The 144,179-nt window shown below is 45.7% G+C and overlaps 2 protein-coding genes across 6 annotated transcripts; one reads left to right on the top strand and one right to left on the bottom strand.

The window, feature by feature from the left end:
- Window positions 1-55,429: 55,429 nt before the first annotated feature.
- Window positions 55,430-85,442, top strand: LOC102568417 (C-type lectin domain family 2 member B). 5 transcript variants are annotated; one of them, XM_059726741.1, is made up of 9 exons: window positions 55,430-55,510; window positions 57,829-57,942; window positions 63,004-63,544; window positions 75,601-75,767; window positions 78,305-78,496; window positions 79,234-79,329; window positions 82,752-82,951; window positions 83,565-83,668; window positions 84,561-85,442. In XM_059726741.1, the coding sequence occupies exons 5-9, from the start codon at window positions 78,379-78,381 to the stop codon at window positions 84,709-84,711; spliced, it is 669 nt and encodes a 222-aa protein (XP_059582724.1). In that variant the 5' UTR covers window positions 55,430-55,510; window positions 57,829-57,942; window positions 63,004-63,544; window positions 75,601-75,767; window positions 78,305-78,378; the 3' UTR covers window positions 84,712-85,442. The 5 variants fall into 5 exon arrangements, with proteins under 5 accessions (XP_059582724.1, XP_014460007.1, XP_059582726.1 ...); XM_014604521.3 differs by lacking the exon at window positions 55,430-55,510 and adding an exon at window positions 55,682-55,874; XM_059726743.1 differs by lacking the exons at window positions 55,430-55,510; window positions 78,305-78,496 and adding an exon at window positions 55,684-55,874.
- Window positions 85,443-85,635: 193 nt separating this feature from the next.
- LOC102567798 (killer cell lectin-like receptor subfamily B member 1B allele B) lies at window positions 85,636-107,417 on the bottom strand. The gene is made up of 6 exons (XM_019490027.2): window positions 107,234-107,417; window positions 93,704-93,802; window positions 92,578-92,679; window positions 89,079-89,230; window positions 88,683-88,795; window positions 85,636-87,172 (listed from the first exon to the last, which is right to left on the bottom strand). Exons 1-6 carry the CDS (start codon window positions 107,391-107,393, stop codon window positions 87,034-87,036), a joined length of 765 nt encoding a protein of 254 aa, XP_019345572.2. The 5' UTR covers window positions 107,394-107,417; the 3' UTR covers window positions 85,636-87,033.
- Window positions 107,418-144,179: the final 36,762 nt, after the last annotated feature.

Here is a 144,179-nt window from a genome sequence, read left to right on the forward strand (position 1 = left end):
AGTACTGTTATGGAAGGACGGGTAGGTGGAAAATGGAGTTGTTGCCCTATATATGAAGGAGATGTACATGTGTTCTGATGTGCAGTATGAAGTAGAAGGGAGACCTATTGAAAGCTTCTGGGTAAAACTCAGCTGAGAGAACAGCAAGGGGACTTCATAGTGGGTGCCTGCTGTAGGCCACAAAACCAGGAGGAAGAAGTGGATGAGGCCTTCTTTCAAGAGCTGACAGAAGCTTCCAAATCTCAGGACCCAGTTCTTATCAGGATGTCTGCTGGGTGGGAAACACAGCAATGCACAAGTAGTCCAGCAAACTCTTGGAAGGTGTTGGGACAGATTTTGATAGAGAAATCAGTTGGAAAGAGAAGCTCTTCTTGACTTGTTTTCGTGAAGAGAGAGGTATGAGTTGAGAATGGGAAGGTGGAAGGTAACTTGAGTGACAATGGGTGCATCTACACAAAATGCTACATCGCCATAGAGATGAGTTACAGTATTGTAGTTCATTGCTGTGGCAACATAGCGTTGGCAGGCATGAAACATGATGCTGACGAACGCTACTGCAAAAGCAACAAGCTACTGGTGCAGTAGTGTCGGAAATGACCCATGCTAAATAACTGCACAGTAATAAGTGTGCAGTCCAGTGCACATGCACACATGCCCACTGACCACAAAATGATAGAGTCCAACTCCTATGGGGAGGAAGGAAGGAGAGCAGTGCAATAAAAGCACCACACTTCAGAAAACCAGACTTTAACAAACTTAGGGAACCAGTGGGCAGGATCTTGCTTCAATGGGAAGCAGGATGCATGCTGTGGTGCTGGGACAAATATTTTTGGGGTACAGACTTAAGAAGATGGTTGGGTGAGATAGTAGGCTGTCAGTGTGTGACAGGGTGCCTGAAGCACCCTGCCACAAACAGGAGAAATAAAAGAGAAAAACTTACCTCAAGGAGCAGGAGGAGCCATGGCAAACCCAGGGACATCACATGCTGCAATCAGGATGCTCAGAGGAAGTAGCTGGGGCCGCAGCAGGTCAAAGGCTTTCCGTGGATTTACAAGTGAACCCAAGTGGCACCTGGTGGTGTAATATTTGCAAACCAGGGAAAATCACATTTTAGGCATAGGTCAGATCCACATTACAAATTTAAACGATAAAAACGATAAACAATAAAAATAACATTTGTTCCACAAAATGCTAAGTTATGCTCAGCTAGGTACTGCACAACTACTATAACACGTCAACCCTGATTGCCAATGTTTCTTTTTGTTTATTTCTTGTGGTGCGTACTTATCTATTGTCTTCATTGCAGACAATCTTCTCTTTATTTCAATCCGTTTTGTTTAGTTTACAATATGCTCATTGGATAATTCATGAGATTGCAATCGGTCATTGAGATGTTTCCAGTCATTGCAGCCTTCCTTTACTAATTTGCGTGCCATTTTTGAGCTGTACAATTTGCATCAGAAGCAAAAAGCTGCATTAGTTTTCTTCGAGTATACCTGCCAATTTCTTTCAACCTTTCTCCATTTGGCAAACTCCGTGTGTATATGTCTTCTGAAAAGCATCAATTGTCATCATTCTTTAGAAAATCAGTCTTATCAGTTATTTTCACAAGCCCTATCTCCACTAAAATATCTATTGTTTTGTTGTCGAGTAAATCTAGCCAATTTGCTAGATTATACATATCTTCAGGGGAAATAAGACAACTCTGCCCACACCTTAGAATAAATCTGACAATTTGAACAGTTGTCAGCGTCTTCCCGCCGCGACCTCCCTGACATACCCTTGCCCCGCATGCCCGATAAGCCGACCGCTGGCCCGTATATATATATCTACAGAACGACTAAATGACGATCTCTAAGCTATAACTAACTAAGTATCTCTGACCTCCATCTTACACCACCTTGACGTAAATAAACAATCTTGCTTTACAACCGATAAGCGTCCGCCTAATTAATTCCACTCCAAGCGTCACAAGTACCCGCCTGACGGCCTTCTAAGGCCCCAGACCCTTATCTGCCCGGGTGGGAGTCAGGGAGAGCTGCTGGCCGGCTGCCCTGGGTCCCGACATGCCGTCATGAACAGGATCAAGGGAAAATGTGATGGAGTGGGAATTAATTAAGAACTGCCCCTGGTGTAGTGGGGGGCGCCGTATAGATAACGCGGATAAATTATGGGCCCACATCGCTTATCACCAAGCGAGCAGAGCGGAGTCAGGGTGTGTCAGCGGCTACTTCTCGCTGAGAGGAGAGGAGGGAGTTGGAAAGGAGTGGGGAAGCTCCGAGTGGAACAAAAAAAAGATGATTAATGTAGTGTCACTCCTACTGCATAAAAATACAAACTTAAAAACCCAGTTAGCTACAGTCAGCAAAGCTGCTGCGGAGATGACAGCGTGCCAAAACCCTCCGTTGCCACCAAAAAATGGCACCAAAAAAAATATGAGCTGCCCGGAGGACCTGGAAAAGAAGGGCGGAGCCACAAAAAAACAGGTGGGACTCCACCCAGCTATCCCGCCCCAGGAGATGACATCGCTCCCAACGGCCCCACCTCCGCCCCACAGGGAGGGGACAATGAGCGAGAATCCGATCCTCCCATCAGACACAGTAACAACTACAGCTGCCGCTCATCCTATAACAATAACCAAACAAATAACCAACCCAGAGGGTACAACCACCACCGCCACCCTTGACGTCATCAAAGCATGCATAAAGATTTATAAAAAAAAAGATACCATCAACCTTCGCCTTCTCCTCAACCTGCTCGTTACTCAGCCAGCAGAAAATCTTTTAAGTCAACTTCCACGACTACAAGCCCTTATAAAGTCAACAACCACAAACTCAGCCGTTGCCCTAAGCTATCTTACTACATATCCAGTCAAACATCAAAAGCCAAGACATTCCCAATTCAACTTACGAAAGGAATCAAGACTGCCACCCCAGAGGACACCAGAGAAAAGAGCCATGTTTGGGTTCCTCCTAAACCACTTCACGCTTACCAAACAACGGCTACACGTCCTAGGAAATGCGGGACAACGACAACTGACACATATACTAGGCTACCAATCTCGACCAATCCCGCCAACCGATCCGGGCCCCGGAGGCACCCACGCCTAACAGCGCACTCTGGATAACACCACAACCTGCCCCAACAAACAACTACTTGAAGGGGGCATCTATAAACTAGCGCTTCAAAAGCCCCAACCACAAAAGCCGAAGCTCACCCCTAAACACCACACCATCGTCAACCACATCCACGAGTGCACAAAAAAGTCATCTGCGAACCCGAGCAGAATCCTGGCTCCTACTCTGTGCTCCTAGAAGGCGATCAAACCTAGTCGCTCATCATAGCTCATCACAACTGGCTAACTCACCGCCATGCTATTCACTGAATATGGCCACCCTTTTCTTTGTTTGTTTGTCTGTTCATCTGTTTTGTCCCCTTACAGGCCCAGCAAAGACAAAGCAGCAATCTATAACTGCCCGATCGCGAGAATCACCAAACACCAACCTACAACACACCCGGGTCGACGCCACAATGGCTGCCTGCTCATATGTCGCAAGCAGGGTCGTCGCTCTATTCCTACAGTTACCAACAGATTTCTCGGCGAACAGAGCTGACTTCAAAACCTCCAACTCGGTCCTAAACCTTCTGTCATTATAGGCCAAAGACACAACTAACGATTCATTTTATGGTTTTCTTTTCCTGTTAATGATCTTATAAATATTTGTTTTGTTTTGTTTTAAAGCCTGTTCGAGACTTTACACAATAAAGCCAAGTCATAATGTTTTGAGTAGAAAGCTCTAAATTATTAAAAAAAAACATTAATAATCTGAAGGTTTGGGGGATATCACAGAAAGGTCGAATATAGACAAAAACATTAAATGAGAGAGAAAAAAAAATTTGCCTTTTTAGTTTAGTTTCTTAACTAAAACACGAAAAAACACAAGAGACAAATGTGAAGGCTTATTATATGTCATAGGTGGATGGAAAACAGGAAGTGTCAAATCGTTAAAAAAACAAACAAATAATAATACATAACAAGGTTGATGCGTTTCGACAGTCTTAAACAAAAAAATAAAAAAAATTACAAAAAACGCCAAACCGACTCTCGGGTATAGGCCAAGGTTGGCTATCAAACCTCTTCCGTTGGTTTGGGTGAGACACGTGATCATGGTTCCTCAACTTGTTAATACCCTTCATTATGCTTTTGTTATCAATTGCTATATTTGTGTGTTTTAGCTGTTAAATTTTACAATATCTCAAAACAAAGTTAACCATGCTTTTTGCTTTTATATACACCCACTTGCCAAATACTAACAATAATGAACATAATGGTCTATACATAAACATGATGTTACTTGCTGTGCCATGGACAAGGGGGCATGTCACAACCAAATTAAGTAGTGCCCATGTCACAAACAAGTAATAACCATTTAAAACAGTTTTTTCTACACTAGGTTAACTAAGGGTTAACAATAATGATAATAACCGCTTTTTTCTGCGCATGTCAAAAAAAAATTTATTGCTGCGCCACTAACAGAGATAAAAACTTTTGCCTTCTTTGCTTTATATAAATCATTATAATTGGTCAAAAAAAACAAAAAATAACCCTATAAAAATAACACCCTAGCAAAGACCGCTAGATAATTGGCGATTCTAATTAGATTTATAACGTGACAAAAAACAATTGGCTATCATACAAACAAAACCCGCTTACATTTTTCGCAAAGTCAAAGACAACTCTGCCCACACCTTAAAATAAATCTGACAGTTTGATCAGTTGTCAGCGTCTTCCCGCCACGACCTCCCTGACATACCCTTGCCCCGCATGCCCGATAAGCCGACCACCAGCCCGTATATATATATCTACAGAATGACTAAACGACGATCTCTAAGCTATAACTAACTAAGTATCTGTCTTACACCACCTTGACGTAAATAAACAATCTTGCTTTACAACCGATAAGCGTCTGCCTAATTAATTCCATTCCAAGCATCACAAATACCAGCCTGACGGCCTTCTAAGGCCCCGGACCCTTATCTGCCCGGGTGGGAGTCAGGGAGAGCTGCTGTCCGGCTGCCCTGAGTCCCGACATAAGGTATAGCCGTCTACCTGTGGCCCAGTCATAGGTGGAGTCCCACCAGGTCTCCGTTATTCCTATAAGATCGCACTCATTCTTGTTTAGTAAGAGGACCGGTTCCTCCTGCTTGTTCCCCAAACTCCTGGCACTGGCGTACAGACACATAAGAATCCCATTGGGAGCCCTGGGCTTCCTTACTTTCCCAGAAGGACACCATTCCAGGGCTTGGGTAGAAGTGGAATCCCTTGGGTGCCCTAACCTGTTAGTTTTGTAGGTATTGCCTAGTGGGCTTGCTTTGGTGGTAGTCCACCCATCCCCCAACGGCCTTAGTTTAAAGTCTGGTTAAACAGGTCAGCCATTCTGGCTGAGAAGAGCTTCCTTCCCAGTGAAGTGAGGTAGAGGCTGTCTCTTCCCAGCAGACCTCTGCCTCTCTCACCAAAAAGTGGACTGTGATTGTGGAAGCCAAAGCCTTCATGATGACACCAGCGCCGTAGTCTTCAGTTGACTACCTCAATCTGTGTCTCTGTCCTCAGCCCATGATCCGTAACCAGGAGGATAGAGGAAATAACCACCTGCGCCCCCAAACCCCTAAGCCCTGCTTCCAGAGCTGTGTAGCCATTCATGACCCAGCTGGGATTGCTCCAAGTCACGTCATTCGTGCCCACACGGATAAGGAGCATAGGGTAGTGGTCAGTGGGCCGGATACCCTCCGGTATCCCTCCAGTATGTCTGAGGAATGGGAGCTTCTTCTCTCCGACTGAGGCAGGGTTGGAGGATTAGGCCTTTGTAACTCTGGATTTGCAGATGGGGCTGGGCGCATGTGTATTTGTGTGTGCACGTGGGCATGCACACGAGTGTCACTAGGGGGGGGTGTGTGTGTGCATGTATGTGTGGATCTATAGGTGTCACTGTTATGTGCAGCACAGGGCACTGTGTATGTGCTGTACTGGGACCAGGCCCCACAGCGCCATGCATGGGAGGCTGTGCTAGAGGCAGGTCCGTGCTGACCTTGGCTCCAGCCTGTTGTTTCCAGGATCCTGTCATCCCTCTCTGAACAGATAGGGGCTCAGGCCGAGCTGAGCTCTGTATTCCTAGCCCCAGTGACTGCCCTGATGTTCCCCAACCCCACAGGGTAGTGATTAGAGAGGGGCTGAGGATCTGGCACCAGGGGCTACAGTTTAACCAGGACCCCCTGGACCAGGGCTGTCCCTGTTGTTAACCTCCAGCCACAGCTGTCACTGTGGTTGGTCCACACAGACAATAAATGTAGTTGTCCTGGGCTGGGAACACCCCAAGACCAGGCCAGGCCAAAGGTGCCCATAGTCCCAGCACTCAGCACCTTGTCCTTGGGCGGGAGACCCTTGGTTGCTGTGGCAACAGTGCTGTTCCCTGCCCAGTGACATCACATTCCCAAGCCTCGGTGTCAGGCACCAGCTGCTCCCAGTGCTCTCCTGACCTTCACCCGAACCAGTTACCCTTCCTAGTCCCTCGTGTTTTTAATCATTTCTGTTCTTTAGAGTTAGTTCCTTAATTTAGTTCATTAGTTTGTTGTTTCGTTAGTTTGTTAGTTAGTTCTTTAATTGATTAGTTTGTTAGATCATTTGTTTGTTCGTTAGTTAATTAGTTCGTTAGATTATTTGTTAGGTAGCTAGTTATTATCCAGTTTATTATCTGGGCATCGGAAGTGATCATCGGTTGGAGACGTCAGTGCCCTTTCTCATTCAGCCGTGGGGGCAGCACTGTGGACACTGCACGGGCCTGTCACGGGGACTTTTAGGAGATGTGGCAAGTTGTCAGCAGGGGCTCAGGTTGTGCAAGCGACCAGCACTCAGCCCCATGCTTTGTCCCTGCTCTTGGCAGTCAGGCTCCTCTTTCCCTCATTCAGCTCAGGGCTGTGTTTGTTTGCAGATGCTCTGGCAGGAGAAGCTGCCCCCAGCGTGTCTGCGCTCCAGCACCCTGGGTGAGACCTGGGCACGTGCCCCCCCCCCCCCCCCATACAAGCAATGAGGGCTGAACACCACAAGGGGGTACAGGGTTGCATGGCCTCCCCTCCCAGCAAGGTTTGCCTGGCAGGCCAAGCCCACGCTGTCCAAGGTCCAATCTGGACATCCCCAGCTCCATGCCCCCCCCCCCCATCTGTAACCCTCTGCTCTTCACCAGCAAGTTCCCTGGGGAAGGGGAACAGGACTGGCCCCGCCGGGCTCCTCACTCTGGACCAGGTCCTGGCCCTGCGGCCCCTGCCCATGTCCCAGCCCTGGGAGTCTCCCCCAGGCAATGGCCCTGCTGTCCTCTGCTCCCTTGCACAGTAGGGCCCGCACAGGCTCTGGGATCCACATCCTCACAGTGGTGCTCGGTCCTACCCAGCCTGATGCCGAGCCCTCATCTCCCCTCAGCACCAGATGGCACCTTTGGCACAGATGGTTGGGCAAGACCAAAACTGACCCCCATTAAAGGGTCCCCATGTGTACCCTCTGGGGATGAAGGCCGAGAGAGGAGGGACCTTGTACCCGGTGAGTTTGAGTCCAGACTGAGCTGTGGAGGGGCTTGTGTGGTTGTATGGGGAGGGAGCAAGGTCTCTGCATGAGGGCACCCTGCTCTCCCTCCTTGGCCTCCATTAGCAGTGGGCCGAGCTGATCCAGCCAGGAGACCCCTCCCCACCCTTACTGCCCCTCATCCCCTTGCCCCCTGGGACCCAGTGCCTGCCAGGGGCATTTGCATCTCAGGCGATCAGCCACGTCCCTGGGACTAGGCCCAGCAGCTCCGGGCAGGGGAGGCTGCATTGGAGGTAGGTGCATGCTGACCCTTGCTCCGGCCTGTTGCTTCCGGGGTCCTGTCATCCTTCCCTGCACAGAAAGGAGCTCAGGCCAAGCCCCTCATGGTAAGGGACGGTCACGGCTTGAAGGGGTCAATCCTGTGTGCCTCAGGAATTCCTGTGCAGGATTGGGTCCCTCAAGCCTTGGAAATGTCTGCCTGGCCTTCCCTGCTTCCAGGGATGGGCCCCTGGCTATTTCCAGGGTGTATCTCTGGAAGTGGGGAAAGCCTTTTCCTGCTTCTGGAGACGTGGCCTAGAGATTTCTGGGGGCATGACTCTGGAAGTGGAGAACAGGTCATCCAAGATCAATGCGGGGGACAACAGGCAATGTGTGTTTTGCCCAATGAATCAGAACAGTTGTTCTGGGACATGGGCAGTCTGTACTTCTAGCCTTGGTCACTGATGAACAACATTCCCTTAAATAAAGAATAAGCTGGCATCCTCCCATGGCCTGTGGTATCAGCTCTCACAAACTAAGCAGGGAGGACAGAAGGTAGGGCAGGGTGACACCATAGAGACTAACTGGTTCAGGGGGGCATAAGCTTTCATGGCATCAGCCTATTTCATCAGATGCTGACATTATTTTGATATTTAAGGCCTAATTCTGAACATAAGCTTAATAGGCAACAGCCTACTTCATCAACTGCTGATCACCAGGTGATGCTGACCTTACTCTGCCTTCTGCCTGACTTCAGTTTAACCCTAAACTGAGTAGCAGAAACAATGCCATGTGATTTAGGTAACTATCTTCATAGTTTGAATAATGAATAGTGCAGATTTTGTCTACAAACAAAAGTTGTGTCACTTTAAATTAACCAGTATACTGGAAGAGTATACCGGTAAGGTGGTCCTGTATAGGAAGGGGCATAAGATATACCAGAATAATACTGTTATACCAGTATAACAGCATCAACACTAGAGGTACTATAGATTTAGACAAAAAATCATACAACCAATCAAAATTGTTATACTGGTACAAAATATGGCATAATAAGCTCAGTACTGATAATTAACTGTCTGAGCTAATTGAAGACAACTTATGAATAATGAACTGAATGTATGAATAATCTGCTCCTTTCTATTTATGCTATGAGCAGCCCAAAGCCTGGAAATCAGCAAATGTACTTGGAAATTCTTTTCAAGTTGGAGAAACCATTTAAAAGTCATATTTCTTCTTTTAAAAAAACTCACTTATAATAATGTTAATGTTTTATAGCTTCCTTTTTAAAATGTTGGAATGCATCTAAGTTCTAATGCTGCATCTTTTTGATGCTAAAAAAATATCATATTGAAAACTTATGCTCAAATGCCATCCAGTGGCATTTAAAAGTTACTACATCCAAACTCCAGCACTCTCCCTAAATCACCACTTTTTCGCTGATAAAATCAGTTGACTATTATTTTTACAATAGTATTTTAATACTGTGGCGGCGGGGGCTGTCCTGAGAGTCCGGAAGCACTGGGGACAGACCCCAATGCTCCCGGTGGAGGGCTCAGGGATCCTGGCCCCACTCAAAACTGACTGGAGAGACGGGTCAGGCACAGGAAGGAGCTGCACAAGCCGGCATTGCACTGGCTTTTCAAGTGGTTGTCAATCAAGCTGGGCGGTGGCTGGCTGATGACATCAGCTGCAACCAGCGCTGCAGGGGATTTAAAAACCCCGGCAGAAGCCGGGTGTGGGGGGAAAGGCAGGACGTGAGATGACAAGCTCACAAAAGAGCTATCTGGTAGAAATGATCCTCCGAACAACGCTGCCCTGTCTAGAACAGGCTGCAGCAGCAGTTGGGAGCCAGGCAAGGCATCCCTATCCCAAGTCCCACAGGAAGGGGCTCGGGGTCGGCCATCAGCCCTGGAGCCCAGGTTAGGCACATTCAGCCTCGATCCAGCAGTGGGTCCTACAGATGGAGACCCAGCCCTGGAGGAGAGCCAGGAGGAAGAAAGGCAGGAGTAAAGGGCTGGCTGCAGTCACAAGCCAGCACTTTGAGCAGAGGCCGGGGAGTCAGAGATCCACCGGCCGGATACAAGGAGCCAGGCCAGGAGCTTGTACAGTAGCTCAACGCAGCTGACGGTTGAACCCCTCCTTTTAGTTACAAAGTCCATCAAGTTGTGGCAGGCGAGTTGGGGGCCTGACCCAGGGAGCGGTGCACTGGCTGGGAATTTTCTGATACAGGATCAGTGATCCCAACCTGGCAGAATCCGCCATGCAGCCAGCAGCCTTGGCACACTCAAAACTCCTCACTCAGGCCATCCAAGCAATAGGACAAATGCTTGAGATGCAGCAGAGACAAGGGGTGCATCAACAGGAATGGATGCAACGGAATGTGTCCCTGTTTAAGATGCCCTGAATGACCAGAGATGATGACCTGGAGGCTTATATAGAGGCGTTCAAGTGAACAACTGTACAGGCTGGCCTTGATCGCTCACAATGGGCCCACCAATTAGGGGCCCTAGTTGTTGACAAAGCCCAGGCAGCATACCAGGCCTTCTCGAGAGAGGAGGCCTGTAATTACAAGACAGTGAAGGCCACCATCCTATACATGCTGGAAATTTCACCTGAGAGCTACAGGCAGGCCTTCAGGGCATGAAAGGCAAAAGATGCCAAAAGGCCCTGTACCCTCATGCAATATTTGAAGGACACTCTGAATAAATGGCTCCCCATGAACCAATTCGATTGGGAGGGAGTAACAGACTAAGTCCTATTGGAGCAGTTCCTGTGGGACTTGGAAGATGAGACACAGACATGGGTGAGGTAGCACCAACCATTGAGTTGTGAGGAGGCACTCCACTGAGGCTTTTTCCATCTCAGAGAGTGAGCGTGGCCATGGTAGGGGGTTACGTCCCTTGGTCATAAACCCCATACGGGAGGAGGAGAAAATGGGTCCCCAGAAAGGGTCACTAAGAGGCATGGTATACTACCGCTGTGGCAAGGTCAGCCACGTCTCCAGGGAGCGTGGACTGGGCCCAAGGGATTTGAGTCATGGAATAGCTCCAGCCCTGCCCCCAAGAGACAAGCCCAGGGAAGTAGAATGCAGCAAACCCATGGACTGTAGTTTTGGGTCTGCATTACAGCAGGGTGGATGGGAACACCCTGTGGTGACTCCGTGTATTGGGGACCAAGCTGTGTGGGCAACCTTAGACACCAGGTGCTTGCAAACACTACTGTGCACTGACGTGGCACCAAAGGCTGGTACGAGGAGGGCCGGACCCCTCACTATGAACTCCAAGCTGAGTTAGGCTGGCCCCCCCACTGGCCTGTGAGATGATCATAGGCCATGAGTGGGACCCGATCTACACAGTCCTGGAGAGAGTGAGGGAGACAGAGGAAGAGAAGAAATGTCTGTGGAGAGGCGAAGGCTGGGCAGAGGAAGTGAGCCACCCACGAGGAGATGAGGAGGTGTGCGTAAACTGAGAGCAGAGGGTTAGCATGGCCCAGTTCTGGCAGGCACAGCAGGAAGATCCAGAACTACAACGATTGATGGATGAGGACCCTGAAGAACGGATGTTGGGGAGACCAGTCCACTACGAGGTAAAAGGAGATCTTCTGTATCGGGTGCAGGGGACAAGAGGCCGGGGTTGAGAAATGCCAAATCGTGGTACCAGGCCCATTTCACCGGCAAATCTGGCAGTTGGTATGTGACACCCCATTGGGAGGCCATCTGAGGTGCAGCAAAACGAAGGCACGGATTATCTGCGACTTCTTCTGGCCATGCTTGCAGGAGGATTTGGAGCAATAGCAATGGCATGTCCTGAGTGCAAAAGAGCCCAGGAACGGAGGTCAGCTAAGGTCCCTTTACAGCCAATGCCGGTAATGGAGACACCCTTCTCATGAGTGGCATTGGATATTGTAGGACCCCTACTGAAGTCCCATGTGGGACATCAATATATACTGGTCCTGGTAGACTATGCCACGTGGTTCCCAGAAGCGGTACCACTCAGACCAATCACAGAAAACTGAGTGGCAGAGGAATTGCTAAAATGGATCACCTGAGTAGGGATACCCCAGGAGATCCTCACCGACCAGGGGACCAATTTTATGTCAGGGGTAATGAAGGCCCTGTGTAACACTCTAGGCATTACCCATTTGAAAATATCTGTGTACCACCCCCAATCCAACAGGTTGGTGGAGTGGCTGAATGGGACGATCAAGAGAATGCTCTGGAGATGTGCACAGGAGGACTTGCACAAGTGGGACATGGTCTTAACACCCCTGTTGTTTGTGCTACAGGATGTGTCCCAAGAATCAACCCAATTCTCACCTTTTCAGCTAGTAGATGGGCACAATTCATGGGAGTGCTGCACACGATCAGAGAAGAATGGGAGAAGCCCAGGATCACAGCCGAAAGCTATCGGCCGGAGCTATAGGAGCTATAGGAACAGCTATGGAGAGCACAAAGGATTGCCAACCAGAACCTAAGAGAATCACAAGAGCGTCAGAAAGCCCAATACAACCAGGGAACAAAGCCACAAGTATTTCAACCAGGGGATACGGTACTGGTTCTGCTCCCTACATCAATAAGCAAGCAGCTCATGAAGTGGCAAGGACCATTCAAAGTTGTTAGACAGGTGGGGCCTGTGGACTACAAAGTCTTTTAAGCCTGGACACCAACTGAAACAAGTTTACCATATCAACCTACTCAAGGAATGGAAAACGCCCCAAGGTTGGTGGGTACAGCATGAGGAAGAAGGTGAGGAGTTAGGGCCCCACTGTTTGGAATTAAGTACCAGAGAGGTACAGCGAGCGCAAGTCCAGTTCAGGAAAGAGCTGGACGTGGCACAACAGTAAGAATTGGCCAAATTGGTGAGGACATTCTAAGATGTGCTCCAGGAAACCCCTGGGTGGGCGAGGGGGGTGGAACATGAAATTAGAACCCCACCTGGGGCACTAGTTAGAGAAAGGTGGAGACCCGTACCCCAACAGCTACAAGAAGAGGTCCACCAAGAAATAGACAAGATGTGGGAGCAGGGCATCATCCGCCCATCACAGAGCCCCTGGCGCAGCCCCGTAGTGCCCACTGCCAAACCTGATGGGTCACTCCGACTGTGCATCGATTACCGAAAATTAAATGAGCTGGCAACGTTCAACACCTTCCCCATGCCCCATGTCGCCCACCTCCTGGAGAAAATTGGGGAAGCCAAGTTCATATCCACCATAGACCTAGCCAAGGGATACTGGCAAATCCCTATGAAACCCTTACACTGCACCAAGACCGCCTTTGGAACACCCTGGGGCTTATTTGAATTCCTGTGAATGCCATTCAGGCTTAATGGGGCTGCAGCCACTTTTCAAAGGCTGATGAGCCCCACATGCAGCTTATGTAGCCACCTAAATTGATGTAATCTTCACAACCAAGTGGCCACAACATCTCCATGCCCTGAAAGCCATACTGGAAGAATAGAGAGCGGCCAGGATGACAGCTAATCCCAAGTGGAAACTCACCCAACATACAACCAAACACCTGGGGTTCAGTGAAGACCCCTGAAAGACAAAGTTGAAACGATACGCCATTTCCAAGAACAAAGGAACCGACGGCAACTCCGATCATTTCTGGGGCTCATCAATTACTACACGAGATTCATACCACGCTTTGCGGAGTCAGCGGAACCCCTAACAGATGCCCTGCCAGGAAGAGCCACAAAGGCCTTGCAATGGACTTCTGAAATGTCCGAAAGTTTTGAGAAACTAAAGGAGGTGATGTGTAAGGACATAGTGGTACATACCCCTGATTTTGCAGCACCTTTTATCTTGCAGACCAACACATCCAACAGTGCCTTGGGAGCAGTTCTGCTACAATGGCGGGAAGGAGGAGAGCATCCCATAGTGTTAGCTAGCCATAAGCTTAAAATGGCCGAAGTCAGGTACGCAGCTATAGAAAAAGAGTGCCTAGTAATACACTGGGTGATAGAGTACTTTAGGTACTATCTACTAGGCTGGAAGTTTTTAGTAGTTACGGACCATGCCCGTTTACAGTGGGTAACAAGATCCCACATAGAAAATGCTCGGATAACCCGATGGGCGTTGGCCTTACAGCCATTCAAATTCACAATAGTGCACTGCCCCAGCAAAGACAACCTTGTGGCTGACTTCCTTTCTAGGTACATTAGCCAAGATGACTCAGCCAAGGAGATGTGACAAGCGCATCAAAGACAACACCAGCTAACAGCAAAAGAGTGGCAAAATGTCAAGAAGCCACAAGGCAGCTTAAGGGGGAAGGTCTGCAGCGGCACAGGCTGCCCTTAATGTCCAGAAGTGCCGGGGACAGACTCCAACGCTCCTGGTGGAGTTCTCAGGGACCCCAGCCCCACTCAAAACTTACCAGAGGGACAGGACAGGCACGGAAGGAGCTGCACAAGCTGGCATTGCACCGGCTTTTCAAGTGACTGTCAATCAAGCTGGGCAGCAGCTGCCTGATTACATCAGCTGTGACTGCCGCCACGGGAGATTTAAAAACCCAAGCAGAAGCCGGGTGCAGGGAAGAAGGCAGGAGGTAAGAAGCTGAGCTCGCCAAAGGGCTACCTGGAGGAGCTGATCCCCCAAACGACACTGCCCCGTTGAGAACAGGCTGCAGCAGCAGTTGGGAGCCAGGCAAGGCATCCCTATCCCAAGTCCCACAGGAAGGGGCTCAGGGTCGGCCATCAGCCCTGGAGTCCAGGTTGGGCACATTCAGCCTCGAGCCGGCAGTGGGCCCTGCAGATGGAGACCCAGCCCTGGAGTAGAGCCAGGAGAAAAAAAGGCAGGAGTAAAGGGCTGGCTGCGGTCACAAGCCAGCACTTTGAGCGGAGGCCAGGGAGTCAGAGATCCACCGTCTAGATACAAGAAGCCAAGCCAGGAGCTAGCACAGCGACTCAACACAGCTGAGTTGGCAAGTAGATGGGGTGTAGGGGAGGCGGATCCCCAGGACCAACCACAGCAAGTCTGTAAGTACCCCTGTCTCTGGGTTGTGGATGAGAACACCACTGAACTCCTCCTTTTAGTTACAAAGTCCACCAAGTTGCAGCAGATGAGTTGGGGGCCTGACCCAGGAAGCAGGGGGATACCCACAGCACCAACTGAGGGTGTCCCAAGTACTGTTTTAAATAATTTAGTCTGACTAAAGTAAAAGTTTTTGCCTTTCAACTGACTTTAGTCACTCACCCCATATACCTCAGTGAGCACTCTCCAGCTAGTCAGCTATTTCATACATTCTGGAGATGTTCATGAAATAATATATCCAGGGTTTTTTTCCCCTGGTATTCAGTACTTCTAATGGATATCATGGCTGGTTTTTGTATGTTTTCTCAGACTGCAAGGGACCAGCCTATGGGAAAATCAGCATAATAAAGATGACAATTATGATGGTTGTTTATCTGTCTCCCAGTATCTGCATGACACTTCATAGATAGAATCTATAAAATATAAAGCGTGAAGTCTTGGTTTTACTGAATCCCAGGGAAAATTATGTCATTGATCCTACCACCACCATGATTCTCCCAACAGTCATGACGATCTCACCTGGGACGGTATAATTCATGCTCCATCAAAAATTCTCCTCCATCGATCAAGTTATTTTGACTAATTACTTACTATTGTGCATACTCTACTTCAGCTAATAGCGACCATCACCCAATCTGAAGACAGAATCTTTCAGTGACATTTTCCAGGTTTACTGAACTGCCTGATTTTATCATGCTGTGTTCTTTATTAATGTTCAGATGTAGTTTCTATGTTGAAACAAGTGTGGAGGGGTTGAGAGATGTGAAAACTCTGGTACAGTGATAAGTGTCAGATCCAATCCAGAGGCTCCTATCTGGTGCCTCGCTGTCCAATAAGACAGGTCATAAAATACCAACTGAATCAGACACAAAATGTTCTATTTCCAAGCCTCTTTTCTAGACTTTGCATCATTTCTCATCCGAGTCCATAAAAGCCAATAGAGAGTGAGCCCTTCATATAACTTTCCAAATCAGCTGTCACCAAGTGTAACTTGCCCTGTGTAAAATCCACCATTAATCTTCTTTCAAGAGAACCTCTTTGCCTGGCACAAAATGGTGTATTGAAAAAGGATTCAAAATATAAAAGCAGAGATGGGTTCAAAATAGTGTCTTGTATTATGCAGAGTTCTGAGGAGAAAGGGGTGACTTATTAAGTAGGTTACATACAAAGATGAAGAAACAAAAGCTTAATGTTGGCTATAAAATGTAAAGGATCTGTCAAGGACTGAAAGGAAGAGAAGAAAACACAAGGCTCTATGGACACTGACTTGGGTTAAGGAAACACTGGACACATCTACATGTGCCCCTATGGTGCCATTGTTACTGTGCCGTAGGGAAGTACTAAATGACAGTGCAGTAACAGCCCATATTGCACTGTGCCAGGAACACATGGTTATTTTAGCCCCTACCTCACTGTAGCAATGTGCTATACCAAGGGTGCATGTTGCTATGGCAATGTAGCAGCAATGTCAGTTTTTGCCCGTGGACACTACGTCATCGTAGCACATTGCTATGGCAACATAGGATCACATGTAGACATGCCCATTGTTGATAAAAGATTAATATGTCTTCATGTTTACCTTAAAGGATTGAATATATCTTTAAATGTTAAATGTATTACTTGATAAATTGGATTTGTTACTAAGTAAAGATTATAAAATAAATCAAAAATAAAGTACCATAGGTAAGGCTGAATGGAGTGTGGCCTCATATGTATACCCTGAGTCCTGGCAAGGTACTCTGAACTAACACAGTGAATCTTTATCAATCTAATGCAAACCCTGCAACAGGGATATATGTGTACCGCCTTTAGATTTTCTCATGGAAATTACCATGGAAGTGCAAAATAGTAAAATAAATAAGAAGGAATAATGATATAGCCCTGATGGTCCAGGAGATATGCAAGATTCACTCTTGCCCTGCAGTCCTCCCTGCTGTTGTAGTCCTGTATCTCAGTCACTTTTTCTGTGCAAATATTTTGCATGTGGTCTCACCTCCATCCCAGTGAGAAGTGACTTGTTTTAGTTTTGCCTCTTGCATGACCAAGAGGGTTCCATTTTTTTCCAGTCCTCTGCCTCCATCATAAATATGGTTTCCACTTCCAAATTCAAGACCCGTATAGGAGCTGCAGTTGGGCTTCTTTCCTCTTCATCGTGCTACTGTTGCACATTTCCCTGTGGAGCCTGCTGTCAGGGCAGTAATGTGGGTGAGCCCATGCCATGGGTTTCTTGTTCTGAGCATGGTCATTTCCTCTTCCTGCTGTTGTGTGTTTCCCTGTCATCACCTCTGTTTTGTGAGTGTGACTTTTGCTGTGTGTGCATTTCTTTCCTCTGCATGTCCCTGCTTTTTTCCACTTCTTACCAGCTTATAGTTGTCTGGCTTCGTGTTATGTCATGTGTGTGTCTTCCTTTTTATTTCCTTGTTTCATCTTCCTGTCTGGTCCTGTAAGGCATAGGGGGAGACTGACTATGCAAATATATGGTGTGGTTTATTGTGCTATTTGCATATTTCCCCTTTGACTTCCTGCCATTACACATTTCCCCTGTATACTAGGCTCTGTATGCATATTTTGTGGCTTCTCTTTTCCTGCTGCTGCTCATTGTTCCCATCTGCTATCTGTGTATAAGCTGCATTGAGTATGTTATGGATGTATTGCCTTCTCCTTCATACCTCTGCTGATGTATAGTTGGTGAATTCTGCCAATAGGATGTGAATTGTATACTTTGCTGTGGTGTAGGTGAGATGCAGGAAGGGTGGGTACATGGTAAGTGCAGTATGTGAATACATATATTTTTGATGTGGGATTAGGTATATGAAATGAGTGTGACCATGGTGAGTATGCAGTGGGAACATGTCTGTGATGTGGTGTTGGGAGCTTGTATGTGTGGTGAGCATGGTGTACAAATGTGTGTTTGTCTGAAATGATGCAAGTTAAAGGTAGTAGATATGCTATGGAAATGCATATGTGATGTGGTGTGTCTTTGGGGAGCGCGGTGTGTGTTTGATATAGCACAAGGTATGTCCAGTGAGTGCTGTGTACAATGCATAGGACACATACAGTGAACATGGTTGTATGCAAGGTGTGGCGTGTATGATGTCTGAACACGTGCATATTCAATGCAATGTGTTTGCCCTTCACTTCTATTCACAGTCCCAACCTTGGGCATGAGGCAGATGCTGCTACTTATTTCTGAATGGCAACATATTGTGTGGCCTGGCCCATTACTCCAAAAGGTTGCCAAATCCTGACTTAGCAAAAAGGAGCTGCATCATGCCTGCTATGGCCAGTCCTCCTGCCCCTTTGAAAATAAAAAAAATTGGAAGCCATCATAGAGTTTGTTTTTAAAATTTCCCAGGTATAGGCAGGCCAAACTGCTCAGAGCAGGAACCTGGACCTGATGGGACCTTAATTTTTTCAAGAAAAATTGATGCTAAATGGTGTGGAGGTTAAAATTAAACTCACAGAAAATAAAGAGTCTTTTGCCTCATATGCTGGAATGCCAGTGAGAATGAAATCTAGGTACTATTACAACATAGATTCATAAATGTTAGGGGCTAGAAGGAACCTCTTGAGATCATCGAGTCTAGCCCCCCTGCATTTCGGCAGTGAAGACCGCTGGGATCAAATGACCCCGGCAAGGTGCACACCCAGTTGTTTTTTAAAGACCTCCAGGGTGGGTGATTGTACCACTTCTGGGGGAGTCTGTTCCAGACCCTACGTACTTGAATTGTAAAGAAGTTTCTCTTTATGCCCAATCTGAAGTGATCTTGAAGCAGTTTTTTGTCCTCCCCTGGGGTGCCTTGGTGAACAGATGCTCCCCCAGGTCCTGATGTACACCTCTTATATACTTATAAGCTGCCACCAAGTCCCATCTAAGACTTCTTTTCTCCAGGCTGAACAGTCCCATGTCTTTCAGCCTCTCTTTGTAAGACCTACTTTCCAGACCTCTAATCATGCGTGTGGCACCCTCCTTTGGACTCTCTCAAACTTCTCCACATCCTTACTGAAGTGCAGCACCCAAAACTGAATACAGAACTCCAGCTGCGGTCTCACCAAGGCTGAGTAGAGTGGGAAGATGACATCCTTAGTTTTGCTTGAGATGTATTGGTAGATGCATGCCAGTGTGTTATTTGCTCTGCCACCTATGGCATCACATTGGTGACTCATGTCCGTCCTGTGGTTCATGGAGAACCAGCTGGCCCTTTGTCTAGTGAAACATGAACTTGTAAAGTTTTTAAATTCATACAGATCTTCTTGTACAGTAGCTTCTTTCCTATATCTATTGTAACTATCCATAACCTTGATAATATTTTGCATCATGAAACACACAACTACAAGCTCAAATATATACACTGTAGTGTCTGTTAAAGTATTTATTTTACAGTATTACCCAGCTAACCAGCTGGATTTTTAAAACAAGCTCTTTTTAAGGAAAGGGCTGGCACATTTTTTAGTTCCTTTCCATTTTTGTATGTGTGCCACGGCAGGCTTTGTCCCTGTTCTGAATCTTTCTATAAACTCTCCACCAGTAACAGAGGCAGCTGTATCCAGCTCAGCCATGATTTCATGGAGAAACCCCACCCTGAAGAGTGTCTGACATCAAGAATGGGATAAGCACCCATGTCACAAGTTTTGTCTGTCAGCAGCTAGGGGTTTAGGGCCCCAGAACCCAGAAGCCCTGCATCGATCTCCTTGACAGCTGGCAGGCTTCGTGGCCGCAGCAAGATCTACCATCCCTGCAGCTTTCACCCTGCTGCTCCTTAACATACAGTGTCACCCATGTCACGAGTTTTGCTTGTCTGCAGCTTGAGGGGCAGTTCCCCCCAAACCCCTGCACCGATTTTCTTGAAACTTGGCAGACTTTGTGGCCTCACCAGGAGCCACCACCCCTGCAGTTTTCACCCCCTCCCCCCCGTGGTGTAACATATACATGTGACATCAGTTTTGCTTTCAAGAATTTGGGGTGCAGTTCCCCCCAAGCCCCTGCACCGATCTTCTTGAAACTTGGCAGACTCCATGCTCTCAGCAGAGGCTACAATCCCTGCACATTTCATCCAAATCAGACAAAAAACAACAAAGTTATAGATATTTCATTTTTTCCCCATTATACCCTATGGCTGGAATGCTATGCTTTTCCGAAGCGCTTTGGAAGCTCTAAACCGCTTCAGAAAGCCTAAAGAAGCCAGCGCTTTGATCCAGACATGCTGCTTCGAACACCGTCCAAAGCTTCTCTTGATCTGAAGCTCTGTCTGAAGTCTCGCACAGCCCTAGTATGTTCCCGTGTGTTATATAATAGTGTAAATAATAGGTGACTTAATTGTATATATATTTAATACAGTATAGTGTTCTTTTAGGATAAAGTATTGGCATTTTATAGTAACTGGTTGTTAGATCTTAAATAGCGTGTCTTGTTAGATCTTGATTTGTTTACTCTTAAATAGTGTGTACAGTTCCTCATTTAGGAAGGGTCCGAGTATCTGGTTGACAGATGCCAGAGCTCAGGTCTGCTCTCTAGTAGGGCTGTGCAAAGCTTCTCCAGCTGTTTCGTCTCAACGCTGTTTCAACTCACTTTGAGCACAAAACAGCGAAATCAAAATGAAACATAGGGCTTCAAAGCAGCCTCAAAACGAAGCGAGGGCAGTCGAAACATTTTGAAAGTTTTGAAACGTTTTGAGTTTTGCAGTTCAAGCTGGGCTTGCCTACAAGGAAACAGAAAGTAAGGAGAGGGAGGTGGAAGAGGGGGGGAAGGAGTGCTCTCATTATTGACTGTGTAGCTGGCCAGTGACTGTCATCCTTCCCTGAGGTCCCTTCCCAATCCCAGTGCTCTGGGGGAGGGATGGAAAAACAGCATAAAAGGCAGCATTGTTTGAACTGCCCTGCTTTCTGCCTTGGTGTCAGTTATACTGAGCTGTATGTTCCAGCAGCTCAGCGTCAGACAACAAAGGCTATAGCTCTGAGTGATCTTCTGAAGGATTTCCTACTTGCTAGCCCAGGCTAGCCTAGCAAGAGGGATTTCAGAATACCTTTTTGACTTTTTCTTTCTTCTAGATGCTTTTATTTTATTATATTCATTGACTTATTCTTTTGAATTTTATATTTATATTGGATAGGATCAGACTATAGAATTTAATTTATATAGGAGGACAAATACATTTATATTTTATTTCTATACATTTAAAGCTTCACAGCATATGTACATACATTACAGAATTTATATAGGAAGAAAGATATATTTATATTTGTCTTTATTCATTTATTCTTTGCACCACATCTACATTATTGAATTTATATAGGGAGAAAGACATATTTATATTTCTTGAGAAATATTTATTTTTGCATGACACACGTTATTCAATTTATATAGGAACGCAAATACATTTATATATTTGTAGAAAAGAAAGACATGAAACACACCATGAAGCATGGTGGAATGTCAGGTGGCAAGTCTTCAGGGAAAGTGGAAGAGTGGGTAGAGGGAGAGGTGTAAGTTTCCCTCCCATCAAACTGAGACGCAGCCTCTTTTCTCCAGCTAGAAGGGATGAGGCTTCCACAAACAGCAAGGAGAGGGGAGCAGTGCCAGTGCCACTACCTGTGCCCAAGACTGCATCCCCTCCTTGAGCACCAGCCATAACGCACCCCCCCATTACTACCCTGACAACAACAAGCAGCAGCACCAGCATGACAGCATACTCCACCCCTCTTTCACTTCCCATGCTAAGCCTTCCAGTGCCAGAGGAAGAGCTGGAGCTGGATCTCAGTGCCCTAGCAAGGGAAATTCTGGGGAAGGAGGGGGTATCAGCTGAGTTTGTGCTCTACACCCCTCAAGTTTCCCCGAGAGTCAGGTCTCCTTCCCCAGAAGGCACTTTGGAAGAGGTTGACATAGAGGTGGAGGCAAGCGACTCAACTGAATCCGCTCCTCCTCTTCCCGTGCCTCTTCCTGCTGAGGAGGGGAAAAATGCAGCAGCATTCATACATGCACCCACACCCCAGGCAAGCCGCTGTCACCAGACGTGCAGGCACTGGTGAGGCGACTGAAGGAGGGCATCAGGAAATGGCTAGATCCCTTGCAGGCCTGTACGATGCACATGCTGGCCGCCATGCGTGACCCAAAGGTGAAGGGCAGTGTATGCAGCAGCCAAACCCTGAATCAGTGGACAAAGGTGCTGGCGAAGAGTCAGGGAGGCAGAACGATGGAGGCGGGGGGACGTGGAAGAGGGAGATTCACTGCCCCATGCTAGCACGCCATTCACCAGCCAGTCTCTTACTCCACCATAGGCGCTGCCAATGTGGGCCAAGGGCATGGCTTCCATGGTGGGGTCCAGAGGCGCCAGACCCCACCATCAGGCAGGTAGCACTCAGGCCTTGGTGGCTGCCTATCTCACCAAGGATGTGGAGTTGCTGCTGTGAAAAGTGATTTGTAAATTGCTCCCTCTCAGGCTCAGGCCTGAGTGACTGGAGACAGAGGGGTTTTTTTGTGAGGAATGTGCCACCACAGGTAGTTGGGTATTGTCTTTGATAGATTCTGGTGTGCAGTTTGTGGGGGTACTAGAGATTGTTGGCAGGTTTTGTGCTTTGAGCTGTAGGTAGTTGGTTTCAGTTCTGGTGATGAGGTTAGGTGCTAGTTTGAATTTACAAACCACTTTTCAGAGCCGGGCCTATGAACTTCACTTCATCGGCTTCCTAGGCAGTAGGTACAGAAACTCACTGACTCAATATACACAGTGGAGTTCTGACACACTACAACCTGCCGGATGTCTGACTCCCCAGGTACCTCTGCACTTTTACCTGTGATGCTACATCCCCCGTCACCCTGTCTCTCACCCCCTGATGCCTCTATTTCCATTTTCACTGACCGGCTTTCATGCCTGCATTGCATGCCAGGCCAGCCTCTGGCTTCTTTACTATTCCTTCCATCCAGGAATAGCACACACACCAACTACAGGTGTTTACTCAGCCTGACAAAGGGTTTTTCAACCCGAAAGCTTGCTAAGATATATTTCTGTAACTGATCTATCATTCAGTTCATCTGCTAAAACAAACCATATTAGATTGAGCCAAAGAAAAGGACCTTGTCTGCCAACACCCCTAGCACCTGAGCAGAAGGACACAGGGCCCTGGGCACATCTAAGCCTCGGGGCTAGGGCTGTCAGGGAGAGTTCTCTGACAACTGCTGGAGAAGAAGCTCCTTCAGGAAAAGAAAGAAAGGCTCTAGTCTGTGACAGTTTGGCTGCCTGAGACACTGCTGGTGCTACTGTGCTGCTCACTAAGTTATACCTGTTGTCATTTAAAGTGGTGTACCAGATGAGACTGTAGGGGAAGAGGAGACTTCATTTTGGTGCCCTACTATGTCGTGTATAGGCCCCAGTGCCAGTGAGGGTGCACCTTAACACACACAGTTTCATCCACCTATGTCACAAGTTTTGTCTCTCAGCAGCCTGAGGTGCAGGATCCCAGAAGCTAGAACCCCCTGCACCTATCTCTTTAACAGCTGGCAGGCTTCGTGCCCTCAGCAGGGGCTAGCAGGCCTGCAGCTTTCACCCTGCTGTGCCTTAACACACACGTGGCATGAGTTTTGCTTGTCAGCAGCTTGAGGTGCAGTTTCCCAGAAACGCCTGCACCTATGTCCTTGAAACTTGGCAGGCTTTGTGGCCTCAGCAGGGGCTAACAACCCTGCAGTTTTCACCCCCCTGTTCCGTCACACGTACAAGTGACACGAGTTTTGCTTTCAAGAACTTCAGGTGCAGTTTCCCTGAAACTCCTCCACCAATCTCCTTAAAACCTGGCAGACTTCATGGCCTCAGAAGGGACTACCACCCCTGCAAGTTTCATCCGAACTAGGCAAGAAATGACAACGGTATAGGCGGTTTCATGCTTCCCCATGACAGCCTATGGTCAAAAGGTAGAAACAGCGAAACTGTTTTGATGAAACGGAACAGAGCAGCGGTTTCTAAATGAAATGAAATTTGAAATGAAACACTGTTCCGATGAAACAGAAGTAGAAACAAAACAGTGCCATTTCTAACAGCCCTATTCTCTAGCTCTTCCATGCTCACCATTCGTGGGGTGGCTAACCTTGGATTAAAAGTTAAACTGACTTTGGCCCCTAACAGCAGTGAGGAGCTCCAGACCCTGTGTAATAGCAGGTCTTGCCATGGAGTGCAGTCAGGCCACCAGTTGTGAGACTCTTCTGAGACAGCCAGGCCCTGCCATGAGAGCCCTAGCTTTAAATGGCAAGTGTAAAGCCTCTTTGCCACTAGGGGGAAAGGAGCCTTTAGAGTCAAGGCTCCCTTCACTAAACTTGGAGCACCCCTCGGAAAATGCCAGCTCTAGAGTTTTCACTTGCTTCTTGTCCACAGACAAATGAGAGAGAAATTATTTTGCAAAGAACTGACAGAGACCACAACAGGTCAGAATGGTTTTGAACTCTGGATTCCTATTTTGAATCTATGTATTTATATTGTCAATGGTGTGTAGGTGTTTACACACTTAAGAGGGCTAATGCTGCACGGCACCCTGTGGCACCCTTAAAAGGATATTATAACACCCTAGAATGCTGCAACACCCTGCTTGTGAATCACTGGTTTAGAAAGTGTTCCCTGAAGGACTTTTGCTTTATCTGTTTATCTGTGGTCATAGGAAATAGGATTGTTTGGAGGCTTGTGACTTAATTGTAAAGATATGAAAGCTTAGTTAGCTATCTTGTAACCCTTTATGGCTTGTGGTTTTTGCTTGTGGGAAGACTGTGATGTTTTGCTTCTGATATCAGTAAACTGAGATGTTCTATGTAGGAAGCTCCCCATTTGTTTGTCAGAATGAATCTCATTGTTATTGATTGTTCTGTGGGCCAGCTCCTTTCTGACATAAATAGCACTTTAACCTTGCATTCATAATCCAGTAGCAGCCCAATGGCAATTACAGGAAATGTTCACATTCAATATAATTTGGTTGTTACCTATGTAATTTCAGTTGTTCTTAATACAATTTATGTGTTCTCCTTTTGGAAAAAGTTAACAGAGAAAGAGTGGGGAGGGGTTGGTAAGCAAGGCTGGTAAACTTGCTGAGAGCTGGAAGAAACAGCAGAACCTTTACAGGGTTAATGGCTGGGCTATGAATTGTGTCTGACTAAGACGCTGGGGGAAAATCCAAGCTAGGAAGGCTCTGGCTGCAGAATCAGAGACCTGCAGAGGGAAACCCCTGTCTGCCGGTGGATGTGCTGGTAGTGGGGAGACAGCCCTGAGATGGAGCGGGCTGAGAGAAAACAAACCAGAATGAGTGTGTGAGGAGACACCTAATCACTACTGTTTGTAGTAAGTGTAGTTCCAGAAGGAAACTGATTAAGAAATCAATTTGCCAATAAAGGAAACATCAGGGAGCCTATTGCCTGCAGCAGCTGTTCAGAGTCTGTTTTTCTGTGTTACCAGGAAGGAATAAAGGAGTCCATTTTCCCCAGAGCAGTAGAAGCCTGGTCTCCTCCATCTAGTGGTGGATCATATTTATAGCTGCGTTGCCATTTATTGTTATGGGAAGTGGATTGTGACCAGAAGGAAACCCATTGGGTTATGGGGGGAAACTGTTTTAAAGGGTTATAATGAGGTGAATTCAGTTATTTCGGTAGTTTAACAGAAGTGGGATCACCCAGTGTGCTATATTTGTAAATTTATTCTAAATTGTTAGTTTTGTTATTAACTATTGTTATTATGTTTCTTTGTTTGTTTTCTTCTTGTGTATAAAATAATTTGTTTATAATAAAGAATAACATGTTCATTGGGTTCAGAGCTAATTCCTGGTCGGTAAGGGATACACCCTTGGGATCCACGGGACCCCTCTCCCAGGGCTACTGGCTATTGGCACCCTGAGGACCCAAAATCCAGCACATCACCTGGTCTTAGTGTGTTGGCACGGGTTACAGTTGTAAATTGTGTCATGTCTAATCAAAGGCCCAGGGACACTAGGCGCTTTCCTGTGAGGGGAACCTCCCTCACTCCAGAAGGGCTGGCAGTTCCAGGCTGTGAGCACCTCCAAGGATCCAGAGTTGGGTTGTGGCTTCACAGGTAGTCCCACAGCCAGGGTTACATTTTGGGGGCTCGCCCAGGATCCTTGGGGGTGCACCCCGCATTTAGGTGTGCCATGTGTCTGCAGCAGGGCACCTAGGAGACCTTCGTGATAGTTGCTGAAGTTTCAACATGGCAGAACCCCTGTTGGAGAGTTGGTGTAAAGAGGCTGTACTGCCTTGGAGAGGGCCCTTTTGGTTTCAGGGATACCCAGAGGGGCAGGGCGAGGTGCAGCATTTACTCAGGATATCTTTGTATAGTTTGAGGGGGTGCCGGGTAAAAGGGCTATGCCTCGAGGAGGAAAAGGATACCCACTCTGCTTTGTGTGGGTTACATGGGGCTGTGGTTTCCTCCAGAATCCCTGAAGTACTAGAGGTAGGAGAACAGGAGGCATGGTGGCTGATGGTGTTTTCTTCTCTGAGCCCATCTGGGGCTGGGGAATGGAGCTGGTGTCCATCTCCCAGACCAGGTAAAGGACTCATTCCAGCTGCCACTGGCCGCAGGTGGTGACCCACAGACCCCTGAGTGGGTTGAGGTATTATGGCATGTACTCAAGGCTGTTATGCAAGCCTCTGCTGACAAGGCTACCCACATGCAGCTCTGCATTTTCTCCGGAAACCTCCCTGTGCCTCCTGGGGAGGAGAGTTTTGAACCCTAGTACCCGCACATGCAAGAGACATTACTAACAAGGCAAGTGACTGAAGAACAGGAGCAACGGTGCCTGATGGACACCCTGAGTGAGCCTGCTTTCGGGGCAGTGAGGACTACAAAACTGCAGAATCTCAGTATCACAGCAGAGCAGTGTTTGACTGCCTTACAGGATGTGCTGGGGCAGTCCACCCAGAGTGGATCCACATACTTTGAGGTTCACAACAGCTTTCAGAGGAAGGGCAAAGCTGTCTCCTCCTATGTGCTGTGTTTAGAGCAAATACTACAAACGGATGCAGGAGGTTTTACCCAGGAAGAAGCAAACCAAGTACGACTTTGACAGATCCAGATTGGGGAACACTACAATCCTGCCTTGGTGAACGAACTGAACCTAGCTATTTGAAAGAGCAACCCTCCAGGGTTTAGTCAGCTAACTTGCGAGATACATGAGGAGAAAAAGGTCCTCACAATGAAAGAATCTGTGTGGGCACCAAGTGGAGCCCCATCCTGGAGGACCACAGTTCTTTGGGCTATGGCCATTGAAGTCCAGGAAGAACCCATACAGGAGGATGGGGAGAAAGCTCTTGCCACTGTGCTAGCTGCCCAGATTGGGAGAGCCCCTGCTGCCCACTTCCAAATCTCAGATGCCCCAACCAGGGCACGTCACCAGAACCCACCTCACACGAGACCCCCAGCTAGGCAACCAGGGTTTTGTTTCCACTGTGGCGAACTAGGACACTTGGCTCGAGACTGTGCAAATGAAGAAAATCCAACTCTGGTATTCCAACGTCTGAAGGACAGATGGGATGAGCCGGGAAATGGGAGAGGGGCACGCTGAGGGAACTGGCCCAACCACAGATCCAGCGAGGCTCCCGGACATCAATAGATGTAGTTTTTCCCAAAGGGATTGGTAGGGCCCAAGGTCGAAGTGCCTGTAACTGTGGATGGGCACCCATGCCGAGCCATTTTGGACAGTGGCTCACAGGTCACTATTTAAAAGAGATTTACCTCTTCACCCCTTAATGGGACTGGAACTTTATGGACTCAGCCAGGATAACAACCCATACTGTAGATATCATTGTGCACCTACAATCCCCACTACACCTTGGTGTGCCCAGACCCAGAGTGGATGAATGGAGCCACTATCATCGTTGGCATGAATTCCAGCCTGGCTCACTATTGCAAACAGTGGCCAGGAAAAGATTATGTGACCTCCCTAAGGACGCACTCGCTATATGCTACTGCAGACTTGTCCAACATGCAGCCCGCCAAGCCATTTTATCTGGCCCGCCATTTTATCAGGCAGCTGCAGGGCTGCGGCGAGGCGGGCAGGGCTGGCCCGTGGGGCCCAGCCAGCAGCGAGGGGAGGGAAGCTGCTTACCTCCCCGGGGCCCAGGGGAGCAGCCCTGCAAAGGAGGCCAAGCAGCGGCCACTGGCACTGCCAGCCCACGCCTGCCTCCTCACCCGCGTGCTTCAAGCCAGCCCTGCTGCCCTGCCCTGCCCTGCCCCACAGCAAGGCAACACCTGCTCCCCCGGCCAGTCTCCCCCACGAGTGCTGTGGCTCTCCGGGCCCAGCCGCCCGCACACAAGGCCCCAAGGTGGCCACTTCTTCATAGTTTCATAGTAGCTAGGGTCAGGAGGGACCTGAACAGATCATCTAGCCTGACTCCCTGCCACAGGCAGGAATGAAAGCTGGGTTCATAAGACCCCAGACAGGTGATCGTCCAACCTCCTCTTGAATTTGCCCAAGGTAGGGGCGAGGACCACTTCCCTGGGAAGTTGGTTCCAGATTTTGGCCACCCTAACGGTAAAATATCGCCTTCTGATCTCTAACCTAAACCTATTCTCCATCAGCTTATGACCATTGTTCCTTGTCACACCAGGTGGTGCTGGGGAGAAAAGGGCTCTGCCTATTTGCTGTTGATCTCCCCTGATGAGCTTGTAGGCAGCCATCAGGTACCCCCTCAGCCTCCTCTTGCTGAGGCTGAACAGGTTCAGGTCCTTCAGTCTCTCCTCGTAGGGCCTGTCCTGCTGCCCTCTCACTAAGCGGGTGGCCCTCCTCTGAACCCTCTCCAGACTGGCCACATCCCTTCTGAAGTGCGGCGCCCAGTACTGGACACATTACTCCAACTGCGGCCTGACCAAAGTTGCATAGAGGGGGAGTATCACCTCGCTGGACCGGCTTGAGATGCACCTTTGGATGCATGACAAGGTATGGCTGGCCTTGCTGGCTGCAGTCTGGCATTGGCGGCTCACGTTCATCTTGGAGTCAATAATGACTCCAAGATCCCTTTCCGCCTCTGTGCTTTCAAGAAGGGAACTCCCCAGCCTGTATGTATGCTCTTTCAAGAAGAGAACTCCACAGCCTGTATGTATGCTACTCCCCAGCCTGTATGTATGCTGGCTGGGGAGTAGCATACATACAGGCAGCAGAGCCGCGTGCCGTTTGGGACAGGACGAGCCTGCACTTGTCAGTCCCAAGCAGCACACAGCTCTGCCGCCACTTCTGCTGGCTGGTGCAGACCTGGCCAGCCTCCTCCCATCCCCAGCAGCACATGGGAAGCCGGCTTCAGCTGCATGCTGCTTTTCCTGGCCGGTGCCAACCCGGTTCTGCCCAGGCGGGTCCTGCAGCACCATGTCAACCTGGGTATGGCACCGGCAGGCTGGGTGGGCCCCAAGTTAACCCCAGCCTGGCCCCGCGGCTTCTCCAGCACCAGGTCAACCTGGCTGTAGCCAAGCAGCTCCTGCATCACCATGTCAACCCGGGCATACATGCCATGTCAACCAGCACCATGTCAACCCCTGCAACTTCACTGGTGTCAAAGGTCACATGACATCACTTCCTGATATGATACCACTTTCTGTGACGTCTTTGAATATGGCTCGCCAGCCCACTGGGTGATAAAAAGTTCGTGATCCGGCCCCACATTCAAAAAGGTTGGACACCCCTGTGCTACTGCCTACCGTCAGCTGGAACAATGGCCACCCAGCAAGAGGGATGTCCCACTGGGGGCTCTGCATTATTCGGGACAAGCAGCAAAAAGGGTGGGGGGAGTAGCTGGGCACTGCCGATGGCATATCACAATGCTGGGGACCTGACGGGTCAGATGTTGGTTGTAGTAGAACCTGTCAAAGACGGAATAGTCCTGAAAAAAGTGCAGGGTCCTCATGCAATTTTGGAGTTGGGGGGCAAAATCCACAACTCCTTCAACCATTGTGGTAGTCAATAGGGCTGTGCGAGGCTTCAGACTGCACTTTGGATTTGGAAAAGATTCAGACGCCGAATCAGCATGTCCAAATCGAAGCACTGGCTGCTTTAGGCTTTCTGAATCAATTTGGAGCTTCCGAATCAATTCGGAAAAGATTCAATGATTCGGGGGGCTGTCTGTGTGGGGAAACATAAACTTAGAAGAGAGAGGGGGAGCAGGGGGGTAAAGACTGACATGTCTAGGTGGCCAAGCGTGAGAAGCTCTTTCTGATGTCCAACCTAAATCTGCTCTCTTGTCAGTTTGTGGCCATTGTTCCTAGTTAGTCCAAGGGGTGTCCTCGTAAACAGAGCATCTCCTATTTCTTGCTGCCCCCTCCCCCCGCCCTGAATGCATTTGTAGGCAGCCACAAGATCACTTCGCAGTCTTCTCTTGCAGAGGTTGAAGAGATTCAGGGCCCACAATCTCTCCTCATAGGGCTTTGCCTGCAGGCCCCTAACCATACTAGTGGCCCTCCTCTGAACCCTCTCAAGGTTGTCCATATCCCTCTTGAAGTGCAGCGCCCAAAAGTGGATGCAGTATTCCAACTGCAGCCTGACCAATGCCGCATAGAGGGGAAGTATCACCTCCTTAGACCTGTTTGTCATGCAACTGCTAATACATGATAAAGTGCGATTAGTTTTACTGATCGATTCATCACATTGACGGCTTATGTTCATCTTGGTGTCAACAATGACTCTGAGATCTTTTTCCACTGCTCTGCTGCTGAGAAGGTCCTTCCCTAGCCTGTAAGCGTGCTGGTGATTCCTTCTCCCTAGGTGCACCACCTTGCACTTGTCCCTGTTGAACTGCATCCTATTGTTCTGCCTACTTTTCCAACCTGTCCAGATCCGTCTGGATTCATTCCCTACCCTCTAGTGTGTTAACTTTACCCCATAATTTGGTATCATCTGTGAATTTGGACAGAGTGCTTTCCACGCCCTCATCCAAGTCACTGATGAAGACATTGAGCAGCACAGGTCCAAAGACTGCACCCCATGGGCCTCCACTGCCCACACCTTTCCAAGTTGATACCGACCCGTCCACCATCACTCTCTGGGTGCAACCCCTAAGCCAATTTCCTACCCACCTGACCTTTTCTTCACTTATGTCACAGCCACTCAGTTTATCTGTGACAATAGGATGAGATACCATATTGAAGGCCTTCTTAAAATCCAAGTAGATGACATCTACCTTGACTCCTGTATCTAAACATTTTGTGACCTGGTCATAAAAAGAAGTAAGGTTACTCAGGCAGAATCTATCTGCTATGAATCCATGTGGGTCGCCCTTCAGCATTGTTTTTCCTGCTGGACTCCCACAGATGTGATCCTTAACAATTTTTTAATTTTTCCAAAGGTTTTCCCAAGGATAGGTGTGAGACTAGTCGATCTATAGTTACCTGTATCCTCCTTCCTCCTCTTCTTGAAAATAGGAACCACATTGGCCCTTGTCTAATCCTCTGGGACCTGACCACAGAAGACGTAATTAAACAAATTTCAGAAAAAATCATCCAGAAAAAACAGTTCGCTTTACAGATTGATGAATCTACAGATGTGTCCAACTATGCACAATTGATGATGTTTGTCAGATACATTGATGATGAAGATGAGCAAGGAATACAAGAACAAATATATGGCTGCAAGAACTGAACACAGAAACAGGAGAGGACATTTTTAAGATCTTAAATGAACACAATGTAAAAAATGGATTGTCCTGAGAGTGGTGTGTGTCTGTGCACAAACAGAGCAGCAGCAATTAAGTGGTCCTGTTGCTCACTTAAAAGCTATAAATCCTTCAATCAAGTGGAGCCATTGTATTATCCGTAGACAGACATTGGCTGCAAAGCAACTGAATGAAGATTTAAACAGTGTGCTAGGAACAGCCATCAAAACAGTAAACTTCCTATAAGCGAGGGCTCTGAATTCACGTCTTTTCCGAATGTGGTGCCATGACACGGGATCTGAACGTACTACTGTACTTCTTCACACTGAAGTCTGGTGGTTGTCACATGGCAGGTTGTTGAATCGCCTGTTTGAGTTGAGATATGAAGTTACTGTCTCTCTCAGAGATATAAAATCTGAATTCTTAGAGCATTCTGAAGATGAAGTATGGATTTGCAAATTAGCCTTTGTGACATTTTTGATCAAATCAATGACTTGAACTTTCAGCTTCAGGAATACAACACAAATCTATTTACCTTGCATGACAAAGTAAGAGCTTTTAGAAAAAAGTTGAGGTTCTGGAAAAATCAAGCTTTATGTGGAAATTTTGTTTCATTTCCACAGCTCTCAGAGTTCTGTGAATAAAATGAAATCCCTCTGAATGAAAGTGTGAAAGAAAGTATTAAAGAACACTTGGTAAATTTGCAGTGAAACTTTGAACATTATTTCCCTAACGTTGAAGAACATGAAGACTCTCAGAAACTATGGATTTTGAATCCATTTAATGACAGCACTGTTGAACAAGCAGGGATTCCAGAGAGCGTGAAGAAAAAACCTTCTGAGTTTTCCACGGAAAGTATGTTGCAGAGGATGCAAAGCATGGTACTGGGTGACATTCCTGAATTTTGGCAAAAAATGAAATGGGAATACCCACAGCTGAGAAAAATGGCTTTCACAGAGCTTCTCCCATTTGCCTCAATGTATTTGTGAGAGACCAGTTTATCACACTTGACTGGGCTAAAAAGTAAAATAAGAAATCGTTTGTGCCCAGAAAATGATCTGATAGTAGCAATAAGTAGTTTAAAACCAAGATTTGGAATGCTTGTGTCATCCAAACAGGCCCAACTTTCTCATTAAATCCAGCTCTTACAAGAACTCATTTTTATGTTACTTTGTTAAAACTAGCAAAAAGTCCAGTCCAGACCCTGATTTGTAGAACAATTCTAGAGGGAGAGTATCAGTTCCAGTCACAAAAATACCTATGTTTAGAGTTTTATTAATATAAATGTTTGAGTTATATTGTTTTTATTGTTCTATACTTTTTATGATGCATGTGTTATTTTGTTTCAAAAACTTGTAAAATTCAATAAAGAATAAATCTTAAATTCTGAATTATTGTACACCTAATTTATATGTATGTGCCTCTAAGTCTGCTTGCATGTATGTGTGTCTCAGAGTGTCATTGCATGTGTCTGACTATGTCCTTGTGTCTTTTTATTTCTAAAATACAGGTCCAAATACTCCCTTCACCCGCTGTCACTACAATACTCCTGCAGACATACCCTTTTTAGAAAAAGAGCAGCCACAATCTTCCCTCCTCCTAAGGGTCATCCCCACAATTAGGGTTGCCACCTGTCCCCTCTCTCCCCCAGCTTCCCTCTCTCTCTCCCCCCTTCCCTGTCTCACTGTGTCTCTCTCACCCTCTATCCTTGTCTCTCTCACCCTCTTTTCCTTTCTCTCGCCCCTTCCTCCTCTCAAAACTATGGCAAGATTTGGCATGCCACGCATTGCACAGCATTTTAAATTCCCTAGCAATAATTTGGTTCAGCCCTCCTAGCTTTGGCCAACATCACCTCTAGCCCACGTACATACTTGAGTCGTGCACCTCTGGTGTAAAAGGTGGCAACCCTACCCACATTAGATCAGACATCTGTCATATCACGGCCTTATATACACAGCCCTTCTTCCAGCATATGGCACACTGTGAAGAAGAAAGAAGGACGATCCCGTTCTTGCCTGGGAGCGGGCAGGAGCCAGCGGAAGAAGAGAGATCTCACCGAGAACAGCACTTCTGGAGTCACTGTTCCATGAAGCTAGAGTGGCCACAGAGAGGGGCGGAGACGGGGAGAGGCCCAGATGGAAAGAAAAAACTAATGTGGCTGAGAGAGAGAGAGAGAGAGAGAGCCACAGGGGGCAAAGGAGCACTGGCCAAAGATAGAAGCAGCTGCTCCAGGCCCAAAGCCCCAAAGAGCCCAGCAGAAATCCTCCTTACCCAGGTGTTTCTGGAGGGGAGGGACCGGGAATTCAAACCTCAGTATAAAGAGGAGCCCGGAGCGGGCAGGAGCAGGGAGCACAGGACCATGAGAGGAGCAGAGTCAAGCAATGCTGCAGGAAAGCCTGAGAGCAACCTGGGAAACAGGCAGGAGGCTCCTGCAGAGAAGGAGCTCCCCAGAGAAAGCCTAGATGAAGGACTGATGAAGGAGCAGCACTAGAAACTGACTACCATCCAGCTGGCAAACTGAAGAGCACGGCAGGGTAAACTACCGTAAACACCCTAATAGGAGGGCACTCCAGAGAGAAGGTACCATAAAGACCCTAAAAGGGGGGCAAGAACAAATTATTAATGGTATACCCGGTGGCGTGAGAGGACCATAATGACCCCAATAGGAGGCTCATAAAAAGGTACCGTAAAGACCAGAACAAGGTGAATGAGAAAGTGACCTCACCAAGTATTTTTTTTTCTCGTTTGTCAAAAAGCCGGGGGAACAATAACCCAGGCCAGGAGCGCGGGTTGTGTTTTTTTCTGTATATAAAGACGGACCAGTGATGAGAAGACGATTCACTACCCAATGGAACGGGCAAGGGTGTAGGGGATGGTGGAGCCCTCACAAACATAGGATGGTGGACGATGACCGACTGGAACTACACGCCCAGGTACAGAATTCTACTCCCATAAACATCAAGTCATGGCAGGCAAGGATGGGGGTGTGTGGACCTCTGGTTGGGACTCATCACTGCCGTCAGCCAGCATGCCGAGGTCCTATGTTGATATAAACAATATATATATACCTCTCTATAGAAAGAGAAAAGGAGGTAACAGCTTCTACCCAGAGACCGAGGGCGGGGCTGGAGGAGCAAAGACTCTTGGGGGCTATGTAACAAGCTCCTTGACAGTGGCACAGAGCGAGGAGGGGAGATAAACGTGACAGCCAAAGAGCAAGAGAGAGCCGGCAAGCAATGCAGTGAGCAATTCAGAAGAACTATGAAGTTCAGAAATTGAATCCGGTCAAGAACTCTTAGAGAGAGAAGAGTGAAAAGTTCGGGATTAAAGCAAAAACTCCATGGAAACAAGTAAAGTTTTCCTTTTAATTTGTTTTTATTAAGAAAACAACAAGGATGAAAGTGAAGTAAAATTTCTTAAACTTTAAAAAAAGAGAGAGAGAGAGATTTGAACTCCAGAGGCAGATAGCTGGAAAACAGTCTTTTGCTGAACTTAATTTTGATAGACACAGGACTGTGTATTTATCTGAGTTGTGAGATTGTCTGAAAGGACCAAGAAGAGAAGAATTCAAAACACGAGAAAAAAAGAAGAAAAAACATAATAAGTTGTGTTGTGTAATAAAAATAATAAAGAATCCTTGATAGAAAATACTGTATTGCTGCGATTTTTTTTTGGAATGCGAATAGTCAAATTTACCTAAATTTAGAAGAGGATTTCCAGAATTCAGCGCTGAAAGATAAATCAACATTATCTGGTGATATATATAATGGTGTTAAAATTACATCCTTCCTGAAGCATAATTTTCCATCAAGATGTGGCAGGTGAGAATCGGGATCACCACAAAAAATCAACCAGTAATAAGAAGCTCATTATTAATTGGAAATTAATCTGGAAATTAATTGGAGAGCTATACCTTTATAAAAATATGATGAGGCTCACCCCTTCACAGTGGTGCATTGGCCGGGAATTCAACAACGGCCTGAGAAAATTTAGACATGGATATATCTGGAGGCACGATGGGAAATCTGGATCCATTTCAACAGACTTTACATTTGGTAGGCCAACTGTTACACCAGCAACAATAGCAGGCTGCGAGCCAAATTTCCTTAGAAGACAAATGGTTGCAGCAACAGGCATGACTTCAAAGGAACCAAATAGAACTCAAGGTACCCAAGATGACCCCCCAAGATGATCCGGAAGCTTTCCTGGAAAGTTTTGAATGAGCAGCATTAGCATCAGGGTTGGACTGGAGTCAATGGGCAAGATAATTGGTTGTGCTACTAATTGGGAGAGCTCAAACAGCATATCGAGTGATTAATTGTGGAGAAGCTAGTGATTATGATAAAGTAAAGAAAGAAATATTGTATCGCCTAGACCTCAACCCGGAAACATACCATAAGCCATTCAGACAGAACAAAAAAAGAAAGGAAGATAAATCCCCAAGAATATTGCTGCAACGTTTATCTGGTTTATTAAAGAAGTGGCTTAGACCACAGGAGCTGTCTAAGGTTGAGATCTGTGATCAGATCCTGTTGGAGCAATTTCTCTTGGACCTAGACTAAAATACTCAGAGACAGGTAAGATGCCACCAACCAAAATCATCAGCAGAAGCTTTGCAGCTGGCTGAAAATTTTGATCGTGCCCAGAAAGATAACAAGGAAAAAACTTCAGTGTCAAAAGTTGGGCCGAACTACACACAAAAGGAAACTGAACGAAAAGAAACCCGGGAAGGTCGACGGACCCAGGGAAGTAACATACTTTGTTTTCATTGTGGCAGACTGGGACACATGGCGAAAGAGTGTAATAGCATGCCTCAGGCAGGATCTTACTCAGGAGACTCTTGTTTTGAGTTGAAGACTCACAGGAGAGACTCAAACGATAATAAGCACAGAGATGAAGGATTGTGGTGTCAGAAAGAGTAATCGAGAAGAGAAGAAAGAAAAACACAGTTTGTGCCTGGGTCGGGGGTAAGAAATTACAAGCCATACTTGATACTGGGTGTGCATAGACTCTAATACGGGCTTATGTGGCCCCAGATTGCTGAGCCACCAAGGCAAGGTTTGTCGTGATGATGTGCATGCATAGACAAATATCCATGTATTCAAGAAAGAAGTATTGGGTAGAGGTATATAACGTAGCACAGGAGATACCAGTGGGATTGTCAGAAGAGAAGACTTACTGTACCAAATGGTGTTAGGATGAGATTGGGATGAAATTTATCATGTTTTGGACGCAGTAAAGGCTCAGGAAAAAGAGCGAATGGGCATGATAGGAGCAGACATCAACGGTACAGTTGGTCTAGAAGGGCTGGACCTCAAGAGCTTCTTGAGCAATCTTCATATTAGAGAGGCGCAAAAGAGTGAGAACATATTTTGAGCCATTGTCCAAACTGAGTTGGCCAAGAACGACAACCAGGTAATCTATCCTGAATGGTGTCAAGCATTACTCCGATTTGAAGTCAGAAAAGGATTATTATATAGGATTAGAGCTGGCCCACAGGAAGGACAGGAAATTAATCAACTCCTGATTCCCCAACCCTACCGAGTCCCCCTGTTGGCTCATGAAAACACATTGTGGGGACATATGGGAATAGCCAAAACCGAAGCTTGGTTATCCAAGTGGTGTTTCTGGCCCCAATTTTATGAACAGGTCAAAGACTTTTGTGAAGCCTGCCCAAATTGTTGAGTCGGCATAAAAAACCCCCCCAAAGGTTCCATTACAATCTATGCCCATAGTGTCTGAGGCCTTTTCACGAATAGCTTTAGATGTAGTAGGACCTTTACCAAAGATCTCTGTGGGACACCAATTCATATTACTGTTGATAGACTACACCACCCAGTTCCCAGAAGCAATACCTTTACAATCTGTCATGGGTCAGAAGGTGGCTGAGGAGTTAATGAAATGGATCACAAGAGCTGGTATTCCTAAAGAAATAATCACCAACCAAGGGACCAGTTTTATGTCCCATGTCATCCACAGCCTTTGTTGTGTACTTAAAATAGTCATCTGCGGACATCTGTATATCACCCACAGACAAATGGGTTGGTGGAAAGGTTTAATGTAGGCTTGTCCAACATACAGCCCGCGGGCCGCCATGTGGCCTGCCAAGCCATTTTCTCTGGCCCGAGGTCCCTCACTCGGGACAGGCGGGTGGGGGAGGGGAGCTGCTCACCCCACGGGGCTGGGCTCATCACGTGAGCCGGGTACCTCTGCCGCTGCCCTGAAGGCTGCGTGGCGCGGGGCTGCCCCAACTGTGCCTGACGGGACGAACTGGGGACAGCGCCTGCTTTTACTTCTCTCTGTCTCTGCCCCTTGCCCCTGGCATCCAGCTTGCCTCCTGGGACCCGCTGGGCTCAGCGCCCGTGGGGCAGGAACAGGGCGCGGCACCTGGCACAGGCAGTCAGCAGGGCAGCCCCAGGGGGGCCTTGGCAGGTGGGATCCTGGCATGATTGGCATGACATGTGTCCTTCCTTGACTCCCCATCGGCATTTGAGGTTGCACTTGGTATATGATGGCAGCACCTGCACGTGTCAGGCTGTACCTTACATATTATGACTATACCTGATGGGTAGGGTCCATATAAATACCACAGTATTATTACATAGGAATAAAATGGTGATTTTGAACTGGTGAGTTGTTTTTAACTTCACCTATCTCTGCCAAACTAGTCTTTCTATGACTAAAATTAATTTTGGCTCTATTTGGCTCTATATTACGCTCAAAAAATGGCGAATCAGAGGAAATGAAAAATTGACGCTGAATGTCGAGTTTTCAAAGATAATCGGAGCTCTGATTTTTTTGTTATTGAACAAAACGGGAATATCCTATGTCTGATTTGCCAAGAGAAAGTAGCTGTCTGCAAGGAGTACAATATGAAGCGACATTATTCTACAAAACATGCAAAGAAATTTGACAGCCTGGTGGGTCAGATTAGAATTGATCAGGTGAACTCTCTAAAACAGAGCATGAATGGGCAACAGTCTTTTTTCAAAGCTGCAAGGCAGAATTCTGAGGCAGCAACCAAGATCAGTTAATTGATATCCGAGGCAATAGCTAAGAGAGGGAAACTATTGTCTGATGGAGAATTTGTGAAAGATTGCTTGGGCATATTTACATCTGAGGTATTCCGTGATAAAGTGAATGGTGGAGAATATCAGCCTTTAACATCAGACATTTGCTAGAAGAGTAGATGACATGGCATCAAACACTGAAGATTCACTAATGAAAAGACTCAGTTCCTGTCAGTTTTACAGCTTGGGGGTTGATGAAAGCACAAATGTGAGTGATACAGCTCAACTGGCAATCTTTGTACAAGGAGTAACCAAACAATTCCATGTTGTTGAGGAACTGCTCGACTTATATCCAATGAAAGGCAAAACAACAGGACAGGACATTTTCAATGAAGTGAAATGTGTCTTTGTCCTGGGAAAGAATGGGGGAAGGACCCCGAACTAAAAAGGAAAGTCCCGGGGAGCAGAATAAACAGGAAGGACAGGGAACAAACATAAAAGTTAAAACTAGTAAAAATTTACCCACAGCAGGAGCCACGGCGCAACCAGAACGGGGAGAAAATCCTGCGTGGCTTGTTAGCCACATCTTTATCCAGCTATGGCCGGCCGATGACATCATCAGAAATGGCCGGCCGGCACGAATAAAAATGACTGCCAGCGGAGCAACAGGAAGAGGGAAAGCAGACCCGAGGAGGGCATGGCCATGGGGACCCATCCCAGGAATCCCTCAGGGAGGAAGGAACACCAGACGAGGAGCCAGAGGAGGCTCCTGATGCTGATCCTGGCAGTGGCGGCAGGGAACAGCTCGACAGTGCAGAATACGAGCCAGAAGCAGCCCCTGCAATCAACAAAGGCAGCAGGAACAGAGGAAGTAGAGAAGGGGATGTGAAGACCCACACCATAGCAGGGGCTGAGAAATGGGAGTGGCCGATACGAACAGAATAATCGGTGCAGCACCCGTAGGGCATCACACTGGGATTCAGTCCATAGGGACGTAGCCCGCTCTAGGGCGAGAATAGGCTTCGTGATCAGGATCTCCAAACTCAAACAACCCGGGATGGGGTAAGCGAATCGGCCCCAAGAGCTGATACCCAGGACAGGAAGGGACTCGAGAGGCCCCACAGCTGTATGAGAAGGGGAGCATGGCCAAGAAGACTGAGTGACCCATCAAGGTGGCATAAGGTTGGGGTGTAGGGGTGGTGGAGCCCCGCAAGTGACCGTCGGGCAGACCGTGTGCCACAGAAGGACCTCAGGTAGCATCCCGCCACTGGGAAACATTCAAAGTCATGGCAGGCGAGATAGGGGAAGACTACTCGAGGAGTGAACATCTACTCGGCAATTTACGGGAGTCTGTAAGGCGTACACCACTCATTGCTCGAACCAAGGCTGCATGTGACTGGGTTTTTGAGATCCGGTGGTCACAAATTGGTGCATTGGCCAGGAACCTGCGAGAAAATCCAGGCACGGAAGAACAAACCATTATGCAGCCAGCAGCCATGGCTCCTTCGAATTTGCTGAGCCAGAACTTACAAGCACTGACGCAGATCGTGGATGCGCAACAGCAAATAATGGAGTGCCAATGCGATTGGTTACGGCATGGCCTCACGGCGTTCAAGATGCCAAAGATGACAAACGACGATGACCCGGAGGCCTACATCGAGGCCTTTGAGCGTCACGCGATTATGATGGGTCTGGATAAAGGCTACTGGGCTAGCCAGCTTGGGGCCCTCGTAGTAGGGAAGGCCCAAGCTGCATATAGGGCTCTTTCTCATGATGAAGCCTGGGACTATGAAGGGGTAAAAGCCGCCATCCTCTACCAACTGGAGATTAACCCTGAGCATTATCGACGCCTTTTTCGGGCCAAAAAAGGGGCAGAGGAGAGGCGGCCCTGGCTTCTATTACTGCTACTGAGGGAACTGTTTGGCAAGGATTAATCTTGCAACCTGCAACCGTGACTCCCCGGTGGAGCAAATTGTGTTAGAACAATTTCTTAACGATTTAGAGGAGAGGACCCAGCGCTGGGTGCATCAGCATTCGCCCACTATCTGTGAGGAAGCATTAAAATTGGCAGAAGCCTTTGCAGCCTCTGAGGTCCACTATCTGCGAGAAAAGCGTGTCCCAACCCCTATACTTATGACTGCCAGAGAGCCAGAGAGACAACAACTCAACCCTAGAGGCCCGGTTTGTGATGTGGTCTGCTTTCATTGTGGGAGGACAGGTCACTTCTCCAGGGAATGCCCGAATCGGGCATCTGAAGAGGTGGCGCCCGGATAATCCACCACGTGGGATGATGGAAGGGCACAAAGAGCCCACGCAGACTGAGCCCATGGACTGCAGTTTTGGATTTGGCGGGGAAAGCGCTATATGGGGAATGACCGACGGTACGAGCCTGGGTTGGAGGGCACCCTGTCTGGGCCATCTTGGATTCTGGGTACACTCAGTCCTTAGTAAGGGTCAACCTGATAGCAACCTGCCCTAACCGTAGGGCCGAGCCGGTGAGGGTTTCGTGCCTTCACAGGGAGACTCAACAGATACAGCAGCAGTGGGTGAGCCTACGTGTCATGGAACACCGAGGGGAGCTACTGGTCGGCCTGGCCCCTCACCTAGCATGCGATATACTGTTGGGGCGAGACTGGGCCCCACTGTATGACACTCTGGAAAGGATACGAGATGTTGAGACAGCACGGAGAACCTTGAAGATGCAAGGATGGCTGGTGGAGTCAGAAGGCAGCAGAGAGCCTGGGGATGACATTGAGGTATTAGACCTCCAGCACATCACCAGCAGTCAACAGTTTAGGGAGGCCCAAGAAAAAGATGTGGGGTTACAAGAACTATGAGCAATGGCAGTAGATGCCTCAACCCATCCGCAGACACCGACCACAGCAACCTCGTCCCAATTCAAGGTAAGGTGACATCTCTTATATCGAATCCAGCCTGGAGGGGCAGGAGAGGCTGATGGGGCACAGCTCGTGGTACCCTCTTGCTTCCGGCAGGCCGTATGGCGGCTTGCACATGCCAACCCTACCGGGAGACATATGGGATGGCATAAGATGATCGCCAGAATATCCCAGTGGTTTTTTTGGCCAGGTTTAGAAGGGGACGTAGCTTGCCAATGCGCTGCATGTCCCGAGTGCCAAAAGGCGAGGGAGGGCCGACCTCCAAAAGCCCCTCTCCAACCTATGCCTGTGATTGACCTCCCCTTCTCGAGGATAGTGATAGATGTTATCGGACCGCTACCTTGCAGTAGTGCGGGCCATCAATACATCCTAGTATTTGTAGATTATGCCATGCAGTATCCCAACGCGGTTCCGTTAAGAACAGTAATGGCCCCTTGGATCGCAGAGGAGCTGGTCAAATGGATAGCCAGAATGGGAGTCCCACATGAAATTTTGACAGATCAGGGCCGCAATTTTATGCCAGGAGTGTTATAAGGGGTGTGTCAAACATTGAGGATAAAGCAACTCTGCACATCAGTATATCACCCCCAAGCGAATGGGCTGGTGGAGAGGCTCAATGGGTCCATAAAGAAAATATTATGTAGATGCATACAAAGGGACCCTCGGAAATGGGACCTACTTCTCCCGTTGGTCTTATTTGTCCTTAGGGACACCCCTTCGGAGTCACTAAAATATTCACCCTTTGAATTAGTATTGGGTCATCGCCCTAGGGGCTTGTTGCAAACCCTCAGGGAGGAGTGGGAGCGCAACCCCACAATGACCCAAAATCCTTCTGCCTATAGACAAGCGTTTCAACACCGAGTCCAACTAGTCAGGGAACTGGCCAGGAGTAATTTGCTGCAGGCACAACAGCTCCAAAAGGAAAGGTACAATGCCCATTCCAAGGAACGGGAGTTCAAACCTGGACAGAAGGTGCTGGTTTTATTGCCTACATCTACCAGCAAATTACTAACACAGCGGCAGGGACCCTTTGAAATACTCCGGAGGGTCGGCCCGGTGGATTACGAAGTCCATCGGCCTGGTCACTTTTGTACTAGGCAGATCTATCGTGTTAACCTCCTGCGAGAGTGGTGCCAACCCGAGGGCTGGGCCACCTTCACGGAAGAAGGGTCAGAAGACCTGGGGTCCCAAGGAAGTGATATGGACACCAGAACGGCAGAAGCATTGGAACAGATCTGCGTCGGAGAGGAATTGATGGCAGCCCAAAAGAAGGAGGCATGGGTCCTCCTCACAGAATTCAAAGACATATTCACAGAAGAGCCAGGATGGGTACAAGGAATGTATCACTCCATCCGCACGCCACCAGGATCGATAGTACGAGATAGGTAGCGACCGATCCTGCATCACCTCACGGGAGAAATACATAAAGAGATTGAGAGGAGGTTGGCGCTAGGGATTATACGACTGTCGCGGAGACCTTGGGGAAGCTCCCTTGTACCTGTCCCTAAACCCGAAGGCTCCCTAAGGCTATGCATGGACTATCAACGACTAAACGATATAGCTATCTTTGATGCCTTTCCCATGCCCCATGTCACCGAACTGGTTGAGCAGATCAGCTCTGCCAAGTTCATATCAACACTGGACTTAGCAAAGGGGTATTGGCAAATCCCAGTAGCATCCCGGGATCAACCCAAAACCGTATTCAGGACACCATGGGGGCTATACAAATTTGTGAGAATGCCGTTTGGACTACACGGAACGGCAGCGACTTTCCAACGCTTGATGGAATGCATCCTAGCCCCACAGACGGAGTACGCTGATGCTTATATCGATGACATTGTCATCTTTACGCAATCCTGGACCCAACACCAACAAGCCCTCGTCGCAGTACTGACGGAACTAAGAAAAACAGGCTTAACTGCAAACCCTCAGAAGTGTTCAATAGCACAAAAACAAACGAAGTATTTGGGATTCCTTGTGGGACAACGAACTATTAGACTGCTGGCCGATAAAGTACAGGCTGTCAACAAATTCCAAGCCCCGCAAACTTACAAACAACTTCAGTCCTTTTTAGGCCTGACCAATTATTACCGCCGATTCGTCCTGCAATTTCCTGAGCTGGCAGCCCCACTGTCAGAGGCCCTAAAGGGACCCTGCAAAAAGGGTACAAAGTGGACAGGAGAAATGATGCGAAGCTTCCCGTTATTAAAAAAGGCCCTATGTGAGGACATAGTTATACACATGCCTGATTTCGAAAAACCTTTTGTATTACAGCCGCCATTGGGGCAGTATTAACACAAGAAAACGCTGGGACGGAGCGGCCTGTGGCGTAAGCTAGCCGGAAATTACTACCAGCAGAGACAAGGTCCTCCACCATTGAGCGCGAGTGCTTAGCGATACGATGGGCAGTAGAACACTTCAGATATTATTTAATGGGAAGGGAGTTTACATTGGTAACAGACCATGCACCCCTCAAGTGGCTTAGTTCCGCAAAGACAGATAATGCCTGCATTACAAGATGGGCCCTCGTCCTTCAACCCTTTGTTTCGAATAATACACCAGCCAGAGGTGAGCAATGTGACAGCAGATTTTTTATCCAGGTGCGACAGTGAACCCGAAAACGATACTGGGAAACAAGAGAAGCTGTCAGCACCAAACAAATCAGGTACAATAACATACCTGAATAAACAGCCCCAAGGCAACTTGGGGGAGTGGGGTTATGTCCCGGGAAAGAATGTGGGGAAGGACCCCGAACTAAAAAGGAAAGTCCCAGGGAGCAGAATAAACAGAAAGGATAGGGAACAAACATAAAAGTTAAAACAAGGAAAAACTTACCTGCAGCAGGAGCCACAGCACAGCCAGAATGGGCAGAGAAGCCTGCACGGTTTGTTAGCCACATCTTTATCCAGCTGCAGCCGGCCAATGACGTCATCAGAAATCGCCAGCCGGCAGGAATAAAAATGACCGCCGGCGGAGCAACAGGGAGAGGGAGAGCGGACCCGAGGAAGGCACAGCCACGGGACCCATCCCAGGAATCCCTCAGGGAGGAAGGAACACCAGACGAGGAGCCAGAGGAGGCTCCTGACGCTGATCCTGGCAGCGGCGGCAGGGAACGGCTCGACGGTGCGGAAGACGAGCCAGAAGCAGCCCCTGCAATCAACAAAGGCAGCAGTAACAGAGGAAGTAAAGAAGGAGACGTGAAGACCCACACCATAGCAGGAGTTGAGAGATGGGAGTGGCTGATATGAATAGAATACTTGGTGCAGCGCCCGTAGGGTATCACATTGGGATTCAGTCCATAGGGACGTAGCCCACTCTAGGGCAAGAATAGGCTTTGCGATCAGGATCTCCAAACTCAAACAACCCGGGAAGGGGAAGCGAATCGGCCCCAAGAGCTGATACCCAGGACAGGAAAGGACTCGAGAGGCCTCACAGCTGTATGAGAAGGGGAGCATGGCCAAGAAGACTGGGTGACCCATCAAGGTGGCATAAGGTCGGGGTGTAGGGGTGGCAGAGCCCCGCAAGTAACCGTCAGGCAGACCGCATGCCGTAGAAGGACCTCAGGTAGTCATCCCTCCACTGGGAAACATTCAAAGTCGTGGCAGGTGAGATAGAGGAAGACTACTCGAGAAGTGAACATCTACTCGGCAATTTATGGGAGTCTGTAAGGCATACACCACCCATTGTTCGAACCAAGGCTGCACGTGACCGGGTGTTCGAGACCCGGCGGTCACAGTATTGTTGAAATTCAATCTTCCAGAGGACAAACTGTGGTCTAACAACTGATAGAGCCCCTGCGATGATAGGTAAGCACAATGGATTTGTCAGTTCACTGGTCAAGTCAGTGCCTCAGGATGTGATCACACATCACTGCATCATTCACCAGGAACAACTGTGTGCAAAGGCCCTGGAGATGAAACGTGATGGAAAAGGTTGTTTCTACAGTCAATTTCATAAGGTCAAAGGGGCTTAATCATAGACAGATCCAAGCATTTCTTGCTGAGGTAGGATCAGACCATGATGACGTTATTTACTTCTGCCAAGTTTGTTGGCTCAGCAGGGCAGCCACACTAGCCAGATTCTGTTCACTGCTTGACAAAATTAAAACCTTCATGACAAACAAAGGAAAAGATATCAGCTTCATGGATGATGATGCATGGCTGAATGACTTGGCATTCCTAGTTGACATCACCAAGTATCTTGCAGATTTTAATATAAAACTACAAGGGAAGGATCAATTTGTCAACAGGCTGTATGAACACATCCAATCCTTCATTCATAAGCTGGAAATGTTTCAGATACAGTTGAATAAAAAGAATGTCACCCATTTCACAATACTATTAACAAGATGTGCTGAGACTGTGAACCATGACAAGTACTCTGCACTGATTGGCTGTCTGCTGGATGAATTCAAACAAAGATTTGCAGAGTTCAGGGAGCACAGCGATGAGTTTAAGCTGTTTGCAGATCCATTTGGAACGGATGCCACCGATGCTCCTGACACGTTCCAAATGGAACTAATTGACATCCAAAATAACGGTGCCTTGAAGAGAGCTTTTGCAGAACCTGACCTACTGACATTTTATAGTCAATATGTTACATGGCACTCTTTCCCATATCTATTGAATCATGCACTTTGGTTCATTGCACTGTTTGGCAGCACGTACTGCTGTGAACAGCTTTTCTCAAGAATGAAGAACATAAAAACAAAATCAAGATCACTTTTGACAGATGGACATTTATCTGGAATACTCCGCATCTCCACATCAAGTGTGCCAGCAGATATTGATAACTTGTGCAAGCAAAAACAATGCCAGGTATCACACTAAAGAAATCAGTGTTCATTGTAGTTTTCAGAAAGTTAATGAGTAGACTTGTACACATCATTGTTTTTACACTGTTTTTGTACACTTACAGTGTGGATTGGAGCATGCTTGTTTTCGTGAGACTTGACAATGGTTGTATTGCCACCTGTCTCTTTTTTTGCCTGGATAGTTCCTGTTGTAACAGAATGTCCCCAATTATGAAACTCACTGGATAACTGTGCTGTATGCTTGTTTAAGACTGAACAATATGCTCAAGAATAGAGCATGAATGATCTGGGCTCCAGCGTATATTTGGAGCACGTAAAAATCTTTGTAAAAATACTGTCCAGTGTTTGAATTGTGTTTCCTTTTGTTTCTCTTTGTGGGGGATTGGGAGTTCAGCTTGTTAAAGATGTGTTACTAACAAGATATTAATGCAATAAAAGTAAATCTTCTTGAAGATTATTCTCAAAAATGCCCATATTTTGTTGCTTTGATTAGTTTCTACTCTGGCTGATATCTTTTTCCACGTTTAATCTTTCAACTTGCATTATGCTTCTTTCATTCATTGAGAAGTGAGTAAAAGTCAAGTGTTTGGTATTATTTCATTCTTGCTTTTATATTGTTTTTATTTTGGATTTTAAACCACATTTCCAGACCCATTTCATTGTCACTTCCTGCAACTTCATTGGTGTCAAAGGTCACGTGACATCACTTCCTGATGTGATACCACTTCCTGTGAGGTCTCTGAATATGGACCCACTGGGTGATAAAAAGTGCGTGATCCGGCCCCCACATTCAAAAAGGTTGGACACCCCTGGTTTAATGGCACTTTAAAAGGCATGCTACATCGTTGTGCCCAAGAAGAACCATGTAAATGGAACCTGTTAGTGCCACCTTTATTGTTTGCTGTGAGAGAAGTGTACTCTGTCCAAGTTTGCAGATGATATAAGCTATGGGGAGAAGTGGACATGCCGGAGGACAGGGAACAGCTGCAAGCAGACCTGGACAGGTTGGACAAGTGGGCAGAAAACAACAGAATGCAGTTCAACAAGGAAAAATGCAAAGTGCTGCACCTAGGGAGGAAAAATGTCCAGCACACCTACTGCCTAGGAAATGACCTGCTGGGTGGCACGGAAGTGGAAACGGATCTTGGAGTCCTAGTGGACTCCAAGATGAACATGAGTCAGCAGTGTGACGAAGCCATCAGAAAAGCCAATGGCACTTTATCATGCATCAGCAGATGCATGACGAATAGATCCAAAGAGGTGATACTTCCCCTCTATCGGGCGCTGGTCAGACCGCAGTTGGAGTACTGCGTGCAATTCTGGGCTCCGCACTTCAAGAGAGATGCGGATAACCTGGAGAGGGTCCAGAGAAGGGCCACTCGTATGGTTAAGGGCTTGCAGACCAAGCCCTACGAGGAGAGACTAGAGAACCTGGACCTTTTCAGCCTCCGCAAGAGAAGGTTGAGAGGCGACCTTGTGGCTGCCTATAAGTTCATCACGGGGGCACAGAAGGGAACTGGTGAGGTTTTATTCACCAAGGCGCCCCCGGGGGTTACAAGAAATAATGGCCACAAGCTAGCAGAGATCAGATTTAGACTGGACAGTAGGAAGAACTTCTTCACAGTTAGAGTGGCCAAGGTCTGGAATGGGCTCCCAAGGGAGGTGGTGCTCTCCCCTACCCTGGGGGTCTTCAAGAGGAGGTTGGATATGCATCTAGCTGGGGTCATCTAGACCCAGCACTCTTTCCTGCCTATGCAGGGGGTAGGACTCGATTATCTATTGAGGTCCCTTCCAACCCTAACATCTACGAATCTATGAATAAGCTCCCCAATCCTCACTAGGTTTCACCCCATTTGAATTAGTCTATGGACACCAACCAAGGTGTCTCCTAGATATGGTAAAAGAAGGCTGGGAGAGAGACGAACTCACTGGTCCTCAACCATCAGTTTACGTAAGGAAAATGAGAGAACAATTACATCTCCTTCAAGGTTAATCAAAACAAAAAGAATCCTATGACTGAGGAACAAAACAGAGAGCTCCAAGCTGGACAGAAAGTTTTAGTACTCCTTCCGATTGCCACTAGTAAATTTCTTCCTAATGGGCAAGGACCCTTCGAGGTCCTAAGGAAAGTTGGCCTGGTAGACTATAAAGTGTCCCAGCCAGAATACAAGAAATAGATTTTCCATATCAACTTCTTGAAGTTATGGAAAGAGATGGCCTATTATCCACTCCTGTACAAGAGAGGATAAAGACCCATTCTAAAGACAGATGAGACATAACAAAGGAGGTCTGTCTAGGAATGCAGTTGAGTGAGGGAAAGAGGATGCAATTATCACAATTAGTTAAAGAATTTAAGGATGTATTTAGTGATATTTCTGGATGTTAAAAGGGGATATCACCGAATTATCATTCCTGAGGGTAAAATAGTACATGAGATATGGCGAAGAGTCCTGGATCATTATAATATTATATGAAAAGAGATCAACAAGATGTTGGCACAGGGGGGTGGGTGATCACCGAGTCACAAAGCCCTTGGAGGAGCCCCTTAGTAGCCATACCTAAACCTGACAGCTCACTATGGCTATGTGTAGATTTTCACAAATTGAATGCCATTTCAAGGTTTGGCGCGTTTCCAATGCCCCAAATCAGTGAATTGTTAGAAAGAGTCAGGCAAGCCAAGTTAATTTCCACTTTAGATTTAACCAAAGGATATTGGCAAGTGCCAGTTCAAAAGGAGGACTAACCAAAGTCAGCCTTTGGCACGCCTTGGGGCCTTTACGAATTTAAACATATGCAGTTCAGTCTACATGGTGCAGCAGCTACATTTCAAAGCCTCACTGATTGGGTCCTAGCACCACATCAAAAATATGTGGCGGTATACATAGATGGCATTATTATATACGCAGATGGGTGGCAGCAACATCTCTGAGCCCTCTAAGCGGTGCTTCAAGAACTTTGGTTAGCTGGCTTAATGGCCAATCCCAGCAAATGCACATTGGGGAAGGCAGAAACCAAGTATCTGGGATTTTCAGTAGGTCAAGGCAAAATCCAACCTCTGTCAGATAAAAATCAAGGCAATAAAGGATTATCCACCCCCTCAAACCAGAAAAGAGTTGAGGGCCTTCCTGGGATTAGCTGGTTACTATCGGCATTTTATTCCCTAATTTGCAGAGGTAATGAGACCTCTAACTGACACTGAAAGGGAAAGCTTCAGGCCCGATAAAGTGGGATGAGACCCGTCTTGAAGCTTTCGACCAAACTAAAACAGCTTTGTGCAGAGATGTGGTACTTCAGACACCTGATTTCAAACAACCTTTTATCCTGCAGACTGACGCCTCGATTCAAGCTTTGGGTCCAGTATTATCACAGGAAATTGAAGGAGAGGGCAGGCCTATACCATATGCCAGCTGCAAACTAAGCCCAAAAGAGAAAAAGTACGCAATGATAGAGAGAGAATGTTAAGATATTGTCTCTAGTGGGTTATGGAATAGAGAAAATCCCACACAATTTACTGATTCGTTTTGATGCACTGGCTGGGGGAGTAGTTAACTGATTGCACGATTTCACAATGATTACACACTTAATTTATACAACACAATTTTATTTTAAAACTCTTTGCTACATATATAACACTGCTTAGCTTTAAGAAACACCACAAACATTAAAAACACAATAATTACATATATCAGAAACAATGCTCCAAATGCACTTCCTTCCCAAACAATACTACAAGAATTAGTGTTACAAAAACAACTACAATTACAACTAAAAGTTAAATTTGAATCAATACTATTATTTTTCATATTATACTTACAATCCTAGAATTCCAAGAAGCCAAATACCAAAATATGGTTTCATTCCTCAGTAGTACGATTTAATGGGTTGGCCTCAGTAGTACAGTTCAATGAAATGGGCTCAGCAATACAATTCAATAGGCTGGCCTCAGCAGTGATAGGACTAAGTCCCCTTCCTTCAGTCCTTTTCAGGTGCTCCACGGCTTCAGCGTGAACTAAGAGATTCGTGTTCACGGAGAGGGTGGTTTCAGGTGATCAGTCTGAACCGGGCTATACTTGCGATTTTTCCTTCGTTGTTCTACAAGTATAGTCACCTCCAAATTGGGACAGCAAGTTACCGTTTTTATTGAGCGAGTTGCCATCAGCGGGCTCCTCCTACTCAATATATCATTGCTCCCAAATTTGGGCTCGGATCTTACTCAACAGATTCTTTTACCTTTGTTGAGCATTTTAAATTACCTTTGGGAAACTTCCATATCACTACAAATGCCCTTTTCTTACCAACCTGGTCAAAAGGCCTCAGGGTTTGATCTCTTGGAATTCAGGATATTTGCTCTCTTTGTAAAAGATTTCTAAAAGATGAAATTTAAATTAAGACTTTAAGCCAAGTCAGGATCTTTTGCACGTAGTCCCCAAAACAATGAACTAGATAAGGAGATAAATCTTATCTTCTTCCTGAAACTGGCTAATGGGCAACCTTTACAAACATTCAAACTATTTCATTCAATATGACAGATATCAAACGGGAATAGAATATTTTTGTTATTATCTCCTAGGTCAGCAGTTTATGTTAATTACCGATCATGACCTTTTAAAATGGTTGCAAACTACAAAGACTGATAATGCTCGTATAATACAGTGGGCCTTGGCATTGCAACTCTTTCATTTTTGTATTGAATATAGGCCCAGACAGACTAATGTGGTCATGGACTTTCTCTCAAGATGCCGCTCAGTAGAGATTAGTCCAGATACTAATGACTGCCAACAGCCATATACTTCCATAATCCGAGGCACAGAAAATAAAGCACCTAGCAGCCTCTTAAGGGGTAGGATGTGTGAAAAAGAAGGAAGTTCCCATTGCTGCTCGGGAGCGGGCAGAAGCCGGCAGAAGAGAGATCTCATGGAGAATGGCACTCCCGGAGTCACTGCTCCGTGAGGCTAGAGTGGCTACAGAGAGGGGCGGAGATGGGGAGAGGACCAGATGGAAAGAAAAAACTGACATGGCACAGAGCGAGAAGGGGAGATGAACGTGACAGCCAGAGAGAGAGCCGGAAAGCAATGCGGTGAGCAATTCAAAAGAACTATGAGGATCAGAGATTGAATCAGGTCGATGACTCTTAGACAAAGAAGAGTGAAAAGTTTGGGAGTAAAGCAGGAACTCCACAGAAACAAGTAAAGTTTTTCTTTTAATTTGTTTTTATTAAGAAAACCTCAAGAACAGAAGTGAAGTAAAAGTTCTTAAACTTAAGGAAAAAAATGAGAGAGAGAGAGATTTGAACTCCAGAGGCAGATAGCCAGAAAATAGTCTTGTTTTGTTGCTGAATTTATTTTGATAGACACAGGACTGTGTATTTAGTTGTGAGTTTGTCTGAAAGGACCAAGAAGAGAAGAATTCAAAATATGAAAAAAAAGAAAAAGAAAAAACATTATCAGTTGTGTTATGTAATAAAAATAAAGGATCCTTAGCAGAAAATACTGTATCACTGCGTGTTTTTTTAGAATGAGAGGTGAAATTTACCTAAATTTAGAAGAGGATTTCCAGAATTCAGCACTGAAAGATAAATCAACATTATCCAGTGATCTATATACTGTTGTTAAAATTACATCCCTCCCAAAGCATAATTTTCCATCAAGATGTGGTAGATGAGAATTGGGCTCACCACAAAAATCAACCGGTAATAAGAAGTTCATTATTAATTGGAAATTAATCTGGACATTGACTGGAGACCTATACCTTTATAAAAATACGATTAGGCTCACTCCACACACATATTAGTCTGTAAATATAACATCCCCTGGAAAACTGAGTGTTGGGGTACTGATGTTCAGAAGTTAGGGGGTACTTGCTACTTAAAAGGTTGAGAAACATTGACCTATGGGGACCACCTGAAAAGCCTGGAAAGCCATCACCAGTGCTACCTCCAGAAGATCCTCAGCATGAACTGGAAGGATTGTTGCACAAATGCTAATGTCCTCACCAATGCTAAAACCAACAGTATGGAAGCGTTAATTATTCAACATCAGTTGTGGGAAACAGGGCATTGTGTGCTCATGTCTGATGTACGTACAACATGCTGAGGAAGAACAGAAAGAACAGTTTTACGCTGACCTTGATGAAATCCTGACTACCATCCTGAAAGAGGACAAGATCATCCTTCTTGGAGACTTCAATGTGAGAGTTGACTGGGACTATAACTTGTGGAGGGGCACCACTGGGAAAGGAGGAGTGGGCAAGGCCAATTTCAGTAGCATCCTTTTACTCAGTAAATGTGCAGAGCATGACCTTGTCATTACTAGCACTATCTTCAGACAGAGGCGTTGAGTTTATGGAGCCTGCTGTGTTCCACTCTGCAAGAACCAATCTTCTAGCATGTTTGTGAAGTATCCGATTCAGAAATATTTGGACCTTCCAGAAGGGGATCTGTTGGCCCTGAAGATTTTTCTCGCTATTTAAATAATTATTCCTATGCCTCTAGTTGAAATTGGTTCAAGGCATCAAGGAGTTTTTTACACATGCACACTATACTGTGTAGTGAGACTATTCCAGAAGATGTGACCTTTATACCTTCTAATTCAGGCCAATGTGCTGAGCATGTGTTTTGATCAGAAAGCATGAGGTAACTTCTAGTTCAGCATGATTGACAGGTCATATTCAATGAAGGGGGATGTGTGAAACATCATAGTGTTATGTGCAAAACTATAGTAGTATATATAAAATGAAGTTTGTCTGTTAGTAGTATATATAAAATGAAGTTAAACTACATATTAATGTAAATATTTAACTTTTTATGGCAAAATGACAACACCTAGTAAAAGACAACATATTTTAACACCAATTTGGAAGAAGAATACTGTTTATGGACTACAAAGTAAAATGTCTTTGCTTGTGCAATTCAAGTATTGCAGTAATGAAAAAATACAATGTTGAGAGACACTTTAAGACAAACCATATTTAGGTTGATACGGAATACCCACTAAATTCTCATTTAAGGAAGGAAAAGGTTAATGAATTGAAATCTAAACTAGCATTACAGCAGTCAATTTTCATCAGACCTGTACAAAAATCGAGGCATGCCGCTGTTGCAACGTTTAAAATGGCTCTTTTGCTAGCAAAGAAGAAAGAAGCCATTTCCAGACAGTGGGTTGTTGAAGGAAGCATTTCTAGTTAGTTGGGTGGCTAAAGGCCTTGCACGATTTATAAGCTTACTGACAGAAATCAAAAAGTTTCTCAAGTCCAGGAATGAAAACGTGAACAAACTTTATGAGAGTTCTTGGTTAGTGGATTTAGCCTTTCTTACTGACTTAACCGAAAAATTAAACAGTTTGGACCTTGAGTTTCAGGGAAGATAAATATGTGGCTGAAATGATCAGTGCTGTAACTTCTTTCAAATCCAAACCTGAATTATGAAGTTGGCTGATGAAATATAGTGTCAGTATTCACATTAGTACAGATCTGAATAAAACCATGAATACCTCAGTTTAATTTTGATTTACTTCACAATGCAAGTTTTTGAACTTTGTATTCTTTTGAAGTCTGAAGAATATTTTCTGTAAAAGTAAAATAAGAAGCTTGGCGTTCATTGTTTTTACCTAAATATTTTTGTAAGAAAAGGGAAGCTGCATTTTGAAGTTGTGGATCTAATGCAATTTTAAGCAATGGATGAGATGATCAGATTGATCTAAATTCTAAACTTTAATATTCATATTGGCACCCTCTGCTTTTTCTTTTAAATTCGAATGTGCCCTTGGGCACATAAACGTTGGGAACCCCTGGTCTCAGACATGCAAGCACAAGAGCAACAGCAAGCAAAAAAGAAACTGGAATGGTGTGAGGAAAAATAACAACCCAGGCAAAAAACAGGTACTTCCACTAGTATCTGTATATGAAGGGGGTTATTGTGGGGCTGGTTATTCTGGTTGAGTAATCATCTTTGATCTCTAGTTCTCCAGTGCATTCAGTATGTGGCAGCTGCTGCTGCTGAAGGTTCCTTTCACTGGTTCTGGGAGCTGTTTGTGCGTTCTTCCAGCCTCGCTCTTCTATGGTAGGATAGATAATGCATAGCCCTGCGTGCGTATCTAATCTCACTCATGTTCTCTGTGTTATTTTGTCTGCGATTATTGCACACAGTTATTTGTATTATAATAAGCCATTTAATTCTTTTAACTTTAATCTTGGTGTCCCTGAGTATTGATTCCCATATACCACGCTGGGCCACCTATCTCAGTGGTAGCTGAGTCGGCCAGTACCACTCATGCTCCCTTCCTATCTACTATAATCTTTTTATCTGGAGCTGCCTTTCGGCCCTTGTAACTTTCTCGTGGCTCCACTGTTCCACACAGCATGTAATTTAAGTGCAAATCTCACTACCACCAGATGTTGCAGAAGCTGACAGTTTAGCCAGACTCAAAAAGGGCTTGGACAAATTCTTGAAGGGGCAGCTACAGGTACAGAACATGGGACCCAGAGGCACCGCCGCTGAATCAGAACACCTGGAACCTAAAGAAGTGGGAGAAACAACAGAAAAAAAACACCGGTATCATACCCGGTTCACTCTCCTTTTCAGCATCCTGTCTGCCACCGAGACACATGCCTGCTTGCTTCGCCACAGAAAAAAGTAAAGCCTCTGAGGAAACACTCTAAGCCAGGGGCTCTCGACCTTTTTTGTCCAAGACCCATTTGTAAACTTCCATGGCCAATCCCGACCCAGTAAATAACTGAAGTAGAAAACAGCCCCCAGCCCTGCCAGTACCTCTCACTTCTGACCCCAACCCCTTGAGGGGAGTGTGTGGGGCAGGGCGCCCCAAGCAGCCCCGCAGGCTGGAAAAGAAAAGCCACAGACGTTTGTTTCTCCTTTGCAGGAGAACCCATTTTTGAAGTTTGTTTGCGACCCTTTCATATCTTTTTGCGACCCGCAGGTTGAGAAACACTGCCTGAAGCCTCCCTCAAAAAACAGGCCGCTGGAGACATAACAACTAATTGCTTGGGACAAGCAGAGAGAAGAGGAGCGTGAGGGTCGGGAGCCAGCAGCACCCACGGCTCCCCTGCAAGAGCGGAGTGAGCCCAGAGGCCGAGCCGTGAGCAGCGCAGCGAGAGGAAAGCAGCCCCACAGGCCATGTGGGCTCCCCCTCAGCGCCCCCTTCCGGCGCAGAGCGGGCAGGAGGTCCGTGGCGCGGCAGAAAAGACGCGGGAAGAAGCACCACTACCCCATACGCAGATGGCACTCAGGGGCCGCTCTCAGCTCCCGGCTGCGCACGCAGCGGGGGGGGCTGGCGCTTGCTCCGCGGCTAGCTCTCGGCAAACAAGCAGGTGAGGGCGTGCCCACCTGCCGGCTCCCTGCGGCGCTTGGGGGCGGGGCCTCAGGGAGGTGCTAGAGACACACCGCAGGCCCCGCCCCTCGCCGTACTCCCTTCTGGGCTCCGCCTCGGTCGCCATGACAATTGCCGAGGCGGAAGCGCGGGGCCCAGCGCCAGGTGTCTCGTGACGTCACTGCCCACGGCTGTAGCGTGCCTGTCCAGTTCAGGGCGGCGGCGCGGCTGTGGTCTCCGGCCGGCGCGAGCCCTGCCCGGGTGTGGTCCCCCGCGGGCGGCACCGGCTCCGGGCCTCTAGCCCCCGCCCCGTGGGGCTGTCAGTGGGGGCAGGTGGGGGCTGCAGGACCCGGCCGGGAAGGGCGGTGAGTGACGGCTTTGCGCTGGGGCGACGGGGTAGAAGGCGGCGCCGGTCTGCACAGCACGGGCTACCCACAGTGTGGGCGTGCGAGCGATGCACAGCTAGAGATAAATGTCAGTGGGTTTCACGGGTCCTTTCAGCCTGACCTCTCTGACTGTGCATATAGCCCAAGTCCTCGGGGCCTGCAGCTCATTCATACGTGTGTAGGGATGTGCAACACCAGCCTTAGGAAAACTGGTGCTCTAGGCAAACTTTTATTTTGGCACTGCAGCCCCCAAGTCAGCAGCGCTGCTGGCAGCAGAGGCTGGGAAATGAGATGGGAGATGGAGCAGGTGTGTGTGTGTGTGTGTGTGTGTGTGTGTGTGTGTGTGTGTGTGTGTGTGTGTGTGTGTGTGTGTGTGTGTGTTCACACACACGTGTATGTGTTTGTATATATGAACGCTTATGAAGCGAGCTTCAGCCCACAAAAGATTGTGTTGTATATTTATATAGATATGTATAGCTATACATAGCTGTATAGAAACCTAGATCTGCATATATCTATAAAGATACATAGCACATGTTTTCATGGGCTCAAGCTCTCTTCATCAGACAGTGTGCTTCAGCCCATGAAAGCTTGTGCTAGCTAGCAGGCTATTTATTTGTCTATTTTTCTACTTTGGTTAGTCTATAACAGGTGGGAAAAATACAGCCTGCAAGCTGGATCTGGCCCATGGAGTAATTTTTACTTGTCCCATGTCTGGTCCCTTGGCCCCACCTGGTTCAGCTCAGGCATAGGGGGCAGCCCAGGCTGTGGCACATGCAGTCAGTCCTCCCACCCCCTGGTGTCCAGGGGAGCAGGGGAATCATCGCATATGGACTCATTTCCCAGTGACAGCAGCTCCTTCTATCTGCTGCTGCCGGACCCAACCCCACTGCCTGGGCACCTGGCCTATCCTCCCCATACCCACGGCCAGGGGCAGAACCCACATGGGTAGGTTGCTTGGCCAGGCAACTAGGATGGGGCCAGGGACTGGTGGGGAGCGGCATCCAGGAGTGAGACAAGTAGAGCTGGGGACACCCCAGGATTTTGGGGCAGTGACAGCATGGAGCTGGGGTAGAGCTGCAATTTGCTACCCTCACCCCCCTGCAATGGGCACAGGTTCCGCAGGCAGGGGCATGCAGGGAGTGGACAGTGGCTTGGCCCTGGCCCTGCGCTGTTACTGCCCTGTGATCCTGGCTGAGATGCAGCTCCCCTCCCAGCTGCGTGCCTTGCCTGAACAGCTCCTGGCTGGTCTCCAGGGAAACCCTGGGATCACAGTGCCAGGGTAGTGCCCCGGTTCTGTGGGCAGGGATATGCAGGGAGCACATCACAGCTCTGCCTCAGCCTTGTGCTGTCACTGCCCCACAATCCTGGGGTCTCTGTAGAGACTGGCTGGGAGCTGCGTGGGCAGGGTGCTCAGCCAGGTGGGGAGCTGCATCTGGGGCCGGGGCCAGAGTCTTGGGGTGATGACAACGCGTGGCTGGGGCAGAGCTGTGATCCACTTCCTTCACACTCCTGCCCTTGGGAGGTGCTCTCATTGCATGGGCATGAAGGAAGTGAATCGTGACTCTGCCCTAGGCCCTGACTCTGCGCTGTCACCACCCAGTGATCCCACTCCTCTCACTCCTGAATGTCACTCCCTTCCCACCTGTGCCCCAGCCCATATATGGAGTTTTGGTCAATTGGGGCAGGGGACGCTGACCCAGCCTGTAACAGCTCAACAAAATTTCCTGTGCGGCCGACAGGCCCAAATAATTGCCCACCCCTGTTTTATCCTGCCTTCTTCTTGACTTCAGACTAACAAACCTAACTAGATCTCTCCTGTAGGGGGTAGCATTGGAGTCCCACAGTCCCTCCTTTCATAGAGGTTACTGGGTTCCTTTTTTCAAAGCTGTGGATGGGGCCGGTGTAACAGTTCTACTTTATTCTGTTCCAGGCTGGAAGAGTTTTACCTCAGGCTTCCTCCTGACTTTCTCCTTGATCAGAGACCATCTGACACCAGGATCCTGCTGTTCCAGAGAGCACCACACAAGTTGGGCATTTATTGCAAGTAATGATCCAAGCACCACGGCAGTGATTCGCAATGTTTTAGACTGAAGGTGGAGCTTAGGAAATGTCAGCTCCTTGTTTTCACTTTGCCTACAGAAAAATAATAGGGAAGTTTCTGTTGCAAAGAACTCAAGAAGCCCACAGCTGTGGATTTCTGTTTGAAAGCTCTGCATTTATCTTGTGAATAATGTGTACATACCTACCAGCGCTAACATTGCATGGCACCCTGTGGCACCTTTAAAAGGATCCTGAGGCACCTCAGTGTGCTGTGACACCCTGACTGAGCATTACTGTAACGTGGAAAAAAAATGCATGAGGAAGAATGTTTGTCCTGGGTTGCGTATGAAGGGGGAAGACAGCTTTTTATCTTAGTGTTGAAAGTGAGCCTTACAGATGGTTTAAAAACCCCTGGTTAATGTATATTAAATATTCAGGTGTTGCCTATTCTGTTTTTTCTGTACAATTTCACGTGTAGTATTCACGTGGAGTTTTTTATAGGTGCATGATAAAGTTAAAGGACTTTTCATTCCATCCAGGAAGAGCACACACCAACTGCTGAAACTTCCTTAGCCTGACAAAGGGTTTTTGAACCTGAAAGCTTGCTTAATAAATATTCTCCAACTATTTGGGTTGGTCTAATAAAAAATATCAAATTCACCCAAGGAACCTTGTCTGATAAAGTAAAGGGAACTCAAGTACCATCTAGTGCTCCTAAATAAACACTTTAGAGGAAAAGATAGTTGTTAAAAAAATCCTAATGTGCTAGTGGGTACAGTCTTATAGGGCAGTCAGAAGCAAGTAGAACTGCTCCTGGAAGATTCTGACTCTGTATGCTCTTGTGAGCACTGGAGTTGCTGCCCAGACACTAGGGTAGCAGAACATGAGGAAATCATTGCTTATAGACTTGCATGGCTTCAGAACAGAACCAGATAGCTTCTCTTTCAGGGAATCATACAGCAGCAGGATAAAACCCAGCTCTGTCCAGTGACTGGAGCATTTATCCAGTGATAACTTACTTTGAATTCTCTATGCAGTCAGTTGTCTGATGGGGCTGGGGTGGTACGGGTGCTAAGGCGCATGGTTAACAGCCCAGAGTTTACAAATTTGAGGCCATAGTAGAAGCACTCATGACAGCCCTGTCAGATTCCAGTGGATCTGTAAATTCTGCTATGTACCTTGTCACAAGGATATGAGAAGGAAGGAAGTTATCTTATTAATGTTGAGAAGATCCAGCATCTGCTGTTACTGGGGGAGATGTCTTTCAAGGTTAAACTCTTTAAAAGCAAGTTAAAAAGAGTGCTTTTCCATCCATCTGTTTGTCTTAGAAGGGAGCTAGAAATATCTGGTATATAATAAGTTCTGCTCTGTAAAGAATTGCCCATTAAATGTAACATATAGTTGTGTTATCGTGTTCTCTTTAGACCACTGCGTGTTTGAAGCACTGGATGGGCTAGCTGAGACTGCCAAAGAGAAACTGTTCTTGTCCATTCTGATATTAGCCATGTAGATCCTCAGCTAACAGATACTTACTTCCATAGCCAGATATTTTAGTCACCAGGTAAGATTCAATTAAAACTGCCCATCCTTGTTGGGATATGGAGAACTAAGTGCCAGGTGAAGCAAAGCTTCAGTTCTGGGCTTTTAAACATGAAGGGAAAGAGCTTATCATTTCACTTCCCACTTGTTGCATATATCTGACAGTACCTTGTTTAAACAGTTTTTCTCTTCCTTGCCTGCCTTTTATATGTTTTTAAGATTGCATGTGTCAACTTAATTTTGTTTGTTTGCATCTTCCAATGTCTTTATCTCAGTCATATATGTAAATATCCCAACCTGCCATCCAGAACAGTAGGTTAGGACCACCAGAACCCATGGCACAAGCAGCCCATAATCTCACAAATGCTAGATCACATCTGTTTTTGAAAATATTTATTCTCATTTACTTAAGGGACCGAGGCTACTGAACGCCTGGAGGGAAGGCATTGTAGCTCTCAGTGGATTCTGTGATTTCTTATGGCAGTGAATGATCCATGTTTTCAGTCTCAGCTTATGTGGAAAAGGTTCAGAAACAGATGATGACCAAGTGTGATGCTTGGTGTCAGCTAGACATATCTGAAGGTGTAAAACAATATCCTCTGGTATGTGTTTCACCACTTGCGGGCAAAGAAGGGAGGTCAGAGTTTTCCATTCTTTTCCTCTGCAGTTAGGCTGAACTGTTTTCAAGTAAAGTTGCATAGGGTCAAGCATTCCAGTGGCTTCAAAGTGAAGAGTCTTCCCTAACATTTTTGGAAGATCGTAGGCACCGCAAATCCAAACCCCAAACAGACTTGCTGTGTTCTCTCAGGAAAGAAAGGCCTTGCCATTACAAAAGTAGAACTGACTTGACTTACTGCCCTGCAGTGACTTTTTAAGCAACTGGTTAATAAATTTGCTTAAAGGCTTTTGTATATTCTCAGTGGAAACAAAGAACATGTAGCAGACTAAGGTAATGTTTTTTATTGTAATCATGTTCAGTGAAGCTGCTCTTAGGAGAGTGGGGGAAGTTCAGAGATGTGAAAAAATGTTGATTGATATGGCTAGCTTTAGTACTTCAGTTTGTGGAAACAAAGCTTTGTTCCTGTGGTTTCTTTTTTTTCCTGTTTCTTCATGACCAGATAAGACTGTAAACCCAACTGTGCCTGCTGTGGTTGGCTAGGTACATGGTCAGCACTACTCAACCACAAGGCACTCTCCTGCTTCCAAAAATATCAAATGTTTGTCAGTTTTTTGTTTAAACAGGAATTGACAACCATTATAAATCACGTCAGACCGCTTCTCTTCCTTTTGCAGAGGACAGAGATCAAAGATGAACCATCCAGCAAGATGCATTTTTTAAGGTAGATGGCTGCTTTTTTTGCTACAGGAGAGTATTTTATATTCAGTGCCATAAAGGGTAAATGTTTGACAGTTATATTAATAAAACCAGCAGCAAAATACTTACATAAACTTATCCTATTTTAAAATTTGGATGTGCAGTCTTAAAGAGAAAGTGACTGCCATGCCACAAATGTAATTATGCTGGTAATCCCCTGCTTTTAAAAGTTGTAAATCTATTAGATTGACTCAGTCACAGCAAAAAATTAGCTGTCTGCAGGGAAATAAGACTGAAAAAGGAAGTTGCAGACTCTTTTTTTTGATCTTCTGAGAACCAGAAAAACTTCATAATTTTTTTTAATCTGTTTTTTACAGTGGAAATTCAGGCCTTGTCAACACTGTTTTTCTTCTCTGTTTTTCCTGAAAAGTTATGGTTAACTGGAGAATAAATATTTCTGATACTACAGATGCCTAAAAAGTACAAGAATGCTGAGAAGTGAATTTTAATTCAGACTTTTGTTAAAACCTATAACTCGCATACCTGAAACAACTGGCAAAAGAACTTCTGTTCTATATTCAGCACCACTTACCAGACCTCCCACTCCAATCATCTGGATTCATCAAAGTATCAACAAGAATAAATATTAGGGCTATCTCTTCTAAAAGTGAAAGTATCTCTCTCTAGAAGTCTTCACATTGCTGTGTCAAAGTAAAGGAGGTGCATTACCTTCTTCCATTTGGGGCCTAGAACTTATTTTTCCATGGAACTAACTCCTGGTTTTTGATTGTGTATAGAAGTTTCTGGACTCAATAGAAGATACCGAGCTCTTTTTCTCTCAGCTTATCTGTTGGCTGTCTTACAGAATAGACTGCAAACTCATTCTTCCCTGCAGCATGGGCAAGTCCTCTTTGGAGGCAATAGGTGCGTCAGAGTTGTATCAAGTACCATCCATTATCATTCCCATGTTATCATGTGCTACCTGATGTGAAGTACGTGCCCAGTAAAATGTAAGGATCTTACATCATAAACCATAAGATTCTTGCATTGGCATATTTCCCTGAGATTCTGCCTGACGTTCCTGTTATCTGTTGGAATACGAGTGAGAGTAATCATGGAAGAGACACTGCAGTAGTAAAATGCCCCTACCCAGGTACTGTGGTTTTAGCTGGTTTGATTTGATGCCCCAGCCTGTAGCAGTTTCCTTTCACACATGCAATGTACAAATGTGTCAGATGCCTTCCAGAACAGATAGAGAAGCAAAGTACCTATCCTGATCTAGAAATTTAAAAGAGAATTTATAAGCCACATTCATTTCAAGCAGGCTGGGACCCAGACGTTCCTTATAAGGTTTGAAATGTAATAGGCTGCAAATTGAATTAATAAACAATGGATTCATTGATTCTCTAGCTGAAAATTGTATATTTGGCAAAGTATTTTGCTTTCCTGTGAACCATGCTTGTCAGTGGCAGAATACTAGCATATGTGAGGTAGTAGTCTGATCTGTGTGAGGAAATGAGGCTGCAAGTACACTTGTAGAGAACAGTGACCTAGAACTCTTGAAAAGCTCCATCATAAGTAACTTTAACACATTTATGACTGGCCACTAACGCCTCTGTGATTGCAGGCATAGTGGTATACTAAATGGGACACCTCTTGGATGTGCTTCAGTGTCTGCCTTTGACCCCTGCAAACATGGAGCCAGTTTTCCGGCTTCTTTAAAATCTTATCTTGTGTATTTGTCAGTTTATGGGAGTTGAAAGGTTACTTCCCAAAAGGAAGGAAAACAACAAAGGTTTAAAAAAAAGCATTCTCCTTAACTTTGTTGTGCAAAAATTTAACCTTGAAAGACATTCTTTCGCTGGTTAGGCCACAGAGAAGGCTCTGTGGTATGCAGCTGGTAAATATATGTTTTGGGAATTACAGTCTGCTGAAAGCATAGTCCCAGCTGTTTCTTTCAATGTTTTTCTCTGCATTTAACATATAGTGTGGAAGACACAGAGGGGACACCTGGCTTGTAAAACACAACATTAAATGAGTGAAGGATAAACCATAGCAGGACTAAAAGCATGGATGCTAGTAAAGATCACAGGCATAAGAATCCAGGACTTGTAGGAGTCCATGTTAGATTTATTGGAAAAGATAAAAAATAGTAATAATTTAACACATTCATGCTTTCTAATACATTTTGCTTTCTCACGTATCTTTCAGATGCTCAAGATTTCCAAGCTCATGCTGAGAACTCTACAGCTTTCTCAGATAAGTGTGATCTGTTCAATCCATACTTCTTGCACTACTGCTGCTGGCTAGTTGAAGGTTTTCTTTGATAGTAGAGGTGGAAAAATTCACTGTGCCATCTGAAACCATCCCATTATTTCTCATCAGTTGCTAAATCACACAATACATCTTTCAAGTAGCATAATGAGTGGGCACTGTCAGCACATGCATTTCTTAAATAAGTACAACTCTGCCTGAATATGAAAATTAAAAGTGGAATTCACAGAAGTTTAGGGCTTGAAGAGCCCTCGTGAGATCATCTTGGAATACAAGTTACCAAATTAGCTCTTTCAGGCAAAACCAAAACTGCTGCTTTCACTTAAAGATCCCTACCCAGTCAGCTTGCTGATGTGAACTCTGAATAGTAGTTCACTTCAAATGTGACTTTTTATAGTTAGTGGCTTTTAATCTTTCTCTTGCAGATGAGATAGAGAGGTACATCAAGAATCAGAAGGTCCAGAGCTACCTGACAGATGTGAGTAAATATAATCTTTTCTAATTTACTAAAACTGCAAAGATTTTAATCTTTACTTCCTGCACGAAGTTGTTGTGTGGTGGTGTCATGTATGTGCTTGATTTCCTGCTGTGAGGAGACAGCGTCTCACTAATAGAAGGCAAACATTTTGTGTATGCAAAACCCTACTTTTATGGTGCTTTAAAAGTGCCAGCTCCACAGACACTAAAACCATGTGTATACCATCTCCTTGCTGAGCCCAGGATCACCTGTCTGCTAACTCCTGTTTTGCTCCTGCCCAGTCACGTAATTAGGCAACATAGACAGCATAGACAAATCTTCTGCACAGATCCCATCACTGCTCTTATACTCTGAAGTCAGAAAGTGTGACCAATGTGGATAAAGTAGGGGACCCAGTAAATGGGAAGAATAAAGGAGGTCTCTTGGGGTGTTCCTCCATGGAAAGGCTTCATTTCTTTGGCTCTGTGGAAAAAAGTCAATCACTTCAGGAACTAATAGATATTCTTATTAGGACTCCACTTTCTTGTAGCTTCAGTATATTAGGTTGTATTGTAGCATTGAAGGAGAAGGGCTAAAGTCTGTTATAAGAACCCATGCTGTCCCTTTTCTTCTGATTTTATAACCCACAGCAGGGATGGAAGATTTTTTTTTACTGATACAGTAAAACCTGGATACTTCACAGGCTTGGGTTCTTTACCCTCCATCCTCTGTCAAGATGAGATTTTTTGGTATACAGAGCTTCAGAAAACAGCTGCACAGGACTACTGAAGTGTTCCAGCTGTTTGCTGCAGCTCTTATTTGAAAGGGTGCAGCTCCTCCATTCAGCTGCAAAGAACTGTTCATGAGATCCAGTTGATCAGAGGGCTTTGCTTCTCCAACAAAAGAACTGCAGTGAACAGTTGAGTAGCTTATCCTTAATTCCATAAATCACTGTGAATTGAATAGCTTGGCAACCACCTGGATATGAATGACCTAGGTTCTGCTGTAGCATTGTACACATGCACTTGCCCCCCAAGTTCCTCTGATGTAAATGTTTGTTTTTTTCATGCTAATACCTCTTGTTAAATGTAGGGGGAACAGTTGTGAAAAATGTGTAGCCTTTCCACAGTCAATCTAGCAACAAAGGGCTGGTGCAGCAGGTGGATGAGAAATAATTATAAATCATAAATAAGTTTCATTTGCATCAGAGCATGTAGCTGCAACTGCACCCTGCCACTCCTCTACTTCTCAGTAATGTGGGTGAGAGTGATCACACTTTTCTTCCCCTTTGCAAAACCTTTGTTATACCCATAACTAGAGAAGCTGATCTGAAGGCTTCTATTGTACGGGCAAATCATGCTTAAAGGTGGAAAGGTCAACCTGGGCATGCAATCTGTGCAGCCTGCTGAAAGATGCAGAATGTACCTTTCTTACTGAGCCCTCCTGAGTCTATCTAGAAACTTAGGAGAACAGTTGCCTGTGTCATAGTCCCTGCCGTCAGCACGTGTAACTTTGACATGCTCTTTCAATTGCAACCTTTAATTCAGCTCTGGTATAAATAGAGAAGAACAAGTAGGAAGGTGCTCCTTGTTTGTGGTGTGAGCAGGCTTTGAGCATAAAGGTCACTTTCTGTTTCCACATGAACTGATGCAGCTTCTCTGGCAAAAGCAGGCAACAGCAGAGAGCTCTTTGACTGCAGAGCCCACAACTGAAGAACATGAATTGTCTTAGTTGACAGCACAGCTCTAGTTAAGATCAGGGTTTAGAGAAATGTTTTCATTGTGAAGTGGGGAGAGAATATGAAGAAGAGAATCTAAATCCTTAGTCAGCTCAAGACTATGGGACCTGTAACTCATCTCTAAATGTCTTGCATTTCCCAGGGACTAAGAGACTGAAACTTGGATTCAGCCACTGCAAATATGTAACTAATGGAGTAGTTTTATGTCAGAAGACTGCTGAAAAAAGCTTGCATCACCCTAGCAGCACTGCAGAAATAAATCTGTCTTTATAGTAACTTCTGTAGTACAGCCTTTCTTAAATTAATGCTTTTCAACTTGAAAGTTTACATTTGAGACTCACAATAAAGGAGGATGGCCTCTAAGAAGGATGGGACATTCACATTTAAGACTTATCTGCTCTAGCATTTTGTAGTGGCTTGGTTGACCCTTTAAACTGCTGAAGTTCAACACAACTCACAAATTCCATTAGCTTTATTCCATCACATGTCTGAGTTTAAAAACCTGAAGGTGCTGCAGGAAAAAAAAAAGGTCTAACTCACAAGGTAGAGTTTTTCTACTTGAGTATTGCACCCAGTGCCCCAGTTAATTTGGATGGTACCAGACAGCTGGGTTGCATGTAGAGTCCAAAATCCAGTTTCAAGAACAAATCAGTGATTACAGAAGTTTACCTGCCTCCCAAAACTTCAGTTCAGAGAATTTCTTGGTGACATTCCATGAGATGATGATACAGTCACCAAACCCTGTACTTTTGGTCTTGCTTCTAGAGACTGATTATCCACTGCTGTGCAGAAGGCTGGAAATTCAGAGTGGAAACCTTCTGTACAAGTATAGGTGACTATACAAAGTTAAAATAGTGAATAATAGAGCTGTAGGTAAACGTATTACCCTGAATCTAAGGCCAGTGAGAGCTTGACAGTGCAGTTCTAATTTAGTTTGCGTTTGTATTGGTAGAAAAATGAATGAAAATATCAATCTGGTTTCATAAAAAAATGAATAAAATAAAGCTTAGTGTATGCTGCTCATTACTGATACTTAAGACTCTAAGTATGTTTTTAATTTTTCATAGTTCTTTGCCATTCACTCCTTAACTTCTCATTATTCTATGTAAGTTAATGTGCCATACCAAACCAGATCCTAGCTTCCAATCAACTGAACAGAACACCTTGGTGTCTAGCTATTTTGGATAGGCAGAAAAAAATGAATTATGTACCAAGTGTGTTGGCATGGCAAGAGAGAATCTGTAGTGGACACTAACACTCCTGTTGAAGAATATTTGAGATACTTCTAAGTGCTATAACTGTGGGTCATCACTGAGGCAGTTTATGCTTGAAGGGGGCTGGGATTTCTAGAAGCTGCTCTGTTAGCTCTGAAAGTACATATCAGGGGTAGGGAAAATGCTAAGCCACCTGATGCACATCTCATAAAATTGATGGTCATTTCTAAGTATCTTCCCTCTTCTCAGACAAAGAGAAGAGGGAAGATACTTAGAAATGCCAAGGTGCTTGAATGAGCCTTTTTAAGACTAGCTTATCATGAGGGCTTGTCAGGACAATTCCAACAGGTTTTTGTTTAGATCAGTGTATAAAGTTGATTATGTTTCTCCTTCTGAATTGAAAGGGATAGTCTCTCTAGTTCAGTATGCAGTGAAACCACTGTTTTTGATGTGATGTGCAGAATGTAACTTAGGGTTTTTGTTAAAATCTTCTTGATGTGTGCTGCTTCTCTAATAAACTAACCTGGTTTTAAGATCTGTTAAAAGTGTCTTGAAAATACCCACTGTCATATTTCTCTAAAGAAAGCAAGGAAACAAAGCGGGCATGTCCTACACTGTTCACTGCAAGGTGGAAGTGGTCTGTATGTCTAAATGCACTGCCTTCTGGTCTGGTTAGCAGTGGGAGGACTGCAGTAGGAGTAGAATCCAGGAGGATGGAAAAAATCCTCACCAGAGGGAAAAACCCTCTTTTTGGTCTCTGTCAGAAATACCAGCGAGTGATCATATCATAGATCTGTATGTTAGTAGTGCTGCTGGAGCTCTGCCACTGCAGATGAGCCAAATTTTCCTGTTGTGTGTAGGCAGGTGATAGGTAGCTGAATGTCACCCTTTAGCAGTACTAAATTTAAGGTACTGGTGTAGCTGGTGCTGTAAACAGCAGGTTTTTTCATGAATTAACAGTCCAGAGCTGTATTTGCATTGACTTGTAACTGCTTATCAAAAAAGGAGCATTCAGTATTGTACAAAAATAAGGCAATATACAGAGTAAAACAAATCAACTCTTGCAGTAGATAAGAATCCCTTGTACACAAGGGATTTTTCTGATTGAACAGTAACAATTCAATATACTGTTACCAGTAACATGAACAGAACTCCCCTAAAAATTAAATGACATTACGATAAGACTGGAACAATTGTCCATATAACATAGCAGTTAATACAGGATGTATAAAAGGAAGGCAAATCTCCCTTAGCCCCTTGTGATACCTTACTGTGCGTATACTACCAGAAAAGGAGATAAAGTGTAACTGGCTGCTAGTTAGTGGCTAGCTTGCAATTCTGAACATGAGGATCAGTAGCTCAGGCCTCTTTCATACCCATCAATGTGTTAGAATCCTGTGAAGGTCTTGGATGTAAAAAAACAGAATTCAAAATGCCTGACGTGTAGACCCCTGTCCCCAGAGTGAAATCCAGAACCCAGTGATGGGCAGTGAAGCATTTTGTATGGTTCCTGGGGAGAAGGAAGTGCCTCAAAGTGATTGAAATAAACCAGGTCACGGAGTGGGGTGCTCCCTGCAGGTTTCTTGTAGGACATTTTGGGGACAGTGATGTGTTTGAAATACTAACTTCTCCAGAGCTGAGGTGCATCTGTCTACAGCCTGGAGCCCTCCTCCCTACAGATACTCTCTCATAGAACTAAGAAGGATTTGCTTCTTTTCATGTGGGATGGGGGGATTGTGAGTTCTTGGTCTCTGCTTCTATGTCCATTTTATATTTTATTCCAGGGGTCAGCAACTTTCTCCAATACCACCACCAAAGCCTCTCACACTGTACATGGAGAGCTCATTGCCACCAAAGCTATGATTCCATGGCTGGACCTGAAATCTCCATGGGCTGTAGGTTGCTGACCCCTATTTGATTTAACAGCTGAGTATGAAATGTACAAACATAACCGGGAGAAGTATCAGAAACCAGGATTCTTACTAATTGAATGCCAAACTCTTAGGCTAGAGCTGTGTTCCCTCTTGCTCTTTCTCTTTGGCTCAGTGACTCCTGAATTCTTTTTTGCATGCTGACACAGCTTCAGTGGGGGTAGAGAGTGTCCACACCCAGTGTAGTCATTAGTCTGGTGGTAGGAGATGTGGGTCCCTTCAGGGTGAGGATAGCTTTAACTCTGGGGGTCTCACTTCCTAGGTGAGTGCTTCAACCACAGAGCTCTTATTGAACAGGTAGGCAATAACCCTTCCACACTCCTTAAGGGTTTAAATCTTCCTTTTGTGGAAAATAGCCTCAGCCTGTTGAGTTGTGTTAGGCTGGATTGACCCCTTAAGACCTGCATAGAGGAATGCCTAGTTTGTGGATTGCAGCCTATTTTAGGATGCAAGTATGTGCTGGATTACTCCATCCAGGCTAGTTTAATACAGGCACAGGAGCTCAACTCTAGACAGAGGTCAAACAGGAAGGCACTCAGGTTCTTCAGGCTGCTTGGCCTTCATCTATGGTGGCAGCATATGCAGTCAACTGACAGGACATTGGGGCACTCCTTGTTTTAGTTTTAAACCTGATACCTTCACAAAACTTAGTTTATAAGACCTCAGGTGACAGCAAATGAAACAAGTGCTCAAAATGGAACAGAAATGAAATCACAGGACTTATACCTTGATGATCCATTGTGTACATTTTATTTATGCACAAGCAGTTGTTCACAAGTATGCTGCAAACCAAGAATGATTCCCTGAAGAAATGAACATGCTGTGAATGAGGACTAAAATCAAGAGCTGCTCCAGGGAACAGCAAACTGCAGTAAACTATTTCTTCCAAACTCTTTACTCAACAGTAGTGCAATTGCCCAGAAACCCAGATTGACTGTGGTGCGAGGCTGACACTTTTGGAGGTCAAGGCTAAATATACTAGCAAATGAGTCATAAGTGAAGTGGGCCTTCTAAAATATAGAGAGATCTCTCATGACCCAGAGCACCAAGGACTAACCCTAACCTGTTTTGCATTTACCTTGGCCAATGTTTCCCAAAAGGAAATATATTTATATTTGGAGGGGGAGTGCTCAGTTTTGTGAGATACTTGCTTGGACTGTTTCTTGGAGGTCTCACCCCTCTGCCAAACCCAGGCAGCTGAAAGCCTATTTTTTGATCCAAGCTGACTTCCTACCCCTGGGGTAAGGGGCTGGACTCGATGATCTTGTGAGGTCCCTTCCAGCTCTAATGTCTTTGAAATCTATGAAATTTATTTGGAGCAGAAGAAATTAAAATGGGTTTGTTTTTGCAGTTGTGTTTGAGCAAAAGGTTGTGGGGGAGAGAAATTCCTGTCCCCTTCCTATTTTCCCCCTCAGGGGTTTCCTTCTAGTATCTCCAAGCAATCCCCAGTCACCATACTGAGGAAACCCCTGTTGACACAGAAACTACTAGAAGCCTTTCCCCATGCAATTTCTGAAGTTTAAAATGAGAGAGTAGTAGCTGTCAGTCGCTTAAAATAGGATGCAATTGCATCACAGCTATAAGGGGTGTTTTTACAGTGGTTTGCTTGTTCCTGTTAATGAGCAGATGACTTGCTTGCAGGGCAAATCTATTCTTGCTCAGCTGTCTGTCTGAGTGCCACTGCCTGTTTAGTTTAAAACTACCTAGATGTGTTAGATTAGCTTAATTTTCACAAGCATGTTACCAACAGCCATATTTTCTGGGAGATGGACCAAACGTGTTGTAATGAATGAAAATTAGGCCTGTGTTCCCAGAGCCATTTAACTCCTGTCAGCTCAACCAGGGTTCAAATTACACTTCAACTGTTAGGGAGTCTGCAAAAAATTGGCCAGGTTGGGGGTTGTGCGCACAGGTCCCCGCCAGTACCGCAGGGTTGGGGCCAGTGGCGGTGGCAGCCAGAAAGTACAAGGGGGGAGGTAATGACTGGCTTGTGGGGTGGGTTCTCATCTCTTACCGGGGGGGCACTCTCATCTCATGTGGGGCTTAGGCCCCCCGTCAAGCTCTCCCGTAATTCAAACTCTGAGCCCAACAGCAGGTGGCTCCTTTACTTGACCTTTGTTATTGAGGGTATGACAAAGGAAGCTAAGTGGATTAAGTTCTAGCCTGCAGTTCTTGTTAGGAACGCTTCAGGGCAGGCTCAGTGGGCAGGGAACGCTTTGGGGCAGGCTTTACTGTAAATAATGCTTGCAAATAGTTATCTATGTAGGATATCTGTGTCCCTTTTTACCTTAGGGGCAGATGGCAGTTTAGGCCTGAAAGAACAGGTTATGACTGGTTCCCCGTGACTCTGTTTAATTGCATTGGGTGAGGTTGTCCCAGGTTAAGACCATAGTTTTGTAACTCTTGTGTTGTAAATTTGGCTGACTGGGCTTGAGAAGGAGTGAAAAGCTGTGTGGAGAACTGCTCTCTCAAGAGCTGTGTGGAAAGGATGATGACTGCATTGTAGACCTTTCCAGAGATCATGACGAATAAAGGAACACTGAAGCCATTTACCAAAGGAGGCACTTGCATGGTGGATCTCCTCATCAGTGTTCATTCTGAGATGGCTACTGAGATAGATGTGCTGGACTACCTCCAGAGTCTTTCCCTTGATGATAATTTGGGGAGGGGGATCACATTCATGGCCCAGGGCAGGCTGTTGGAGCACTTCAGTCTTCTCAATGTTGAAAGAGAGGCCCAAAATCAAGTAAGCTTCTCCAAAGAGATCCAGCTGAGCTTGGAGGTTTTCCTCAGTGTGCACAAGGATAGTGCAATCATCAGTGTGTTGAAGGTCAAGGATGATTGTTTTGATTACTTTGTCTTTTGAGCAAAAATGTCCCAGGTTAAATACTGAACAGATGGAGTGTCATTTCTGGAAGGAAGGCAGTCTTTCATGAGAACCAGGAGGACTTTCAAAAAGATAGAGAGCAGAGCCGGGGTGATGACTCATCCTTGCTTGATGCCAGTTGGGATGGCAAAGCTATCCAACTCCAATCCACGACAAAGAATGATCACAGTCCCATTTGGTCATAAAGAATCCTCAGGACTTTCATGTACTTTTTTGGACATCCAAATCTAGCCAGTACTTTCCACAAAGTTTCGTGATTGATGGAATCAGAGGCCTTAGTAAGGTCAATGAAGGCCATATACTGGTCCTGATGTTGTTCCTGACACTTTCCTTGACCTGGTGGGCCACAAAGATCATGTTGATTGCCCTACAGGATATCTGAAACCACACTGAGATTCCAGCAGGACTTCCTCAGCAAGAGCAAGAAGATGGCTCAGGAGGATGCGGGCGAGGATTTTCCTTGTTGTGGGTGATACTTCGACAGTTCCCACACACAGGCTTATCTCCTTCCTTCAAAATAGTCACAGTGTTCACATTCCTCAGATTCCCTGGGATCTCTACATTGTTCCAAATTTGGAAAATAAATTCTTACTCTCAGAACCAGTTCCTCACTGTCAGCCTTGTAGGTGCCAGCAGGCATGCTATCTGTTCCAGTAGCCGTGCTGTTCTTGGTTTCCTTAATGGAATGCCAGACTTTCTTGTAGGACAGGAAAGTTGGCATGGGATCCCCTTTCAGGGTGTGGGAGGATGAACTCAATGGTGGTATCTATCACAATCAACTCACGGTTCAGGAGTGCCTCAAAGTGCTTTTTCCATCTAGCTTGGATAGATTCATTGTCTTTGAGGGGCGTCAAGCCATCTTGCAACCACAAGAAAATTGGGTTGTGGGAAGTTTGGCTGTAGATGGCTTTCATTGCTTGGAAAAAGCTATGCATGTCATGTTTGTCAGCACAGAGCTAGATCTCTCTGGCTTTATTTTGCCACCACTGTTTTTCTGTTTCCCAGATCTGCCTTTGAACTTCAGCTTTGAGGAGCTGAGATGAGGTGTTAAGAAGATCAACAATTGGGGTAAACTAGAAACTTTACAAAAAAACATTTATTGTGTGCACGTGTCTAGGTGTGCGTGCATTACCTCAAGCCCTCTTGTTTCTGGATGCTGCTAACAATCTTAAGTCATGTCTGACTGGGGCAATAGCCTGTGGTTGTGGGTCATTGCCAGATCTTTCCCAGCCTCATATTTAAAATTTGTTGGTTCTAAAAGCCAATTCCTCGAATTGCCCAAAGGGAAAGTCAAGCCCTATTCCTAACCAGTATGCTTTGAAAAGTGAAACCGAAAAAAGAACAACCCAAAATGCTGCAACCTAATTTGCTTTTGAGATGAGGTCTTAGCCTTTTCATTCCCTGCGGAGGTGTTTCAGTAATCTGCTTTTTCCAGTGGATTGCTGAGGGATGAGAAGAAATATCTGAGACTGGGGGGTAGTTTGTGTTTAAGAAATACTGGTGTGTCTTGTCACATCTCTTATCATTTAAAATAACCTCTTACTGTGGAGATCATAAAAACTGAAACCAAGTCAGGCCTGTGGTCTATCCAGCACAGTATCCTGTCTCTGACAGAGTCTGGCACCAAATATTTAAGAGGAAAGCTTAAGAAACCATGCGTTGTACAGATGTGGGAATTATCTGGCCATACTTGGCTGACTAGGCTGCACCGTTGAGTTGCATGCTGCCTTTGAGTTAGTGGGGAAAAGAAATTTCCCATCTTGGAAATTTTTTGAGATTCCGAGGAAATCTTCCAATCACTAATGGGATAAAATAAGACTGAGTATGAGTGTCAACCTGCCCACCTTCCACCCCTCACCCTCTGTGACAGTCCAGGGTACAGAGCACTTTACTGGGATATGAGAAGAGACTTGAGCCTTGATTTACCTTATGCTCCTGCTGAATCATAGTATAAAGATTTTATCAATTGGCTATCCAGTCGTAATTTGCACTCTCAGCATATTGATCCAGACCAGACTGCATTCATAAAGGACAAATACAAGCTGCGTATTGTGCAATGCGTTTTACAGTGACAAGTCCATTTCTTTTGGTAATCTCTTGATTTAGAAAGAACATTCACTATAACAAAGGTGCAGCTTTCTTTTTCAAGCGCTGCCCCCTACCTTCATTCTCCCAGATTCTTACAGGGATAAAAAGTCTTAGAGTCTTTTTATGCCAAATGAGATGCAGCTGGGTGAGTCATGGAGGTTAGATCTCTGAGTCTGAAATCACATTGTGATGGGAAACTAAGTAGGGATTTCCAGAGCCTTTCTCACTTTTCACATTGACCAGGGAAATGTTTGCAATAGAGAATGAGAACTGTTATACAAAAAAAAAACAACTTGGAGGAAGACATCAGACAGTACCTTTGTACGCTGCTGTCACTGTAATAGTTTTATCTGTCCCAAACATTTCTTCAAGGAAGTAACCAATGACTTGGGGAAAATATCTGTCTGCAAAGAGAAATTAAACCAAATCTAAAAAGGTTGCTATAAATTTGTTGAATGCCATCCCTCTAATACATTTGAGTAAAAGTGAGCAGTATATTTTTAATGAGTGATTGCATGTTTCTGTTGGGAGCTAAGGCACTTTGTAGCAGAGTTCCCTCACACTTCCTATTACACCGTCCAGCTTTGGTGATTTGCAGCTTTGTACCACATGGTTCCATCACTTTGTTTTCCTAGCAACTCAGTCTCAAATAAGAGCTCTTTGACTGGAGGATGCTCATGAATTGTGAAGTTTCATAGAAAATACTGTCCCAGGCTGTCAGGGACTTAAGTGTGGTGCTGCCCAAAGCCAGAGCCTGGCCAGCCAGAGCCACACTCTGCTGTCGCCCAGGCTCTGTGCGGCAGAAGCGACGTGGCTGAAGCCCTGGGAAGCCCCCAAGACCACAAGCATACGTGGCACAGGCGTTCCCTGGGGACAATTAGTGGCAGCACAAGGTGTGCCGCCGCTAGTTGTCCCCAGGGAACGAAACATCCATGCACTTCTGGATGAGGCCCAGGGTTTTAAAATGGATCTGGAGTTTAGTTTCTAGCTAGTGTGAAGTTCTTGTATAATGTGCTTATACAAACGCTTAGAAGACAGCAGCAGGCTGTTAAAGAAGGGCGGAATCACTCTTCCACCAGTTCCTTTGATTCTGACATCTGGAATGAAGGTTCATTCTCACCAAACCCAAATTGTATCCTGGGACCAAGCATCAGTACTTCTGGTCCAAACCTGAACCAATCTGCCCAGGCTCTGAATGCTGAAGGGGAGAGGGGCAGGGAACAGATCAGTATGGATAGACCTTGCATAAATACTCTTTCTTAGCTTCTACTCTCTGCCATTGTGAGACACAAGAACCTGGACTAGCTGGACATGTGGTCTGACCCAGTGTGTCATTGCTTATGTTCTTAACCTTCATGCCAAACCTTGAACCATGCTATGACTCAAACTAGCCACCTAAACCAAAATCCTGAACTAAACTCTAAAGTTGTCTGCCAAGCTACACATTTACTCAAATCATTCCCCATAACTTTGGCCCCCAAAGCAAAGCCTTATTCACCTCAACCCAAGCAGAATCCTGAGATCTTTCCAAAGAGGAACAGCCACCCACACTGGACTTGTTACTGAGATGATGAGTTCAACACTGACTACTTTTTCCAAATTGAGGTTCCCAGAAGTCTTTCCACTGTTCAGAACAGCTAGGTTTGCCTCAGTGCATTTCAGGGGTGGATTAACTGGAGGTTGTTAATATGAAAGCTTTCTTATCCGCTCATCTGCCTGGGACTCTGTTTTTTATTGTGGTATTGCTTTTGTTTTTAACAGTGAGTTTCCTCATAGTTGTCTGTGGTCAGGGAGTTTTGGGAAATGCCTGTCTGCTTCTTTTTTCTTTGTTTTTGGAGGCCTGCCACAAGAATTTTTGTGGATTAAAAGGTTATGCAGCTCTGCAATGGAATTCATTCCCAACAAAAAAATAACTAAAAATAATTTGGTCACTATGAGAAACTCTTCTCCATTCTGAGCAGGCAGAGAAAGCCATGTTTCTCCAGGAGTCAATTTGAGCTACGTGACACAAAACGCATTTGGGTTCTGGGAGGTTTCACTTCCCTACGTTAAAAACTGACTCAGTCCTAGGTGTTGCCTAGAGCTCTTCCTGCTCCCTGAGTGGGTTTTAGAGCCAGCTTAAAGGAGCTCAGCTGTTAGTTTGGATTGCAAACCAGCTGTGAAATCTGCAGAGAAGAATAAAAAATGCACATTTCAGACGTGGCTTGTTTTTTTGCCAGGATCTTCAGTATAAGGAAGTGAAAAAAACATCTGTGAGTGTACGCACCATTTTGCAGCTCCTCCTGACTGAGTGTTTCAAAGATTGGGCAAGGAGGAAACCCCACCAGAGTAATGCTGCAGCCAGAGGAGGTGGATGTTAAAAGAGACCAGAAGAAAGGAAAAGCAGGTAATGTGAGTTTTAGTCTGATCTTTATGAACAGGCTGCAGAGGCAGCAAGATTGGCACTTATATAGATTAGGAGGGAACCTCTAGCTAAAATCTGGCCCTTGCATCCAGGTATGATAAGGAATGTGTGAAATGTGTTGCCACTACATGTTCAGCTGTAAGGTGAGACAGTTCATGATTTAGGTATTTTGTGATGGCTTGTTTCAGATGCCGGAAATTTTAATTCTGGGGTCTGCATAGCAGCCTATGATTTTTAGCAGTGTACATGGGGAAAGGCAATCATGTTTCAAAAGTACACAGTTTAGCTGGGCTGCAAGACACCATTTTAGCAGAAGTGCAAAACAATCCAGGGTGTGGGTAAGTATTGAGTTTTAGTCAGAACCCTACCTAAATACAAAAACTGCTTCCTATTACTGGTTGGAAAGTGATCATGTATCTTTTAATAATTTATTACTTAAATACTAGGGAGGGGCAGAGATCCTATGAAGAGTAAAAGTCAGTTCTCTCACAATTTATCTGTCCTGTACCCATCTCCTAGAGTCCTAATAGCATGCAAAATTTTGTCATGGGATTGTTGGAAAGACTTTCATTTTTTTTAAAACTCCCTCCCTATTCTGAGTAATGAAGAATTCTCTGATTTGTCACTGTTTTTATTCTTCTGTTCCAATTTATGCATACCGATTATGATGAGCAGCTTTCCCTTTATTAGCTACTACTTTTTTGAAGAAGGTGCAATGGCAACTTTTGGGTGACACATGATGTGAAGACAGAAAAACTGTCATCTTTCAGATTTCCAGAAATGTTTCCCAAAATTCATACATTAAAAATTCCTATGTCTTTTTGGCAGTAGTGATAAGGAGCACATTGTAAATCAGGCAGGAGTATCTCAGACACCAAAGGTTTTTAAATGTTTGTTGCCACATGGGTTCATTTATTTTCTTTTTTTTAATTCAAGATTATGTTAAAGTTATACTCCCCACTTGTGTGGTACCAACTGTTGGAATGCTGTTTGAAAATCAGTCTTTATAGAGACGGTCAGAATCAGTTCTTAAAGTTCCTAGAAAATAATCTGCTTTAAGTCTGAAAGTGGTGCTCCCTCCTTTCCTCTTCCTATCTTCTCCCTACCATCATCTGAGAAATAGGACTCTACAAATACTTTGCACGGTAAGAAGTCTAATAATATTCAGAAGCCTATGATACAAACAGGAAACCTTATGAAACCAATTCAGCAGTTTCCATTCTCACTGCGTTTTTTTTAAACCATAAAGATTGTAAATAACGAACAGAGATTTGAAATCTGTGAGTGAATTTTGAGACTATGGCACATTTATGCCAACAGCTCTGTTTTACTCTGGGTCCAGTCAAGTAGGAGCTAGACAAGATTCTCTTCTGATGAATCTGTCCTAAATTGAAACTCCCATCAATTTTCATATATTTGCATTTTAATAGACTTGGATGTAGATAGTCATGAGTGTGGGGAAACTCAGGTTTAAGAATGACTGGAGGATTCTCATTTACTGCTCCACTTGTCAATGCTCAGGAAGTGATACACTTCAGCAATGTTTTAAATGTCCATTAATTTTGGGTCTTTGACTCCTCTTTGGCATGTTTTTCAGAGGTACTGAGCGTTCACGGCTCACGTTTTAAATTTAGTGAGCTCTGCCAGGTACATTTGACAGCCCTTGGACCTAATGTTCATGTTGAGCACCCAGAATCAGGGGGCATTTTTCACTTTGTTTATTGAGAAAAGTTGCTCTTTGGATGCTACCCCAGGTGCTGAATGATGCTTGGTGACAATCCTAAGACATCACTGATGAATTGTTCACATTCCATTGGGCAGCTTAGATATCAACAAGAAGATGACCTAACTGATTACTGAACATCCCAAATTTTTCATCACCTTTCTCACTAGCCCCTACCTGGCACAGTTACTGATCATGAAGAAGTGACATACTTTTGAAAAAAATCATAGGCCAACTTCCTAAACCTTTTCAAAGTTTGACCAAGATTTCCCTGCTATTCTTTGCTCAGTAAAGAACAAAAGAATTTCCTTGGGAAATGTTTATATTTTAATGTCTTTAGCATCTGGCACTTTTTGTATGCTTTGTCCCCATTCACCCAGACCCTGATCTTGTAACTGACCTCATATGTGGGGACTCTTTACCCAGCTAGAGTTTGTTAAAGCTAGGCAGAACTTTTGTAATGTAGAGTTATCATCTCCATGAATGCATGCTCATGATGGGTACATACAAGAGCAAGAGGATGGACTAGCAAGTAAGGGAGTAACCCTTATGTTTTAAGGTCTAGGGTATAGTTCTAACTGCGAGGAGGTGTTATGGTTATGGTTGTTTATCTCTAGAAGATCTAAGGGTCTTACAGTTCCTACTGGATATATAAATGAAGTCTCTTAATTCTTTATCTCTTCTTGAGTTGCAATAGACTCACCTGCAGTAGTCAATGCTTTTGAGGATCTGTGTCTTTATGCTTTTGTGATATAGTAAAGGGACAGTAAACCACTGTTGATTCCTCACTCCACAGGGATTGGCAAAGATAATGACTACTTAATCACAAGTGATTATCAGTAGTTATCCATCTTCTCAACATTTCATAATATGATTAATCACTCATGGATAAACAGTCATCACTATCTTGATGCAACCACTTGCACAACAGATTCTCTGAAATCTTCACTACATTTACAAGATGCCAAACAGTTCACTAAGCTGACAGGTCAGTACAGTAGCATCCTAATACCACTGGGTTTGGCTTCCAAACTACCTGCTAAATTGAGAGTTTGGAAAGTATTCAGGGGTATACAGAGCTATAGCTAGCACTTTCTACTGGGTTGCTGCTGAAGTCCAGCTAAATGAAGAATCCTTTGAAAAAAAGACCCTAGCAAACACCTGAGTGAATTGTCTTTAATTCAGCAACCAACTGAACTAAATGGGTTGTGATTCACCTAGATGTAAATGACCTAGATTCTTCTGTAAGAGGAAAGGATTTTTATGGATGACATCTTTTACTGGTACCACTGTATAGTTGGGAAGGGATATGAACAAGCTTTCAGGTATGAAGTTACTTTATACCCAGCTATACAGTAGGTCCAGTAAAAGCTGTCACCCACAAAAATCCTTTTCTCATGTTTCACCTGAATCATCCCAGCTGCAACGTCACCCTAACTCTATCTTGTTCTTCTGTACCTTTATTAATAACCAGTAGTGAATTATGCTTTTAATACTGACTAACCAAAGTGTTTCCTAAACAAAGTAGTAAGATTTCTACAGGGAGTTGCAGCTGTAATATCTTAAAATAGCACAGTGTAGCCTCATAGCTCCAGAGCTGTATCCACGATGTTTTTCCTCCACTGACAGGAAATAGTTAATAAATGAGGTTTTGCTATGAAACAGCACTCTGTACCCATCAGCACATCCCTGTGCTGGGATAATTAACAATACTTTATTTTTCAGGGACTCAGACTGTGTACATGTTCCGGAGATGTACTGTGTCTATCTTCATTATCCTCACTTTGATCATCATTTTTGCTTTGGCTGCTGCTCTGGGAGGTGAGTGAGGAACTTTCCTCCCCACCTTTGCTTTTCACTAAGGTTGCAGTTTCCGTGGCTTTAGTGTTGGTTCTGCCTCTTCCTCCTTGTCCATTCTCCGCACCCTGCCCCTTCCCCAATCCTTCTAGCATGGTGCATATATAATTCAGTGGATCATTGTGTCCTTGTAGAGTGTTGCAGTCACTGATGCCACCAGCAATTCTCATCCTGCTAGTGACTCGCACATAAAAGCTGCTTTAGCTCAAGTGGTATTGGTCTGATGTTTGATACTGCCTAACAACCTGTGGTGTCTGTTAATGGGTTGCCACAATGTGCTACATACAAAAATATCCTTTTGGATATTCTCTGTACTGATGGATTATCTCTCTAATTCAGGTGTGCTCAACCTAGGCCCTTGGGCCAGATCTGGCCTACTCTACCATGTCATCTGGCCTGTGGGACACCCCGCAGGTCTGGAAATTTGGTGGCAGGGGAACAGTGCCACTGCTCTCCTGCTGCCAAGTTTCCAGACCCATAGGAAGCCCCTGGGCCCTGTACGCTGGATGGGACACCCCATCCCAGCATGCAGGGCAGTACAAAGGCAGCACTTGGGACCCACAGCCCAATCTTGGTGTTGAGGGCTTGGAAGAGGCAACACCAGGCCTCTGGGACCCAATTCTGGTGTGTGGGGCACAGGAGGCAGTGGTACCAGGACCATAGGACCCAATCTCAATGCACTGGAGTGTAGGAGGGGGTGGCCCTGGGCCCCAGAACCCAATTCCAGTGCTCGGGGTGGAAGGGAAGAGTGCTGGTTCCACAGGGCCCAATCCTGGTGCACAGCAGATGAGAGGGGGTAGCATTGGGCCCCTAGGGCCCAATCCAGGTATGTGGGGCAGGGAGGAGATACTTCTGGGCCAGATCAGGCCCTGAAGCCCGACAACTGGCCCTGTGCCACTCCTCTGGCCCACAGGACTAAAGGGTTTAAACTAACCACTAGTCTAGTTGGTTACAAGTCTGCACACCAGACTGACTCAATTCTGGGAAAGACACTGGGGGGAAAAGCATATGAGCTACTGCAAATAGATTTCACACTGCAGTCAAAGTTGTAACCTCTTATGTTGAGTCCAGACCTGAGATATGACTTCCTTTTATAAAGTGTACCTCTACCTTTATTGAACAGGAAAGGCACTGGAATTCATGGTCATCCTCTTGCCTCTCCTCTACCTACTTCCCTTGCTGTTGCCACTATATTTGTAGACAGAGATGCCTCTTTTAAATCAGTGTACTTGTGATCACTGACATTTTGGGCAAAAACAACCTTTTCCTGATCGTCTCTGAGTATCTCAAGTGGAAATCCAGTTGCCCCAGGGAGAGTGTCTCCTGGGTGCGTCTTGGGTTAGTGCATAGCAGAGGTGCCGGAGGACTGGAAAAGGGCCAATGTGGTCCCCATTTTTGAAAAAGGACGGAAGGAGGACCCAGGACACTACAGGCCCGTTAGTCTTACCTCGGTCCTGGGGAAGCTCTTTGAGAAAATTATCCAGGAGCACATCTGTGAGGGACCAGCATGGGAGATCATGCTTAGGGGCAGCCAACAAGGGTTCATTCAAGGCACGTCCTGTCAAACCAACCTGGTGGCCTTCTACGACCAGGTCACAAAAGCCTTGGACGCAGGTGTCACAGTGGACATAGTCTTTCTGGACTTTAGGAAGGCCTTTGACACTGTCTCTCACCGCATTCTCATTAAAAAACTAGAGCACTGTGGCATCGATGCCTACACAGTCAGATGGGTCACAAATTGGCTGGAGGGCCGCACCCAGAGAGTGGTGGTGGACAGGTCTTTTTCAACCTGGAGGCATGTGGGCAGTGGGGTCCCCCAGGGCTCAGTCCTCGGGCCCGCACTGTTCAACATCTTCATCAGCGACTTGGGCAAGGCAGTGAAAAGCACCTTGTTCAAGTTCACAGATGACACTAAGATGTAGGGAGAAGTGGGCACACTGGAGGAGAGGGACAGGCTGCAACTAGATCTAGACAGGTTATAGGGGTGGACAGATGAGAACAGGATTCAATACTGACGTGCAAGGTACTGCACCTGGGGTGGAAGAACCAGCAGCATACCTACAGACTGGGGAACTCCCTTCTAGTCGGTGCAGAGGCAGAAAAGGATCTTGGTGTCATTATTGATTCCAAAATGAACATGGGCCACCAATGTGGGGACGCGGTCAGGAAGGCTAACCGTACCTTGCCATGCATCCACAGATGCATCATGAGCAGGTCCAAGGAGGTGATCCTCCCCCTCTATGCAACACTGGTCAGGCCACAGTTGGAGTACTGCATCCAGTTCTGAGCGCCACACTTCAGGAGGGGTGTGGACAGCATCGAGAGGGGCCGGAGGAGGGCCACCAACATGATCAGGGGTCAGCAAGGCAGGCCCTACGAACGAAGGCTACAAGATCTGAACCTGTTCAGCCTCCACAAGAGAAGGGTGAGAGGGGATCTGGTGGCCATCTATAAACTGGCCAAGGGGGACCAGCAGGCAATGGGAGAGACCCTGTTCCCCCGAACACTTCCAGGAGTAACGAGGAATAACGACTGAAAGTAGATTCAGGCTAGACATTAGAAGGCACTACTTCACAGTCAGGACGGCTAGGATCTGGAACCAACTTCCAAGGGAAGTGGTGCTGGCTTCTACCCTAGGGGTCTTCAAAAGGAGGCCAGATAATCACCTAGCTGGGGTCGTTTGACCCCAGCATTCTTTCCTGCCCATGGTAGGGGGTCGGACTTGATGATCTGCTCAGGTCCCTTCCGACCCTACCAACTATGGAAGTATGTGAAGATAGGAAAAACCAAGTAGATTCATGTAGCCTACATTATCCTTTGTTGTCAGCCAACATAGACTGTACTCTAGAGGAACTTCTTGGGTGCTGTGTCCCTGAAGGTGTAAGCAACAGAGGCAGTAGGGCTTCCATACCTAGGTAAGAGCTCCCAGAAATATTCTGCCATCAATTCCAAGAGAAGTGAGAGAGACATCTATTAGCAGTTGCATTAAATATCCCTGTCATTATCATGGGGGTGCCATGAATTTCAATGCCTTCCCTATTCAATAAAGGTAGAGTTGTACTTTATGGAAGGAGATGGTATCTCATGTCTGGACTCAATAGAGAGGTTAAGACTTTGACTGAGGTGTGAAATCTTCTATTTGTAGTAGCTCATGTGCTTCTCCCTCTCCCCCCCCCCCGCATCTTCTCTAGCCTCACAAGTGCAGTAGAAATGGAATAAGTCTAAGATTATTATCTCATGCTTTGTAGATATAGAGAAGAGAGAAGGTTTTTTCTTTCCTTATGTTGCCGATGTGCTGCTCTGAGTTTCTGTCGAGATAACACGTAGTGGAGGAGGCAAATACCTACCCTCTTACCCACAATGTGTCTTGACTTTTATTTTTTCAGTTAAAAAAGACAAACTTCCTTCCACTTCCCATCAAGTAACCTACCTGCTCGTCCCTGCAGCTTCCTGTCCAGATGGTTGGATTGGTTACAGAAGGAAATGCTACTACTTTTCAGAGGATGAGGGGAACTGGACATTAAGTCAAAGCATCTGCTCTTCATACAATTCCTCTCTCACTGTGATTAATAGTCAGGAGGACATGGTAAGCAGGAAAGAGCCAGTGTGGGTGAAAGTGCAGTTTGTATTAGTTTCATAGTTGACAGGGTCAGAAGGGACCTGAGCAGATCATCAAGTCTGAACCCCTGCCACGGGCAGGAAAGACCATGGGCTGGGGTCAAATGAACCTGACTAGATGATTATCTAGCCTCCTTTTGAAGACCCCCAAGGTAGAAATAAGCACCACTTCCCTTGGAAGTTGGTTCTAGATCCTAGGCGCCTTGACTGTGAAGTAGTGCTAGTTATTCTAGAGAGGTTAGTTCCATGTCCAGCAGGACAACTTGTCTTGATCTTTTCAGTTAAGTTAAGACTGGAGAAAGTTGTTTGCTCCTGTGCACTACAGAGGGAATCGGGTGGGAGAACAGAAGGGTCAAAGACACCCATGAGTGCACTGTGTAATGCATACACAGGTGTAGGTTGTAGCCATGTTGGTCTAAGGACATAGGCAGACAAGGTTCTTTGGGTGAATCTGATATCTTTTATTAGACCAACTTAAACAGTTGGAAAACAATTATTAAGCAAGCTTTCGGGTTCAAAAACCATGGTATCCTATTTTCTTTTTTTTTTTTTTTTTTTTTAACTTTCTTTTTCCGAAAAAGAACTTTGTAATGCGATATAAGGGCACCCTTGATCATTGGATCGGACTAAGCCGAAAGCCAGGGCAGCCATGGAAATGGACAGATGGCACTGACTTCAACAACTGGTAAATTCTTTTCTTCCTATAAATTTGGATTTTGCATCTCTTGCACAGACAGCACCACTAACACAACAGCACTTCCTAACATCATAGTTGGGAGAAGCCTCTCTGAGTCACCTGATCCACTGGACTTTCTCTGGAGCCTTGTCATCCAAATATGGCACTGCATAGTCTGGGAAGATTATAGACCCTTGTTCTCTAGAGGATGGACACATTAAGCACAGCTAGCCTGGGGGGAGATTAGCTCCAGGACTGCAGTACTGTCCAGTTTAGTTCTAGTCTTTGGTCCTGGAATAAGCAGGATTCTACAACTCTTGTGTTTCAGGAGAGCTGCTGTTATGCAGGAGCTGAAGTTTGCCCTTGAGTCTTTTTTAGCTCCCTGGTCAGACCTTCCTAGTAGTGGCTGCTTCTCATTTTCATGGTATTTCTTGTTTGATTTTTTTGTTTGTTTGTTTGTTTTTTAACATTTTTGATCCAATTCTGCCCAGGAAGACCATTGAATGGGACACTGGGGAAGACTCAGATTGGAGCATATATGGAAAGGCCCTTGAGCCTTCAAATGCTGGGGAACAACAGGCTCTAGAGTAATTATTCTTGAATATCACCTCAGCTTTGACGCAGCACTTCTGATGGCAGTAATTTAGAGATCTGAAATTGAGATCTCTTTAGATCACTGAGGAGTAGGGATGAATATGATTTTATACTGAGGGATTCTTCTTCCAACATGGAGTATTTGAGTGGTTTTTCCTAAATCATGATACAAACCAGGACGAGGGGGAATATGATGGTTTGAGCACGCAGAAGTTTGCTCCACCAATCTCTGCTCTGTAATGCCTGTGGAGGACTATTTGCTTTGTGGCTGTTGAGCTGATTACCATTCTTTTCTGTGTCTTTGCAGGTTTGAAGTAAAGGGAAACTCTCTTTGTGCTTACCTCAATGAATTTGCTGTCAGTAGTTCTGGATGCTACACTGAGAGAAACTGGATCTGCAGCAGGCCAGATGAATACACACAAAGGCAGCAAAAAGACTCAGAAGTTATGGTCACCTAGGGGAGTGTTTCCTACAGACTGTCTACTGCAGTTGCTTTCCCTGGTTCAGAAGTCGCCTTGTTAGCACAGATGAACATTTCAGACTGCATCTCAGACTCTGCAGCTCTTAATGGTGTGCTTCTTTCAGCATAGGGACTGGCTTCTGTGATGCATCAGGGTACAGGCCTGCCCTCCTAGCCAGAGACGTTCTCTCACGGCAGTCATGCCGTGAAAGCATCCTCTTCTCGCTGATCTAAGGACCAAGGTCATGCCTAATGAGAACTGGATTACTGACTTTTTCATGCTGGCAGCATTTGGGCAAGAGTCATTCTGCTCTCCTTTCCAGAGAGGTTTGGTATGGGAATGGGCCAGTCGACTCGGGAAGGCAGAGTGAGGAAAAACTCAAGGATGGAATTCTGCATCAGGACTGAACTCAAGCAAGTGTTGCTTGTGAATACAGGTGCCACAGGTTACCTATACAGGTCAGATCACAAATGACAGTGAAACCTTTTAATATTGTTACCACAGCATCATAATATTTCTGTACCATCCATGGCATGTGAAGAAAAATCTTTTCAAATTATTTAAATTATTTTTGTAATTCTCCTGTATGTACAACAAAGCCTTCATTCACCATTTTCCAAATTATTTCTGCCAATGCTTTCACTCTTTCTGGACTATGTTACTTATTACTACACAAGGTAGGATTCTATTTGTATTGGTAAATGTCAATAAATATTAATTTCACCTCACACAGACCAACAAAAACTATTTCCATCATTAATATTCAAAATTTATGGAAAGGGAACATAAGAAAAGTGATGGCTAATGGAGTGTGTGACAACAGGGGGAGCAGTCCTACATAACCATCCTGACTGTAGTTTGGACTGTAACTCCCAGAAACCCCAAAGGACTTGGAACAAAGGAAGAGGAAGTACTACCAAATGAACAAAATTATTAAAAGCAGATATGATTTATTGATTTATGGATATTTATTTTTTATATTTTGACATGTCATTTGTATAAAGCTTTTGACAGTATGCTGTCATTACTAAATTGCCTGCCCCTACACACCCTTATTTTGCACAATCCTGAAAATTGAAATTGGTAGAAATTGAAATAAATGCTTAATAATAAACATAAATGTTATCCATCAAAATTATGGAAAAAATAAAAATCTAATTCTGCCATGTATACTTATTACCCACTTTTCAAGACGGGGCCTCCCAGGCTGCATCCACACAAGTAGAGGCGTGCATTTGTAGCAGCACAAATTTATACCGCTACTTTGTGCTGCAGTACATGCCCCTACTCATGTGGTTTGCAGCAGGACACGTTGTCCCACTGCTCCATGTGCTGCAAGTGGGGCTGGCTGGGGCACACAGTGCCTCAGCGTAGGGTTAGCCAGCAGGCAGTCCCCATGCTGAGACAACTTGTGCCCCAGCCAGTCAGGGAGTGGCATATGGAGATGGCAGAGTAGGCAACCCAGAGCCCAGGTCAGGGTTTTGCCACATTAAACACACCTCCTGTGCTCTGAATGAGTGAATTCCTCCTGGTTTGAACAGGGGTGGCCTATTGTGGTGGGGGCCTCTTTTGTGAACATGTAATCCAGTGCCTAGGGATCTCGCAAAGCTTGTTTTCCAGAGACTTTGACAAACAGAAGAAAAATCCATTTTGAAAAATCAGACAAACTGGCTATGTGGTTGTGGATAGATACAGACACCTCCATTTTAATGCGATTTATGACCATACTTGATAAAGAAGCCCCTTCCCACACACAGATGCACTATTAATAATGATACACGGTGTTTGTGATTCTAGAACAACCAGTCTTGTCTGAGCATCACTTAAGCATGTAACCCCTTGTCTATCAGCTCCTAATTTGTCAAATTAAAACAAGTTATCAAAAATACCTCCTTGTTTCATTACAGAAGACAGCTGCAATTCAGCTGGGAGGTACAGCCCGTTATGTGTATGCTGAGGGGATGGGACATCCTACCACTCTTTCTAACTGGGCATCTAACTATGCTGACTTCTGTGAATCTCACCAGTAAGTCTTCAATCCCCACTATGCCCTGTGCCCTCTACATGTCAAACTGTACATGTCCAACTCAGGACTGTTGCTTTCCACAAAGCAACATGGTGCCCCTAGGGATTGAAACTGGGCATCTCCTGTGAAGCTAGGCCTTAATTTCTTAATTAAATAGAACAAGAGAATGATATTTAAAAGGAGACCCCTATCCAACCTTTTTCTTTGTCAATTCAGTTGAGAAAGTCCTTTAAGACCAACCTCAAGCGCTGTTTACATTTCAGTGGCACGGCACAGGCCATTCATGCCATTGCTTATATAGGAACAGCTTCTTTTTGGCAAATCCACTTGTATTCCTCACTGCAAGCAACAGTGACCGCCTGATTCTGCCGTGTCAGGATAGCACACAGGTCTCCTTCAGCGTGGTAGGTGTCATGACGGTTCATTCTGAACCTGTGAAATGGGGGAGAACATCATTTTTAAGCTTCTCAAATAACATCTAAAAGGACTAGTCCTCATGTCCCATGCTTAGGCCATGATTTCTTTTTTCATCGCTTTTGACATTGGGCCGAAAATGTCCCAGTACGTGCCTACCTCTCAACCAGCAAAGAGAGTTGGGTGTTGGTCTCATTAACAGCTCTTTGCATTACATAAAACAATGCCACCATCAGTCAGTCTCGGCAAGGAGACCACAGTTGGCATGAGTCATAGAAATTGAACTTCCTCTCTCTTAGATGTTGCTACACCAAGGCAAACCCGAGCCTTGCTACAACCCAGCGCAGAGGGAATTCCATGACCTGTTTAGCTGAAGCCCACACCTTTCTTTAGGCAAAGAATGGCTGGGGCAGTTCAGTCAGGAGTGATCCACCTTGAGCAGGGGGACTGGACTGGATGACCTTGTGAGGTCTCTTCCAGCTCTACATTCATTATCCTAAAGCTGACTAAAAATTGACAAAGATAAGCCCCCATATTGACAACAACATTCCAAAAACAACTGTAACAACCTTTCTCTTCCTTTGCTGTGTTTCTTTTTAGTGGTCCGTGCATTGTTCTCTTCTTGCATTTGACAAAGGCTGTTGTGTATGGAAGCTTCTCCGAACTAGTTAGTTTCAAAAATGCCACCCTGCCCTGTCTTCTGCCTGAGTTTGTTAGTCTAAAGCTAACTACCTCGCTCTAGTCTTTTCTTAAGAAGCAGTGCATGTACTTTGGAGGAGTTAGCACAAGTGTTGGCAGCCAAGAACCCCAGAGTTTCATTCTCACTGCTACCGCCTATTTGGTGTGACCTTGGGCAAACTTCCTCACCTCACTCACTATCCCCATTCACAAAAAAGGAGATAAATGACTTCTCTAACACAGTTGGAGGTTAGCTGGTATAACTAAAAGTGTCACCTTGGGTGCCTAAAATTAGACAATTTAATCCAAGGTTAGATGTGTAACTGTGCATGACCAGACTTTATGAAATGTTGATCCTTCATAAGCTTCCCTAAAGTGAATGTTCACATGTGGGAGCCCAGCACCTCTGAAAAATCGGGCGACTCACAGTTTGGGTTTCCTAATGGAGAGTTAGGTGTTTAATGTCAGTGTCCATGGTTTGCAGATGCTGGTCATTCTCGTACATCACTTAGAAGGTATAGGCTAAGATTTTTCAAAGCTACATTCTGATTTTGACCTTATATATTAATGGGAATGGAACTGGGTATTTGAACAACTCAGGCACTTCTGGGTAGGTTGTCGCGTTAGCCAAAAGTAAGATGAAAGGCAGGGGAGAGATGCACTTTACAGACTAACTTAATCAGAGACACATAAGCTTTCATGAGCCCAAGCTCACTTCATCTGGTGAAAGTGTAAGAACAGGAAATGCAGGGACAACTTCCCTCTCTCTTAATATCTACTCTTCTCCTTTGGGATTTAAGTGTATTGAAAGTTTAGCCCAGCCTTACAGAGAAGACCAGGATGCACTCACAAGCTGTCATCATAGAAGGAGCCATCCACCCAGCTCCATTTTGCCATGGAGGATGCTGCATGAAGTCCAATCCAAACCTGGGTTTTACTTTTTGTAATATTCATGATGAAACCCTGTTAAACATATACAGAGAAACAAGTTATGATTATTGGGCTTCAGTCTCTGGGGAAAAACGTTTTGTTTCACCCAGCTGCCACTAAGGTGTGCTTTAGTTTTCTGTGTTTCATCCCTACATATTTCCTCCAGTTGGTTTGGATACATGCAGAAAAAAGCTAATCTCTTCCCCTGTCCTGATCCACCCAACAACTTATTCAAACATTTTATTTAAAATTAAATGGTCCATTGTCATTAACAAAAACATGCTTTTGAAGTCTCAGTATTATTTTTTACTCTTACCATTTCAGCTGAGTTATGGATCACCAGTAGATGGGATTTCCTTAATGAACAATATTCATGGCTCTTGCTCCAATTCCCAGTTATTTTTGAAACCCAGTAGCACTTTCTGAGATGCAGCAGCCATTGTAGAGGGCAGAGGTTACAACTGGCTCCTTTTAGAGAAAAGACAGGAGTGAGATTTGACAAAAGTTGTAGGGGATATCAGATTCAAACTCTCCCTATGCCACAGTATGGGCACTTCCCACTGAACACATTAACCAATCAGGATATATTTTTTAAAAAATGGAAGGTCTAAAATCTCTCAGAGGCACTTCCAGAGCTCTAGGTGCCTAGTAAAGAAACTGGGAGATTTAGGAGGCTACAGGGCAGGGTTGAGGGGAACGGGCAGAGCTGTGTGGAGAGCCCGGAAATTGTAAAGAGGTGGGATGGAATGCCAGGGTAGGACTGAGAATCCAAATTGGACGCAGGCAAGCCCAGTATTGACATTCCCAAACGTTTAAAAATTATGAGTCAGGCCCCTCCACTCAGAAACAGAGACCTAAGAAGAAATGTGGGGTTCTTTTTCCTTTGCCTTCTAGATTCAGAGCCTTTGGGCTCAATAAGGTAGTGTTTTCAAGCTTTACTTTGCAATCACAGAGACTGAAATTGAGCTGAATTTTTTCCTGTAGCCACACTTTTTAAGGGTAGGAAGGTTAATGTCAATAGCTGTGAGATTAGTGCTAAAATCATTGGTGCTAGTTTAGATAGTCTAGTAAAGAGAAAATCTTCACCCATTGGGTTAGAAGAAGTCTCGGATGCTCTTGCAGCCACAAACTGCCAACCCTCCCCTGCAATTGAAGGCCAAGGTGATGATGAGGCACAGGGTTGACAACAGAGAGAAGATAATTGTGGCCAAACCGTCTGCCTCTGCTCTTTGCCATAGGTGGCACGAAGACTAGCTCACCTTCCACTTGTTCTACCATATAGTTGTGTTATCCCATTTAAGAGGGAACATTGTGCTGTATAGGCCTCGTGGTCTGTATAAGACCCCAACTTGATCTGACAGGCTGTCATATCCTTGTCACAGCCATAGCTGAAAACTCATCTTTTTGGCCCTCTTGTTTACGTTACATCTCATTCTTAACTTCTCAGTTCCAGCCCTATGCCTTCCCTATTGTTCATATAGTGCTTGATTACCAGAAAAAGGGGGGGACAAGAGTAGGGTGAGGAAATGGAAACTTCTTGTCAATAGGGTAGGTGGGTGGGTCCCTCATTCATCTCTGGGACAGTTTCCTGTCCCCAGGGGCAAGATTCTTCCATTTCTCTGCATTGCTGTTCCACTGTTCCTTCTCTGGTTTAACCAAGTCAGTCTCTTGAGGGTCTGCCCTTCTTGCCTCCTTTTTGAACAAAGTTTCATTGGGAGTTTGGGCTACAGAGTTGAGCTGGTCTAAGGAAAGCTTCTGGAACTTCTAAGACCCCGGAGTCTTTGCTTTCTGGGCAATTACCTCTTCAATTGCCTGCCTCACCTTGATGTTTATTTTCTTTATGTCGGAGGCTGCCCCAGGGTTTCCCAATTTTGCTCTCAAACAACCATCGAGTGCCCATGGCCCCTACCTTACAAGCTAATTGCATGGCTCCATTCTTTCCCTACACTGTGCCCCATGCCTCACAGATGGCATCCTCATTGATGTTCTCTTTCACTTAGCCCCTCCTCTAGGGTTCCTGGACCCTCGCTGGTCCCACTTTCAGCCTCTCAGTAGGCTCCCAGACCCTCATGGGTCCCACACTCAGCCTCCCTCTCTCATGGAGAGATCTCCTTCTCTTACATTACCCACTCTTTATCAGGCCATGGTAGGGATGTTAGGTTTCTCTTCCCTCCTCCCTACTGTTTCCAACTCTACCCTCCTCCTCTTTCAACTATTTTTCATCTTCTGAGCAGCATCCAATCCTTTTTCACTTCCCCTTCCATATTACTGTCACCTACTGTCCACCCAATTCCTGCACATTGCTTTCTCTCTTCCTCCAATTCCTGATTTTCTCTCTCCTCCCCAGTGACTCCAGATTCCATGCTGATGACTCACCCAGTTTCTGCCATCCCATACTGACCTAAGGATTTTGCCTGCTCTATTCCAGGTAACAAATGCTGGACTGTTGCAGGGAAGGCTACTTCCATAGCTGCCATTACTGTTGGCCACATTCCTTCCCTATAGGGGTACAACCTCAACAAGAAGCTGGGTAGTCTAGACCAGGGGTCAGCAACGCTTTTGGCCAAGAGTGCCGAGATCATCCAAACTCCACCAATGCCTTGACTTGGCATGCCAGAAATGGGGGAGCCACAAGGGGCCCAATCCTCATTGCTGGCAATGGCTGTACGTGTGCCTCTAGATGGATGGCAGGGAAAGGGCCAGGGTTGCACTGCCCCAGTTCCTTCTCTGCCATGCACTGTGAGCCACATGTGCACCTGCCACCACTATGGAACCAGTGCCAGGGCTCTGGAGCCCTGTGCAGTTGTTTGCAGCCTCCTAGCTGCCTTCCACAGCCAACCTGGACTCTGGGCATGTCTAGTAGGCAACTGGTGCAGCCACAGCAGCAATGCCAGGGCTACAGAGCCCCATGCAGCTGTTTGGAGCCTCCTGGCTGCAGCTGGTCTGGGCTCTGGGCAGCTGCTGGCAGACATTGCACAGAGTCTGGGTCAGCTATGGCTTGCTGAGGAAAATGGCCTTGTGTGCCATACTCTTGCACATGTGCAAGGGGTTGCTGATCCCTGGTCTAGACTCTTTCGGGGCACCACATAGACAGGCAGCTATGTTGTGACCCCAAAGACCCAGTCCTGGAGCTGAGGGTGCCTTGGGACTTGCCCTTATAAGGAAGCAGTGTCTGGGTTAACTTCAAGAGAATTGTGGATACAGATTGTATAAAACAGTGGTTCTCAATCTTTTGGGACTCAAAGCACCTCTCACTGAGTTTGCAGTACCCCTTCATAACTTCTGTGAATTGAGTGGCACCCAATTAAAAAAAAGAATTGATATATTACAGTGCTTACCTTGCAGAGGGGCCAGGCACTGGGGGTATGGGATCATTCAGACAAAGACAAGCCTAAGACTGCATTTATCTACTTAGCTCATGCCTACCTGTGTGCTTACTCCTCACACCTTTAGCACTCTTCAAAGGATCTGGCAGCACCCCAGAGTGCTCAGCACCCTGGTTAAGAATCACTGGTATAAAGGTTGGAAGTAACAATTCTAATACCTTTCTCTTTTCCTCCCTTGTCTTATCTTCCCTGCCTCCTGACCTTTCTATAACTCTTCTTGCTGACAAAACAGCAGAACATGCTTCACCCTCTGCCATCTTAAACCTCCCCCCACCCCCCATCCTTTTCCTACAAAGGAATTATGAGCTCACTGCCTAGCAGGATAATGCATTGCCTAACATTAGTAACACCTGAAGATGTATCACCCCACTAATATAGGGTAGCAAATCCTGCCATATATAGTAGGTGATTAGAATGTGGTGTGGTTACCTGCTGAGTTGCTATATTGTGGTTCACACAGACTTTGTCTTAGATGAGATACCAGCTGAGTGTTGTTACTGCTAGTGGCATTTGAAGAGCAGACCTGGAACACTTCCAAACAACAACCAGATGAATAGAGGCAGCCAAGGGTGTGTGACTGTAATACAGATCATTCAGTTGCGTGTGTGTGTGTGTGTGTGTGTGTGTGTGTGTTTACATCTTGGAGGGGAGGGGAGGGGAGGGGAGGGAAGAAAATACAATCATTTGTTAGAAGTCACACCATGTATTTCACTTTCTTCATCTTTATTAAAGAAGGTGTCACACTTAGTCACAGGCAGACAAGGTTCTTTGGGTAAATCTGATATCTTTTATTAGATCAACTCAAATAGTTGGGAAAATTCTTCTTAGCAAGCTTTCAGGTATAAATACCCTTCATCAGGCTGGGGAAGCATCTGCAGTTGGTTCCAGGAAGAGCACACACCAACTGCAGATGCTTCCTCAGCCTGGTGAAGGATATTTATACCTGAAAGCTTGCTAAAAAGAATTTTTGCAGCTACTTGAGTTGGTCTAATAAAAGGTATCAGATTTACCAAAAAAACTTGTCTGTCTATGTCCTTAGACCAACACAGCTACAACCTACACCCCTGTAACATTTAGTCACAGGCATTTCCTTTATTAAGTTCTTAAACATTTGTGGTAATCTTAATACACAGGTCCTTAAATTTAGTTCCTGGACCACCAATAGTAAGCCATTGAGGCTTCCTCCCATGTAACTGGTTCCTCTCCCTGTTTGTCACTGGCACATCAAATTTAAAGCCAACTAACAATGTATTAAAAAATTTCAGAACATTGCTTTGGCTTTTGTTTGAGCTGTCATGGGGATGTTATGCAGCTGATAAGAGAAAGAAACAAGGCGTATCTCACTGAAAATGAAAAAGGAATTGGCCAAAAGACAGTTGAAAGGTGCATGCTGTGAAAAAGATCAGGGAATCAACCACTAGTAGGTGCTATGCTAATACTGACATCCATGCTAGGTATGGAACACACCAGGAATTTTGATGGACACTGCTGTGTGGGCTATGATTTCATGTGGGTATGGGAATAAATAACAGCATGACTCTGGGCAGCTACTCACCCATGACACTCAGGACTGTTAGAGCAGCTACCAGGACAATGTTCCCAACACAGCCAATGGTCAGAACAACTCGATGCCAACATGGACACTGGCGGTTGTCTGTAAAAATCAGGGATTAAGAGAACATTTTCATCACAGGCCTTAAAGGACAAAACCAAAGAAAGCAAGCTGTATATTGGCCAGGAGTTGAAAAAAAACTGTCAGGAAAGTCTATTGGCTACAGACTGAACTCATCGAAAAATATTCAGCAGTTGCCTTCTTTCAAATCTTTGCATTCATGTAGGGAGTTGGACCTTCTAACCCTATGATGCTGTATTCACCTGCAAGGGCTCAAAAGAACTTTTGAAATACAATTTGTTAGGGAACAGAAAATGAAAAAGTGGAGTTCCCTTCAGTATACAATAAAACTGGAATATATAACCAATACAGTATCCTGAGTAAGGAAGGACACAGATGCAGAACATTAACAGCCATTGTTGATGTTTTCTCCACTAGGGCATTGGCATTCTCCACATTAAAGTTTCTCCAAACTATCAAGTGTAGCGAGAGAGAAGGGACACACAGGCACAGAAATAAATACACTGATTCAGAGTGGGAACCTAGACACTTGCATTAAAAGGGGGAAAGAGAGCAGCCCTTTCATGGACTGATGCTTGGTCACACCAAAATCAACACAAAACTGCTGATTTCACTGGTGCTGGCATTTCAGTAGCATGTAAGAAAGTACTGCTTTTGCTTTCATCTTCCAAAGGGTGCCAGAATTAACTTTATCTAGGGAGGTTCTTAACTCTATCTACAATTTTTTATAGCTTGTTTCTCTAAATGTGGTTGTAAACATTGTTTTGTATCAGATGTTTTTTATCACAGGTTGTGGTAGGAAATATAATATGGCTTATCCTAACACAAAAACCACAAATCAGATAAGGAGGCAGCAGAAGGCACCTGATTTGGAGTACTCAGTAGGCAGGTTTACATGTTCATTAATGTGCCTTAGATACTGTGCATTTAATTTACTACTTCCTTAATAAAACACTAACTAAATGCACAGTACCTAAAGTTACTGTGAGGTAGCATCAGCACATACTTATTTAGTGAAGCTTACTGTGCATTAGCCTTCTGCACAGTGTTATTAGGCTATTAGCACAGTTTTTGCTGTGACACACTACTGCGCACTGTTATTAGGCCAATGCACAGTAAGTGTCTTGTTTAGATGCGCCCAGTGAATGCAAGAGAACTAATGAATGTCTAACCCCAAAAGAGGTTTCCAATCTAAGGGCATCAGTTAGTACAGTGCAGTAGGGAAGCCTGGAGTTTAAATGTGGGAAAAGGAATTGGAGACCAGAAGTAATGACATTTTATTTGCTTTTGGAATCTCTTTTTTTTTTAGCTGCATTGCAAACATTGACTGGGAGGGAAGGAGTGGGGTGGGTTGGGGTGGGGTGGGGTGGGAAAAGAGAGAAAGACTCTAGGAGAAACAAAATAATATTTCACTGCATTTTAATTACTCAGTTCCCAGCCCAGTGAAGATATTATCATCTGCACATTCTCAGAAATTAAGCACAGGATTATTGTTCACAATTGCATACAATACTGCTTAGAACAGTCTGTTTCTGTGTTAGACCTGGTACAGCTTCCAGTTTGTCCTGCTGGAAACAGCAACTCGATTTGCATGTTAAATCATGCTTAGAGCGTGTGCCAAATCAGCAAACCTATAGATCCGAGTCACCTTGAGGGTCACTTTTACCTCCACTGCACTTTGAGCTATGTTTTTGAAGCAGTGATATTTGTGACCCAGGAAATATAGCCCTTGACTACACATAAGTGACCTTATTGAAGTCCATCATGTACCATGAGTGGAACTCTAAACAGCTGGTGACCCAGGGAGACCGATTCTGATTCACTTCCAAGAGCTGGTAGTTCCCTTGGTAGTGTAAGATCATCTACATTTTGCTATAATCAACAATAAATTTAATAAAGTTTAATACAAATAGAAAAACAGTAGTTCATGGTCCTCACAATCTAGGGATGATAACGAGTAAACTCATGTATCTTTGGGTTTTTTTCAGTCTGAAAGCTTTGTTCCACTGTTCCAAGCAGAACCAGTTTCATAACATTACCACTCTGTTTTCTCACTGCCACCTACAGAGACTGTAAAGCCACTGCTCCTGTTGATGGTCATTACCTCCTCTTGTGCCCAACAGAATAAAAGCTTGGCTGCCAGGTGACAGAGGACAGTCTATGTGCTGTCAGGGGACTCTGTATTGTTTCAATTAATTCAATGTTGAACTGAACTCCCAGCCTTCAAAAGTCATGGCTCAGGCCCTTAAAAATCATATTTTTTGTTTTTTTTTCTTAAATGGGGTTCTTTTAATTTGTCTTCAGGTTTCTATGTTCTTCTGTGGCACTCCACCTCTTCCAGCTTTTCTTCACAACCATGAGGACTAGGAAACAGGTTTATTTAAAAACAGAAGTTGAGTTTCTTTTAAACATGGTGCATGGACTTCTGATTCATGCCAGTGTGAAGGTTGAATAAAGTATATTGGATTTTTGATTCCACATCATGTCATGTTGTGCCCGCTGAATTACTGTACCCTTAGCAGGAATTGAGCGCATCTGCACAGAGAAAAAATTTAAGGTGGCACCTCAATAGTGTCAGACCCCAAGATCATTTCCTTATATATATCCATCCTCCATTACAGTCCGCTTCCCCACTCTAAAAACCCCTTTTGCATGCAATACACCTACATATCACCCAAAAAAGAAACATGAGGCACAAAGAGGAGGAGAGACTTGCAAACCACTGCCATTTATAAAGGAAGATGGTAATTTTTAAAGTTTATCTACACCCATACTGCATGGTGGTTCTAATGGCAAGGCTACTGTAGGTGTTTACTGTTCTCTTCTCTGGGTATGAACATGCTAACTTGTGGTTGGTTCAGAAATGGTATGTAGGTCACAACAACATGCCTGGCAGCATTTACTGATTCAGAAATTCATTATGGTGAGAAGGTGTTAAAGTGCTCATCATTTTTGCTTCAGTAAAGGAAAAGATGCTCACTTTTTAAATCAAATTTACTAAAAACGTTTTTTTCTAAAACATCTGAATTCACTCCACAACCCTTCCTCATTCACTCTCTAGTCAAAGCACTGAGTGAGGCAGCATCTTGTGGAAAAAACTAGCATGTGCTCATCTGATTAAAAGGAATTATAATGCATATTCACAAGCAAGCTGAATTAAGATGGCATGGACAGCCTCAATTCTGACATTTTCTAACTTTGAGCATTAGACAGTATGCCCTTATTGTTAGTTTAATCATCTTCTTTTGGATGGCTAAGGCAAGCAATGGCACAGAAAGTACAGTTTAATTAAAGTTGAATGTTGAGGTTTGATGGACCATTGATGGCATCCCAGCTGGCTAAGTGGATTGCTTCAATCCCTCCATGACATGCAAGTTCAGGGCAGAAGTTTGCAATGTGGTTCACTGACTGCACCTCACTGCATATGCAGTTTTAATACAGAAGAGGCTTCTGAGGTCTTTATGGGGGAAGCGTTATATGTAAATAGTAAAAGGTTAAGTGGCAAGAACAATTATCTAATAAACAGAAGATACACTTAGCTTGACACTAGAAAATAAAATTACTGGACAAAGGGGGTGCAATTAGGGCTGCATGGAGTTACTGAAGTTTAGTATTTTAGCAATCAGAATTAAAAGGACAGATTAGATTACTTATTTGTAACATCAAAGCCAGCAAAAATATTTTTAATGTAGAATATTCACAGTGTTTTGTTTGTGAATCAACTACAGATCAAGGACTATTTCCAGAAATTATTCAGCAAATAATTTTGAACGAACAACAAATTTAAGGAAATCACAGGATAGAGAACAGTTCTGAACACAGTTTGTATGTTTGTTATAGGATTTTAGGATTATAAGAAAACAGGACTGGAAGGGATCTCACAAGGTCAGCTAGTCCAGCACCCTGCTGTCAAATTTCCAGAGGTAGAAGTTCCATGACTTCTCTAGATAGTGTGTTCCAATGGTTGAGCACCCTCATAGTCAGAAAATTCCTCCTTATTTCCAACCTAAATTCCTCTATTGTAGCTTCAGGTCATTGCTCCTAGTGTAGTCCCTTAGTCACAGAGAAAAGACCATCTCCAGCCTCTCTATAATCTCCCTTTAAGTATTTGAAGACTGTTCTCAAATCCCAGCTCAGTCTTCTCTTCTCCAGACTAAACAACCCTAGCTCTTTTTGCCTTTCCTCGTATGTAGGCTTGGCAGGATTTGATTTTTATCAGTACACGTTGCTAAATGTCAATTTAACTTCACACTCAGAGGCTGATGAAAAACATTTCCATTGTTAATAATCGAAAGGAGGGGAAGAACAGAAGGGAGTTGCAGGCTAGAGTATAGAAGGCCAGTCTCTTTAAAGTGGAAAACAGGGGGTGGCCTAATGACTTATCAATTAAGCAATTAACTGCTTACTCACAAGTGCACCTCTGGACAGAGATAGCAGGCTACTTAAACCCCTAACTGAAACCCAGAAAAGGGGAATGTGGGGGAAGAGTATTTGAGCTGGACCTGAAACAGCAGCTGTAGAGGAAGGCATACAAAACAGTGGCAGGGAGGTTCCTGATGCTTGAGTGAGACAACTCGGCTACAGAGAACTGGTGGCACACTGTAAAAAGAGGTGAAGCAGGCTACTGGTGAGACTGGTAAGTGGAGAGAAAGACTCCAAATAGAAAGGACAAATTTTGGGGTTTTCTTGACCTTTTCGTTGTATTTTTTTCCATCCCAGGGCAGAAGATCTTTATGTTATTAATTTAATTGAAATCAGTAACAATGGAAATAAGTGTTTAAAATAAACATCAATATTATCCATCTAAATTATTAAAAATTAAAAATTAAATTCTGCTAAGCCTGTTCATATGTCACACTTCCAAGGCTTCTAATAATTTTTGCTGCTCTCTGGTGCACTTTCCAATCTGTCCACATACTTTTTGAAGTGTGGAACCTAAAACTAGATACAGTAATCAAGATGAGGCCTCACCAGTTCTGAATAGAGTGGAAGAATCACTTTCCTTGATTTGCAAGTGACATTACTGTTAATACAACCCAGTATACTGTTGTCCTTTTGGTAAGACAAGCACACTGTTGGCTCATGTTCAGATTCTAGTCCACTGGAGCCACCAGGTTCTTCTCTGCTATACTGCAGCCTAGCCAGTCATTCCTCAGTCTGTATTGGTACATGTGGTTATCCCGTTCCATGTGCAGGATTTGGCACTTGTCCTTTCTGAATATCATTTGATTGACTGCAGACCATTTATCTAGTCTATCCAGGTCATTCTGGATTCTAGCCCTATTCTCCAGAGTATATGCAATTCCACCCAACTTGGTATCATCTTCAGATTTGCTAAGTGTGCACTCAATCCCATCATCCAAATCATTAATGGAGATATTAAACAATACTGGGCCCAGGACAGACCCCTGGAGAACTCCATCTTGATACCTCCTCCTAACTAAACAGTGAGCCATTGATAATTACTCATGGAGCATGATGATCTGGCCAGTGATATATCCACTTCATAGTACTTTCATGTAGTTTTTATTTTCTTGGCTTATTATTGCAAATACTATGAGAGACAGTGTCAAAAGCCTTGCTAAAGTCAAGGTATATCATATCCACTGCTATTCCCCCATCCACAGAGCCTGTTATCTTATGGTCAGACATGACTTGCTCTTGGTGAATCCATTAATTCTTCTTTAGCAATTAGCAGGCCAGGTGCTGCTCCAGCTCAGTCACCCAATCCAACTCTTCCCCAAGACCACCCAGGCTTCCAGTGCCCCATCCACCATCCCTGCCGCCTTCTATGGATGCCAGCACACCTAACCACCCTCCTGCCACCTCCCTGCACTGCCCCTGGGGCAAGCCAGCCCATTCCCCAACAGCCCCAGGTGTCCTCGTGGCCACAGGCACCTGCTGAAGGCAGAAGTGGTGAGGGCCCCAATCCTTTTTTTTTTTGGCAGAGCCTGCCCACCTCTCCAGCAGCTGGGGCGATGGGAGTGGGGACGAGATAACAGATTAATGGCTGCAACATTCCAGTTGCAACATTGCAAGCTAAACTACCTTGGGATGTGATTTAGTTTGTGACGATGCAAATTTATTTAAACCCCCAAAACTTGCCTGCATGTGAAGTGCGATGCCATTAAGACACACAAAGGGAAATTTTCATCACATGTACATGGTAACATCATAATATGTACAAGGATCCATGAGGCTTCAAATTACTGAGATCCCTGCAACAGACTCTTCTTCCATTTGGGGCAGTCCTGGGTGACAGTCTCTCATGAGTTAACATTGATGTTACATTTTTTTAAGTTGGCCTTGAGGATGTTGCCTCTCAAATTATGTTTTACACGCTCTGTTCAAATTTATGAATTACATTTCAGTTTAAAGAGCCTAATCCAAAATCAAGGAAAGGGCCTTTGAGAGATCCACCGGCAGGACTTGGGTATCACAATATCCAGTACTCAAGCAATGAAACTCACAGCCTCCAAGTTAGACAAGGTTCCTTGGGTGAATTTGATATCTTTTATTAGACCAACCCAAATAGTTGGAGAATAGTTAAAAAGCAAGCTTTCAAGTTCAAAAACCCTTCCTCAGGCTAAGGAAGTTTCAGCAGTTGGTGTGTGCTCTTCCTGGATGGAATGAAAAGTCACCAACTGCTGAAACTTCCTTAGCCTGACGAAGGGTTTTTGAACTCGAAAGATTGCTTAATAACTATTCTCCAACTATTTGGGCTGGTCTAATAAAAGATATCAAATTCACCCGAGGAAATCTTGTCTGACTATGTCCTTAGACCAACACGGCTACAACCTACAAACCTCCAAGTTATGCACTTGGGTTCCTTATTTAATGAATTAAGAGAATTTAGTGCTTCCTGATACAAGCAAGCTGAGTGAGGGCTGTGGGGAGGAGCATCATTTACAGTAGCCTATGGAAAATGCTCAGTCCAGGAGCAGAGTACAAATCCTGCCCTTCCTTGGGAACAGTAAGCCTTACTCTGAGCTGAGAGAGATTCTGCTCTCTGTGAAGGATTCACAACTCTGGACCCTTTCGTGGAGTTGGGTGCCTAAGGCCTTTCTTTTAAAGGACTAAGGAGGGCTCAGCAGTTTCTTTCAAAGGAGAGGACAGTGGTGTCAGCACACAACAGTGTAACTTGGGCTGCATAACAGGGCATCAGCTTCTGACTCCAACTTAAAGGGGGTGCCAGAATCTCAGCCCATGGGGAGTTCATATCAAGGCAACAGGGACACCATGATACTGCTTTAGCAACAACTGAAATGGGCAGACCACACAATGGCAAGAACTCCAAGGGCCTTTTTGAGTCCCTGGAGCAAATAAAACTCCCCTCTCCCTCCAACCACACTTGGCACCCTTCCCCTCTTCCTCCTCAGCACTCAGCAGCATTCCACTAATGTGCTCTTTGGCATGGTTTTGCCCATGGCACAAACCTGCTAGGTACATTTTTAGTGTTGCATCCCTCCTTTAAGCCAACAATGTGGTGGTTAGCAGACTTACCCAGAATGCGAGACACCTGGTTTAATTCCATCCTCTGCCTGAGGGATTTGCAGCTTCCAGGATTCCCAGGAAGTGCCCTAACTACTAGAACAGCCCATAGCCTGGGGAAAACTCTCCTGTTAAACCTGTTCTACTTAGCACAGAATAATTAACATCCCTAGGAAGATTCACTGCGTCTGAAAAAGGGAGTGAAAAGGTCAAGGTCAAGGTCACCCACCTGGAAATGGGGATTCCTGGGTTCCTGTCCCTGCTGCACTGAACACTTAATAAAAAATAGTGAAACGGTAGTGCAGGTTTGGGAATCTGGATGCTTCCCACACAGGCAAGCATCCCACTGATTATTTAATTGGACCATGAAGAAAAAAAACAAGTAAAGACACATGGCAGTATCTTGAGTTGAGATGAGGTATCAAGTAGGGAGATGCAGAGATCTGTGCTAGCACTGAGTTTTCTTAACATATTCCGTAAGATTCATTAAGATCCGGGGAAGGGTTAAGCATCACACCAGTGAAATGTATAGGCAATGTACAATTGGGAAATCTTAAAAACAAAGGGAAGAATGGAATTGAAAACGTAATAGAAACTGTCATTATGCCATTGTAAGAGTCCGTACCAGTCCCACACTTTGAATACTGCATGCAGTTCATCCCCCCAACACAGACTGAAGGAGTTGGACTCAAGTTTGGGGGCAGCTGCAGGTTGTTGTTTCAAATTGTTCATGCCAGTCACCCCATTCTTGTTGCTCCCCAATATAGTGTGCTGGACTGAATATAGGCCGTAAGACTCTAGATGGGTTGTGTGTATTTTCCCCTCCCACTTACCCCCTCCTCTGTGGTACTCATCTTCCCGGACCAAACGCCCATGCAACAAACAAAACCTCTACACTCACTGCAGCGGTTTCCCTTTGCCTTATGGTCTGTGACCACCAATTCCCACTTCCCTCATTTGTGGGATAGCCCCCTTCAGAATCCCACCCTGCCACCAGTTTATACCAACCCTGCAGCCCAGCAACTGGCATAAGAAACAAGGGAGAGTTCCCACTTTTATATAGAAAATCATAGGGGTTAGAGTCACAAGCCAGTGGGCCAAAGGGAAGAACAGGTAAAAGGTAAAGAAACATCAATACTGCGGTAACATACACTCAGCACCTTAATTTCCCCACACACTTTCGGAGGTGTCCCCAAACAAGGCTGTAGTTCCTAAAGTGTTCAAACTGCAACCTGCAGCTGCCAAATCTGAGTCCAGCCCCTTCAGTCCAGTCCTGGCTGACTGAGCCAATGAGATTTCCAGCTCCACTTTTCACTCTGTGTAGAGCTGATGAAGTTTCATGTGCACACTTCTGCTCTCTCTCTTCTCCTTACTCCAGCCTCAAGCTTCGTCTTCCTCTCACCCTTGCCCTCCACTCCCTGCAGCTCTGCAGACTGCCCCTAGTTTCTCTTGCCGTGACACATTATATTCACATTACACTAGGTCTCTGAATGCTGGAAGCTCTCAAGTGAACAGGGCAGGGGACAGGTCAGTCTGGATACGGTTCTACATAAAGACTCTTCTTCTTAGTATTAGGCTTATTTGTTATTCAGGGGGACTGTGAGGCTGGGCTCACAAGGAAACTGTTAGCCCCTGCTATTATTAGAATGGCCTATTAAGTGTGTAGCACCTGGATACTTGAGGCAACTGAAGTGAAAATGGGGACAGGAATGAGGGTCAAATGCTAATGAATGCTCCACAGGACACCAAGCAAAGCATGATGGCCAGCACCCACTGGCCCTTGGGACACTATCCAGTGAAACTCTGCTCAGAGATATGAACAGATGAGGGACAGGAAGATGGCCCCACAGCCACCAGGGATCCCCTCTACCCCCCAGCCACAGCCTTCTTCCTGGTTAAATATATTGCCAGCTTAGCTAAGGCCAGGAGGAAGTTGACTAGGAGGTCCCAGGACTTGGTGGAGTCATGAACAGGGAGTGCTCCCTTAGCATGAATCCTATTTGTTGTGTTAAGAGGTATTGTCAACCCAGGCCCACCAAGAAAACTATAAGCCAGTAATAAGGGAGGCCATTGGGAATGCAACAACTAATTGCTTGGGACAAAAAAAAAAAAGAAAGAAAAAATGGGGAAGGGAATAAGGATCACAGGTTAATAACAAGGGATCGAAAAGGAGACACCAAACAGAGCACACTGACCAACGCCCATGGCCCATGGCCCACTGCCCCCTGAATGAGACAATAGAACCTGTGGATGCCTGAAATGTGAGTAGAGTGACAGGAAGATGGCCTCACAGTACCCTGGAATTCATCCAGGCCACAGCCTCTGTCTGGGTCAAGGAAATCGATAGCTTGGCTAGTGCCAGGAGGAGATTGACTAGGAAGTCCTGGGACTTGGTGAGGCCACAAACAGGGCATGCTCCCTTAGCATCAGGATACTGGGCTAGATCATAGAATCATAGAAAATGAGGGTTGGAGGTAGGGTGACCATCATAGAAGACATTCCAGTTTTCTGCTACTCTGTCCTGTCCTCTATTGATATGAAACCCAACACCTTTATGTCTTCTATTTTTCTCTATAAGAGAAAAATAAAGGATATAAAGGTGTCCGGTTTGGAAGGGACCTCTGGAGTCATCTACTCCAGCCCCCTGCTCAAAGCAGTACCATCCCCAACTAGATCATCCCAACCAATGCTTTGTCTAGCAGTGTCTTAAAAACCTCCAAGGATGGAGATTCCACAACTTATCTGGGCAGCCTGTTCCAGTGCTTTACTACCCTCCTAGTAAGAAAGGTTTTCCTAATATCTAACCTAAACTTCCCTTGGAAGATGGGCCTGTGGTCTGACTGTGTGTGGCAGCTCTGATGCTCCTATGTTCTCGTTAGGGAAATGATACAAAGAAAAATGGGGGGGGACATAAGACTGAATCTGTACAAATTAAAACACTTTTTGAAAAATTCTGTAAAACTCAAGTATCCAGTTGGAGGGAAACAATGATGCCAAAAGTGACCTCAAAGGTAAGTGTGAGAAAGAAATTAGACATGAAGTGCTCTGCCAACCAACAAGAAAACACAAGCATCACATCACTGAGCAGACAGTCCCTCCTCTCTGCCTCCTGTGAAGAAATATAGCTTTCCCCATAGTATCCTTCACTATCAGAAAAGTGCAGACAAAAACAAATGCAGAACGTCCAGAGGCAGGAAGGATGGAAATGTCAGAGACTTTGGAAGACCAAAGGACAGAATTCTCAATTGAGCCTAAGAGTGAAAGTCCTGGGAAGCTGAAGTTCCTTCAGCTCATTTGGAAAATCTCATCCTAAATGTTTTTGTTATAGGACTTCTCTTTTTTTATTGCCTGAACAATGAAGAGGGGACACAACAATACAAATGTCGTGAATATAAATGTCAAGGAGGTGGGATTACTTAGGGCAATATATAGGGTAGAACTAGGACTAGGATACAGGAATGAAAAGGAGAAAGGAGAAACAATTTAATATCGCAAAACGTTTACCAATAGTGAGGGGTGTTGAACTATGAGAGAGAGGAGAGACACATCAGTTTAAAAAAATCTACTGGTAAAAATACACACACATACACACACCCCCCTTCCCTCCATCTTCATAGGAAACAATTCTGCATGGGATAGGAGAGTTTAGAAAAGTCCTTGCACCTTTAACTTCTAAGATTTTATGAATGTATGATGCTGAAAAGTCATAATAATAATAAAAAATGTTGCCAGTATAAGGATCTCAATTGCTTGCAGACTGGAACACGACATTGGAAATGATCTCAGACAAAGGAATATTACTGAGTCCCAACCATGAGAGAAATGATGTGAAGGACACAATAGTTCTTGTAGTAATAAATCACCTGAGGAAAGGTTCCCAAAAACAGCTAGAGAAGGAAAAAAATGGCATCATACTTAAAGGACAACCTTAACAAAATACCCTGAAATGTCTGGGCTCAGCAGCCCCAGCATAGGAAATGGCACTCCTGACATATCAACATGCTTTTTTTGTTTTTTTGTTTGTTTGTTTGTTTTTTGGTTTTTTTTTTTTTTAAGTGTTAGCAGATGACCAGGACTTTGCTATACTGTTGCCAATGACAGATACAAACAAAACCTTCCCTTTCTGCAATAACAAGTCTGCAAATAAATTGTGAAGTAAAATTAAGCAATCTTATTCCATAGGAATCTCATGTACTGTAACTGAACCATACTCTGCAGGTGAAATAAGGAAAACAGGCCTGAAAATTAGCTGTTTATTGATATGACACAAATCTTTCCTTTGGGACATGGCTCTGTCTTTTCACACCTCCATAATTTCATTGGACCTCATTCCCCCCTCCCCCTTGCCTTGGACCCCGAGTAATAATTTATATCTGTGTGAAATGGCCCATTAATAAGCTGGTAGAAATGTATTTACATTGTACAAATTTGATTGACTTTGCAAGGTGAGGTGCAAAACCAGAGAGAATCACATTGGTCAGGCCGACTTTGGTCAGGCCGCAGTTGGAGTACTGCATCCAGTACTGGGCGCCGCACTTCAAAAGGGATCAAGCCAGCCTGGAGAGGGTTGAGAGGAGGGCCACCCACTTGGTGAGAGGGCAACAGGACAGGCCCTACGAGGACAGACTGAGGGACCTGAACCTGTTCAGCCTCAGCAAGAGGAGGCTGAGGGGGCACCTGGTGGCTGCCTACAAACTCATCAGGGGAGATCAACAGCAAATAAGCAGAGCCCTTTTCTCCCCAGCACCACCTGGGGTGATGAGGAACAATGGTCATAAGCTGATGGAGAATAGGTTTAGGTTAGAGATCAGAAGGCAATATTTTACAGTTAGGGTGGCCAAACACCCATGCAACAAACAAAACCTCTACACTCACTGCAGCGGTTTCCCTTTGCCTTATGGTCTGTGACCACCAATTCCCATTTCCCTCATTTGTGGGATAGCCCCCTTCAGAATTTTACTAGGGTGGTAGTAAAATCTGGAACCAACTTCCCAGGGAAGTGGTCCTCGCCCCTACCTTGGGTAAATTCAAGAGGAGGTTGGACCATCACCTGTCTGGGGTCTTGTGAACCCAGCATTCATTCCTGCCTGTGGCAGGGGGTCAGGCTAGATGATCTGTTCAGGTCCCTCCTGATCCTAGCTACTATGAAACTATGAAACATCCATAAATGTTAACATCCAATTTACTTCAGTATAAGTAACAGCAGACCCAAGCCAAGAATTAATCTGATAGTTCATCTATACTGGTGTAAGGATGACATTAGGCCAGTTACACTGGTATAGTATTTTTCACTTAATAATCTCAAAGAGTTTAACAGCAGCAGGCAAGTATTATTATCCCCATTTTACAGATCAGTAAACTGAAAAACAGAGATCAAGATTTTGTTCAAGATCCACAATGAGCAAATATCAGAGCTGGCAGGACAGCCCAAGGACAGAAGACTGCATTCACTGAAACTGCATTAAGGAAACACTTGTTAGAATGGTTTAAACAGACACAATCCTGCTTTGAGCAGGCAGCACAGACTAAATGATCTCTTGAGGTTCCTTCCAGCTCTATTTCTTTTTTTTCTGTGATTTACATTAGTAGGAAAGTTAAATATTTGCATAATTCTAATTAGGTTTTGGTTGTCATGTTAAGTTGGCTGTGCAAGTATTAGAACAGTATATCAGTTCTAACATCTTCTCAAGCATACGTATGTTCTGCAACTGCAATATGGAAAATGCTCTTTGCTATGCTGTGTGTTGCAATAAAAACAGAGAAGTCCTATAATCAGACTGTCAGCCACTCTGAGCATTAACTTTAAACCCTACAGGACTGCACAAAAACACAGCCTTGTTCTTTATTTCTTAGCGATTATTTCTTGAAACTACCTGTTGCTGCAGTTTTAAAAAAATTACATTAGAAAAATAAAAGCACATGCCAACTATGGTACAAAAATGAAAAGGAAAGCACACTTACTGAGCTGCTGAGATGGACCTGGTAGGTTTGCACGAAAAGACCCCTCAAGAACATTTAAATCAGCGTAGATGACCTCTCCAGCCATGGCAGGACACGCAACTGAAGGTGAAGCCAGACAGCAAGTGGTTCTATGATTAAGGGTAGGTTCATACTTTTGCATGAAGTGACACAACTAAATTAAGGAAATGACATCTAGCTGAAAGTGTAGGTATTTTTTCCCCTCCCCCAACAGTCTGTGGGCTTCCTCCATAAATTAGGACTTAAGACTCGCTCATCCTTTTTCTGTTGCAATTGTAATTTAAATGCTGAATAAAGCCTAACCAGTACCCAGAAACACTGATGTGTAACCATGAGAGATCTCCTTCATTGTATGTTTTTAAACAAAAGGCTGGATAGGCAGTAGGCCTATGCAAAGTGGCTACTATTCACTTCGAATTCGGATTTGGACAATTCGGGGGACAGTAATTTGATTTGGTGATTTGAATCGCTGTCCTGATTCGATTTGGCCAAATCTGATTCAGCGATTCAGCAGCAGCCGAATCAGGCAGGCCCACCCCCCCAGCCTGGCACTGGCTGCCCCACCTGACCCAGCTCCTGTTAAAAAAAAAAGCCCTGACTCAGCAGGTGCTGCTGGGCAGGGGGCGATCCCTGCTGGCCTCCACTGCCCCACACTGCCCCATGCCACATGGAGGGCACTGCACAAGCCCCCGAACCCCTGAGGCCACGCAGGACTGGTAAGTCCCAGGGCTTTTCTCGGCTTTTTTTTTTATTAAAGGGCTGGAGCCGCATCAGGCGGGACACCCATGCAGGGGCTGGGAGAGCAAGGGGGGAGGGTCAGGGGGCTCATGGCAGAGCCCCCCATGCAGCGTGGGGCAGTGTAGGCAGCAGAGATTGCCCCTTCCCCAGCAGCACCTGGAGAGCACCGGGACTTTTTTTTAAAGTACAGGGAGCAGGGGTGGGTGAGGGCAGCCATGAGGGGCACTGAGGGAGCGGGGGGGCAAGGGTCCCCCCATGGTCTCCTCCCCCAGCTCCCCCTCCCCCTTCCCTAGTACTTACCCGCTGAGTCTGGCTGCAGCTCCCTGCTGCAGCCACCAGGGACCGTCCGAATCATCAAAGCTCTCCAAATCTTTTCTGAAGATTTGGAGAGCTTTGAATTGATTCAGACCTTTAAATTGGTCCCCTGATTCAATTCAGATTCAGAGATTCAGCCACTGAATTGGGCTGAATCTCTCCTGAATTGAATCACCACCCAAAGCTTCGCACAGCCCTAATATGCATCTGTCTGGGAGAGTACGGCAATAGTGCATCCTGCATCTGGGCAGGGTGTTGGCTTAGAGGACCCTCGAGGTCCCTACCAATTCTATCAGTCTATGACAGACTTCTCAAGCACCTTCCCTCTGAGGGCTTCACAGTGTTTTACCAGAGGGAATTTATTAATGCTCCTGGTTTCTCCACATGATTAGGTGTATATCATCCAAACTCAAAAAGACTGGCAGGGAATCAACATTTACAGATAGAAAGAGAACAGACTCCACCCCTAAAGAGCTTGCCTGCTCTGCTAAGGGAAACTCCATCAGCTGGGCTCACACAACAAGATCTAAAAAGAAAGCACCTGTAACAAAATTCTTCTGCCATTTTTGCTTTGATGTAGAACTGAGGGAAGCCCTGCTGGGTGCCTAAATTTAAAGAGGCAAAACTTAGCCCATCTGTGCGGGTAAGTTTTCTTTGCTTGTGATGGCACATCCCCTTTTGCCCCGTAACAGGCACTGTATCTGGTGCCCTGTTACAATCGGGCATAAGGAAAAACTTCTTTACAAGTCGAGTGCTGGGGGTCTGGAACAGACTCGCCCCAGAGGTGGTACAATCAGCTACCCTGACGATCTTCACAAAGTGTGTAGACGAAAAGACAGGCATGTGTGCACAACACCTTAAAGCAAGCTAAATCCTTTTGCACTGCTTTAAAGGTGTCCGTGTTTGTATGGGTCAGCGGCGTATTGCACATTAATTCCAGCCGCTGTATGGAATTTGGCAGTGTAATGCGCCTTAAATGACTTGGCGTGCAGCCAACAAAAACTCCTCCAGGGCGTCTTAGTTTGCTGCCCCTACAGCTGCAGAGCAAATCACCAGGCTCGATGCAGCTCAGGGGCTCTGCAGGAAGACCTGCAGCAGCCTGGGAAGGCAGGCTTTGCCCAAGAAAAGCGGTGAGCCTGAACTTTTTTCCCCCCTGGAGCCTGCCTGCATGCATGAGCTGTGCAGGGGCTTGGTGCTTCCCCTGGGACTGCTTGAGCTGGGTGCCTGCAAGCAGATGCCGCAGGTGGGGGGGCGCCACTGCCACAGAGAGAAGAACCAGCCCTCCGCCCCCCTCGCAGCCCACAGACCGCTCCGCCTGCCAGCAGCTTGCCCTCCCTCCCTGCCGCTGGAGAGGCAGGTAAGTCAGTGTGTGCACAACATGGGGGTTTAAAGGGCTCTAAATTGAAGCAGTGTTTTTAAAAACCCACTGCTTCAATTTAGGGCCCCTGTTTCATCTACACATGCCCCGTCTTGCTAGGGTCATCTAACCCAGCAATCTTTCCTGCCTAAGTGCAGGGGGCTGGACCCAATGATCTTGTAAGGTCCCTTCCAGCCCCTAACATCTATGAATCTATGAGCAGGACCATACCCTACACATTACTTGGCCGCTATGTATTTTTTGACAGCCTGAAAGCTACAATGAATTCCCAAGGGAATTCCCATACCCACTTCTGATAAGCTAACTTTTCCTGCCACTTGGTAGTACTCAAGCACCCTTCTTTATAAACCAGAGTCCCAGGAAAATAAGGACAATGGCCTGAAGGCACAATAGAGTAGATTTCAGTTTTGGATTGCCTATTGGGATAAACTCCTTCCCGGTTAGAAAAGTGAGGCAGTGGAACAGACTGCCTGGGGAAGCTGTGCAATCTCCATCATTCCAGGTTTTCAAGAAGAGCATTGGTCAGATATAGTCTAGGACAGCGGTTCCCAATCTGCGGTATGTGTACCACCAGTGGTACGCAGACAACCTGTCAGCAGTATGCGTTAACAGACTCATTATAATTACTTTATATGACAAAAATTTGCTGGTGGTCCTTAAGGTTGAACTGAAAAATGTGCTGGTGGTACTTACGGATGTATTGTTTTAAATTGATGGTGCACAATTTATCAGAGTTTGGGAGCTGCTGGTCTAGGAATAGGTATGCCTGCAGTGCTTTGTGAAAAGCAACTTAGAAGCTCCAGAGCCCTGTACTACCCCCACCGAGCAGATGGGTGGGAAATAATAAGAAAAACCTCCCTCCTAAACCAGGTGGATATTGGAGAGAACCATATTTAGCAGCAGGAGAATAAAGCAGAGCTTCAAAACTGGCTTGGTTATGAAAGAAGATTAAAGCAGCTGAGATAAGTTTATGGAGGAAGTACGGAAAGTGAACGTCTGGCTGTCTAGTAAGAGGGTGTGATGTGTGGGGTTATGCTTGCTGTCTCCAGGTTGTCCAAACTTTCCTCCCATCATTTGATAAATCATGTGATAAAAGAAGTCAGTTCAGAAGAGTCCTAATCAGTTAATTGGCCAGTGATCAATTGAGATCTAGCAAGCACCAGTAGCCTGGGCAGCCTCAGTTTAGCCCCTTTGTAGAATATGAATTACAATGCTAACTTTAATTATGGGAACGCATTTTCTCCATAGGACCTCTGCCTCCCTCAGCACACAGGATAGGACTCTTCTAGGGACACACCTGCAAAATAATTGTGGTTCTGTAGTAAAGGAGGATGCTAGTTGTGGGAAACCCATCATAGTTATGGTTGAAGTTGAAAAAATGTATATTGATTGAAGTCAGGGATTTCAGGAAGAGAAACAACAGTTTCATGGTATGGTTGAAGGAACTAAGTATATTTCATTTGGAGAAAAGGAGAACCGTAACTGGCAATTTTCCAATGTTTGAAAGGCTGTCAGAAAAGGTAGAAAAATATCATTTTCCACTGCTACAGAGGACTGGACACATGACAATGGGTTTAACTTCAGCACAGCAGATTTAATTTAAATTTCAGGGAAAGGTTCCTAACTGTAAAGAGAGTAACCAGACAGCAGAATAAGCTTCTCAGGGAAGTTGTAGAATCACTTTTATTCAAGAGTTTTAAGGAGAGGCTGGATAGATGTCTGTTTAGGATAATTTAGGAAGAGTGAGGCCTGTATCTATTCAGGAAGTTAGACTAAATGATCAATGATTCCATGACTACACATCAGATGTGCTTAAATTGATCAATGCTACGTAACACTAAGTATGCTGAAAAATTGGGTCCTAGGCCTCTAAGAGTAGGCTGCCAATATCGGGGCATAATTTTTATGCTTAACTTTGTCCCTTAGTTCCCTATATACAAAATGAGGACAATATAATCTTCATCAAGTCTTAGAACTTTTGTGAAGATAAATTCACTAATGTGTGAGACTCTCAGATCGTATTGTAATGACTGCATAGAAAAGCCTATATGGAAATAGAACATTCTTTCTTCTGAGCAGGATTTGCAGTAAAAACCACCTAGGACCTTACAGTGAACAATGAGGATAAAACAAACTATTGGATGCAGTGAGCAATATCTGTCCTGGGCCCCCTCTCTATGTTACAAGTATTGCCCAATTAACTGGGTAATTGCACAATTAGTGTAAGACCAGTTGCATGTGCAAAGTAGCTATCAAATGATAAAAAGCTCCAACCAGGTATAAAGTTAGACCTCAAAGATGTGTGTACTGACTTTATAGCTAGTTGCTACTGAACTTTAATTTGCACATGTAGTGTTAGCAAATACAAACATGGGGTCCTGGACTGGTGTCAGAGGACTGACACGACATCCCATTCGATAAATGACAGAAAGGCTTTATTTACTAAAAGTACTCAAGGTTAAATGAGCCCACACCAAAGCCAAGTCCAGTATTTAGCTATAATGTGATAATTTCTCACTAAGCAGGCAACAAAAGAGACTGTTTCTTTCAGCTTTTTGAGATGGCCACGGTGCAGCAGCGGTCCTTAACAGAGAGATCTTTCATTCTTGAAGCAGGCGCCTTGTTAGCTGTTTTGTTCCTCTTCTTATACCTTTTAGCTCAACATCTTCAAAGCATTCTTGTAGTTGTGTAGATCAAGAGTGAGTCCCAACTCCCAAGCAATAACTGACAGGAACATCCTGTTAATCAAACTGCTCATTATTGGTTATCAGAAAGTTTCAATTAGAATAAATTACTACTAAGTTGGTAACATTTCAAGGAACTAATTAACAATCAGGGGAAATACAAGGTTTTGAAGAGTGGCCTTGGAAAATCAAGGGAACCACAAGACAAAAGAAAAGTATATCAGGAGGAAACAGCAAAAAAGAAATAAATCCGGAGGACACAACTATCACATATGGAGACTGACTCTTCCTGCACATAACATGAGTTAAGAGAAATATTTACCATACTAGTTAATCAAGGATAGACGTTTCCCATTATTACATACCAGGCAATTAGGAACCTGCTTAAAACCATCATAAATATAGTAAAATAAGCTGGAAGTGATACCTTATTATTTCTTTCTTAGATGGCCTAGCTGCAAACTCGCATCCTCTTGCCTTATGCAATAAGCATCAGTATTTGTATTTTAACGTTTGTGCGTAGGCCTCAGCTTAGCAAGACTTTCAGAGTCATCATGTAGCAGGGTCTCCCCTGTGGCTGGGAGCCCTGTCAGCTATACAGAAGTTGGGGTGAAGGCACACTCCATCCCCTTCCCCTCTCCCAGGTGGTAGGAATATAGTATAGCAGTACCAGGGCTTCAGGTCCCTTGAGGAGAGGAGAGTTTAATTTGGGTCTCTTATACGAGTGCTCCAAACACTAGGCTATTAGGCAAAGCTACTTCTGCTGCCACCATATTTTATGAGAAAGGACTAGCTTAGGGGCCCAACTACCAGGGAACAACTCACAGCTAACTCCTCAATGGAGGGAAGTGTCTACCTCCCTGGGGATTAGCCTGAGGGAAGGGTGGAGTCTTTCTTATGACTAGTTCAAGACACTGGGAGTCACCATAGTCTCTTTCTTGTAACACTGAGGTCATTAGGGGCATCGGCTGTCGGATGGTATTCTGACAGCATGAACACAGAGCATCCAAATAAACAAGCCTGACATGATGTGTGACACCCAAACCCCTAAGAGCACTAACAGGGTCAAATAACAACATTGACTCAGTTACCTCCTTGGCCTGGCTCACTGAATGCTACAGCAACATTTGTTGATCTCCAAAAGATCAGAGGGAGAGAGAGATGTTTTTTTAGGACAGTGATTATAAATAGCTTATTTCCTGTGATGGTGTTTGTAGGTCACCACCACAACTCCCCTGGAAATGTTATACCACAAAGACGTCAAAAACAGAGTGACCAAATCCCATGTAATTGTGAATAGTAACCTTTAGCTTCCTGCCTCTGTGATCTCAGAACCGTGCAGAACACATTTCAATCTCTGATGCATTCCCAAGAAAGACAGCATTTTATTCTATTTCATTTCACATTTTTTTTGGCCCCTGAGAGATTGCTGTCAGCAGGGACACCTGCCAATTTGTAAGGCCAAGTTGCTACCATCTTTTATAAAGGGAAGACTTTTCCCCTCCATGTAGACTATTTTCTTACACTTGTTTCTCCTAATAGTCCTTCAGGCAGAAAGGGGGAGTCATTTCATTTCTTCCTGTTCTGTTAAGGGACAGACTGGGGATGTGCAGTTGGCTAGGCACATGCCTATGTGTATGTGTCCGTTGTGGATGCTTAGAAGCTTCCAAAGCCCTGAAAATGTAGTTGGCCAGAACATGGTACTGACTAGAGGGACAGTATGCACCATGACAGAGAAGGAACAAGGCTACCCCATCTTTTGCCTCCAATATATGAGTGGCTAGGGAATCTCTTCAGAAGGCTAGACACCTAGGTGCTATGGCCCCCTCACCCAGAAGAGGCTATAAACCTGGGTTTCTCTGTAGCATAGCACTCTAACCACCATGCCACAGGTCATGAACGACAGGTGCCTCTGGAGGCTGGAGGCAGCACAGCAACCACCAGCAGGCGGCAGCACACTGGTGAGCAGGGACCATCCACAGGTGGCTGTGGTGATGTTGGTGGCGAGGGCAGGCCAAGCAGAGACTGCCCGCAGGCAGCCGTGGTGGTGTCGGCAGCAGGGTGGGGGGCGGGCGCAGTCACCATCTGCACTGTCGGTGGTGGCGGGCGGGGCAGGTGGTGACCACCGCAGAAGCTGGCAACGGCCAATCTCAGGGAGGGCATATGCCCCCCTGTATTCCCGCTACGTGTCACATATGCCACGGGTCAGGCATTAGCCAAGCTTTTCTTTGCCACTACTTTTGAAGTTGTCATGAAAGGGATGTAGGTAGGGTCAGGAGGAAGAAGTGGTAACTGGCTTGATGGTAGGACCCAAAGGGTGTTGATTGATGGAACCGAGTCATCATGGCAGAAGGTGAGCAGTGGCATCCCTCAGGGTTCAGTATTCAAACTAGTGCTCTTCAACATGTTCATCAACAATTTGGATTCAGGTATTATAACCAATCTGGCAAAGTTCCCTGACAACACCAAACTATGGGGGAGCGTGGTCATGCTCGAAGACAGGCTGGCAATACAGGCTGAGCTAGACAGGCTTGCAAGGTGGGCAGATCTTAACCTGATAACATTTAATATGCAGAAATGTAAAGTGCTCCATCTGGGGAGAAATAATCCACAACACAGGCTCGGCAGTGGTATTCTTGCCAGCATCACAATTGAACAAGACTTGGGTGTCATGACTGACAACAAAATGAACATGAACCACCAATGTGATGCCATAGCTGGCAGAGCTAATCAAACACTGATATGCATCCATTGAAGCATCCTCTCACTCTACTCAGCTTTGGTGAGACCGCAGCTGGAGTACTGCATTCAGTTTTGGGTGTCGCACTTCAGGAAGGATGTGGAGAAACTTGAGAGAGTCCAAAGGAGGGAGACACACATGATTAGAGGCCTGGAGACCACGACATATGAGGAGAGGCTGAGGGACTTGGGATTGTTCAGTCTGGAGGAGAGAAGACTCAGGTGGGACATGGTGGCAGCCTATAAGTATATCAGGGGCTTACATCAGGGCCTAGGGGAGCATCTATTCACCAAGGACCCCCAGGGGAGGACAAGAAATAATGGGCACTAACTGACTGAAGATTGCTTAAGGCTAGACTTAAGGAAAAACTTCTTTACAAGCCGAGTGCTGAGGGTTGTAAACAGGTTCCCCCAAGAGGTGGTACAGTCACCCATGCTGGCAATCTTCAAAAAGCATCTTGATAACCATCTTGCTGGGGTCATTTGATCCCAGCAGTCTTTCCTCCCCAAGTGCAGGGGGGGCTGGACCTGATGATCCATAAGGTCCCTTCCAGCCCCCAATGACTATGAAACTATGAAGCCAGCTGGCATACAGCTCAGCGTGGTGGCCATTGGCCTGCTAGGGAAGGGGTCCTGGCTCTTACACTGGGGCCTTGCTCACAAAAGCTTCTCTGGCCCTGTTAAATGGTGCAGGTGGGCATTAAGGTCCTTGTATCAAGGTACATTTTATTTACCAAACATTTAAGACATAACTCAGACATCTGGAGCTTAGAACATCTGGAGAGGAAAGTACAGTGCAGCCCCAGGAAAACAAGAACTGCATGGTACCAGGTGGTCTAGAGGCATAAGTTTTAGATGCAGTTATTGTCACCAAAATAGTCAATGACTTTGCAAAGCTGCTCAGCCACATACATATAGCAAGATGGTGCTTAACACATGGCTCAGAATTAAATGTGACCCTGAAAGCAGTTGCACCCTGCTAATTACACTTATTAAACTCAGAGGGCAAGACGGTCTATATTTTTCCTCCATCTGCAATGGTAACTCTGCCTGCAATCACTTCTTTTGCTTCACATTCTTAGTAGAAAGGAAGCAAGGCAAAGGCTTGTGGTAATACAGTTTTATACACCTGCTGCTGAAACAATTTCTCACCTAGCAGTAAAAAACAGCAGAAAGATTTGAAAGTGTAATGCTGTGCAAGTGGCTCTCTAGCCTGATTGTTAGGACACTCACTTGGGGAAAGACATCTGGGATCCATTCCCTACTCTGAATCAGAAAAAAAGGAATACTGAACTCTGATCTTGTGCATCCTGGTTTATTATTTTATATAACTACAGGATTATATGATAAGGAAGAGCACCTTCTTCTTGACTTAAAGAATGGCCCCTTGGTGCCCTTGTGAAGCCAGTTTTATTTCATAGATTCATAGATGTTAGGGTCGGAAGGGACCTCAGTAGATCATTGAGTCTGACCCCCTGCCCTGGGCAGGAAAGAGTGCTGGGGTCAGACGACCCCAGCTAGGTGCTTCTCCAGTCTCCTCTTGACAACTCCCAAGGTAGAGGAAAGCACCACCTCCCTTGGAAGCCTATTCCAGATTCTGGCAACTCTTACTGTGAAGAAGTTCTTTCTAATGTCTAACCTAAATCTGCTCTCCATCCATTTGTGGCCATTGTTCCTAGTTACTCCAGGGGGTGCCCTAGTAAATACAGCATCTCCTATTTCCTGCTGCCCTCCCCTGATGAATGTATGGGCAGTCACAAGATCACCTCTCAATCTTCTCTTGTGAAGGCTGCAGAAATCTAGGTCCCTCAGTCTCTCCTCATAGGGCCTTGCCTGCAGGCCTCTGACCATACAAGTGGCCTCCTCTAAACCCTCTCAGGATTCTCCTCATCTCTCTTGAGGTGCAGTGCCCAAAACTGGATGCAGTATTCCACCTGCAGCCTGACCAGTGCCACATAGAGGGGAAGCATCACCTCCCTGGACCTGTTCGTCATGCATCTGCTGATACATGATAAAGTGTGGTTAGCCTTTGATCACTTTGTCACATTGACGACTCACATTCATCTTGGAGCCAACTATGACTCTAAGATCCCTTTCCACTGCTGTGCTGCTGAGAAGGTCATTCCCCAGCCTGTAAGTGTGTGGGTGGTTCTTTTTGCCCAGGGGCAGCACTTTGCACTTGTCCTTGATGAACTATATCCTATTTTGTTCTGCCCATTTTTCAACCCGTCCAAATCCACCTGGATCCGTTCCCTACCCTCTGATGTGTTAACTTTGCCCCATAATTTGGTATCATCTGCGAACTTGGACAGGGTGCTCTCTATGCCCTCGTCCAAGTTACTGATGAAGACATTGAACAGCACTGGTCCAAGGACTGAGCCTTTTGGGACTCCACTGCCCACATCTTTCCAGGTCAATATCGACCCGTCCACCACCGCTCTCTGGGTATGACCCCTAAGCCAATTTGCCACCCACCTGACTGTGTTATCATCTACATCTAGTTGATGAGTACTTCCAAAAACCTTGGCTTCAGATTGACCCCAAATAAATTTCAGTTTGTTTTAATAGCCAAACCAAATCAAGCAATTACAGCAATTATTTTCAGGTTCCTTACTAAACAAATGGAGCGCTCTGCCCCCTCTGCAGGAGAGAGAGGGAAATGCAGCTGTGCCTTGTCTAAAGATATGGGAGGCTGCCCTCAGAGATCTAAGTAAGCCTTAGGTGCTTCATTCTGTCTTGCTCATTCCTAAACAGCCATATTCTGACCCCAATCCATGCCTGAGCAAGATGCTTTTCTTTTGGCCTTTCTTAGCTGTGGGCCCCTTGGCTCTGCCTCACTCCTTTTCCGCTCTGGGCCTGCCATCCCTGTCTCTGGATCACATGTCCCAGACCCTCTAGGTCACCCTCTGGTGCTGGCAGTGCGCAGGTGGTGCATGTCAGGCATAATCATGGCCTTATTTGTGTCCCATAGTTTCATAGTTTGTAGGGTCAGAAGGTACCTGAGATGATCATCTAGTCCGACCCCCTGCCATGGGCAGGAAAGAGTGCTGGGGTCAAACAACTCTGGCAAGGTATTTATCTAGCCTCCTTTTGAAGACCCCCCGGGTAGGAGTGAGCACCACTTCCCTCGGAAGTTGGTTGCAGATCCTAGCCCCCCTGACTGTGAAGTAGTGTCTCCTGATATCTAGCCTGAATCTACTCTCCATCAACTTATGGCTGTCCCCCTGACCCTGATCACTTTAGGGGCAGTGATCATAGCTCCTAGCCTCCCCCATGGCCTCACCCATGTCTCACAGATCTGCCTCAACAACTTCCCTGGGGCTCCCAGCCCTATCCAAGCATCAGCCCACCAGATCCACATTTACCCTCCCAGCTTTAGCGTGCTCTACCCACCAAACCTCAGGTCCCTCCATACAGACTGGGCCTCTCACCCTGTCTCATCCTCTACCCACATAGCCCAGCAGGTCCCAGACCCTTGCAGGGCACTCCCTCTTTTCACTTCAGCCCCTAAACCATTTAGCTCAAGCCCTTCAGATAGACAGTTTCCCAGACACTCTGTCTGTAGCATCCTAAGCTCTAGTGAGGCCATAAACAAAACTCAAAGGCAATTATCTGTAACCATCTTCAGGGTCAGGGCCAGTCTAGCTCTGGGCAAGGCTTATTTAGCCTTTCCTTCTACCCATTTTGGTCAGCTGTTCTCCAGTATCCAAGCCAGTTTCAGGGGTTTCCTCTTCCCTAATTATCAGGTTTATTGCTCTAACGTGCCTTGTTACCACCTTCACCTGCTGCCTGTCTCTCCTGGCAACAGACTTACTGGTTTGCAGCTAGTCTCCCTGTAGCACTGCACTCACTTACTCCAGATTCTCATCTGAACTAGAGCTGTATCAATCCAAAGGAAATATTGACATTAATGGAATTACTCTGGCTTGGGTGAATGAGACCAGAAATGTGACCTTCAACGGTGCTCATGTTTGAGACCTAATTCTCCTCTTACCAAGATCAATACTAAAAATCCTCTTCATTTTAACAGGAGCAGAGTGCAGCCAAAGTCAAATACTTAAGTAAACTCCACCCCAAATTTCTACTTTCTTACCCACCAACCATAATTTAATGATGGTGTATTAGGGTAACAATATAAAGGTCTCTCATAGACATCTTTGCAGCTACCTGTCTTTGGAACCCCAGGAACCTTGATGCCTATTTCAGCAGTAGATCGAGAATTTCCACGAGTACTGAAGTGTATTACTAGGGCAGAGATGGAAGAGGAGAGAGAAGGCTGAAAATCCTCATGAAGATAAATCCAGAATTCAGGGGGTCAGCTTATAATTTACCTGGAGTTTGTTGATGCTAAAACAGTAGGCAGGGTTTGAATGATTCTTGTGAGAACACAGTAGCTTTCTACCATACTTTCAACTTTTGTAGTGTCACTGACTCTTGTAAATTAACAATCAGCTGCAGGGTTTTGGTGCTCATGGGAGAACAGTTCTTGTGATGATGTTACAAGCTTCTGTGATATTTCAGGACTGGATCTTATAAGCTCCTCTGATATTTCAAGACCCTATCCAAGACTGGATCCACCCAATCATGAAATGGCTGAGCTCAAGATGCTGAGGAAAGAAAGGATGGAGAGCAGCAAAGTAAGGACCCTGGACTTCAGAAAAGCAGACCTTGACTTGCTTAGGGAACTCATGGGCAGGATCCCCTGGGAAGCCAGTCTGAAGAGGAGAGGAGTCCAGGAGACCTGGCTGTACTTCAAAGAAGCCTTACTGAGAGCGCAGGAACAAACCATCCTTCTGTGCCAGAAGACAAGTATGGCAGAAGACCAGCTTGGCTTAAAAAGATGCTCTTCAAATCACAAAAAGGAAGCTTATAATAAGTGAAAACTTGGGAGTTGCAGCTGTGAACAAAAAGGGTTTCTACAAATACATGGGTAGCAAGATGATGGTCGGGGAAAGTGTGGGTCCCTTACTGAATGGGGGAGGCAACCTTGTAACAGAGGATGCAGAAAAGGCTGAAGTGATCAATGCCTTTTTTGCCTCAGTCTTCACAGGCAAGGTCAACTCCCAGACTACAGGTTTCCCTCGCCAACCACGGTTTTGCCAACCACAGTTTTGAGTATCCACGCTTAATATTCTATATACCATTTTGGCTACCCTGATATACAGCTTTGAGTAACCATGTTTTTCCATAGCCAAGCATCAGCCCCCCACCTGCCATTTTTCCCATAAACTTTTGTCTTGCCAACCACGGTTTTGCCAACTACGGGAACTTTCAGGAACCTAACCCCAGCGGCTGGTGAGGGAATCCGGTACTGCACTGGGTGGCACAGTTTGGTGAGGAGGTGAGCAATCAACAGTGGCGAAAGAACATTAGAAACTATTTAGAAAAGCTGGACATATACAAGTCCATGGGGCTGGATGGGATGCACCCGAGGGTGCTGAGGGAGTTGGCTGATGAGATTGTGGAGCCACTGACCATCATGTTTAAAAACTCATGGCTATCAGGAGAGGTCCCAGGTGATTGGAAAAAGGCAAACATAATGCCCATATTTAAGAAAGGGAAAAAGGAGGACCTAGGGAATTAAAGAGCAGTCAGCCTCACTTCAGTCCCTGGAAAAATCATGGAGATGATCCTCAAGGACTCCATTGCTACACACTTGGAGGAGAGGAAGGTGATTAGGAACAGTCAGCATGGATTCACCAAGGGCAAGTCATGCCTGACCAACCTGATTGCCTTCTATGATGACATGACTGGCTCTGTGGATGTGGAGACCAGTGTAGTGATAAGGGTTAGACTTTGGAGACAGTCCCTTACAAGGGAATGTTTTATAATGTGAGAAATTTGAACATGATCCTGGGGGGAATCAAGATGTGTGTAGTATCATTAAAGGTCTGTTCTCTTCCTCGTTCATAGTTGTTGTTCACTGCGGGACCTAAACTACTACATGGTGTAGAAGTGGTGAATGGGGAACATTGGACTGATCTGCAGCGTTATCTCTATGAGACAGCTGATAATTCAGGGCCTGGAAAGAACAAAGGCCTCTGTAAGTACTCTCTCTGCAAGGCAGAAGTATAACCAGCTGAGAGAGACAGTTAAATATGGATGCATTACAAGCCCCTTCTTGCCTTCAGTTGTCAGACAATATCACGAGAACTGAAAAAAATTTAGACAAAGGTTTGAGTTGTATTTTAGGGGCAGAAGAGAAAACTGATAAAGTTAAATCATCCTGCATGTGGTAGGGGAAGAAGTGTTTGAGGTGTACAACAACTTTACATTTGCTCAAGGCCAAAAAATGAAGTTAAGTGAGATATTGAATAAATTTGAAGAATATTGTGTGCCAAAATGAAATGAGACTTTTGAAAGACATACATTTTTCATATGCATGCAAAAACCAGATGAAAGCATAGCGCACTATATCACAGAGAGGCTGCTACGGGAGGGAGACCTATCCCTAGAAAAAACTGTACAGATTTGTAGAGCAGCTGAAACTGTGAAGGCCCAGGCCAAAGAGATGAATGCAGCTGAGGGTGTTGTCCATGCAACAAGTACTCAAGACAGAAAAGGCCAATTGGAATGGAGGTCTCCCAAGCCACCGCAACTGTGACTAAGGGACAGATAGAGTACAAGCAAGCATGCAGCTGGTGTGGAATGCAGCATGGCTCCAAATGATGTGCTACATTAGAAAAGCTCTGTTTTAATTGTGGTAAGAATAATCATTCTGCAAAATTTTGCAAAGTGCAAGCCCATAACGTCCAGGTACATATGGCTGAAGATCATCCAGAAGGACAGTATTATATAGCTACAGTAGAATCAAAGCAAGCTACTGAAAAGGACTGGATCCCGCCACTGGAAGTGCGTGGGCTAATGATTCCATTTAAACTGGATACAGGGACTCAGGTGAACATTTTACCAGAGCAAGGTTATAAAAGACTGAAAAGTAAACCAAAACTGAGGCCAACAAAAGTAACCATAACTGCCTATTCAGGAGTGAATAGGCGTGAACTGGTCAAAGGAAAGTGCCTAGCCTGCGTCAAACATAAAAATGTGGTGTACAATTTTGCATTTATTGTAGTACCTAAGGAGGTGGTATCTATTTTGGGCCTAGCAGCTTGTGAAAAGCTCAATTTGGTGAAATGGGTGCTTGCATTAGAACACTCTAGCTTGGATTATGAGGACCTTATCTTGGAATATCAAGATTTATTTCAAGGTCTTGGTTGCTTACCAGGGGAACATATGATTCAGATAAATAAACAGGTCCCTCCAGTTATACACCTATGCAGAAAGATGTATTTTACCCTGAGTGATAAACTAAAAGCAAAGCTAAAAAGGATGGGGGAAGCCCAGGTAATTTCTGTGTTTATCTTTCAGTATTGCTTCAGCTCCAGAGGTGTATCACAAAACTATGCATATGATTTATGAGCATATTCCGGGTGTGGACACCTCTATAGATGTTATCATCATCTGGGGCTCCATCAAGGAAGAGCATAATCATAGACTCTGAGAGGTGTTGGAGGCAACTAGGACTGCAGATTTGAAACTAAATAGACAGAAATGTGTTTTTGGAGCTACAGAATTGATATTTCTGGGAGGCATTATTTCTAGAGAAGGGGTGAAACCTGACAAGAAAAAAAATCAGGCTATTGAAATGATGCCATGCCCCCAGTCAAAAAAGCCTTGCAATGCTTTTTGGGAATGGTAATTTATCTGGGAAGGTTCAAACCAAACCCGTCTACAACAGCAGCACTTCTAAAGAAGCTTCTTGAGAGTAAAAATGAATGGTGCTGGAATCCAGAACAAGAGGAAGCATGGAAGGCGTTGAAGCAACAATTAAGACAACAACCTGTATTAAAATTCTATACCCCTGGGAAACCAATACAGTTATCATCAGATGCTTCACAGTTGGGATTAGGTGCTGTGCTACTGCAGAATTTTGACAACTGATGGCAACCTGCTGTGTATGCGTCTAAATCATTAATTGAGGCAGAAAGCAGGTATACACAGATTGAGAAAGAGTTGTTAAGAATTTTGTTTGCATGCCAGAGATTCAATCAATATATTTATGGGCAGAAAGTGGGTGTAGAAACAGACCACAAGCCCTTGATAGCACTGTTTCGCAAGCTTCTGAATAACTGCACCTTAAGGATTCAAAGAATGATGATTAAGCTGCAGAAGTATGACTTAGTTGTGAACTACACACCTGCTAAATTCCTGTTTACAGCAGATGCGCTGTCCAGGGCAATAACCTCTATTGGACAGGCAGAAAAGACCTCTGAGACAGAGATGCAGTCCTATGTTGACTTGATTGTTAGCTTACTTCCCATCGGACAGGAGGCTACAACAAAGAAAAGAAGAAACTGAGATGGGATCATTAGGGATCCTGAAAGAAATGATAATTTTGGGTTGGCGAGAGGACAGGAGTACCTGTGATTTAAGCACGTGGGACTACTGGAATTGCCAACATGAACTTTCAGTCATTGAAGGAGTTATTTTCAAGGGCAGTAAAGTTGCAATACCATAGACCCTCCAAAGAGGAATGTTACAGAAGATCCATGTTGGATACTTGGGTATTGAGAAATGCAAGAAGCGAGCAAGAGAAGTGATGTATTGGCCAATGATCAATCAGGACATTGGTAATACAATTGAAAACTGTTCCACCTGCTTGAAATTCAGACCCTGCCAGCAGGCAGAACAACTAAAGCCTCACCCTGTTCCACACAGGGCCTATGAGAAAGTGGGTAATGATCTCTTTACTTGGAATGCCAGGGTGTATTTAGTAGTTACTGAGTATTACTCTTGGTATCCGGAAATCTGTACCCTGCAATGTACCAGCAGTCACTCAGTGATAGCTTGCTTGAAGGCCATATTTGCAAGGCATGGAATTCTAGATGAAGTATTCAGTGATAATGGGCCACAGTTCTCTAGTGCAGAGTTTAGGCAATTTGCCATAGACTGGGATTTTTGTCACAGTATGTCAAGTCCAAATTATCCCCAATCGAATGGCTTTGCAGAATGATCCCTTCAGATGGTGAAAAACCTAACGAAAAAAGTATTGTACAGTGGAGGTGATTTATATAAAGCACTACTGGCTTATAGTAGTACACTTCTGGACAATGGCTGGTCTCCAGTACAGTTGTTAATGAGGCAGTGGATATGGTCAAATCTGCCATTATTAATACCTTATTGGAAAATCCTAACACTGTAGCCATAAGGAGAGTCAAGGAAGATCAGAAGAGGAAACACAAATGCTACTTTGATACAAGAGCTTGTGAGCTTTCACTACTAAAGCCAGGTGTCTGAGGAATTGCTTGTCAAGAGCATAGGGCCAGCAGGGTACAGTGAAACTGGTAGTGTACCCACAGTTTTATCTAATTCAGACAGATCAAAAGGGCATGCTTCAACGTAATCAACGAGACCTACTCATGCTTCCACTTAGCTCTCGGACATTGGCAGGAGACACAGACTTGGATCAGACTCATTTAACTGTTCCTCGTTCCTCCTCCTCATCATCATCCTTGGAAGGTGAAGATACTAATGATCCAACAGAGATCCCCCAAAACCCCAATGAGGAGCAGATACCCCAGAAATCCAGGAGACATATGAAATGTCCATAAAGGCTCACAGAGGTCTGTGAATAAGTTAAAGGGACCTGAAGAATAGGAAAGTGGTAAAGACACACACCAGAGTGAAGTTCTGATAACCGCTCCTCTGTAGGTTATGGATTTTTGTTGTGCTTTTGTTTTGCATTGTTGTTGTGTTTGTTGTGTTGTTGTTGTGGAGTTTTTTGTTGTTATATAGTGATAGTTAGTTATATACAAGGGGAAGATGTAATGATAAGGGTTAGACTTTGGAGACAGTCCCTTACAAGGGAAACTGAGGAATTTGAACATGTTGTGGGGGGGGGGAGGGAATCAAAATGGAGGAACACCGTGCTGTGGTAACATGAAAGGTTTGTTCTCTTCCTCGTTCATAGCTATTGTTCACTGTGTGGTGGGAGAAACCTCCCTAAGGTCCGTTGTCTAGCTGTAATTTGATTGACAGACAACACGGGTAAAGAAAGACAGCTGTTTATTTGTTCGAGCAAAGACCATAAAGCCAGCAAAAGGCAAAATGGCCCCCCCTCAAGGGTGAGGCGATCTTTTATACTTCTTACAACAAAGCAAGACTATATGGTTAACAAAAAGCAATACTTGGGGCGGTGCTCTACAAATCTTTGTAACAGCATATTTCTATTAAGCTGAACTAGCACTTTTTAAAAGCTAAAAGTTAAGTAACAGTAACATTATGTTAGCAAAACCTTACACAGTAGAAGATACTTCTCAAGGACACAACCAGTAAGCTCAAACAATGGTTTCTCTGTCTTATCTTACTTCTAGCTGTAGCTGATTTTTTTTTTAGCACACAGACACAGATTCACTTTTTAACTCAGAAAATGCTTGTTGCAGTTAAAATGATTACTTGACACAAGCAAAGGCCTAGCTATCATTCTGCCTTGTGGTCAGCTGCATTACTAGGCCACAGGTCATGCCTTGTATTCAGCTGTAAAGCTAATACTTCTTAAAAATCCAAATTATTGTAAACCTAACAGTATGCTTTCAGAAAACTATTCTATTTCAGGGCAATGACAAACCTGCGGACTACAACTGCAGTACCTAAACTATTACAACCAGTGGATGTGATGTACCTTGATTTAAGCTAGGCTTTTGATAAAGTCTCCCACAACATTCTCACAGGCAAGCTGGGGAAGTATAGAATGGATAAATGGACTGTAAGGTGGATAGAAAACTTGCTGGAGCATCAGGCTCAGAGGGTAGTAATCAATGGCTCGATGTCTAGCTGGCAGCCAGAATCAAGTGGAGCACCCCAGGGGTTGGACCTGGGGCCAGTTTTATTCAATGTCTTCATTAATGACCTGGAAGATGGCATAGTGTGCACCCTCAGTAAGTTTGCAAGTGGCACCAAGCTGGGGGGAGTGGTAGACATGCTGGAGGGTAGGGCTAGGATTCAGAGTGACCTAAATAAATTGGAGGATTGGACCAAAAGAAACCTCATGAGATTCAACAAAGACAAGTGCAAAGTCCTGCACTTAGGACAGAACAATCCCATGCACTAGTACAAGCTGGGGGCTGACTGGCTGGGCAGCAGCACTGCAGAAAAGGACCCAGGGGTTATAATAGACAATAAGCTGAATATGAGCCAACAGTGTGCCCTTGTTGCAAAGAAGGGTAATGGCATATGGAACTGCATTGATAGGAGTGTTGCCCGCAGGTCAAGGAAAGTGATTATTCCCCTCTATTCAGCACTGGTGAGGCCACATCTAGAGTACTGTGTTCAGTTTTGGGCCCCACTACAGAAAGGATGTGGACAAATTGGAGACAGTCCAGTGGAGGGCAGCAAAGACTTATTTAGTTTGAAAAAGAGAAGATTGGGGAGGGATTTAATAGCAGCCTTCAACTACCTGAAGGGAGGTTTGAAAGAGGATGGAGCTAAACTGTTCTAAGTGGTGGCAGATGACAGAATAAGGAGCAACGGTCTCAAGCTGCATCAAGGGAAGTTTAGGTTAGATATTAGGTAGAATTTTCTCACCAAGAAAGTAGTAAAACACTGGAACAGGTTACCCAGAGAGGCTGTGGAATCTCCATCCTTGAATGTTTTCAAGATATGGCTAGACAAAGCTTTGGCTGGGATGATCTAGTTGGGGATAGTACTGCTTTGAGCAGGGGGTTGGACTGGATGAGGTCCATTCCAGAGGTCCATTCCAGCCCTCATTTTCTATGATTCTATTGGAAGAGAGGTATGTGAGAGCCTTGAAGGCACAGAAAAGCCCTTGGGGCTGAGTCTTGTGTTCATGTATTTATTGACCTTAGTACTGAGAGTGGATCCTGGGGAAGTGGTAGGCACAAGAGGGGATTTTGGGGTGAGGGAAGGTGTCAAAGCCTTTCTGATTTCTTCTGCCTTCAGGCTTCGTCTCTACTCAGAACTTTGTGGACAACATGTCTAACTCCCTTCCTCCTGCTATCCCAGTTAGTGATGTGAGCAGAGGAGAAGTCAGAACAGGAATAAGAAATGAATAGCAGTTTCTCTACCTAAGAAGAGGTTCTCATATGACATTGCCATATGAACAGACAGCTAGAGGTATGCCTCTCTCTGCACATTAAAGACAGACTTTTAAAATCTGAAATTATCACAGGGACTGGCAAAGCAGCAGAGGGGAGCTAAAAAGCCAGATGGGGTCTTTCTTGTGAATTTTTTTTTTCTCTTGAGGCTGAAAATGCTACTCTGGAGCCCAGAAAGCAGACGGTTGGAGTCTGGCTTTGAGAGAAAGTATTAGATTTGCACATTAATAAAAATCACCACTAGAGAACGCTCTGACAAACAATATAAGACATTACTTTAATTAGTGAACCAACTACCATAAAAGTCAATGAGAAAAATATTCTGGAACTGAATTGTTGACATTTCTAGCATTAATGAAGGTAGACATAGTTAGTCATATTAGTTTGAAGTCTGATCTATCATGTCTTAATTAATGAAGATATTCAAGTCAAATAAAATCTGTTAGCACTACCTTTGGATATCTCTGAAATTTGTGTCTATGATATCAGGACCCAAACAAACTTCTTATCTACCAAGCTGTTGTCATCCTTACTTGACATTACATGAGTGTAAAACTTGGAGGACATACTGAAAACACCTGAAAGCTTTGTAACATTACCTTGAATGAGGTCTTTGTAAAATCCTACATATCAATTGAAAGGACAGAAGAACGAATGCCAGCATTCTGGCTCAAGCAAATCCCACCAGCATTTAAGCCATCTTTATATGGGACAGCTCTGTTGGACAGAACATGTCATAAGGACGCCTGACAACCAGGTCCCAAAATAGGTCATAGTCTCCCAACTCACTGCTGGTCACTGTTCTACAGGTGGGCAAAAGAAGAGATTCAAGGACATCTTGAAGCCTAATCTAAAGAAATGCAATATTCACAACAATATCTGGGACACTGAAGTACTGAATTGTCCAAATGACACTATGACAAGGAATTGATCATTTCAAGCAAACTCACCTCACAATGCAGGGGTATAGAAGAGATACAAAAGGAAAGAGCTACAACTGGGCAGCTTCCTTTTTGAAACTACTTCTTCCTTTCTGGAACTATTTTCCATGTCTTCAGTTGAACATGCAAATCTCTGCTTGGATTTCTCAGTCATCTACAGCCTCAATAATGACTTTCCTATTTACTGGACAACTGCCATCCTCATATTGAGGGACTGCCACCGATATTAAAATGACAAAATTGGTCAGAGTGCAAAGTAGCATTTTCTTGAAACAAAATTTGACATCTTTCTAAAATAAAAAGAAATCCCTGATTAACATTTTTGCAATTAATGGCATATCACAAACATTTTTACTCCAAGTTAATACCCTATAACGAGGCTGCCCAGCTTCACAGCAGCTGAGGACTAGGGGTGTGCGAAGCAGGCCCTATTCAATTCGGATTCAGATTCAGCCTGAATCAGGGATAGTGATTCGATTAGTTGATTCGGATCACTGCCCCCAATTTGATTCGGCCAAATCTGAATCTGGATTCAATACTGATTCGGAGAATCAGCAATTCGGACATAGACACAGCTTTAAATGTTTTTTCTACATACCTCAAGCAGCTCGTGAACACTGTGATGCTGGGGTAGGTGGAGCATCCCACAGGAGCAGGGGGGGCAGGAGGCCCATGTGCTTGGACCCCATAAGTGGACTGGAAGTACTTCATTTAACATTTTAAATCTGTGGAATGTTATGCTGTCATAAAGTTAGAACAATTTCAGAGCAGTCGCAGGTTAAGGTTTAATGCTGTCTCAGATCTGCCATCTCGGATCCCACTGTGAAGCCACTGTGGCTCAGGAAGACCAGAAAGCCCCAGGGAAATATGATTCCCCAGTGCTCTCTGGTCTTGCTGAAATTGCCCCGGCTTCCCCACCTCCATGGTCTCTCTGCAATTAAGCCATTTGGTGTGGTTACTCTCCCTGTGGAAGGGGCAAGGAAGGGAGGGGAGACCACTAGAGTTTTGGATGGTGGGAAGTGGTACAGCAGCTGGGAGCTATGCATCCTGGGATGCTAGAGGAATTAAAGTAAAGCATTTTATCTCCCTTAATTATTCAAACAATACCCTGGAACAGCACGGGTAAAACATTTCAAAGATAAACTTCCTTCTGAGTGGCTTATCTTTAAAATATTTAGGAGGTACATATGAAAGATTAACACTTTAATGGGTGAATGCTTCTGTTTGAAGTACCTTTATGATGATTAAAAGATAACTTGTAACATGGCTCTCACTTTCCAGATGCTAAATTCAATTCAGAGAAGAGAAAATAAATTTAGAAAAGAGGAAAATTGGTATCTGCTCTCTCCTGGATATGTGCCAAATACTGACCCCAGGGACTCTAGTAACCAAATGGCAGATATCTTTAATGGGACTACCATTTGGGCTTTAGCATTGCAGACCTATGTTGCAAATGTATATGTATATGTGTCACCTTAGTGTGTGTATAAGGCAGACTAAGTCCCACCTTTTAGCCCAGTAGCCTAGTGCTTAGAAAACAGGTTTCTTTTATCCAGCAGGGGTGGACACACATAACAATTAAAATATTTCAGATGCCTTTCAACCATTTCAAAGGGCCAGATGGAGGTGTGTGTACAAACTCTTTTGAAGCATTCTGAAACCAAATGAAGCATTCCAAAACAATTACCTTTTTTACATGAAGTACTCTTTTGGTGCATTTCACTTTTTGGTATAGGTTTGCACAGGGGGAGGGAGATTGGGGACCCACTGGGACCCCTGCCCCCCATGCCTTACACACTCTATTCCCCCTGTCGATTCCTGAAGCCCCTGCCACATCCTGAGTGGAGAAGGGGAGCAGGGCACCCTGCTGCAGCTGCCCACTCAGCTGTGACAGCGAACAGCCCCCAGGAATCCAAGCGGGACAAAGATGAGGCCGACAGTCAAGGGGCATGGGTGAGGAAGGTGTGGCAGAATTGATGAGTAGGCTGGGAATGAATTCATTGCTAGAGTGAAGAATAGAGAGATATAGGTCATGTGGACACAGAATTGACTCATCAGAAAGTTGGGAGCAGTTTGAAGTTCTACCCCATTAGTCACCCTGGGGAAGTTCATGCAATGGAGAGAAAATGCACCGTGCGCTATACCTTTGGGAGAACTTGACATAATGACAGAAAGTCCTGGACAATCAAAAGTTAGTTTAATCTCTGCATGTCCCTGCAATAGGTGACTGGCCTCCCCAGCACTTGTCTCTAAGGAGTCTTGAGTTTGTATTGGGACACATCCCTCATGTCATGCAGACCTTGAGATGTGTTAAAAGAGCACTAAAATAGTCCTCTTCCTGGACAGGCCAAGTCTCCATTCCTGGTCATGATTGTGAAGGGACTTGGCCCTGCACCTTTGTCATGGAGGAGGCATGATGATCCATGTGTGGGTGGGGCCAGATCAGGATCCTGAGAGCAACGCACCTACCAAGGTGAGAGCTGTGATAAGCACTGATCCAGACTGCGACGTGTCCAGGGAGCCCTGGAGGAGGAGGCGTTAAACAGTTCTGCCTCCTCCTCCACCCCAGCCTCTCCCTGCTCCTCTGCCCTCTGCCCTCCCTGCTCCTCTGCCCTGCCCTGCCCTGCCCTTGCCTACTTGCCCCACTCTGTCACTCCTTCCCCCTATCCTACTACAGAGACAGGTGCCCATCACAGCCTTTGCTGCTGGGACATTTCCATCCGCCCCCCTCAGGCTGCTATGTCCTGCTGACACTAATGGGACTTGAATCTTGGTTCCTGCCGCAGCTCAGTATCATCACCAGTTCCCTGTGCCCTTCTGGGCAGGGAGTCTCTGTTAGTATGGATACCGTGTTCATTGCTCCTGAAAAGACTCCAAGAACTGCTTCCTACTTCATAGCTGACATTCTTGCTGTGTGATCTGACTGCTCCTCTAGCCTATCCAGGGCAATGAGAAAGGGAGGGACTGTAAAGACCTCTGTGCTCTGGAAAGAGCCTTTTGGAGCTGGTCATTATTCTCCCTTTAGGGGGACAGTGGAGCTGTCTCTTTATACAGTCCCTTGGAACCTGATCTCTACAATAACTGCTTCACTTCCTGTATACAGTGGGGTCTAGTGGTTGAGCTCTGGCCTCCCTTACTGCATGGTTGTGTAAATATACAAGGAAGGTTTGGAGTCTCCCAGTTCAAAAGTTTCAGCCATCCAATTGGAGAGGACAAGTCCTCCCTTGTGACTGCATAACCCACCAAAACCCAAGATGTGGGCTACTGGATGTGAGGTATGGCCCCCAAAGAGCCCAGAGCCTGAAGCCTATTGCTTCAAACTGCCTGCCAGGTAGCAAGGAGGAACAAACACATTTGGTTCATGAAGAATTAAATAAAATAGTCAAACTCTTCATAAATATGATTCATTCCATTGAGTGTTCCATTCATTCCAGCTCCTAACATAGACAGGAGCTGTTGGGGGGCTAGTGACAGTCATGAGGGAGAATTTGGGAGTGAAAGAACTGCTGAAATGTTTCCCAAGAAGGTTATCTTATGATTTGCTTTTGCAGGAAGGCTTTCCATTTTTTCTGCCATTATTTTGTTTATGATCACATAATTGTGTATCCCTGTGCCACATTATTTTAATCTGTGTCCATTATTCTGTGGCCATGGGAATTTACAAACATACACCATAATACTGGGATCCCTCTCAATGGGGAATGGATTCTTCTACCATTTGGACACACCATGGATACAGGAGTTTATGCCTGAACTGGTGATGACCAGGGATGCCAGCTAATGTTTGCTAATACACTATGTACTCAGCAATGGCTTCATCCCTGGTGAACACAGCAAGTGTTTGAGTTAAATGTGCCCTGCCATATTCCATCAACCCTGTGAGAGGTCAAAGAGAGTAGCCAAGTGGATTACACAGGGTAATAAAACTCCCTTGTGGCCAGAGCTGGGGGCAGGGCCTGAGAGGATTCTCCAGTATTTGTGTTTAGTCAGGAAGCAGGTGTGGTGGGCTTGCCAGCGGCAACCTGGTCCACCGGCTTCGAGGAGGCTCAAAGTGAATGGCAGGGTATTTCCCCTTCCCCACCAATCAGGTGATGGCAGGGGAGAGGTTTGCCCTGCCCCTACCCAAGAGTGAGACCAAAGAGGGGACTAACTCCCCCTTTCCCCCCTCCCCGATTGGTCCATTTCCAATCCAGGGGTGGAACCTATGAAGAGGATAAGAAGACAGCGTGCCCGGCACACGGGAGGCTTCGATGAGGGATGGTGAAGAGGGCTAAGAAGAGCTGGCTGAGCTGACTGGCGGGGCAGAGCAGTTACCCCAGAAGATCCCAGAGGACACCTCGCCAGATGGGAAGTGGCAAGCGGCTGTGTCCCAAGTCCTGCTGTAACGGAGTGTAGCAATGGTGCACAAATTGGTGCATGGAGAGTCTGGGAGCTGACTGAGATCCTGGAGCTGCATGCAGTGGCTTGGGTCTCCATCCCTGGCATGAGGCTGGGCACGTGGTGCACAGATCAGTGCACAGAGGGTCTGGAAGTGGATGGAGACCTCAGAGCTGCACACGGCAGTTTTGGTCCCCAACCCCAGCATGAGGCTGGGCACATAGTGCACAGATCAGTGCACGGAGAATCCAGGAGGGGACCGAGACCCCGGAGCTGCACGTGGTAGCTCAAGCCTCTAAACTCCTGCGCAAAGCAGGGCACCCGGTGCACAGATGGGTACACAGAGTGTCTGGGAGTGGACCGAGATCCTGGGTGCTGCACCAGGCAGCATAGGCCTCCAACCCCTTGCCCCCTTGCATGAGGCAGGGGCCACAGTGTGCAGGATGAGAGGGGTCACTGGTGCACAGGGTGAGAGAGGCCAGCAGTGCACAGGATGGTGCACAGAGCCAAGAGAGGGACAAAGGCTGGGAGAGCCTTAAGAAGTTGAGGACCCCCTGCCGAGGGAGGAGAAGCCTTGCCTGGGGAACAGATGCAGCCTCATCAAGCCCCAGAGAGTCATGAGATGCCAGGGAAAAGGATTCTCACAGGGGAGGAGGGCCCTCCTACTTGGAGGTGAACAGCTGGAAGGAGCCCCCTCCGGGAAAGAGGGGTCCCAGGTTGAAGCCCGGCTAGCTGGGTTATTTGAGTCAACCAAAGAGGCGCAGCTTGGGCGTCAGGGCTCCCATTCCACCACCCCCTGCAATCTGGGGCGATCTTTCCCCAAGGGCATTGACATTTCTCCAGCACAGTTTATTGCCTTATTCATTCTCTCTTCCCCTCATATTTTGTGAAGACTGTTCCTCAGGCTTTGGAAACCCTGCGCCTCATGCTTGTAAACTTTGCATCCCAGTTAGAATGTAAGATTGCATTACATTTAATAAGACTCCCCTGTTTTGATCACCTGATCCCTCACCTGTGTATAGCGTGTTTGTATATATATATACCATACCTTGCCTATCGTTTTGTATTATATGTATATGTATATGTTAATATTATGTCTTTTAATTCCTATTAAATTTATACATAGTTAAGCCTATTTGGGTGTCTTGGCCTTGCTCTGTAGGGAGAGGAGGGAAACTGCATACAGCAGGCAGTTTCACCTCCCATAGCGCTTCAGCACCTGCTATCATCCCTTCGTTCAAAGAGGGGGTACTAATATGAGTACCACCTGGGTTACACAGGGATGATCTAGCCATGGCATCTGTACCTTTAGGTTGATAGATTGGATGATGTAGACTCTCAGGGTGCTAACTGGGATGCAGTGGGACAGAATGCTCTTGAATTTCAAAGGCCTTGTTTTCACATGTATGGGAAGGGCTATGCTCAGCAAGGGGAGATGTCTACAAGTCCTGGGAGTTTGTACAGAGGAACATTGGGTTGGGAGAGGGCAACAATAAGATATTACCCTAGCCCCAAAAAGGAGAGACAGAGCCCTTCTCAGAGAACCTAATTCAGGGAGTGTTCAATGTAACAGAAAGGAGCATCTAATTGTGATTCAGTTCCACCCTGCTCTGGTCCATAAAAAATCAACACGTCTCCTTTTGTACCTTGCCTTCATCTTAGTCTTAAGACTAAGTGACAGAAAGCTGTGTGGACGAGGAAGAGGACCATCTCTCCACCTTTCACATGAACTGTTTTTTCTGAGAGTTCAGGTTGGTATAGGGTACCACCTAGGGCCTGGTTGCACGAGGCACTTATACATGTTAAATCTGTGTAGTAGTAAAGCTAAAACATGTTATAAGCAGTCACATGGTAATACTACCATGATCTCTAATATTCACAGCTCACTGATTGCCAGGTCCAGAATCTTGAATGGGCCCCAGTGTGGTGTTGGCACTGGGACCTGAAATCACCTGGTGGTCAGTCCCAGCCTGAGGACCCTCTGGAGCTGTGGGCATCCAGCTGTCACCTTGATCCTGGAGAAACCTGAGAAGTGAAAGTTACAGGCTCCTTCCTCCTGATATGTTTAGCTTTCCTCATCCCACCTGGAGGCTTGGTCCATCAGAGGATCCCTGCCTGATGTCACAGCTGGATGAGGACTACAGATAGTTTGTATTATCTCCATGGGGCAATCTGATGGTAGCTGGGCATATGACATTCCATGCATGAAAAGTTGAAACTTTGCTACAAGTTCACATAGCATGTATTTTTCTGATTGACCACACAATCGCTCACATTTTAAATGCGTTTAACAAAATGCAAAATGTAACATGTGACATGGGCCTCAGGCACCCACACCCACTTAAGCACCAAATATGTGGAATAGGATCTGGCTCCCAGAGTCTATATCTTTGATATCAGAAATGTAGAACCTGTAGTGTTTACAAGGTTTCCTGTGATTAGGAGTTGATACCAGCAAATGCTGTAGTTTACACAAGGCTTCAGATGTACACAACAACTTCCCTTCCTTCTTTACAGGTATTCTACTCCATGCACAACATCCATAAGAACACCCATCTGCAGCTCAACTGACATAAGGCTGTGACAGTTTGGAGGATGTATGCATAGAATGCAGGAATTGCTTCTGAGTTTACAAACTCTGTGCATGTCCTGAACAGAGTGATAAAGTGAGGTTTTTGTCACCCAGGACAAGCCAGGTTTTCAAGACTGAGGTCTCTGGGGTTGGTACTTAGGCAGAACATCACCACCTGAAGGACTTGGATCACCTGATAAAGCTGATCAGGATGTCACTCAGCACAGGTCTCAGAAGGGTATGAAAGGAGGTATTTCTTCCCAGCAATCTGAGAGGAAACTTCAGTAGAAGAGCAGTGAGTTTTTGACTGCAGGGGTAAGAGTGAATGGGTGAGTCTGTGACTGTGAAGTGAAGCCATGTTCACTTAAGAAGGTAATGCAGACCTCTCAGGAAACCCTGTCATGAAACCAAAGACCTCTGCAGAGAGGTAATGAAGATGAGGCAGGGAAGTGCATACAGGTACATTGGTCATTTTTCCTACATCAGTGTATTTTGTGCTACCTAAGTAAAGAGTTCTGTATTTCAGAACCCTGTACAAAATCCATCTGTGTATATGTTTCCTTTCACTGCCATGTACCCTGTTGTTGAGTAAAGCTGTAAACCCAAAGTTTACACATGGCAGGAGTTCTATGTGTAACAGTTGCAAAGCTTGCCTGGCTGCAAGCTGAGCAGGTGAGCTGTGCTCAAGAGCTCTGCTAGAAAAGGGCGGTAAAACTTTGCAGAGGGTGCATAAGCTTTACCAGACAGCAGGGTATGCAGTGTATGGTGCATGCTTCTTATTGGAGCATTTACATTGTGATCAGAGCCCTCATTGTGATCCAGGGGCTCTGATTGGCTGCTACTAAGCCATAAAAATCTGAGGGAGGAAAAGAAAAAGGGAAGCTGGGAGGAGCCAACTCCAGCCCTGGAGAGAAGGGACACAGACTCAGCCCCTAGCCAGGGGAGACTGAGTTGAAACTTGCTCAGGGAGCAGGCATCAGGATGCGGGAAAGCCTATGTCATCCTGTGAGGAGCTGATTCCCCACTGGGTTTGGAGCTGTGCAACCAGGGACACAGGTGCCAGGGAAAGAGTGAGGAAGGGTTGATAAGCAAAGCTGGTAGGCTTGCTGGAGCTGGGAGAAGCAGCAGAATCAGAGACCTGCAGAGGGAAACTGCTGTCTGAGCTGGGAAGGCTCAAGATGCAGAGTCAGAGACCTGCTGAGGAAAACCCCTGTCTGCTGGTGGATGTGCTGGGAGGGGGAGATAGCCCTGAGAGGGAGTGGCCTGAGAGAAAACAAACCAGCATGGGTGTGTGAGGGGACACCTAATCACTAGAGTTTACAGGAAGTGTATTTCCAGAAAGAAACAAAAGGGAGCTTATTGCCTGCAGCAGCTGTTCAAAGTCTGTTTCACTGTGTTACCAGGAAGGATTAAAGGAGTCCATTTTCCTGGGAGCCGGAGAAGCCTCACCTCTGCCATCTAGTGCTGCATCAAAGTTATATCTGTGTTGCCATTTATTGTTATGGGAAGTGGGTTGTGACCGGAAGGAAATCAATTGGGTTATGGGGGAAGACTATTTTAAAGGGTTATAACAAGGTGAATTTAATTACTGAGGTTGTTTAACACAAGTGGAACCACCCAGTGTGCTGGAATTATCCACCTAATGTTGTAGTTGTAAATTTTATCTAAATTGTTAGTTTTATTATTAACTATTGTTATAATATTTTTGTTTATTTTTCTGTATATAAACTGGTTGTGTATAATAAAGAATAACATGTTCATTGGCTTCAGAGCCAATTCCTGGGCAGTGAGGGTGAGGGGCACACCTTTCCATGGGACACCTCAGTTAGTAGTCTGCCTGAGGGGCTCCCAAGGCTACTGGCACCTTGAGGACCCAAAATCCAGCACATCACCCTGCCTTAGCTTGCATGAGGTTACATGAGAAGGGGGTACTAGAGCCATGGTAAAGTCTGGAGAAATCAGCACTAGTCCTAGTGGAGAGGCAGGTGAACTGGCAGGTGAAACAGAGGATCTATGCCCTAAAATTGTCTTTATAGGCCCTCCTTCCCCACCCAAAAGGCAATACTTTAAACCTAGACAGAATTGATCACATAGACCCAGTATCTTAGGCCCAACCAGCACAGGCTTGTGACCATCAAGCCAGGTTGGGAGCAAAGCTATGCCAGAGCTTTGTGGGTGTCTCTCAGTCTCCAACAATGTGTGTTAGCTAAGGAAGAACTTGAGGCTCTGTTTATAGCAGCCCCTCAATGTTTCAATGGCTTGCTGGCTTGAAAAGGCTCCATGTGTTTGGTGGGGCATTCCCCACCGATCAGGAAAGGCACAGGGAGAGGCATGCCCTGCCCCTACCCAGGCGTGAGGCAAGAAGGATAGACCACAGAGGGGACTAAACCCCCTTCTCTCTGATTCATCTTCAGTCTGGGAGTGGAGGTCCCAGAGAGAGAATAAAAAGGCAGCATGCCCGGCACATGGGCGGCTTCAATGAGGGACAGCGAAAATTGCTGAGAAGAGCTGGCTGAGCAGACGAGTGGGGCAGAGCAGTGGCCCCAGAAGACACCTCGCTGGATGGGGAGCAGTAAGCGGCTGCATCCCCCAACCCCACTGTGATGGAGCATGGCTTCGGTGCACGGAGGGTCCGGGAACGGACCGAGACCCCGGAGCTGCATGAGGTGGCTCAGGTCTCCAATCCTCTGCATGAGGCAGGGCAAACAGTGCACAGGCGGTGCACTGAGGGTCTGGGAGCAGATGGGACGTGGGTCTCCAACTCCCTGCATGGGGTAGGGACGATGGTGCACAGGCAGTGCATGGAGTGTCTGGGAGTGGACTGAGACCCCGGCACTGCACTTGGCAGCTCGGGATCTCCAACCCCTGCATGGGGCAGGTAGAACAGTGCATGGATTGGTGCACAGAGGGTCTGGAAGCGGACCGAGACCCGCAGCCTCTCTCTCCCTTCGAGCGTGCCTACCTCTCCCCACATCTTGGTGTCATTGGCAAACTTGGACAATGTGTTTTTCACCCCCTTGTCCAAGTTGCTGATGAAGATGTTGAACAGTGTAGGCCCCAGGACCCAGCCCTGGGGGACCCCACTATTCACATCCCGCCAGGTTGAGTACGACTCATCCACCACTACTCTCTGGGTGCGCCCCATCAGCCAATTTCTGACCCATCCAACTGTGTAGGTATCAATACCACAGTCACTCAATTTATTAATGAGAATGGGGTGAGAGACAGTGTCAAAGGCCTTCTTCAAGTCCAGAAAGACTACGGCCACAGTGACACCATCATCCAGGGATTTAGTTACCTGGTCATAAAAGGCCATCAGGTTGGTCTGGCAGGACCCACCTTTGATGAACCCACGTTGATTTCCCCTGGGCAAGATCTCCCCTGCTGGCCCCTCACAGATATGATCCTTGATAATTTTTTCAAGGATTTTCCCCAAGACCAATGTGAGGCTTATGGGCCTATAGTTTCCTGGGTCCTCCTTTCTCCCTTTCTTATAAATGGGGACCACATTAGCTAGTTTCCAATCTCCGGGCACCTGGCTCGTGGACCACGATCGCTCATACAGCCAAGCCGGGGGCACAGCAATGACCCCCGCCAGCTCTCTCAAAACCTGTGGGTGGAGGGCATCAGGGCCCACAGATTTAAAAACATCCAGCCCTTCCAGAAGATCCCTAACTACTTCTGCACAGACCCGAGGCCTGGCAGTGCTATCCCGAAGATTGCCCCTACCTGTGGTGGGAGAGCTGTCCTGGTCCCTGTCCAAGAAAACAGAGGCAAAGAACTTGTTAAAAATTTCAGCTTTCTCGTCTGGCGTAGCCACAAGATTACCATTTGAGTCTAACAGGGGTCCTGCATTACCCAGTGCCCTCTTCTTACTCCCAATGTATTTGAAGAAGGACTTTTTGTTGTCCATAATCCTGGTTGCTAGCCTGAGCTCCACCCCCGCCTTGGCCTTCCTAATGGCCCTCCTACACTCACGGGCCAAGGAGGAGTATTCCTCCTTGGCCATGGCCCCTCTCTTCCACCAGGTGTACGCCTCCCTTTTGGCGTTCAGGCATTCTTGAATGCCTTTGCTGAGCCATGGGGGTTTCAGAGCACTCTTACCCCACTTCTTTCTCTCAGGGACTGTCACACTCTGAGCCTGGAGGATCGTCCCCTTAAGGTACTACCATCCCTTGTGGATTTCCATATCCTCTACCTTTTGGGCCCTCAGCACCTCCCCCACTAATCTCCTAAATTCGTTGAAGTTGGCCGTTCTGAAGTCAGGGGCTTTAGTCTTGGTATAAGCCCTCAACACCCTGCGCTGGATGGTGAATTCCAGCAGGCAATGATCACTGTCACCCAGGTGGTCAAGGACCTGCAGTCCCCTCACCAGGTCATCCTCAGTGGCCAAGACCAGGTCCAGCAAGGCATCTCCCCTAGTGGGGCTGCGCACCTCCTGGACAAGGTGGAGGTCCTGTATTTCAGCTAGGAACCTACGTGAATGGTCAGACCTAGCTGACTGCTCCTCCCAGCAGATATCTGGGTAGTTTAGGTCCCCCATGACAGTGACATCCCTAGATCCAACTGCCTCCATAAGCTGTACTGAGAAATCCTGGTCCAGCTCAACCCCTTGGCAGGGTGGTCTATAGTAGACATACACCGTAAGATCCCTTTTGCCTTGCTCCCCTTGAAGTTTGACCCATAGTGCCTCTGCCTGAGCTTCCTCTGCCCCAAAGCTAATTCTTGACGATGTGAGTTGCTCTTTGACATAGAGGGCGACCCCCCGCCTTTCCTCCCAGTCCTGTCCCTTCTATATAGTGTGTATCCCTGAATGCCCACCGCCCAGTCGTGGGTAGGATCTCACCAGGTTTCTGTGAGCCCCACTAAGTCTGGATTCTTCCCTACTATCAGAAGGCAAAGTTCCTCCTGCTTGCCCCCCATACTACATGCATTAGTGTACAGACATGTGAGGCCTCCTGATAGTGCACGTACCTCCCCCCTGCTCCCAGGACTGCTGCGCCCATTGTTGCTTACATGGGTTTCTGTTTCTCTTGTCGCCTTGCTACTTGGAGAAACATCCCTTCCTCTTCAGGTGGCCCCTTCCCCCGACGAAGCTAGTTTAAAGCCCACCAAACGAGATCAGCCAACTTAGAGGAAAAAATGCGTTTACCCTTGGGTGAAAGATGTAGTCCATCCCACCCCAACATGCCCTCAGTCCAGAAATACAGGTCATTGTCCAGAAATCCGAAGCCTGCCTTGTAGCACCAGCTCTGAAGATGCCGGCTAACTACACCGATAAAGGACTCATGGCGTCTACTTCGCCCACTTACCGGAAGGATGGAGGAAAATACCACCTGTGCTCCCATCTTGAGTAGATGACCTATGGCCTTGTAGTCTTCCATGATGGAGTCGGTCTTACCCTTAGATACATCATTAGTCCCCACATGGACCACAACTAGAGGGTAGTAGTCTGAGGGCTTAATGATATTTGGGATGGTCTCTGTGATGTCCCGAATCCTCGCACTGGGCATGCAGCAGACCCCCCGCGACCAGGAGTCAGAGCGACAGATTGGGCCATCAATTCCCCCTAAGGATGGAGTCCCTGATGACCAGAACTCTGCGTCTCTTCTTCCTCGGGGGCTGCCTCTTCACCACCTGTGATGTGGATGGAGCAGCCTCAATGACTCTGGGGATATATTCTTCTACCCTCTCCTCCTGGGTGGCCAGGGCCGCATACCTGTTCACAAGGGGGATTTGAGCAGGAACAGCGATAGTATGAGCCACCTTGGCCCCAGCCTTGACAGGAACCTGCTGCCATCGTTTACTTGGGCGTTTTGCGCAGGGGGCCTCTCCCGTGGATTCCTGGCCCTGCAGAGAACGAAAATACATATCAATTTCATCCTCTGCCTCCTGAATCCCCTGCAGCCTGCTCATCTCAGCCTGGAGCTTTGCCACCTGCCCCTCCAGAGCCTGTAGACAGTCACAGGAGGGGCAGGCAGGGGAGTCACCAGACCTCATCCCTACCACCGAGGTCCCCACCCAGCTGCTCCCACAGAACGGGGGGCAAGTGGACACCAGGCCCCCCACAGGCTCCGTCTGGGTGGCAGCCTCAGAGGAGCCCTGCGGGGGTGGCACCACCAGCTCAGAGCCCCTGGTAGTGCTGCAGGTCCTCACCATAGCTGTAGGTAGTACTTATCTCTATCCTTCTTGGTGGAGCCTCCTCACATCCGAGGAAGACTCGCTCTCGGCTCCACCTGCTTCTGCCGGCACCCCCTTACAGAGCAGGCCTGTTTGCGCGCTCTGTTCGCGCGTGCAGCTCAGGAGCGCGGCTCCGTGCCCAGCTCAGCAAAGAGGGTTCTGGGAGGCTTCCCCTCCGGGTCCTCTGCAGCTGTGCCGGCTCCTACCCCACTTACCTGAAGGGGATCAGCTATTGCTGTCCCCGCTGCCAGTAACTTGAGGTTGAAAGGGGCACACGTGTGGTGAGAGCCCCATGTGTGCCCGGTCAGCCTCCTCCTGCTCCCTCAGCTCCCAACTGCCAACTGGTGAGCGACTGGATATTTAAGTTCATTAAAGAGGCAGCTGAGGTATGTGGGAATTTCCACTCCCCTCCTCTCCTCTGGGGCCCCCTTTTCCCAGGGCATTAATACAGTTGTCTTATAGCTTATTACTGTTCCTTCCTCTCCTGCTGAACTCTGCACCTCAAGCTTTGTAAACTGCATGCCCTATTAGAGTGTAAGACTGCATAACATTTATTGTGACTACCTTTTCTGACTACCTTAACCTTCACCTGTGTATATAGAGTATTTGCACAGATTTGTACATATACTACATGTAGTTCCTATGTCCTCTGTATACATGTTATATTTTAACTTTTTAATCTCTTTTTAAATTATGTATAGTTAAGCCTCAGTTCCTGTCTTGGCTATGCTCTATAGGGGAGGAAGAAAGCTGCACACAGCTAGGCAGCCACGCCTCCTCACTGCTCCAGCCCTGCTACCATTGCCTTTATTTGGAGAAGGGGGTACATAATTGAGTGCCACCTGGTTTACAACAGTTTTTTTCAAGCACCACCCACTCGCAGCCTCCCCAGTCCTCTCAACAGTTGTGCATTTCAATCAGCCTGCGCTCTTTTCCTCTTCACTGCTAGAGAGCCAGCTGGGAGACAGGAGAGTGACTCCTTAATCTCCATTCCTGGATCTGGTACCAATATGGCCCGAGTTGCTGAGAGAAGACATTGCAGGGAAAGCCTTGCTCAGCCCTGAAGCTCTAAGACGCATACCTTGTGTAGGTGGTGTCTCCATAGAGCATAGCTTGATTCTGATCAGCCATTACTGAGCAAGTGCAAGCAGAGTTGGTTTTCCATGGCTGACCACTTAAGTTTGGACAGATTTGCGCAGGAATGGTAAAAAGGCACATTCCTGACACCAGTAACACCAGTGCTATAAAGATGCAGTACAAGCATGGGGATTGTACAACTGGGCACAGAAACCCAGCACTAGCCCAGGTGCTGAACACATGGTCTCTCCTAGTGCACGCAACCTTCCTGTTGCAGCTCATGCTCAGCTGTGCTCTTTCTCCTCTGCCTTCACATGCTAAGAAAGACACTTTTGCATACCCACAACAGAAGGTGTCATTTGCAAGTGCTCTCCCCACTTCCTGTGAGCCTTCACACACCATCTGGAGCTATTTGATGTGCTACATCCTGAGAGCTAGTAGCTGGGAGCTCACAGGTAACCACTTTTGTTAGCAGACGTGCAGCGCAGGTCAGGTTTGGATGGCCACCACATTATGGCAGATGGGAACATGAATTCGAAGCACCCCCTGATCTTCATGAGAACATTTCCAAAACTGCAAGCACAAGAACGCTGCATGTTCACCCTTTGAATCATCCTTAAGGCAGCAAAGGGTGAAGGTATGTTTGCACTGTTAGGTGTTCATACAGCCTGCAGCTCTGAGGCTGGAGAGCCACAGACCACCCCAACTTTGTTTTGTCCATTGCAGGCCAAAGTCTGATTGCCTGTGGGGGCCTTTTCCAGGTTTCCTACGATATACAGAACAGCCTGGAACAACAGCTCTCAAGGCTAGGGCCTAGACTTTTAAAGATCCCAAGGCATCTGAACTGAACTGACAACAGGGGAGTTAGACATCTCAACATCCTTGAAAGACTGAGCCTAGATCCACAAAATGACTTGGGCACCAAATATGCCACTGTGACCTTAGTGTCCCCAGCCAGCCTCCACCCCAAACCTTCTGCTGTTGAGCAGGCATAGAGCTGCCTTGGTCCTAATTGCTCTGAGCAGAGTGGTAGTAAAAGCCCTGAGGAATTTTCAAATGTGGTGGCCTCCTACCTACCTCCCCACAACCCTTATTTTTGTGAGGAAGAGTTAGCTTGGACTTGGAGCCTAACTCTAAGGGAGACATCATAGCTATGAGTCTTCATGGGAGGAAGGTGTCTGCAGCCAGCCCAGAGTTAAGATCCCAAACACCCTGTGATGTTGAGGCCTCCTTCCTATCTTACTCCCTACCGCTTCTCCTTGTGACTAGTGTAGGTAGCTCCCCGCTCAGTTTACTGCCTGCTGTGAATCCCATAATTGCCTGCCTCACTCTGTCCGATGTCTAGCAAGCTTGGACAGCCAGTTGATGACCACAGATCCCACCAGGCAAGCCCCTTCATAGTTTCAGCCCTATAAGGTATCAATAGCCTTGTCATTTGCATTAGGGGGACTGTGGACTCTTGTCTTTCTGGTCTGTGGAATGTGGCTTTTGGCTAAGATTCTGCAGAATGCAACAGTTTGGCTTTAACACTTGCCATTAGGGCTGTGCGAAATTTTGCCGGCAGTTTCGTACTGACGCTGCTTCGACTCATTTCGAGCTTGAAACATTGAAATCAAAATGAAACAGAGAGCTTCAAAACAGCCTTGAAACAAAATGAGGCAAGTCGAAACGTTTCGAAATTTTCAAAATGTTTTGAGTTTTGAAGCTCAAGCTGGGCTTGCCTGCAGGGAAACAGAAACTAAAGTAGGGAGAGGGAGGAGGAAGAGGGGAAAAGGTGAGGAAGGAGTGCTCTCATTATTGACTGTGTAGCTTGG

Source organism: Alligator mississippiensis, chromosome 4, assembly GCF_030867095.1.
Source record: "Alligator mississippiensis isolate rAllMis1 chromosome 4, rAllMis1, whole genome shotgun sequence".
Classification (NCBI taxonomy): Eukaryota; Metazoa; Chordata; order Crocodylia; family Alligatoridae; genus Alligator; species Alligator mississippiensis.

Coding starts and splice junctions, on each gene's coding strand:
- LOC102568417 (XM_059726741.1), top strand. CDS start 78,379: ATGATTAATCACTCATGGATAAACAGTCATCACTATCTTGATGCAACC. Junction 78,497..79,233: donor ACAGTTCACTAAGCTGACAG/GTCAGTACAGTA, acceptor TTTATTTTTCAG/GGACTCAGACTGTGTACATG. Junction 79,330..82,751: donor TTTGGCTGCTGCTCTGGGAG/GTGAGTGAGGAA, acceptor TTATTTTTTCAG/TTAAAAAAGACAAACTTCCT.
- LOC102567798 (XM_019490027.2), bottom strand. CDS start 107,393: ATGCAAAAGTATGAACCTACCCTTAATCATAGAACCACTTGCTGTCTG. Junction 89,231..92,577: donor ACAATATAGCAACTCAGCAG/GTAACCACACCA, acceptor TTTCTCTAAAAG/GAGCCAGTTGTAACCTCTGC. Junction 88,796..89,078: donor TCCATAACTCAGCTGAAATG/GTAAGAGTAAAA, acceptor TATGTTTAACAG/GGTTTCATCATGAATATTAC.